Consider the following 129,297-nt stretch of genomic DNA (forward strand, 5'->3'; position numbering starts at 1 on the left):
GCTAGTCATGACTATCGTCTCTGTGGTTAGAGCTGATTAAATGCATCTTAAATGACTCATTGGGGAATTTTTATTATTTTTTTTAATAACTAATGATGTCACTACAGGGCACAAAGTTTGCTTTGCTGAGTTTGTTTCCCTATTTCCTTGCGGAGATAAATAATTGAGGAGCTGAATTGCAAACCAGAAACCCAGAGAGACCATTACTGGGAATACGCTGGGAAATGTGTCACCCCAGTAACATTTATAGATTTTATTTTGATATTAGCGGGGGCGGGGGGGGGGGGGGGGGGGGGCAGAGACAAGAGGGAGTTTGGCAAGAGGGGGTTGAAGGGAGCAGACCTGGGGGGCTGGGGTTGTGGGGGGCTTGGGAGGGAATCTCCTTCCCCCTCATCCCAATCCACTGCTCCAGCCCTTTCTGCCCCCCTGCAATGGGACTGCCCGGTGTCAAAATGTTGCTCCCTCTTGTTTGGATGCGAAGTGCTTTCAGCATCTCCCACTGCAAATAAGCCAAGACCACCCTCCCGGGAGGGCAATAATGGCCATGAGGGGCCAGCGAGGGTGACTGGCCATAGCCGTCCCTCCTGTGCCCATCCTTTGTCCCTGCTCTACTCTGGGGAAGGGGACTGGGTCCCCTCCACAAGGGCTGTGGTCCTTGGTGGGCACCCCTGGGGATACTCACAGAGAAGGAGAACCTCTTAGCTAGGGGAAATGGCATTTTAAAAAAAAAGAAAAATTATTAAAGTATTTGAATTTACCCAATACCCATATTTACCAGTGCTGTGTTTTAAGCACCTGCTTTAAAATTACCCTGACTTCATGAAGGAATTAACAGTCTTGTACATTCTTACCAAAAATATTATTATTATAAAAGAATAAGAATCTCAGGGGTTTTTTTGAAGGAAGAATAAGATGCTCTTTTGCATCTCACCCCACACCGTAAACTCTTATTTAAATTGCCATCCTGAGCTCAGTCTCGACCACAACTTTTGGCTGCAGGTGCCTTTATCCTGGAGTTTCGCCACTCCGCGAAGTGCTGGTGCTTCTCAAGTCAGGAAGCAGCATCTGGGTAGCGGGACCCAGTCAGACTGCAACCCCCATAGGGAAGGAAACGAGAAAGACATCTGCATCATTGAAACCTTTCAGGATGGGGAGGGGGGGAGGAAAGGATGGGGGAATCTCCTGAAAAATCCCACTTGCTCTTCCCTGCCCGCAGCTCTCCTCCCGACATGCCTGCCATGGCTGTCACCCAAACCCCTGCGCTTGCCCATCGATCTGAGCTCAGAATAGCTCCCTCCAGCAGCCGGCAAGCCGCGGCCGGCCGACACTGGAGCCGCTGGATGAAGGACATGGGGCCTTGTCCCTGTGGCAGCCCGCTGCCAGTGACCCCCTTCCCCCTGCACTGGATGCACCCTGGGCTCCCAGCACAGTCCCACTCTTGGAAAAAGAGGGAAAAAAGGGTAAATAACATAAAACGGGTGGAAGAGGGGAGGATCCAACACGAGCTTGTAGCTGGGTGGGCTGCGTCATGTGCTCCGGCTCCAGCACCGGCCACCTTGCTGCCTGGTTGATCCCTTTTGGGGTGTCCGAAGGTGGACCCTCACTTTTGAGGGTCTTCCACATCCCATGTCTACTCCCACAGCGCTTTGGGAATGGTGTGGTGGGGTATCCAACCTCCTGGCAGGAGGAGAGCCCTGCGTCCCTCAGAGGTGTCCCTGGTGGTGGCAGGGGTCTGTCCCTGTCACGGCAGCACCTTGACAGGAGCGCGAATGCTCTCCCCATGCAATCTGCCTGTCACTGCCGATCACTTCAGGTGCCAGACAGGGTTTGTGTCACTCGGCAGGGCTCCCTCTCCCTTGCTAGCTGGGACCAGGACAAAGAGCGGATTTAAAACGACCCCACTTGCTGTGGGAGGGTGGAAAGTCACCCACTGAAGCCCAGGGGATGTGTAGATTTGCCCTACGTCTGCCTTGGGGCCTCCTTTTGGAGCATCCACTGGGTGGGGCCAGGCTAACACCATGGCATGTGGCTGAGCATCCTCCCCATCCAGTACATCCCTGTCCCTGCATCCCAGGGGTGCAATGGGGGGGCAAAGGCCTGGGCACCCTGAGAGTGTTTGGGGCAGCCGCCGGGGGCAGGATGGGGGTTTCCCTCACTCCTCGCCCCGTATCTCCCCTCAGTCCCAGGTGCACCCGCAGCCTGGCAGGTGGCTCTGGAGGCAGGTGACATCACCCCAGGGCTCGGGAAAGGGGCTGGGTGAAAGGGTTTGGAGGGGTTTGGGTGCGGGTGGCATTTCTCCAGGGAGGTGAAGCTGAGAACATTGTGGTCCCTGTCCAACCACTTTGGTCCCCGAGGCTGGGTTTTGGGTGCTCCCCTGCAAACCCCAGGGAAGTGGCTTTGCTCCACGGTGCTCGGGAAAGCGTGGGGCTGTCCCTTGGACAGCTTTTTCTGCCAGGGGAGATGTTGCCCCCTCACCGCAGCCCTTCAGGTGGTTTTTGGCTGTTCCCCCCTCTTACCCCACCGACCCCCCCCCCCCCCCCCCCCCCCCTCGGGAAACCACTCACTAAGCACGGCCAGCAAAGCGGGGAGCAGCGGGGGCAGCCCCAGGGGAGAGCACCAGCCCACAAAGGCAGTGAGGAAAACCCCGCCGTGCTGGGCACCCAGGCGGGCACCGTGTCCCCTCCCACCATTCCCCTGGCACCCTAAAACACCCGGAGATAGGGCGGGGGGGGAGAAGGTGGCCAGTGCCATATCTCAGCATCTCCCCGGCATGCCTGTGGACCAAAGCGATCCTGACACTAAGTGAAGGAAAGGGAGGCTGATCGAAGCTGAGTGGTATTTTTTTTTTTCTTTCCTTTTTTTGTTTCTTTTAATCTTTCCTTAAGTGCGAACACCATCTGGCTCCCCCAACTCTGTCAGCGCTTCCAGTCCCCAGGCAGCTTCGCTCTTCCTAATTACTGTCATTAGGCAGTGGGTAGCGATTAGGGAGGGATGCTGATGAGTGGCATCAAGAAGGCCACGTGTGGTCCCCCGACAGCCTCACGCAGAGGGCCAGGCGGCCTCTTCTCCCCAGCCCCGGGCCTTTTCCAGCTGGGGACCTTGGTGGGAAGCAAAATATTTCTTTTTTGGAGGAGGCTGACAGGGAGGGGACGAGGAAGGGAGGTGTCAGCTGGCAGGTGACAGTCCTGAGGAGTACGCAGGGACGCCTGCGTACCAATGACCGTTTCTCCTGGGCAGCCTAGAGGCTGTGGTGATGGGCCCCACAGCCAGATCCACCAGCAGCCGTTTCTTCCAGGCAGCCCAGAGGCCATGGTGATGGGCTGTGTGGCCGAATGGCATCAGGCCCAGCTGTTACCCTTCTTTCTGGCCAAAGAGGGGCTGGCCACCAGCCTGCCTGGCCCTCCCCAGCAGCCCTTGCTGCATTTGGGCATTCATCCTCCCATGCGGCTCCCCTCTGGCGGTGCAGCCATGCATGCTGGCGTGCAGTGTCAGTGCCACCTCGTGGCAGGCGCCCGGGGCCTGCTGGCCTCTCATGGTCACCCACGGCCTCCCACGGGTGTCCCCTGGGGCTTGCAAGGTCTCCCACGTGTGTCCCTGTGCAGTGGCTGGTGCTGGGAAGAGAGTGGTGAGGAAGGCTCCTGTGGGATGGGACGAGGTCCGTTCCCCTTAAGCGGTGATGGGGTGGCCACGCAGCCCCGGTCTTCTTGCACCAAGTGGGAGGCTCGGAGACCGTACCCACAGACAGGCAGTCCCTGTTGGATGTTGGCCATTTGAATATTGCTTCATTCATGGGATAAAATGGTGCCCACCTTACCCTGCCTGCCCTGCCTGCTGTTGAGGTCCAGCACCCACAGAAAACCCATTGAGGGGCAAGATGGGTCTGTGGGGGTGCTTTGGTGAACAGTCAGGAGACTAAACCGGTGAGTGAAATAGCAACAGGGGGAGAGAGGAGAAAGTAAGGGCAGAAGGACTCAGGCAGGGAGGCTGGTGGCAGAAAGCGAAGCGCTTTGGAGGCCAGGGAACCTGTGGGATTGAGGAGAGTTTGGCAGACATGACCAGTGGCTGCAGAAGACCTTCAGTCAGGGTACCCCCGGTGCCTCCCCTCCCTGTGCTGCCACACTCCGCTGGCCAGCTGGCTCCTGCCTTTAGGATCAGGGATGAAAACCAGCCCCCATGCCTAGGGACACCAAGGCTTCCAACCTTTACCACCAGCATCCTTGGTGGGATTTGCAGGAGCTCAAATACTCCCGTGACCTCCATCATAGGGAGGTCAGTGGGGCTGAAATGATACACCTGAGGTGGTTTTGCAGCAAGGAGGGTTTTAGTGCTGCCTCCTTCCTCCTGCCCTGGCATTCCCTCAGACATTCCCCTGGTTCTCGCCAAAACCCCTTGCCCCTGTGGCCAGGTGAAGCCTGGCCTCGCCAGCCTTTCTAGGCAGTTGCGCAGGCAGTGGGGCGGGCGCTGGGCCAGGGAGGAAGCACAGCTCCTGCCTCGCAGGGGGAAGTGAGAAACTGCTGTGGAAAGTCAAAGACGGGCAACACCCCCACCCCCACCCCAAACCCACTTGCCCTGCCCCTTGTCCTGTCAGCCAGCTCCTGGGGTGGCTGGGGGGGGGGGGTGGAGGTGGCCAAGCTCGGCTGGTCCCCAGCCATGCAGGCAGCTGTGCACAGTGGACATGCTGATGAAGCTGTGCAGAGGGAGCTTCTTCAGCTCAAGGTCCTACTGTACCCCCAGGACCACCATGCAGTAGACCCCTGAAGCCAGGGGAATGGGGATCGAAAAGATGCCTCCCCATACAGACCTCTGAGCGTGCATAGGCAACAGGTTCAGTTTATTCTTTAATTTTTACAACCAAGGTCTTTAATTTTCATTCCCTCTGCTCTCTGTGCAGACAAGATGGACAGCCCCCTGCCCTGTACGTGAGGATGGAGAAGCACGCACAGAGGGGGTTGTGAATCCCTCCCAGGCCCAGGCAGGCAGGCAGGCAGCCCAGGCAGGAGGGGAGCCCTGCCCCACCACAGCTGGCAGTCGGGCAGGCAGGATGCAGGGAAGGCACCCCACACACCATAATAGAGGGGGGATCCGAGGAGCACTCATCAGCTGAGGAATCCAATGTGGATCGAAATGCCACTTCTGCAAACTGCAGATGCTGGCAGCATCCTGTAGAGGAGATGCCTGGCTGAAGCTCTAGCAGAAATGAGAGCAGAAGTCCTTGCCTGAGCAGAAAGAGGGGCTTTTTCAACATGGCTTGTATGGGATTTCTTTTTTCAAATCGCCTTGCAGGTTGGGGCGGGTGGTGCATCCGCAGGGCTGAGCTGTAGCCATCACTGAGCGGGAAGCGGGAGGTGTTCCTGACAGTCCTTCTCCATTTCCCTCTCGCCCCCGTCTCCCGTGAAGCAGGTTACTTTGCCTCCCACAAGCTGTCCTTTTTCCAGTGTCAAAATGTCCCCTGGCCTGGCTTTGGCTCATTTCCCCACTTCAGATGCACAAAGGTTGCTAAAAATCACTTCACAGGGCCAGATGAGGAGCATGGGGATGAGGACATGGCTGATTTGTGCTGTGGGGCTACCTCTCCTGCAATGGGAAGCACAGCTGCTGCAGGTAACTGGGATCCCAGCCTTGGAGCCTCCACAACTCCTGCCAGCAAGCCACAGGCACCTGGAACCCCAGGAGACAGTCACTGAGCACGTGGACCAGCCCCTCCACCACCCAAGGCTGAGACAGGGACACATCCCATCCTGGTCATGCAGAGCCTCAGCTGGATGAAGGGTCACCTCTGCCAGCACATTTTGGTCTGGGAGGGGAGTCGTGGTGAGGAATTTGAGCCTTGGCATCTGTGGCAGTGCTGTGAGTCCAGCTTCAGTGCACTGACAGGGGAGAAGAGGGAGCGTCACCCTTCAACAGCAACGTTTGGTCCTGCAGCCCCAGAAGAGACCTCGGGCTTAAGCAGGGATTCACCTTCCCATCATCGGAGGGACATCCCCTCCACACAGTGCCACCGTGCAACCATACCGTGAGCTGTAGCCCTCAGTGGCCCATTGCTGCTTGGCAGCAGTGCTCCCACACCTTGCTTGGCCACCTCTGTTGGGTCCCGAAGCCACCTGAGTGAAGAAGCCATCTCACTGAAGGAAGAGCAGACCTGGGCTGCATAGGAGATGGTGCTTCATGCAAATACTGCCCCCCACCCCACCCCACCCCCCTCCCCCCTGCACTTCCAATTGCCTAAACACCCCTTTCAGGGCCAGCAGGGTTTCTCACCTGACCCACTGCCATGGTTCAGCCAGGGGGACCGGCTGCTGTAATTACTTGGGAACAGCAATCCCACACTAACGAGTTCGTTTCTGAAGCAAAGCCCTTCCTGCACAGTAAAGCCACTTGCGGGCGAGTGAGCAAAACCATCTACAGAGAAATGCCTTGGACCAGCGACGCCAGCAAGCTCTGGCACACAGGCAAAGCCTTGAAGACACTCACAAATTAAGTCATCCCGCCTACGCTCGCATCACTCCCTGCCTGGTTTTGTGCAGCATGGAAACATCCATCCCAAGTGACACGTGGTATTTCCGCAGCCACAGTGAGCTGAAGTGACAGTTGTCTCGGGCCACAATGACAAGCTCATGGAGCTCCTCTAGACCAGCAGTCTCTGTTGCCTGCCCCTGGTCGTCCCTGACTTCAGTGATTGTAGGTCAGAGCAAAGACAGATTTTTTTCCCCCCTCTTCCCTCCCTTGCTCTCTGCTTGGGCAGACGGACTTGTTTCCCATTCCTGGGGTATCCGGCTGTGGAGGGGGTTCCCATGAACACTGGTGGATGTCTGCAACTGTGTGAGAGCACTCAGAGGGAGGAGAGACCTGGATATTATGGCGTGCAGAAGACCGGGGAGCAGGGAGGGGGACGGGCAGGACTGCGAATGGAGCAGATGCTGGATGTGCCTTGCTCCATATGGCCCCAAGCCTCCTTTTATTGAGGTCAGTAGCAAAAATTGAGCTAATATCAGCAGTGTGGGATTTGGTCCTAATGTATCTCCCTGCTTCCCTCTCTGTCTTCTTCTTTTCCCCCTCCTCTTTCTGCTGTTCTAGCCCCATGTTCCCAGGAATCACCCACCCAGCAGAAAACCCATCCTGGCACAACAGCAGCATTGCAAATGGCACAGCAGCCCCTGCCATGCTCTGTCCTCGCTGGCCACATCTCCTCTGCTACAGGTACGGTTGTGGCAGCTGTCAGCAGTTCGGCGTAACTCGGTGTGATCCGCTTTGGCTTCCTCCAGCACTTACAGGTGTAACTTGGGACTCGGCACAAATGGGAAAGTGGAATAGGGCAGTCATCTTAGAAGGCTGATCTTGGTCAAGGCACAACCCCGTCCTCAGACAGCTCACATCCATGCAAGGCTTTGCCTGCCCCAGGGACAGGCTCTGGGTGTCTGCAGGGAGCAGCTCCAGTCCCATTCACGTTGTCCTCAGGCTCTCTCCTCTCCAGCACAGTTCTGGGTGGTTTTGGTGGTGACCAGGGCCGTGGCCCCCAGCTCAGTGGCAGGCAGTGGGAAGCCATGGTCGCACTCTGCACGCCGGGGGTACATGGTGGAGAGTAGGATGATGTCGCCATCGGCATCGCCTTGGCAGCACGACCTCTGCTTTGCCCCAGCTTTCCCAGGTGGTCCTGGCATCTTCAGGCCCCCATTGAGATGTGGGCATGGGACCAGGGCCACGGTGGCATCTCGCTCTGGCACAGCAGGGTCCTGGCAGCCCGGGCTGGGCAGTGGGCTGGTGACATCCATGTTTGCTGGGAAGGGGCAAGAAAAGGGGGTTACGGGGCTCAAAAAGTGGGGCTAGGTGGGTCCCAGGGAGAGGGTCCCGTCCCTGGAGGCATGTGGGAGGGAAGATGGAGATGGAGCAAGAGGGGCCTGCAAGGTCCCCGCTACATTTGTCCTGCTGCAGAGCTCCTCCTATTTACAACTGATTTTTTTTTCCCCCCTAAAAAACAATAGGGAAAGGCAGGAACTTGCACTTGCACTTCGAGGCCCCTCACTAAACCCTGCCGGCAGCAGAGCAGCCTGGCCCTTGGCGGCTCGCCCTCCCCAACCGCCTCCCGCTTAAAAATAGACTTGTTTACACTCTTCGAACGCAGGCGCGTGCCACTGGCCCCAAGCCTCCTGCAACTTTCCATGCATCCAGTGCTGCAGCGGTGGGCTTGCTGGGGTGCAACTCCGGGGGGACGGGGAGACAGGGATCAGGGCATGCGGCAGCGGAGTAGCCGAGGGGTACCTCCCATACCCTCCATCATGGCCGGACCTCTCTTGCCACTGGGTTTCTCCCTCCTCTTTGGTTCTTGGTATTTTTCCCAGGCATCTGCATCACGAGCTGTCGCAGCCGCACTCGTTTTAGAGGAAAGGCCCCAGGTGATGTCCCCCCTGGGTCTAAGTCACATGGCTGGCACTGCTGGCAGCGTGCAGGCAAGCCGGGGTGCGAGGACTGGCTGCCCCTGGCCCCATTGCCCCCTGAGGGCACCCACCTGGGCAATGGGGTGGTGGTGGGGTGAAAGCATCCCCGGGGGTGGTGGTCCTAGGCTCTCATACCCCCTGCCTAGGGATGAGGAGGGGTGAAGCCAGGCGAGACCATTTCCAAGAAGTGGCCAGGGTTGAGTCAGCGCCAGGGCGGGGGTACCCAGGAGAGGAAATGGCTACTCTGTCCCCGGCTGATGCCCCAACAAGACAGGCCTTCATGAAGCACTGCGGCCTCACCCTCCCTGGAATTACCCTGCCAGCAAAGCCTCAGCCCCATCATCCCTTGCCCCCCAGCCCTATTTTTGATGCCTTTGGGGATGATCCCCTGCCGGTGCTCCAGCATCCTGCTGATGGGGCTGGCTCTGACACCTTTTGGGGTCTTCAGGGCATATGTTGGAGGGCACTGGGCATCCCAAGAGGGAATGGCAAGCTGGGAGGTCAACATGGGACCCCCCATTTGCAGTGCCATGGCAAGAGGGTCCCTCCAGAGCTGTCCTCAGATGTCCACTGCTGCCCCCAAAGCCCCTACTCCATCCATGGCCCTCTGGCTACTGGGGCAGAGGGAGACGCTCCTAACCAGTGCACTGTACATGTCCCCCATGGAGAGGGGACAGTGCCAGCAGGCGCTTTAAACGAGCAAATTTACAGGGAGACCCAGCAAAGGGAGGGATGGTTCAGCAGGGTCACGCTGGCAGTCAGATGCAGGTGTGGGTTCCCAGGGTACGCAGGGCACTGTCACTCAGGGGGTGGCTCAGTTGCCCCGAAATGCCCTGGGGTGACCATGGAGCCCCTGTCAAGGTGGAGGAGCTAGCCTTGACAGGGATGTGCCTCAGGTGAGCTGGAGGGAAGAGATCCCATCTGCCCCAGGGTACTCAGCATGCTGTGACAGGGAAAGCAAGAGGTCCCCTACCTTCGGCCTCCTCGTCTGCTGCCTTCCTCTTCCTCCTCTGCTTCCCCACCTTGCAAGCCAGGAAGCCCCAGAGGGCGGCCACAGCCAGGATGACGCCCACCGCTGCTGGGACCCCGAAGATCAGGAGGGTGCTGTGTAGGTCCATCGAGGGGAGGGTGGGCACCAGGGCGGAGGTGGGCGCTGCATGGGCCGGCTCTGCTGTGGGGCAAGACGCCGGCAGTGTCATGAGGGGGAGAGCTGGGGCGAGGGAAGGAGGGCAGCAGTGTTACCCACCTGGCTGGCCGGCCTCAGAGCTGTGGTGGTGGGGAAGGAGAGCGGCTCTTCACCGCTACCCACCCACCATCCCCAACAAACCATCCCCCTGCCTGACAGGACCCTTGTCCCACCCGCTGCCATTCCTCACTGATGGGAGATGAGGGTGTCCTGCTCTTCCCATGGTCACCCCTGGGACAGGCTGTGACCCTCATGCCAGGCTGGATCACCCCTCTTTTCCCTGCACTGCGTTCCCCTCACTGGAACTGGTTGCCCTCTTGCTTTCTCCTGCTTCTCCACCTCCAGGTGAAGGCAGCTCTCCATCCTCCCTCGCCACCTCTATCACCATCTGCAGGAGAAGGTCCCCTCCACCTGCCCACCCCCGGGGTGTCCCCAGCCCCCTTGGCCCACCACCTCCCAGCCCCGGGGAGCTTGGTCCCTGGCCGCCCTCATCCCCTTACTTGTGTTGTCCCTGAACAAGTCGGAGCACTTGACGCAGGACCTGGTCAGGATGTCAAAGCACTGGGAGGAGAGGCAGGAAGAGGCAGCAGTGGCTTTTCCTGACGAGGACATGGCGGAGTGGGAGTGAGATTTCGGCTCCCGCATGGCACTGCGGCGAAGGGGCCGCCGCCCGAGTGTGAAATCGCAGCGCCCCGGGGCCTGTGGCAGAGGGAGATACAGTCTGTCAAGCTGTGTCGTCTCCCTTGGGGCTTGTGATCGCTGCGCTTGTCCTGGGGCGGATCTTCAGTGGGGAGGAGGAGAGTGAGCACCCAAGCCCTACCCCTGCCTGCCTGTGCAACACGCCCTCAAACTACCCCTCTCCTCCAAAATATGCTTCTGAAATCCCCACAGCCCCTGGCGTACCCCAGCCACGCAGCACCCCATGCCCAGCAGCACAGCGCCCCAGCACAGCGATATCACCTCCTTGGTCCTCACCCTTCCCTAGCCCACCCGTACATCACCTCCAGCCCAAGCATGGCCCCAGCCGGCACCTTCCCTTGCTGGCTGGCAAAAAGCCCCCTTGGCAGCCTCCAGTGCCTACAGGGGGCTTTCCTGTGACCAGTTCTTTACAAGGTCCCATTCCACACCACGAATCCTTGGATGGAAAAAGCAGAAAAGGACTGGAGGAGAAAAGAGTGTAGGGGCACCAAGGTTTCCCCTTTTAAAAGCTTCCACTGCCCCCGGGACACAGCCTGCTAGTGATTGCTGCGCGGGCAGGCCAACTGGTGCGTGTTCTCCATCCCTGCTAATGATGATGCTCTTTATCACCTTTCTCTCACCATCTTCTCTGTCCCAGACCTAGACCCACGGCAAGGACCCTCCCAGCCCCTTGGCACCATGTCTCATTCTCTGGATTCAGATCTGGCTTTGCATGGTAACTGCCCAGGGCATGGGCAAAGCAGGTCACACCAAGCAACTCTGGTCCCCATACCCTTGGAAGGGACTAAATAGACCCTTAATGGTCTTAGGTGTTGCTGCTCCTGATCAGGAGAAACGTCCTGCCACCTATACCCACATGTCAAAGCCTGATGCTTGAGATCTGAAGTGGGTAAGTGATGGATTTCAGTGCTGTAGGTGGCTCTTCTCCATCCTTACCAAACAAAAGTCATATTCCCTTTTTCTTCACCTCATAGGAAGAGAGTGACCAGCCACAGTTGCTGTCTTGCTCTCAGCTGAAGGAAGCAGCGCAGGAGACCTGTCCTGGCCAGGAGAGCCTTAATGGGGCTTTACTGCTGGAGTCCCATCCTTGCAGCAGCTATGGCCTCTGGGTTCTTTCTGGTGAGGTCTCTGCCACTCACTGTCCTGGACTGAGGCTGGGAGGAGAGGAGGAGAAAAGCCAAAGGATGCCCTGGCTCAAGGTGGCAGAGCACCAGGCATCCCCACTGGATAACTGAGCTCCACTGAGGACTGTCCCTGGTTACACTTGCACCTCTCCAATGGCTTTTGGGCAAGCTGAGCCCACAGCCTCCGTGCCCCACCCCCTGAAGCCCTGAGTGGGATGCAGGCACCAGCTCCCTGTGCTGGGTTGCAGACCCAGCACAGCTTTCCAGTACTCCATGCCCCACAGGGCAGGAGCTGCCCTATGTTGAGGCCCTCCCGGCACCCCATCCACATCTCCGTCCCTGTCAGCAGCATCCTGGGAAAGTGGCTTGGCCCAGGGCAGTGCTGAAGCAGCCCAAGCAGATCTCAGCCCTCCCCATTGGGCACTGCAGGGCTCCGGGTGAGTGAAAGTCCCAACCAAAACTGGTTGCTGCCCACTAGTTCCACGCCCGCCGCGATTTCACTTCCCTTTCCAGACGGCGTGCCCAGCCGCTTGCTCCCTCGCCCCTCGCACACGTGCACACGTGCCTGGCTGCTGGGGAGCGCCCTGCCCGGCTATGCTGTGCCGGCGGGGATGGCCGTGACAAGCCTGGGGGGCTGCGGGCTCCTCCAAGGAGCCGCGAGAGCCCGGCGCCCATTCCTGCACCTGTGACTCAGTTATTCCCCCTCCATCTTAGTCAAAGTAAAACTCCCCAAGCGAGCAGGGGCACACCAGGAACTTCCCTCTCTCAGCGCGGCCGCGAGCTCCGAAGCCACGAGCAGCACGGCCAGCTTGGCACCCTCCGCCTCGATGCTGGAGCTGAACAGGCTGCGCTCGCCCCTGCAGAGGTACCTACCAGGGGAGGACATCTCTTCCTCTCCCACCTCACCCAGCTTCCCGTCTCACGTGCACCCCGGGAGAGGAGCGGAGATGTGGTGCAAGCATGGGAGCAGGAGGGGGGTGCTCGCAGTGGGAGGGCATACCGGGAGCATGTCCGGGGTTCAGAAAGCCACAACAGGAAGGGCTGATGGGTCAGAAGAAAAGCCCAGGCTCACTCCAGGATCACACCACAGCAGAGAGCCCCAGGGAGGAGAGGGCATCCCGAGCCCTCACTGTCCCTGGCAGGCAGCTTGCAAAAGTATAAGGTTAGGGACTAGGAGAGGAAATACTCTTGCCTTGTGGGCTGACGGGGCTAGAGCCATGCGTGGAGGCAGAGGACCCCCACAAAACAGCCAGCGCTCTGTCGGGACACCTGCCCCTGAAACAGCTCCCTTCTCCAAAAAGTTTGCTCTTCCTGTTGCCCAGGGGTGTTTCCACCTGCTAGTCTCCTTTTCCCAAATGAGGAGTCTTCTCTATCATCCCCCTCTCACCTTTCCCCCCTGAAATTCCTGCACTGTGCTTCCCCCACGTCAGTCATCTCTCGGTGAACTCCAGCCTCTATTCCTGTGGGACCTGCCATAGCACTCTCACCCTGCCCCTCTCCCTCCCCTCTCCCCTCCATGCTTGGCTTAACAGAGGGGGGGAAATGGGGCCTGGCACCTGCTGTACCATGCTTACAGATTAACTCTGTGACCCCTCCAGTCAAATACATGCACCAGGGAAAACCCAAACTGAGGTGTCCACATGTTGCTCTTGACACAGTGGGTGAGGTGCTCATAGAGCTGGCACAGAGCTCAGGAGCTGATGGCTCCCATGTTGGTACCTGGAGTGAAAACTTGAAGCTGGGAATGCATGGCAGGGAGCCCGGAGATGGCAGGCGTAATGTCCTCCTGAGAATAAAATGTTCCCAGGTCCTGTTATGTGGAAAGATGTTGCAGCCTCATCACCGCAATTGATCTTACCCTATTCCCTCCCATTTTCTAAGCCCTCTTTATCCCCCTCTACAGCTCTTTGATGCTCCCTTCCCGGCCCGTCTGCTTCCTCCTGGGCCAAGAAAACGATGTTTGAATTCACACATGATAACGCTTACTCATGGAGAAAATCGCTGCTGACTTCCCCAGCAGCACTCGCACGTGTGCCTGCTCACCAGCGTGGCCCAAGCTGCCCTGCGAGCTCCAGGCATCGGCCGTTCTCTCCTTCAGCTCCCCCGTCTTTGCCTCCCCTGCTCTTCATAACAGCGGTTGATCAGTTTTGGAGCAGCAAAAGTTAAGGCTTTGTGAGTAGTCTGAACTGTTTGCATCTAAGAGCTGAATACGCTTGATAATAGCACAAATGCATAATTAAAGAGCAGAAAAAATGACTCACTGGATAAGGAAATGCGCTTTTCTTATCTCCTCTGCAGAGAAACGAAAGCCCCAGGAGCCTGGGACTCCAGCTAACTAAGTGCTTTTATTAAACAAATAAACCAGCAAGGATATCAAATGAGCTATTTAAAAATTATGTCTTAATCCTGGAGTCAGAGAACTTGATTTCTAGTGCTGTTTGCTCCAAATGTGCACCGGAAGGGCCAGCTTTGGCCAAGGTCAGCTGCTGGCATCCCCGCGGAGAGCCCAGTAAGGGATGGAGCGGTGCCGGTGACCCCAGGAGCATGGAGGGACAGTGGCATCCTGCGAGCGCTCACACATGCATGAGTGTCTGGACTCGTGTGACCGGTTCTTTTGGTGACAGGGGTGGGTGAAGTGACTCATGCACGCGCTTGCAGAACCGCTCGTAGCAGAAAATATCCACCGAAAGTTCACCTTGTGCTCGTGTGTACCGGAAACCCAAAGGTTTGTCGATCAGAGAAGCCGCGAGGTGTTTATCTAGCAGACCCAGTTACCTTGGGACAAACCTCTGACAGGATGCACCCAACTCCCCAGGAATACCTCGGCACAGCCCGATGTCTGCCCCGCATCCAGATAGTGCCGCTGGAAGGCTTTGGCTGGAGCCAACCCCCCAAGGACATTTGATACCTCATCCCCACTCACTTTCCCAACACCCCTGTGCTAACTGGTGGGAAATCCCTGCCTGAAATGTCCCACTATGGCTCTCAGGAGACCGTTTCTCAGGATTCCGGCACAAACCTCCTAGTCAGAATCCACCAGGATGCCTCAGCGTGGCCCAGCCCCACTTTGCTCTGCCTTCTCAAAGCCAGCCAGGCTTAGGGACAAAATCTGGGAAGATTTTAGGAATAATGTGGGAAACCGCAGGCTTCAAGAGATTCACCATCACCCTAAAACCCAGACCCAGTCATAGATGTTCTGCTTCTTACCGAGGGGTTTTGTGGCACTGCTCAGCCACCTGTACGGGGAGTTTGGTATGGGGCAGTGCCCCAGTGGCACCAGCTCTGTTGAACATAATTTGTCTCCCCCCTCCTTGCCTACATGTCCCTGGAGCTGTGCTTGTCCATGGGGCTAAGGAAAAACAAGGAGGTGTCCTTGGCTCCCTCTGCAAGGGGACTCGGACCCCTCCAGGGGTGACGATGAGCACCCAAATTGTGCTTCTACAGTGGGACCCCTCCAGGGTTACAGAGCAGTAGGTTGGCACTGCCTGGGCTCAAACTCTCTCTGCCTATTCCTCCTCCTTGCCCCAGAGAGCCCAGGAGGAACACAGTAGCACAGAGGATGAGGGTAAATCCCCCCTCCCTGATCCAGCCCTTGGAGGAGCTGAGCCCTTGACCTCCCCTGCCAGGGGCAGGTGTGGGGTGGAGCGAGGAGTGTTTCCAGCTGGTGTGCTGGCTGCTCTTGCCACTCTGCAGAGAGCAGTGGGACTCTCCTTGTGAGGTCTGGGTCTCCAGGCGCTGCCCAGGGTCTCACAAGCCCCACCAGGTCATGAGCAACATGCCGTTATTGGAACCCAGCTCTTCTGCCTGGATGTCCCCACAAGCAAATGGTAAGCAAATCCTCCTGCTCCCCGCTCAGCCTTCAGCAGGGATGCTGCCCCCATCCCCATCCTAAGGATGGGTGGGAGTTTGCCCTGTCCCTCTCGGGTGACTGTGGGGGAGACCAAGTGCCCCCCCCCCCAGCTTTGTCTGAGGCTGGTTGTAGGGAACTTTCACGTGTCCTGGCAGGGCTGGCTAGCACCTCCAGCACCGAAACAGAAAATAATGGCTGAGGGTGATGTGCTGCCACACTACAAACCTCTGAGCAGGTGGGTTCAGCTGGTTCAGGCACATGTACACCGGGGCACAAACCTCCCTGGCACACCAGGCTGAGCACTGAAACCTCCCCGGCACTCGCCATGGGGAGCCCCACTGCTGCGCTTTTGGGGCACGGAGGTCTCCAGCAGACAACTCCAGAGCCAAAATCAAAGCCCGCTGAAGGCGAGGGGCTGTCTCCCATTGAGCCCCAACCCTGTGCAGCTTGCTCCAGTGGCAGGGGACAGGAAACCACGTCCGTCAGCCTGGAAGTCAAAACTAGACTAAGCAGCCCCGATTGCATTTTGCATAGCGCTTCATTATAATGAACTACTTGCACGAGAGCTGCAGCTCCGGTTCACGCATGGGAATGGTTTGGTGAATACATTTGAACAAGAAGGCAACCTGAGAAAATAGGAAGGTGCTTGCAAGTGACTCCAAGCGACTTGCAAGTGTTTTTATCTGAGGCACTTATTTGTTGCAATTTACTCCGCTGCCTGTCATACAACCAACTCCCTTCCCCGTACACAAACACCCCACCACCCCCCACGACTGCAGCCCAGCCCCAGCACGGCCGCTCCACAGCCATGCTCCTCAGTCATGCTCCTCAACTTTGGCTGCACAAGCCATTTTAATGGAGATGCTCAAAACCAGCAGTGTGCCTGGATAACTTAAAGCACAGCTCAAATAGGGAACAGGACATACCAAAAAAACCCCCCAAAATTCCTGTGGCACCTGCAGATCGCAACAGCCTGGGCAGGAGGAAGGTTGCAGGAGCCTGTGTGGTTTCCAGTACTAATCACTTTTGCAGAAATGGCTCCCTGAGCTGGCTTTTGTGGCCGACTCATTTTTCTCGCCAGTAGGAAGGATGTTGCCCTGCAGCCTCCCACCACCCCAGGCACAGGCAGCAGCAGTAGGTGCAAGGCCAACCTCCCTCACCCCTACCATCGGGGACCTCCGACTTTTCCATTTGTCACCGCCGGACGATGCCCCGCGAGCAGCTGAGGGATGTCGACCGTTGGCTGCTTGGCCGGTCAGATGCCAAACTCAAGCTGGTTTCAGCCCTGGAGCATTGAGAGGGACTGCAGTGCTGCAGGAGAAATGAATGGCACGTGTTTGGACATGAGTGCAGCCCCAATCTGGGATGAGAAGCAGGGAAGCGTGTTTCCGCTGAGCCGAAGCGGGCCCTGCGGCCGGCCGGCCGCCTCCGGCAGCAAGCTCGTCACCACCGTGCTGTCGGCTGCGAGGCTCCGGCTGACAGCCTCCCCTCTCCTCCCACTCCAGCTGAAGTACCTCTGTGCCAACAGTGTTTCGTTAGTCTGCGGTGGCATTGCTGCGCTCACCAGCCCTCCGCACCGTTCTCCAGGTTCTCACGGACCTTTAGGTACTGGCCTGGTGTAAAAAGGCCAGAGTGATTTAATTTGCACGGGCTTGAATGCAGAATAATGTTATGAATTTCAAAGGCTGTATTAAGGATGCGATGTAGGAGACAGCTGACAGACGGATTTGGCTTGTGCCCCTCAAGTCTGGGCGCGATGCCTCGGCCGTCCTGCCAAAGCCCAGAGAAAAAACGGGAGCAATACATCGGTTGGGGAAGGCGAGGAAGAGGAGGATGATGGACTGATGCAGATGCAGAGCCGGGGAGGTGGAAAGGGACTGCTAGCAGCCCTGTGCCATGCTCACATTCACCCCCCACTCTGTGTTCCAAGGGACCTGTGGGTAAAGCCCATCAATTCCCTTTCAAAGGGATGGTCCTCCCCACTGCTCGCAGGGGCTCCCTCTGTAACAGCCCCACCGACTCGTGAGCCTTCAGGGCCTTAAAGGCTCTGGCTGGAAGAAGGATGAGTTGCACCTGCACAGGCTGCCACAGGAAGGGGAGGTGCTGTGGGGGGCGAACTTGCTGCCAAGGCAGGCAGACATAACCCTCCGTCCAAGATCCTTTTCCCCATTTCCCATCTCAGTGAGAGCACCCAGAGGGGAGGTCCTGCCCTCTGCGGCACTCCACTGGGAAAGCTGCCCGTCCACACCGACGGAACATCTCCCGGCCGGCACAGCTCCCTGGCTCACACTTGCCTTCCCCTTCCACACTGCACCCACAGCACCACGGAGGGCTGGATCAGCAGAGGATGCAGGCAGGCTTCCGAGGGACCGTGCGGCAACATAGCATCTCCCATCACCCAACCTAAAAATGCACATTAGAGGCTGAGGGCAGATAAAGCTTTACACCCCCTAATAATCTTGTCTCTGAGCTAGATAACTAGGACTGTAAATCCCTGGTGATAATCACAGCCCACCATGCCTGCAAGCTCTCCTCCGGACCATTCATTTGGCTTGATGATGCTTTAAAGAGACATCTAATGAGGATAATCTGATTCAAATCCCCTCCGCTTTTGGGCAGCAGAGCAATTCAGTCCCCCTCAAACTCCTTCTTCCTCCATGACTGTCTTTATTTCCCCTTCTCATATGAATCACTCTGGGGTTTCCTTTGCTTTTTGCATTACTATTTTGATTCTTTGATATGACCACTGCAATCAAGATTCGCTCCCTTTAGAACCTAATTAGCATGAAATCAGACTCACTTTTTACTCATAGCCTCGTAATAGGATGCTGCCCTATGCTTCAGCTCTCACTTCGGGTACAGGGAACATTGCAGCCTGCTTAAAAAACTCCCTCTTTACCTGATTCAATCAGAACCACTTACGGGAGATCCGCACACATTTCAAGCTTGGCAAGAGAGTCAAGCTTTGGGAAGGGGGGGAAGGTCTCAATCACACTCAGCTTTCAGCGCAGAGCAGATGGCGAACATACCAACTATATAATTTATAGGACACCATCACTACGTATTAGTCCCATGCAGTGGCTGAGCTCAGCCAAACCACGGCTCATGTACACAGAGAGGGGACTCACGCAGGTGATGCTCCATGTGCAACCTGGGCAAGAGGGATGAGCCAGGTTTTGGACAAAGCACATGCTTCATGTTTCATCTCCTTCATAACACAGAGCAGAGGACACAGTGCAGCAGACCTTGCCCCAGAGGGGTTTTCTCTTCTCTGCAGGCTGGGCAAACACTTCCCAGCCCACAAACTTGTGTTCAAACTAGGTCAGTATTATGCAACATCTGTGCGCAAGCACCTTCCCTTCCCTTCCCTTCCCTTCCCTTCCCTTCCCTTCCCTTCCCTTCCCTTCCCTTCCCTTCCCTTCCCTTCCCTTCCCTTCCCTTCCCTTCCCTTCCCTTCCCTTCCCTTCCCTTCCCTTCCCTTCCCTTCCCTTCCCTTCCCTTCCCTTCCCTTCCCTTCCCTTCCCTTCCCTTCCCTTCCCTTCCCTTCCCTTCCCTTCCCTTCCCTTCCCTTCCCTTCCCTTCCCTTCCCTTCCCTTCCCTTCCCTTCCCTTCCCTTCCCTTCCCTTCCCTTCCCTTCCCTTCCCTTCCCTTCCCTTCCCTTCCCTTCCCTTCCCTTCCCTTCCCTTCCCTTCCCTTCCCTTCCCTTCCCTTCCCTTCCCTTCCCTTCCCTTCCCTTCCCTTCCCTTCCCTTCCCTTCCCTTCCCTTCCCTTCCCTTCCCTTCCCTTCCCTTCCCTTCCCTTCCCTTCCCTTCCCTTCCCTTCCCTTCCCTTCCCTTCCCTTCCCTTCCCTTCCCTTCCCTTCCCTTCCCTTCCCTTCCCTTCCCTTCCCTTCCCTTCCCTTCCCTTCCCTTCCCTTCCCTTCCCTTCCCTTCCCTTCCCTTCCCTTCCCTTCCCTTCCCTTCCCTTCCCTTCCCTTCCCTTCCCTTCCCTTCCCTTCCGCAGCAGCACGATGGATGCCAGGGCAGCCCAAGGCCAGGTGTTGGGGTTTGTTTGCCCTTCTTCAGGGCCACCGCGCTGGCACAGCCTGGTGTGCAGCTTGCTGGGGGTCATGAAGCCTAAGGGGGACATGCTCCACTCCCGCAGCTCTATTTTCACAGTGCTTGAGCCTCTTTGCCCCTGTCTTTCACCCAGATATACACACCTGCCACTCAGCACAGCCAAGCAGGGATGTCAGGGAGGTGTTGGGGACCTATAGGTGAGAAAAGGAGGGAGAATTGCTCAGGGTGGCCAAGTCGGGTTTTAAAGGAGCAACAGGATAGAAAAGGGAACACCAAGCAGTAAAAACACTCCCTGCAGAGCAAGGTGAAGGTAGCTCCAGCCCTGTCTCTAAGGTAGCAGGGCTTCCAGCCCTCTGCATGGCTAAAAATGAGCCCTGGAGATAAGTGTGCAAGACTGAGCCTTTACAGGTGCCCAGTGTGCGGGCACAGAGCGACACCGTGCTATCCCAGGGCTTCCCCAACTCCAACGCCTTTGATCCTCTGCTGCTTGGCATGGCATAACAGCACGAGGCACTGAGTCACCCCTCAGTCCCATGGGGGAATAAGGATTAATTACTTGATGCTGGCACGTTGCTTTGAAGAGAGGTGCTCCACTGCAGCACAAGCCACAGGTACATACCAAGCTGAGTCAAACACAGCCCTGGCTTCATGTCTGTCATCTCTGGAAGAGCAGAAAAGGAAACATAGCAGGGGGGGGTGGGGGGGGTGGGCAGCAATGAAAGCTCACACTGGGGTGATGCCAACAATTGCTGTCAAACCTAGGACAGCAGCCAGCACAGAAGTTCAGGAGAGCTTTGAGCTGACCAGTGCAGGCAGTGATAGTGCCTCAAGGACCGCTGACCCTCAGCAAACAAGGTGTCAAGCAGTGCCATGACATGGCCAGCAGGGAGAGAGCAAGGCAGGCCCAGCCACAGCACAGCACCATCACCCCATCACTGCAGGCACACAGCAGGCCTGGAGAGCTTCCATGGGAAGACAGGAAAGGAAACTACTCCATGTTGCCAGAAAATGGGGAAAGCCTCCTTAGCGTGTTTAGTGCTAGCTGGGCTTTTTGGGTCCTTCCAAGCGCTCGCCAGCGCGCCTCTGCCTCGCTCCTGCACGCGGAGCGCTCTAGAGCATGGCTGCTTCAGCCGGCTTTGGCACAGCCTGTTGCAGTACGGAGAGGGTGGCAGGATCCAGAGGACACAGCAGCCCCTGTGCACCAGGGCCAGGTTTCCCAAGGGGAGGTGGCTTTTCTCTTTGTTTTTGTCCTCACCCCAACTCGGTGCTCCTTCCTGTGACGCGCAGAGCCCCCGGGGCTCTCGCACCCAGCCCGCAGCTGCACCTGGGCCGGCAGCGGGGAGGCAGCCTGCACGTATGTAAAACATGGGCTCTCTGTCACACGCTGCTGACTTCCCTCGGCAAAGGAGGCAGCGGGGCGGGGGAACAGGCACGGCGCCTTTCCTGGCTCCTCGCAGAACGCCCCACCACAGGCCGAGCTCGAGGGGGGATGAGGGATATGTCAGCATCGCGGCACGTGTCAGCTCCCGCGGATGGAGCCTGTGGCAAGGGAAACGTGGCCCAGCACGGGCCGGGAGCCCGCGCTACTCAGCTGCCAAGGAGTCGGAGCAAGTCACATCACTCCTGAGTCCCCTGCGCCCAACATCTTTCCTGCACCAATTCTTCACAGCCAAGATGGCTCCTCCTGCACAGAGCCGACCCGAGGGGATGCCATCGTGCCTAGCATCGCCGCGCCGTATTAATATTTAACGGTGAGGAAGAGATCCAGAGACTTTGATTTCTCCCACCGGCCAATTCAAGGATAATTGAGCTGTGCAGGGAATTTCAGCGTTTCAGAGGGTGGTTTTGTTCCAGTTCACAACAAAAGCCAACCACGCCGCGATGCCTTGTGAGAAGGATCGCAGCCCCATTTCAGGCAGCCTCCCTGCCTGGCTGCAGCAGAGTCAGGCAAGTAAGCAACGCAAAACACAGCCAATCTCAGGAGGTGCCTGGCAGGCAGGTCCCACTCAAACCCTCCTCCCCCAGAACTTAGGTAAAAATCAAACTCTGCTAATGAGGAAAAAATGGTTTCTTCTGAATATTTCCTCCCAATTCCAGATTTATGACCCCAAAGACATGTCAATTTGTCCTCATCACAGCCCTCCAGCAGAGGTAGCTCCTGCTGTAGAGGCAGAGCAAGCAAGACACAGTGAATTTTAACACACGTACCCAGGGTCATGCAAGAAATCAGGCACAGAGGCGAAATCAGCCCAGCGTTTCTGGCTCCCAGCTCTGAGCTGTACCAGCTACTGCTTTCTCTTGCATATAAATCACTTTTCCCCACCAGTGAAGGACAGCTGGTCACTGAATGGAAAGTGGCAGTTGTTCAGCAGCCCACTGCACACCAGCTTAGGGTGGGAAGTGGAGAACACTCAGCGTGCAGAGGAGACTGCCAGGGGATCTGGGCCAGCTGAACGGAGACAGAGCAGCTGGAATCTGGCCAGCGCAAAGCCCAGTGCTCCTGTGAAATCAAGACGAGTTAAAAACCCCACAGGAGAAAGCGTCTCCCTTGCTTTTGCCAGCAGAGCAGGTACCTCTGCCACAGCTCTGCAGGTCAGCTCCAGGCAGCAGAGCAGCTGTCCCTTCTTGTCCGTTGATGCTGTGGACAGTGGTCACAATGAGAGCCACCAAGCAGCTCTTACAGCGTGACCAGAGCTGCCGAGCGCCACCGCTGATCTAACCCAGCCAGCCCCTTTGAACTACAGGTCTTGGCACATAGAGACATCCACTTTTAACCAGCCCCCAAAGCAAATATTAGAGGTGGCCTTGAATCTAAACCTCTACTACCAGTTTCAAGGTTTGGAGGGACAGATAAATCCCTGGGGCTGGATTTATGTCTGATCTTTGTTCTAGGATAGAGAGATCTTTTACTGTAGGCGCCATATCAATACACAGACTTTCTCTCCTGTTAGTACAGACTGAGCACGTCATGTCTTATCACGCTTAAAAGTCGGTCTGATTTAACTGCTGGTGTGGCAAAGCCAGCAAAAAAAAACCCTTTCCTTGGAAAACCTGGGCTAGCAGAGAACTATAATCCCAACAGGTAATGCCAACCAAGCTGATTTGTGCTGAAATCTCTCACCGAGAAACTCCATGAGCAGCTCAGCTAGCAGGCTGATACAAAATCTTCTTCAAATGACTGGACTGAAGGCAAAATCCTGTGGGTCAACCCGCCACGGCAGAAGAGACCCTATTACAGCCTCACTCAGTTCCACCCCAAAAGCAAGCACTGCATGACCGAAGCTTACACCAGTGCAACTGGTACAAAGTCTTCTGTACTAATTAAATCACTTTTACAGTAATTTTGCTGGCATAGCTGACAAACAAAAAACACATCCACAAACTGAAACAGACAAACTGTCAACGCTCAGGGGTACTTTTGGCACAGAGAGGGGGATTTCTCTTTGTAAATCTCCACAGGGATAGGGAACTGAGGCAACAGAGAAAGGAAGAGAAAGCAACTCACTCCAAAATATTTCTGTTAGTTTAGGTTTCAGCCAGCTTGGCAAGCTCTTCTGTGATGTTTAAACACAACAGAAACCGAGTCACTAGCCTTAATTCAGCTTCAGGCCTTCCATGCCTCTGATCCCAATCCAAGTACTACTTTCACAAGACCTTTATCAAACATCAGCCCTGGCTACTCCATCCAGATGAAAGATACCCTCAGCTGCCTTGTCTTCTCTGGTAGGGGCAGTGTTATGGCCTGTCTAAACTAATAGCTGACAGTTCCTAGAGGTATTTACATAGTTGAAGCTGTAGCTTTAGATGTGTCCCAACTACTTTCGGTTGTAAAACATGATGGACCTGAGACACAGTGTCATATTCTTAGATACGCTCCACTTCCCCTGCCAGTTCTAGTAAAGACTTTTTCCTACGACTAAGAAAAATATTTGCCCCAAGGTGAAGCGAGATGCTGCTCTTAAGGAACTAGATTTTATTTTGTACCAGCTAGGATTCGGCCACCTGTAGGAAGTACAAACAGCATCTTTCTTTGAAAGCAGTAGAAGGAAAGAAATACTGCATCTGAAACAAAGCAGTGGAAAAAAAGAGTGTTTGAAGGTGCAGGAATGGACAGTAGCACGTGTGGATCGCTACAAAGCATTCTGGGGGAACCAAAGAAAGTTTCATTTTCACCAGTTAAGAAAGCCCAGCGAAATTACTTTGAGGCTGAAGGGATTTTACCCAAGTCCAATAGTTATTAGAGGCAACTGGAGAGTGACCTAGGAGACAGAAGAGTCTCCTTATGTTACAGCAGTTGTGGAGGACACGAAAGACTAGCTCATTTCATGCTGCAGCCCTTCCTTCCCTCCCTCCCCCGGATTGCACCTGCACATCAAGAGCAAATCGAAACCAGTCTATTCTAAACCATGGTCTCATTTATTTTGAGGGACCCAAAGTGAGAGCAAGGTTGAGACAGCATAACTAACAGAGAAACTTGTTTCTCAGCATGATTGCCCCTCTCTGGTGGCAAAGTCCTGGCTAGTACCTTCAAGATCACAAAGCTAGCTGAAAGTAGGGCATGCCCACTAAGCTTCCAATCCTTCTTACACGACCGTGAGAGTTTGCACGTCTTTCTCCTTTGGGTTTTAGCCGGAGTCCAGCCCTTTTGGGCACCATAACACAGCTGAATGGTTTAGCTCCTTTTGTTCCAGCTGACAAACAACCTAGCCCTCCCCCGCCAGCAACAATACAACCGGAGCTAGGATTTGTGTGTCCTCTGAGCAAGGATACAGGCTTTGTGCCTTGCTGAGCTGTCTTTGCAAGGACTGCCAACACTCACAGCTGATTAAGCCCGCAGTGCTGCTTTCCGCTTTTTCCTGCTCATAGACAGATGTCAGAAACAGGCTAAGCGAAACAGCACACACAGCTAGAGCTCTGCACCTAGGAACATTAAAGCAGACTATTAGGGATTAAATAAATTAAACCAGAGGGGAGCTTAACACAATCTCTCTAGGCTTCATTTCTACCTGGCATGCAGTTCTGGGTAAGAAAAAGAAACATCCCAGCGTTTCGAGAAACACAGTGTTCCGGAAAGTGGCACAACGGAATATACAGGAAGGGTTGTATTTGGCGAGCTTTTGCCACCACCCCGTGGCTGAAACCGTGACTGCAGCCCACCGACTAAGTCAAACTGCCGGCTGGGACCAGCCTCTCTGCCAGGGCAAACTGGGGCAAGCGTTCAGAGGTTTTAAAGCCTGTGCCACACAGCTAAACAAAGAGTATACAACTGAATATTAAATATTACATATTTTATTAACTTAGAACTCCAAAACACACTACCGACTTGCAGTGAGAATAAGGCATGAATTACTGGAGGTAAGAACCTGTTAAAGGATTATACACAGCATACACTCAACTTGCAAGAGACAACACACGTTTTCTGTATCTTGGTGATGTCCAATCTGCTGTATTTCTTCTCTGGTCAGCTCTGGAGGCTGGGTTGCTAGGGTTATCCTGGCCTTGATAGATGGAGCTTTTTTCTTTAAAGAGCTCAAAGAAAGCTAAAGTGCTAGTTCACCTTTTTTTAGTCCCTTCCTCCACAATCGTATCAGGAATGCAAACACCGAGCTCTTCACCGGGCAGATGCTCACACAGCCAGATCATTAGCTGCCAATTGCAGTCTATCTAGAAGCTGCAGGACAGCCTTCCTTCCCTATTATTCTCTTGGTGGGGACACAAAACCTGGCAGCAAGGTTTCACATTAGTCCAAGGTACTAGATTTCAACTGAAAGGAAGCAGGAGCCTGCTGCCTCTTCTCCAGTACTCTGGGGACACTGAAACTAAGTTACTCAACCATGACATGTGGCATTTGGGATGGCATCCTGTTCTTCTGATATTCTCTCAGTAAAACACGTAGCTCCACTGGCAAAGTGGGCAAAACTCAAACTTGATCATGAAATAGGATTCAGACGTAATAATGGATAGGAATCCCCAATTCAAACTGCCCTCCGCCCCAGCACCTATACATTATCCACTGAACAGAAATCAAGCTTTTCTTGAGAGGTGACAGCTAAGAACAGCTCTGGATGAGCAGTCATGACAAGTCAGGCAAAAAAAGCTTCCCAACGTGATTCCAACTGCAGCAGCTTGAATGCCTGAAGTGAAAAAACTGATGAACATGGCTCAGTTCTCACGAGAAGCTACTCATCAGCAGAGCTCCTCATCAGTGAGCCAAAGGACAAGGCAGAAACTCCTGGTATGTGACCAGCACAGATCTGTAACATTCGGAGAAGTCGCTGAGCAGTAGCAGTTCGTACCGCTTCCAACTGGAAACAAAATAGAGAAATTACTTAATCAATAGAAAAGAAGAAAAGCAGTGCTAAGCTGTGATAAAAGAAAGAACTGGAGCAGGCATTAAGCAGGTTCAGAGCAGCTAGCTACAGAAAATCCCAAAGAGGCCCATTTACTCCCCTAATATTAGGGAAGGTACGGCATTGTCAGCTGAAAACCCTGAAGGGTTTGCCAAAGGCACAGATATTACCTGCTGGTAGGGAAGTAGTCTCTGAGGGTGGAGTGATGTACAGAAAAGTGAAGCATGCTACTGCTGAATGCCAAACTCTCCCTCCAGCTTTTCAGACAAAGCAGGTAACCGGAAAGAGTGGCATATCAGATGGCAAAACAGTCTGTGAAGCAACAAAGCCTGGCTAACAGGAGGAAGGCCCGTCAGTCTGACCTTGGTGCCGGGGAAGGTTATGGAGCAGATCATCTTGAGTGCCATCACATGGCATGTATGGGACAACCAGGTGATCAGGCCCAGTCAGCATGGGTTTATGAAAGGCAGGTCCTGCTTGACTAACCCGATCTCCTTCTATGACAAGGTGACCCGCATAGTGGATGAGGGAAAGGCTGTGGACATCATTTACCCAGACTTTACTAAAGCCTTTGACACTGTTTCCCACTGCATTCTTCTGGAGAAACTGGCTGCTCATGGCTTGGACAGGTGTACTCTTCACCAGGTAAAAAACTGTCTGGATGGCTGAGCCCAAAGAGTTCTGGTGAACGGAGTTCAATCCAGTTGGCAGCCAGTCACAAGCGGTGTTCCCCAGGGCTCAGTGTTGGGGCCAGTTCTGTTTAACATCTTCATCCATGATCTGGACAAGGGGATCAAGTGCACCCTCAGTAAGTTTGCAGGTGACACCAAGTTGGGCAGGAGTGTTGATCTGCTCGAGGGCAGGAAGGCTCTGCAGAGGGATCTGGACAGGCTGGATCGATGGGCTGAGGCCAATTGCATGAGGTTCCACAAGGCCAAGTGCTGGGTCCTGCACTTGGGTCACAACAACCCCATGCAGCGCTACAGGCTTGGGGGTGAGTGGCTGGAAAGCTGCCTGGCGGAAAAGGACCTGGGGGTGCTGGTTGACAGCCAGCTGAACATGAGCCAGCAGTGTGCCCAGGTGGCCAAGAAGGCCAACAGCACCCTGGCCTGTATCAGCAATCGTGTGGCCAGCAGGAGTAGGGAAGTGATCGTGCCCCTGTACTCAGCACTGGTGAGGCCGCACCTCGAATGCTGTGTGCAGTTTTGGGCCCCTCACTACAGGAAGGACATTGAGGTGCTGGAGCGTGTCCAGAGAAGGGGAGTGAAGTTGGTGAGGGGTCTGGAGCACAAGACTTATGAGGAATGGCTGAGGGAACTGGGGTTGTAGTCTGGAGGAGGCTGAGGGGAGACCTTATGACTCTCCACAGCTATCTGAAAGGAGGTTGTAGTGAGGTGGGTGTTAGTCTCTTCTCCCAAGTAACATGCAATAGGACAAGAGGAAAAGGGCTCAAGTTGTGCCAAGAGAGATGTAGTTTGGACATTAGGAAGAATTTCTTCACCAAAAGTGTGGCTAAGCATTGGAACAGGCTGCCCAGAGAAGTGTTTGAGTCACCATCCCTGAAGGTATATAAAAGATGTGCAGATGTGTTGCTTAGGGACGTGGTTTAGCGGTGGACTTGGCAGTGCTAGGTTAACAGTTGGACACGATGATCTTAAAGGTCTTTTCCAACCTAAATGATTCTATGATTATGTGGGCAAGAGAGTCACATAGCAAATAACAGTTCAGGGGCTCCTAGGAAGAGAAAATGCCTCAAGGAACAAGTGTACCAAGGCTTTGCATATCAGAGAAGTCTTTGTTAATTTAGACTTGTCTTCCTGAGGATTTGAAGTAGCACAGGAAGAAGCAGGTAATCTAGAAGACTAATTTCAAGGACAATCAGATGCCTGTACCTCTACTGTTCTCATAGAAAGAGTCTGGTCTCTGACACTTAATGCAGGACAGCAGCATATGTACATATGTTTATTGCTAATGTAATGACCTAAGAGAACAGTGGAATTCACAAATCTTGCAGACACCAAATAAGCACCTTACCTCCAGCTCACAGCACAGCACAGGACTGCAGTAGACTTCTCCCAGTTTCCAGATGGCGTTCATCTCTACACCGCAGTAATTCACCCTGCCAACTACAGAAAAAGTTTTCCAACATTACAAGCCCCATAATCAACATTCAGTGAAGAAAAGTACTAGGAAATTCGACATCTGCAAAATGATCCAGAACTAATTTTGAGACCACCATAGAAGGTAAGGCAACAGCGAGCAGTACAAACAGAATGGTGCAAGATTTGCAATAGAATTACCACAGAAGTTTTTCTTAATACTGACAGCAGAAGAGTATTGCCACATTAGAGTACTGTTACATTAACATTTTGGATAAGGGATCAGCACATTCAGCACGGGCAGAATCTTCCACTCACTAATCAGAAGCCCTCCTGGCTCACGTGGTATCACAGGGTGGTCATGTCTCTGAGGAATTCACTCCGTCAGGAGAGCCATAGCACAAGACAACGCTAAGACTCCTTCACACCCAAGAATTAGGTCTCTTGACCCCCAAATTCCAGGGATAGAGCACCTGTGTTCCAACACCAACCAGTATGGTCTGGCCTCTCCAGTTCCTCAGAGCTAAAGTAGGGAGGGTCCACAAGAGAGCACCCTCTCTGCTCAAGGCAGGAGGGAGAGGGAAAGAGAGAGAGAGGGGGGAAGAGAGAGATATTAGAGGCACAACAGGGACAGACAGCACACAGCAGGGATACCAGTCTTGTATTAAAACTGTACTTAATAGTTTAGTAGCTCATCCATTTAGATTCATTTTACTACACAGTCTCATATGCTTCTCACTGCTCATTAGGATTACCATTAAGACAGATCTGCAAGAGCAGACAGAACAGACTTCTGCAGTGCCACAGGAAAAAAAAAAATCAAAAATGAATAACACAAATCATATTCAGAGATTAGGGACAGAGAAGAGAGGTCTGACTGGCAAAAAACAAAAAGAGAGCAAGTGAGTATGAGAAAAAGAGAACCATGTTTTATCTAAGAAAACAATAAAAGGCCGATGAGTTCAGAGATCATTTAAACAAAGCTTTCAACAAAGCCACCAGTTTCATTTGCTTTGTTTCAAGTTAAGTCACTGCCTTGTTTTAAGGAAAGTAATAGTCAGTTGTGCAGCTTGTAGAGGAGGAGGAGTGCAGATGCCATACGTACCCCCAGTGACAAGAAAGCATACTTTCCCCAGGAAGAAGCTGGCATCCACATGAGCTAGGGAAGCTTCGACATTCTTCAAGCTGTCAGAAAAGCACAGACAATCCAGTTGGACAGGGAGGTAAAACCAGTGCAGCATAAGGACAAAGAGAATAACTTTCAGAAGCACAACTAGAAAACCAATGATGTTAACATCTGCTGATATGCGAGCCGGCGGAGTTACGCTCTATGCTAAAAGCACGGCATCAGAACCTCTGTAATGCCCACAGCTGTTTAATAATCCATCACGTATCCTTTCTATCCAAGACTCAACAGTTAGACTTAGTTTGAACAGTGTCCTCCGTGATTTGCGGACGCTAAGCATCCGACTTCATTAACATCCAACGAGACCTCAGCACTACTTCGGCTCTTTCGGAAGAGCTAACCCACACATTTCTGCAGCACCATCTGTGCCGTAAGTATGCAGCTGGGCCTGTCATTTTTGGTAAATGAGAGCGCAGGATCATCAGTCACAAGTTAAGCAAGTAATAAAATGCTGACTACTGTGCCTTAGCCAGTCCTTACTTATGGCCTGGGGACACAAATATAATTTCTACAAAGGTGAGAGCAAAGGGATCAGTCCCCACAGACCTAACTCTTTTGCCTAGAGACATCCATAGTGCTGATCTCACTTGACCAGCAGCATCAGTGAACTGGGACACAGAAGCAGCAACTGGCTGGTTATTAGGTAGTGCATCAGCCAAAGGCGTATTGCAGAACTTAACAGGACCACCATCATTTCCATCTGATTTTACAGACAGCATCTTTGCAAAGCTCAGTTCATATCACCCCAGATCCAGGAATAAACTCTGTCCTCTCTGCTGTGGCAACTTAGTGCACAACAGGCATGTTATTGGACAGAGCAGTTTAGACCTAATCCATTGCTGGAGGCCAGAAAACCACTGTGTGTTACTGAGCTGCTCCATCACAACAAGTCTTGGGTCTGAAATCCACTATTCAGCAGCTCTGACACAGTAAAAATGCAGATTTAGCCATCAATCCAAGAAAGAATTATCAGTTGCCCTTCTCATATTTTTTCCCTTTTTTACCTGTATTTGCTCTTGATGTCAATCATAAACACAATCAGATCTATCCTGGGCCGAACGTGATCCCTCTGTGAAGGTAAGGGGAGGGATGGAGCAAGGTGACTGAAAGAGAATAAATTTGCCAGCTTAACCAAATAGCTTGGCAAGGCAGTATCCACTTTACCATAACCACATAACCATTGCAGTTCACCACATAGCAAGTTACCAGGAAGCTCACTAATTACTAAATACGAAGGCACTGAAGAGACGCTGTGATTCTTCAAGTGGTATTCTCATATCTTAAACCTACTCATAGTTGCTGACAGCCACGACAATACTTGCTAGACAAGGGCATTTATACAGGGATGCTTATTAGAGCATAACAAGACTCACAGAAACATTTTCTCCACACAGATCGGTATGGCAGTCTTTTTATTTAATTGTTAAGAAGAGTCTTTCCAACAAAGTGGACCCCAGTGCTTTACTGGTATATTTTGCTGCCAAGTTTCAGTTAAAGCGTGTCAGTGCTTTCCTGTCACATTCCAGAGATACTGCTCAGACGCTTACACAGGAGAGCCTACCTTCTCAGGTGTCCATGTCACAGAAAGGTGTGTTGTATCACAAAACCATAAACCTGAAATTTATCACTAGTACAGCTTCATAGATGACGTTATAACTCAGAAAGAGCTTCTATTACACTGTTACGTCCCTCTTTAACCCTTTTGCTGTGTCACGAGTTACTAGTTTAGTAACACCTGTTGGAAGAAGAACTACAGGGTGGGGATTTTTTGTGTCTCTTCCCACTACACACACAAAAAAAAAAGCTTCAGTAGTGCATATCTGAGCCTTCCACAGCAAAGATTATTATCAGTACCATATTTTTAGAAGATCACCCAAAAGACAGATCAGACAAACACAAATCACAGGATATCAGTCTCTCTCACAATCCACTTCCTCTCTGGAAGCCAAGAGAGAAACACTGATTTTGGTCTCCTTGGGGAATATTACTTCTAGCAATTAAATCTGGTCTTAACAGTTTTCCCCAGCAGCCACAGACCATGACACACATTCCCTCCTACTAATGATACGCAGTCCGTAGTTTTGTCTGCCAGTCTGCAGATAAAGGTGTTTCCTGTAAATAAGGAAAGCACGATTTAACAAAAACATTCTGAAACTAACACAAGATAGAAGCAAAGAGCATTTGAAAGACACATCGCAACACAAACAAGCTTATAAATTTAAGATGAAATTCAGGGTGAAGCTGTGGTGAAAGGAAAAAATACCAGATTTCATTGCTGTTTTTTTTCCCTCCTAGACAAAACCACAACACCCAAAAGCCCTCCATGATATGGAATTCCACTATATGTAAACCAGCATCACTAGATGATGTCAGCAGCCTCCAGATATGCACTGCAGAAATTTTTTTTCCTTAGTGTTAACAGACACAAAAACCCCAGCCCTGCAATTCTCCCACCAGCTGCATCTGGCAGGTAGACTTGCCAGACAAGATACCATATTTCTTTGCAGTGTGTATAACCCTAAAGCAGCACAGTGGGGGAAAAAAACCACTGTCACGGACTGCTGCTTCCCTAGTGATACTAGTGCAGGGACTTATCTTGCTTTGTAGTACAAGCAGAAGTTTCCACGCTTTTGGGTAGTGACCCAGCTGTAGTACCAGTAGCCATCTAGTTATGGCACTCCACAGCTCAGGATCTGCACAAAAAATTGTGTAATTAACTTACTACTAGTTAGCACAAACATCCAAGATGCCACGATGAGAGCAGTACAGCTGCTCTAACCAGCTAGCAGAACATTAGCTCTTTACTACACAGCCTTACATTTGCCTTTACCGCACAGCCTCAGATTACAGCAGCAAAGTAACACAAACACCTTCTGAAGAGCTGACTAAACTCATTTGGTCTTGGCAAGAAAGCTGTCAAGGACATTATATTGTAAAAAGTTAGTTAATCAAGCTTTTAAGACAGGACTTGTCATGCAGCTAAAGTTAAAATTCCAAATGCATCTTAATAGCTTGAGGAGGAAAAGCACGTGCATGCACACAAACCAGAAAATGGCTAGGAAGAGCACCAAAAGTGACAGACATCTTTCAGGAAAACTTTTTTGGTTTCAAACAGTTGCAAGCACTGTACTTGTCCTACTTTGTCCCAGGATGTTTAATTCCTGTATACGTCTGTCTCCCAGGAGAGATAGAAAACACCCCTGCTCCTCTCAAACCCTTGCAACTTAGAAATCGAACACCTGTGCAACACCCGAAGGGCAAAGGTACGTGCGTAGTGAACACGAGGAACGTGACAATTATTTCCACCCCCATTTCTAATCCGGGCCCAAACCGCTTGCCCTGCGGACAGCGGGGTTTGCCCTCCGCAGCTGCCAGCCCCACCCGCGCAGCCCTGCGCTCCGCCCTTCCCAAGAGCGACCTCCCGCTTCCCAGCGAAACGCCCCGCAGCGCCAGCGACCGCCGCTCGGGGAGAGGCGGCATCGCTGAAGCGGAAACTTTTCGTCAATTCCCATCACGGCCGCTGCTTTGGCTCCATCTCCCGGACGAAGTGACAGAGAGGCCCCGTACGCTCCCGCTACCGGCGCGTCCCCCTCCCCGCCACCGGCGCGTCCCCCTCCCCGCCACCGGCGCGTCCCCCTCCCCGCCACTCACACGCTGATCTTGAAGTCCTTCTTCTCTCGGAGGACCAGCTCCGCCAGCTTCTGCTGGAGGCCTTCGTCCGAACCCACCAGCTGCGCGGACAGGAGGGAAAAGCACGGTCAGAGGCCGCCGCCCCGGCGGCACCGCCCAGCCGGGGACAACCCCGCCGCTCCGGGGGTCGCCCCCCGCCACCGTGCCTGGGCCCTGCTGGGGCCGGGGGAGAAGGGGGGCGGGGCCAGCCCCAGCGGACGCATTTGCATATCGCAGCCAGGCGGCCTATCCCCGCGCGGGGTGGATGCGCGGGGCCGGCGCGGCCGTTGCCCCCGAGGCGGCGGAGGGTGCGGGACAGGCAGGCACGGACCGGCCCAGACCGCAGGGCCGGGCCCCGGGCCGGGATGGCGGGGAAGGGGTGCGACACGGCGCCGCCGGACCTACCAGGAGGGCGGCGGAGTTGAGCACCGGCAGCTTATCGAAAGGCCGCAGCACCGCCATTTCCACAGCAGCCAGCGCCGCCCGCCGGGATTCAAACCGCCGTCCTGCCCCGCCCCGCGCTGATGTTGCGCGGCGGGGGGGCGGGGCGTGAGGGCGGGGCGGTGCTTCCCGCGCGCGTGCGCATTGGGCCCGCCAGGGAGCGGGCGGGCTGGCGGGTTCCGGACGCGGGGCCTGGCACCTTCCGGGCGCGGCGCGGCTGCTCCGATCGCTGGCGGCAGCGCGGCTGCTCGGTAATCACTGTGAAACTGCGAAGCGACGCTGTTCCTGCGGCACCCCGGCGCCCCGGGGGTCGGTCGTGCCGGTGGGACTTGTCGGTGGCGCCAGGCGATGCTCGAGGGTTTCGAAGCCGTGGGGGAGGGGCAGGGTGCTGGCCTCGCCTTGGCCGCCCGGGGGTGCCTTGGGCAGCCCTACGCTGCTTCCGAGAGGCAAAGTCCTTGTTTCCAGGGCCCGGCTGGAAGTCCCCCTGGGCCTTGCGATGGGCTGGTGCCCCTTCGTTTGCTCGAGCCTGGACCACACCAAAGGCGCCAGTAAAATCCCACTGTTCCCGACACCCCTGTAATAAAGAATGGCTAACTGGCTTTTAGAAAACTGGCTTTTAGGAAAGTGCTGCTGACCAGCCTTTAGAGATAGGGAGGGAGGCCAATTTCTACTAACTGTTATGCATATATCCATTGCGGACTAACGAACAAACACTTTATAAAGATAAGAATGAAGCAGAATCTGCCAAGCGAAGGACACCAGGTGGAATCCTCCAGTCGGACTGTGGGGCTCAAGGAACACAGAAGACTAAGCAGGAGAGATAGGGAGGGCAGCTAGAAAGAGCTGGTCCTGCGGTTTGGAAAAGACCCAGGATGGTACAGGACATGCACCACAGGTCAAGTTCAAAAGTTCAACCATGAGTACCTTCATCCCCAAGGACCCCCGGGCGGGGGGTGTAACTTGGGCAGACTGAGGCGGGACTATGGGAGGAACTTATGTTAATGAAATAGTTAGAATAACCCAACCTTTTCTTAGAAATGTGATGAATAAACATGAAAGCTGTAAATATTATGGCAAGAATCCTAACGCTTGGACGCGCATGTATGGAAGGATCTATCCCCCGTGCTGCCCAGCGCTGCAATAAAGAATACCTGCTTAATAACACTGAGTTGTTATTGAGTTTTCTCGGCTTCACCCCTGTGTACGATGCGAACTGACATGCATTAGCAAAGCGAATACACTTCCATACTATAATGGCTGCTTGATACAATAGTGCTGTGTTACGAATAAGGATGTGACATTTGCCTGTCCGAGCCCTCTCAGGGACTTTCACTGAAACGGTTTTGCAAAGTTACAAATACAGCTGATTTATTAAGGTGACAGATACAAGTACGGAATTGCCATTGATAAATGCACTTACTGCAATAGCTCTAATACGATAATGCTGGCCAAGTTTTTCCGAATATTCTTTGCGAGGGGCAAAGGCACAGTTCTTACCAAGAAGGCGTCCCTATCTTGGGTGGAGGAAGAGGAGCACAGCCCATCGACCGTCTCTAGATCCTCAGTCCCTTTCTCCCATTTTTTACCCTTTCTTCTTCTCTTTTTATTCTCTAATTCTTTGTTTACCCTCCCACGGGTTACATATAGCATGATTTAGGCGGAGAGTTGAGTAACATAGTCATATATGTATAGCATGATCTCTATAATTCTCATTAACATGAGCAGGGGTGTTACCTGTTCTAGATAATTAAGCAAAAGTTTCACTCCAGGGCACTGTAAGCCTTCACAGTTTTGTGCTGAAACTGGTTCTCTGCTTGGTCCCTCACTCTTTAGCCAAAACAGAGCCGTCTTGCCACCGCAAGGCTCCCTCTTTCGGCTGTTATCTCCCCTCGCAAGGTCTGTGGAAGGGAAAAGCAGATACCAGCATTCTTATCCTTTTGCTGTTTTTTGCCAGATGAGCAAGTTGCTCAGCTCTCGTCCTTGCTCTGTCCAGGCCGTGATAAACATGTTGCTTTACTTTGCAAGCCTTGCATTTCTCCACAAATAGGGAAGGGAATTTCCCTAACAGCGTACAGCAGCAGTGCCTGGCTTTGCACACTCTGTGCGAGGTCTTTTGGCAGCCCCAACCTCTGTCCTACCCCTTCCTGGGCACCTTCCCCTTCACCCCCCCCCGCAACTGGCCGGCCTCTGCCCAGCCTGACGCTCCCCTGCCCGTGATACAGGCGGGAAGGAGCCCGCGCAGCAGCACTGCAGTTATGGAAGCAGGCTGAGCTTTCCTCACCCCAAGGTCAGAGCAGGAGGATGACGTGCAGTGATGTAAAGCCCTCGGAGGTCAAATGTCCTCAGTGGCCTGTGGTCCACCTTGCTGCATCTCCTGCTCTTTGCCTTGTCCCCAGGTTCGGCTGTGGAGGGAGGGCCCAGGACCCCCTCAGCTGCCTGCTGGGGCTGGCTTTCCCTGCCCCTTCAACCAGGGCACCTCCAAATGGCAGAAGATGTGCCAAGGGGAGGAAGAAGGCCGCGGGAGGACGAAGATGCGTCTCCCCCTCTGCATCAAGCTGGAGAGGGGAGGAGGAGGGGAGAGAGGGGGTGTTTAATGTAAGCTGACATCACATGGCTGCCGTGGCTTTTTGATCTTGACAAAGGCAGACGGTTCCGCTCGTTGCCGGCATGAGACAAATTACAGGTGAAGCAGAAGAGATTACAGGATATTTCTGGTTGTTGTTAAGTTCGGCAGGGGGAAGGGAGGACAAATATCCAGGACAAATCTGTCCTAGAGATGGGAGACAGGCAGATGCGATAAATAGCGAGAGCTAGCTCCCTCCTTGGGGGGTGGGCATAAAAAGCAATTTGGACAACGCTGCTTTGGGGCTGCTGAGGGTGCAGAACTACCCTAAAAGCTGCAACACCCACCTAAAAAGTGGTTTTGCTCTTTCACCCCCCCTGCTACTCCCCATTGCCTGCTCTCCAACCCTGCAGAAGGACCCGGGTGGCTTCAGTGTCCTGTCAGGGACATGCTCACTGTCCCCTCTGTCGCTGCAGGCCTTTGGTGACACCGGTGCCTGTTGAGGTTCAGCGCATCCAGATGAGTTACCACCGATCCCACAGTTACTTTTCCTTGTCCCCAGCAGGTTTCTTCGCCATCCCTTGGCAGACTTCTCTCCACAGGGCTGACCTCCACCTTCCCATGGGGACACCGAGATTCATCCCACTCCCTCCACATACCCCACCTTCACTGTGCCCTTTCGCTGGGGGGACACCTCCCCCTTAGCCCCTTACTAACAAATGACCCTTGGGTGCATGGCCCACCTGAAGGTGACTTGGAGGGGTGCAGCGGTAGTGCTGATGGTCCCTGCCTGAAAGTCCAGGCTTTGGCACAGACAATGTCCTCCTGGGATGCAAAGCCACTGCCCGACAGCTGGCACGGCGAGCTGTGCCAGGCGGATTCACTTTGCTTTCCTTCCTCTTTGAAACACAGGCAGGGATGCTCCGTGCGGGATGCAAAGCCTGCAGAGCAAGCTCAGCTCTGTGGGTAGCCAGGGAGAGAACAGGACTCATCATCCTCCGCCCTTGTTGGCTATTTACCCGTGGGCCAAGGGCTGTAAACCAGATCCAATGTCAAAGGATAGCATCTAAAAACTGTTTTTTTATGGCAGATGACGGCAGAAGGAGGTGGAGATTCAGGCTGGCAATGTGCCTGCAGCTCTTGTCTAGATCTGTAGCTCGGCAAGGAGAGGAGGGGAGAGGGATGAGACATGGTTGGTGTATTTTACCTATCACTGCCTGACTATGTCAGGCTGTTTCACCTCTCTCTGTCCTGTTTCCAGTTTGCAAAGCAGGAATAATGAGTCAATCTCTGCTTCCAAGTGGTGCAGGAGACCTGAAGCAGGGGAGAGCTCCTGATTTTACTCTGTGGGCCATTGTACATTGCTCTGGTAGCACAAACCATTCCAAAAATTAGTAGAAGTGTAATGTAGCCCCTGTGAAGGTGCTCTTGTGCTGCCAATGAAGGCAATTAGCATCAGCAAGACTTGGCCTGGCCATCACCACTGCTCCCTGGGAATGGTGCAGTTGCTCCTACAGCAGGACAGCACCAGCCCCTACAAAAAACACACGTTGCCCTCGGATATCCTTGGCCAATTTTCTGTGTTCTTCATCCAGCAGGCTGGTGACTGAATATCAGGATATTTTCTTTCTGATTTCTCTCTCGGTTCTCCCCGAGTAGACAGAGGAGTGATGCAGACAGGCTTTGGAGATGGTCTTGGGAGCAGCACTGACCCCAGCATGGTCCCAGTTGTCTCAGCATCCGCTCCCAGACCTCCTGGCAGTGGTGGCTTCACCCCAGCCCTGTTCAGCACAAGCTCTGTGAGCTGTTGCCTGGCCATGAGTCATGGGCTCCGGGCTGACCTCTTGCAGTGCTGCCTGGGAAGCACGCAGAATACAAACTCGTGTGTATTTGATTGTGCCTGTTCTCTCACTGATAGACAAAAATGATACCATTTGCAGCAAGTGCAAATTATTAGGGAAACTAATGACATTTCCACATATGTTGCTGGCAACTTCAGCTTCCTTTGGCAAAGGCTCTCTCCAGCTATTGTTAGACCCAAAGTAAGTCAGCTTTTTCCATTCTGCTCTTTAGTTTAACTCACCATACACATTTTCTTAGCTTTTCAATCAACTCAGCAAAGCTTTTCACATGGGTTTCCTTATTTGAAGCTGCGGTAGCACCCAGAAGGCATGTTATTCTGCTTTCCCACTGGTGTATCCCACTGATGTCCTGCCACACATCCAAGGTGCCTTCTGCATCCTGCAGCACCTCCCTCACCTCTAGCAGCTGAGCACAGAAGTGTTTCTGTGACAGTTGCTGGAGTTTTGTCCTCTACTGGGGACCCTGGGAGAGGCTAGTTTGATAAAGTCCATCTTCTCCCGTACCTCTACCTACCCTGGCAGAGTAGTATTTGGGGCTTTGGTATTGCCCTAAAGACAGGCTGAGACCTGTGTCCGATCATCTCAGAAGATGCTGGTAAAAGCCTAAAGGACACTAAAGAACAGTGAGGAAACTTCTTAGGAAAAACTGGAATGATCAGGCTTGGGATTAAGCCAAGCTCAGTATGTCCTTCATGCTGTGATTTATGGGCATGTTACCAGCAGGAAGCACGTGCCTGAGGTTGCCCAACCATCTCCTTTTTCTCTAGCCAGGGCTTTTGTCTGAGAATGGTTTCATGATTTCTGCTCTGGCTGAGTGGCCCTCTCATGTCAAACCTGACCCCACGCTCACCTTCATCATGCAGATGAATTTGTGGCTGCCCAGAGATATGAAGGGAGTCAGAGGCTTGGTGGTGGGTGAACAGCTTTGGGGGGGGCTTGTATACGCACAGCTGCTCAGGGGCTTCCTCTAAGCCAGGTGGAAGGGGCTGGAAGCCCCCAGGCCCTGGGTAGGATGATATGCATACGCTTATGCCTGGAAGATGCTGAGTGGCACACAGCAGCCGTGTTCATAGCGGAAGCTGAACTGCAGCTGAAGCGTTTCCATGAGGTTTGAGCTGTACGTGGCACATTGATGCCTGGAGCTGTCTGCTGATGCTGCAGCTCTTGCTGGAAACCAAAGGATGTGACAGCACCTGAGAGCCCTGTCACAGGCAGCAAGCGCTGCCATGGCATCGGAGGCAGGGGGTCTGTGAGTGTGTCCCAGCTCTGGCAGTGCGAAGCCCATTTCCCACTGCCTCCAAGGGTGCTTCAGATTCAGCTGGGGGGGTTTCTGCTTGAAGCAAGCAAGGCTGCCATGTCATGATTTGCACAACCCCACCGGTGTGGTGATGGCCACAGAAAGAGGTGATCCCTGCTCCTTGCTGTGCCCTCCCGGTGCTTGCATGGCAGGGAAGTAAAACAGGGGAAAAAACGACCCCATGAGACAAAACTATCGCTGTTCTGTGGTTTTGGCTGCATGAGCGGCATGCTAGCACTAAGCCTGAGCTTAAGTCTGGGGGAAAAATTGCAGCCTGATGGACACACACTGGCTCTGGTCACCCCCTGGAGTCACCTACAACAGAAAGCTGGAACAGTTGGCTGGTGATGGGGGGATCTTGCATGTTTTGGCACAATATCCTCGAGGCAGTCTGGCCCAGCAGGCCCTACTAGAGTGGCCTGTGGCTCTGGCATTGACCAGTCTCCTGGAGAAATGAGTAGTCTCCTGCCTTGTGCCAGCCACCACGGATTTCCCTCTCATTTTCTTTGCATACCTGGAAAGTGGCTTCCCTTCTGCCCTCCTAAATGCACCTGCGTCTTTGCCTGCCCTTAGGGTTTGCTCTGGGAACACAATAAACAATGTCCTTTCAATGTTATTTTTTTTAAAATCTGTTTGGCTTTTGGTTTGTCCAAACCACATGTTTCTCTCCCGGTATGGTCAAAACCATGAGGCTTGTGTTTTCTTTCCTCTGCAGTGGGATTAGGGAAGCAGTAATGGCTCTGATGGTCAAGGTGGGTATCATAACTACAGTGAGGTTAAAACTGAGGCACGACTGCAGGCTTCTCTCTGGAGGCACATAGCAATCACCTAGTGTGCCCACCTTGCTGGTACAGACCCAGCAGCAGTTAGCTAATCCTGATGGATCTGATCCTCTGTGCAGATACCCTGCTAGGTACGGGCAGATTGCAAGCCTATACTCAATGCTTCTAAGCTATTGTGAAGTTACATCAAGCAGAAGTGAGGCTCAGGAGGACAAAAGGAGGATGAGAGGGAAATCATGGAGCACACCAGCCAGCTCCCATGGCTCTCAGAGCAGCCCTGTCTCTGCACTGATGGGTGAAACCCTCTCGCAGGCCGGGCGACAGATCCCTAGAGTCCATTGCCTTTGGAGCTAGCAAGTGCACGTGGGCTCTGTCACTGTCCACAGGTTGGCTTGGGAAGGAGACAAACCCATTTGTGCCTAAAACACAATCTAATGGGAAGCAAAACCTTGCACCTCACAGCACCGGGGGCATAGGCATGTAGCGGGCACAAATTCAGGGCTCAGACGGTTTGGTGGATTTTATTAGCCCTGCAAGCCTTTACAACCACCCCCCATGACATGCCTGCAGGGCTGTAGGTGTCAGAGACTAAGCAGGCAGGGCTGGAGACTGCAGGCAGGAGAGCAGGCAGCTCTCAGGGCTGGAGCCAGTTGTTTGATGGATTTTGTTAAAATATTTTTGCATTAAATGGCTTCTGGGTCACAGTGAAAATTTCCCTGTGGAAAAAAAAACAAAAACAAACAAAAAACAAACAAACAAAAAAATAGAGTTTTGTTGTTCCTATTTCTATGCTGCTGAAAAGGTTTTAACAAAACTGCTTTTGTCGGCAGCAGCAATGACAGAGCTGGGTATGGATTCAGGAAATGAGGTATTTCACAGAAAGCAAAAATATTACTTCAAACAGCAATGTTTCCCCTGTTTTCTGCTGTAAGATGCTTTTGGTCAAAGTGTTGATTATTTTCTTTTTGCATAAAACCTCTACAGGGAGTACTAACCTCCCTCCCCTTCCATCCCTCCCTCTCTCTGCCTCCATCCCGCTGCCAACAAGCGACCAGCCCCCAGAGCCTGGGGTGGGCACACTGGTAAATCTTTGGAGCCTTAAAATCCCATAAACCTCCATAAATCCAAGCTCACACACATCTCCCCCAGCATTTCTCCTCCTCCCCAGCCCCATCCTTCCTTCTCAGCCTGGCAGACAGCAGGTCCTCCGGCGCTGCAGCCCGGGCTGCGGACCATGTGGGAGGAGGGAGAGCATCCCTCGGCTGCCTCTCCCGTGGCTCTCGCCTGGGTACCATGTGCGGATGAGCTCGGGAGGCCGGTTGCCATAACGACTGCTGCTAAAATGCCCCCCCTGCACCGGGATGCAATTGGTTGCAGACGGTCCCTCCTTCGGAGCGGGGCGGGGGGGGGGGAGAGAGGCCGGCAGTGGGGTGCCCTGGGGAGGCTGGAGGGGGGTTGACGCTGCCGGGGGAGGCGATGGGGGAAGCCCCCAGGAGCCCCAGTGGGAAATGAGGCCAAGCTGCTGGCTGCCTGTCATCCCTGCACCCTCCCGCCAGCCTCGGTTGCTCCCGCCATCCCTCCCTCCCACCCCACGCCTGTCGCCTCTCGCTGTCGCCCTGTTCTCCCAGAGCAGGGTCCCTTCTCCCTGGGACTGCCTGGCTGGGAAAGGAGCCCGATTCATCCCAGCTGGACCCTGGCAGATGCCAGAGGAAGCAGCCTCATCCCGTCGCCCTGCGCCTGTGGAAGGAGGTAGGTGGCATGTTTGCAGGGCAGGTGGCAGGTGCCTGTCGGGGATGCAATGCATGGGAGTGGGGTCGTGTCTGGGTCCCCAGCCATCGGCAGCTCCTTGCCCCAAGCTGCAAGCTGCCCCAGGGTGCCCAGTCCTGGGGGGATCTTCTGGTGAGCCCGTGGCTGGTAATGCTGCAACCTGGTTTGTGCTCCCAACCATGCACACAGGAGGGGTTTGTGCCCAAAGTCACTTGTGTCCTGGCACTCTGCACAGGCACCACTCCTGCATGTCCCTGTCTCCTGAAAACCCTGTTTCTCTGCTCCTGGCCTCCCTGGAACAGTTTCTGCCCTGTCATTTGCAGCATGTCCCCCAGGGTGCTTGTCATAAGTGTACCCACGGCACCTCGGGGGGCAGTGGGAGACAGCACAGGGGATCTGGGGGTGACAATGAAGGAGAGTGGCTGGAGTGACATGTGTAGCATGGGTTTAAAAAGGGTCAGTGAGCTTACCTCTATGAGATGCTGTCTCAGCTGAAAGACCAGGTGCTCTTTTGTGTCTTTGGGGGGGGAAATAGATGTCCCACTGCAAAACAGGGTGCTGAGATCAACCAGTCCAGCAAGGGTTAAGGCACATTTAATATCTGCAGAGCTGCTCTGGAAAGCTGACATCTTTGAATGAAACTCCCTCTTTTCAGCTTTTGCAGCCAAAATCTTCTCACCCACCTGACAAGAGCAACTGCTTTGCTGGGCTGGCACTGCAGAAGCTGGCGGGGGGGGGGGCTCTGACATCTCTCCCAGTGCTTGGCTTGGCCATGGCGAGGACCCTTTGTCAGGGGGGCAGGCACGGCCAAGTGGTGGGGGGACATGGCAGGAGGTGAGGGCTGCATAGCAAGTAGACCAAAGAATAGGTTGCTGGCGAGGAGCTGGGAAATGCTGGCTCTGCTAGTCACCGAGGAAGGATAAATAGGGAAGTCTGTAGGGCTGCTTTTTATTGTGGTGCTTTTTGGATGGCAGCTTCACTCTCAGGTTTGGAAATCAGATGATCAGGGAAGGAAATGAGGTTGCTGACTTCCCCGTCACCCTAGGTGGTCCAAGTCAGAGTCACCTTCCCAGGGTCCCTAACCCTGCCCATTGCTATCACCAGCCAGGGACTGGTATCAGCTGCTGGGGCACCTCTGGAGAAGGCGTTAGCAGCAGCACTGGCCCCCCAGCCTGGCTGCAGCAGCAGCTGGGGGGTGCAGGGGGTGCACAGGAGCTGCTTTTGCAGAGCACGTAGGAAAGATTTGCTGAGGGGTGTCTGGCCAAACCTGGATCCCAGACCCAACTCCCGTCGGGGAGGGGGGTTCATGCCTAATTCCTTCCGCGCTCCCTCAGGATGAGTTGAACAAGTGAAACCCCGCAGTGGGATGCCTGCTCTCCACAACATGTCTGCGACCTTATTGCAGGGGGTTCCTCCCAAATTACTTGCTTGAGGAAGGCAGAGGCAGCCTCGAAGGGGTGGGAGCAGTGCCCAGACTGCCCCTTTGTTCCTGGCCAAATGGCAGCAGATGCTGAGCCACCCAGTCCCATTGCTCTCTGTCAGGTAGAGCAGGGGCCTGGCAAAAGGGAGGTGTGAATCATTGAGAGGGAGACAGAAAAAGTCCTCCAGGACTTGGCAATGGTAGGGGCAGCACCCTGGGTAGCAAAACCAAGGACTGCTGAAAGCCAAAGAGCATGGTAGGAGGAGGCAAAATCCACTGAGGTCATCCCTGTCATGCAAGGAGGGCAGATAAATATTAACATCCATGCCAATAAGTGGGAGGAAATCAGGCGTTTTCTCCAATGCTGGCAGTTTTTTGCTTATGTTAACAAGAATTGCAGCTCATTTCAGATTTAACCCTGTGACAAAAAAAGGTGTTATTCAGAGGATAGAGATGAACTTCACGCTTCCTGCTGCTAGTCTTGAGGTGAGCAGACAGGGACAGGCTCTTCTGCTGCAAGAGGTGTCCAGCAGATAGATGTTGCTGGGCACATTGGAATCAGCTGATGCCCATAGTATTAAAAAGAAACCCAACACAAAAAAGCCCAGTGTCCAGTGCGGGAAGGGGCAGCAGCCTTACAGGCCAGATGTGGGGAAGAGGATGGAGATGCTCAGAGCTCTCCACAGCCTCCCCTTAACCACCCTGCACAAGGGAGGTGGGAGACACATGGTTCTTGGCAGAGGGCTGACTTAGGGGACGGTCACAGGTGGCAGCTTTCAGGTGTCTGGAAAAGCAGGAGCTGGACGCGGCCACGGCTCTGCCCTAACTCCATCCCTGATGAAGTCAAGGGGCATTTCATCACCCCCGCTGAGGGGTGAGGGTTTTGGAATGCCTCCCTTCAGGACTGCTTTTTGTGCCTGAGCCTGGCACCGTTGTGCTTTCCCAAGCCTGAGGGTCCCTGGATTAATCCACCGAAGCCTATGACAAGCGACACACTCACTGTGCAAAACCCAGCAGCCCTGGTGCCTGGAGGAGGCTGTAGCTGTGTTTTTTGCGGGGGAAGCTTCTTGATCACCTTTTCTGCCCCTGCATGACCCACACCCTGGCACGTGTTGTGGTAAGAGTGAACAACTGGGAGTCAGACAAGTTGGGCACTGCTGGGGGTTGCAATGTGGGTTGCTCCCTCGCTCCCAAAGGACGGGGATAAAGGATAGGCACAAACTTAGTGCCATTGCAGCTTTTAAATGGCCCCGAGTCAGGGTGTATGCCCTGAGCACAGCATCAGCAAGGCCATAATGGCGGGGAGGGAGTGGGCCAGGGCACCAGCAGGTTGTGGGGCTGGGACGCCATCTGTCCACCCCTCCAGAAAGGTTCAGCCCTGACAGCCAGGGAGGGAGAGGTTCACTCCTTCCTGCTCACTCGTTTTTGGTGCTGGGTCAACAGCAATCGTGCGATGTGTTGTTTTGTGTTCCCTAGGGCAGTGCTGCTCCGGACTGAGCACCTCACACCTGGGTGGCGAGGGCCTCCTGGCAAAGCAGGTCATCCGCTCCCGGTAAGTGGCTCCTTCTGCCCAGCAGCTGATGTGGAGGGGGGATCTGGGCTCTGCTCAGAGTCCAGTCCTGAACCAAGCACTGCAAGGTCCCTGAGCCCCGGCAAAGCAGGACACTAAATAGGGGTACAGAAAGGGAGGGCTCAGCCCCAAGCTAGACCAGATCAGACTGTAAATTCAAAAGAATCATGGAGCGGCAGGGGAAGGGGCAGCAGATTTTCCCCCAAGTGGGAGATGAGAAGAAGCTGTATTTACCCACTGCCTACCTTTTATCGCTGGCAGCAGGGCTGGGGGCATGCAGGCTTGGGAGGGAGCAGGGCTGCTTCTCAATGAGGGGGTCTCAGCCATGATCCAAAGGGATTGCCCTCTCCCAAAGGCTGAGGTGCCTTGGTGTGCAACCGAGCACAAACCGGGGTGTGGCGGGGCTGTGAGGAGGGGTGCAGGGAGCCTGGGCACTGCTGGTGAGGAAGATGTCTCGTGATGAAGCTCAGTGGAGGGGTTTTTTTGGGTACTCCCACTGCACAAGCTTTCTCCCCTTTTCTCTGGCAGCCATGCCCCACTTCTTGGATTGGTTTGTGCCGGTGTATCTGATGATCTCCATTCTCATCCTGGTGGGCTTTGGAGCTTGCATTTACTACTTTGAGCCAGGACTCCAGGAAGCCCACAAGTGGCGAACACAGAGGCCGATTATGGAACGAGACCTTCGGAAGACACTGATGATTCGGGACAACCTGGCCTTCGGGGTGCCCGAGGTCTGATATGCTGCCCATCAACTCCAGAAGAGCCTCTCCTGGGTGGGAAGCAGTCCACAAGCCTTGGTAGGGATGACAATCCTGCCCTGAGCAAGCAGGGCTGACCACCACTTCGCTTTTTGCTGATCTGGGTCTTGTACTCGCCACTCACTTTTCTGCCCCTTTGCTTCTTAGGCAAGGTTTGTGTGGCACTGTAGACTTGGGGCTTCCCACATGCTCACAGCCCTTCACCCAGCCAAGGACTTCTGCATCTCCCCATGGCTGAGACTGATGAATCACTCAAATGAAAGGTCCCTTGTTGAGCACTTGAGTTTGAGCTGCCTCGCATCTTGATGTGACCTTCAGTAGGAAAGGTCTCCGCAGGGGTACCAGGCTTGCAAAAGGATACAGAGCCTTTTACTTCTGTTCACTGGGTTAAATCTAGCCCAGTCTGTTTAAGTCCAGGGAATATTTTGGGGAAAATAAATGGGTTTTCAACCTAGATTGTTGTTTCAGCTGAGCTCTTCAGAGCACCTGCCCTTGGTGCTGGCATGGTAAGCTTGCTGAAGCTCTGTGCAGAGGGCCCAAGGGCTCAGCAAGCCCCAGAGACTGAATGTCTTTATCCCTGCTAAAGATGCACCACTTCTCTGTGTCTGTCTGGGAGACGGAGAACATCCATTCACCCATCCATCCATTCCAGATGCACTACGCTCATATTAAAGATCTTTGCTAAAGAGGTTTGTCCAAGTCCTGTGTCAAGCTGAGAATATTATGCAGCTCTCCATGAAGGAGTGCTGCTAGACTTATCACATAAGCCTCTCGCAATCTGCCTGACCTTCTGCTCCTCTGCCACCGAGTGAGATGGGATGGACTGGGAGGTAGCTTGCACTTGTTCAGTCCCCTGCACTCTGGAGTCCTATGGCATGGACGCTTAACTGTCATGCCAACGAAAGCTGTGAAGCATCCCTCGACCCCCTTTCCCTGCATGTCTCTGAGAAGGGGCACTGAGCCTGTCAGTGAAATGGGCCTGTTGCACCACCTCTGTTTTCTGGATCCAAGCTGTACAATGTGGGTCTGGCACAAAATCCCACGTTGACAGACTATCTGCACTTTCCGCACTGCCCCAGCACTGATCGGCTACCGAAGCACTGTATGAAGGTGCGCTGCTGGGGCTAAGAGGGACATTCACATCTCCTCCCTCCCTGCCAGCCCAGTGCAATGCCCAGTGTGTACAGGGAGTCTGGGAGAGCTCTCAGCCTGTGGCAGGAGGTTGTGCCAAGAGCCTCTCCTCACCTCTCCTTCCACCCCAACACCCACCCTCTGGATGCAGTAGGTGCAGCAGTGCTATCTGTGAGCAGTCTGAACACAGCGGGGTCCTGTGTGCCCCACTCCTGCATGTCCCAGGGGATGTCAGTCAGCGCCACCATCCCATGTGCATGTGCCTGTGCATCCTGCACTGTCACCTGCCAGTATTCAGGTGACTCATATCCCTAGTGTGCTCCAAGTGCCGGCTCTGTGCCATAGTCCCAACTGTCATCAGTTTTCTCCTCCATTCCCAAAGAAAGGAGGAGAGTGCACTGGGCTGGTTTGAGTGAGTGATCCTCCACTGGTAATTCTCTGGGGATGAAAGTTAATTTTTAGCTCTAAGGGTTTTGGCTGAGGAAGGAATGGGTCAGGACATCCTGCAAATATCCTGGGTCTTTCTGGGACATTTAATCTACCAGATTGCTATCATATCACCATTATCTTCCACACCCAAACCAGGCACACTGGCAGGAGCTTTCCGACTCTGTTTCAGCCGGAGGACAAGTCAAGAGTCCTTTCATTCAGCCAAAACACAGAGACTGAGATGTGAGTACCCTAACCAGGCAACCTTGCTTGGCAGGGAAATGCAGGGAGTGGGAATACTCCTGTGCCCAAAGTTACACTCGCCCTGGCAAGCAAAATCTCAAAGCGCAGGTGCAGCTTAAACAGGTAAATCGCACGTATTTTTGTGCCTTGGTGTCTTGGGGCTGCAACAGGGAAATGCCATGGGGCAAATGCCATGGGGCTGGGCTGCATCATCTGATGTTCCACTCTCGGCTGCATGGCTCACATCCCTGCCCTCTGGCACAACACAGCCATATGTCCAAGCACCAGCTTGGAAACTTGCTTCCTCACCTCAACTCCCTCATAGCTGGGACTGCGCTGCAAACTGAGCCCAGCTGAGGCACGGAGTAGCAATAAAAACATCTGTACTGGAGCTGAGGGTCTTGGAGTAGTCAGGGACAGGTTAAACAGCCCCTGTGGGAAGGGGAGCCTGGTCCCTGTGGCCTGCACGAGCGCAGGCTGCTCTGCCATCATACCTCCTCCAAACCCACTTTTGCCTGCTGAGTCAAGAGAAGAGGGAAAACAGCCACCGTGGTGAAAATGAAAGGCTGGGTCTGCCACCACCGCTCTCAGCCATCCCTGGTGTGATGGGGTTCCCCACAGGGTCCCTTCTCCCCTCTTCTGTATCCTCCTCTGCACGCTGTCCTGCCTGTTTTCACCTTTGATCTGCCCACAACTCACCACAGAAACTGAGCAAAAATAAGATGACAAACAGGACAGGGCTGGACTAGAGAGAAACTAGTTATTCATCTCCTCTGGCTTATGTTTCACGCTGTTTAGTCCTGACGCAATCAGTATTAAGCCAGGTATTTTCCACAGGTATGAAGAACTTTATTGCCAACGCTGTCAAAGCCCTCCCCAGTGGAATAAAATTGTGTGACAAACTGCGCAGCCAACACTTTATTTTCCTGTCATTCCCCCTGGGAGCTGCCTCCCTCCAGCTCCGGGCAGGCAGCAAGGGCCATTCTGCAGCGAGGTTTCCTTTACAGCAGGGTAGGTCTTCATCTGCCTGGTTTCTATGCTGGCTACGCTGCGGGGCTATCTGGGAATAATTAAGCCAAAGGCAAACACTGCCTGAAAACTGAGACTGTTTCTCCCCTGTGGGACCTGTGCAGCCAGAGAGACCTCAGGAGAGAGGGAAATAGTCACAGATACTGAATTAAATCACGTAAAGCATCAGAGAAGATACTTAGTGCTGGAAATACTGCACAGAGTCAGGTTGGTCTTTCCCACCTTCTCTGTCTCTTTGCCTTTAAAGAAGCAGAGAAGTTACATCGCCCTGAGCCCTGCCTGCCCCCCCACACTCCCCATGGCTTGCTGCAGGTCATGGAGCAGTGATTCCCCCTCCACCCCTCAGCCCTGGCCACCCAAAGGCAGGCAAGCATCACCCCTGCCGTGCTGTGGGTGCTATGTGTGCCCAGCTCTCCTTCCCTTTGCTCTCATTTGCCTATCAAACCACACGTATTCTTATCCTGCCCCACCAAAACACTTTTCTCCTTTCCTCCTTAGTTATTGCATTGCCACTCAAAGTCTCTTTTATAGTGAAGAAGGTATAGAGTGGCAAGCTGACTCCCTGTAATGGATGCCCTCTTGACCCTGAAAATGACCCAAAGCTGGCAAAATTAAGAAACAATCAGAATAATGAAGAAGCAAAAGAAAATCAGAATAAGGGAAAGAAGCATCAACCTGGACAAACATCCAATAAGCAAACACTGAACTTCCTCATTGGGGCACAAATCGTTGAACTGGAATCTGCCATTTGAGGAAAAAAAAAGAAGCGAGGAAGGGAAAACATTTCAAAAATTCAGAGATTTTTTTTTTTTATCGCACCCATTGTCCTCAGGAGCAGGCAGCACAGGCCTGACCTGGTGGGTCTGCACTCCTCCTCCACCTCCCACCGTGGCAGCAGGGCAGGGGGCTGCAGCCTGGAGCTGCCCATGGTTTGGTGTTGCCCGTGGCGTGGGGCTGGCTGTGATGTGGGGCTGTCCACAGCGTGAGGCTGCCGGTGGTGGAGGCCAGGAAGATGCCGGGGAAGGAGCATCGGCAGCGCCAGGCGTGGGAGCATGCTGGGCAGGCCACAAGCACCCCATTGTCCCGGCCGGAGGCGGGCTGGCCAGCCTGGCAGGGCTGCCGGTGGGGGCTCGGGCCCGCAGACAACAGTGGCTCCAGGGAGTGCTGCGCCCCAGGACGCTGCAGCCCCGGCAGTGGGGAAGGCCTGGGCCCCCCGGCTCAGCCCGGCACCGCCTGCCCCCCGCCCTCACGCCTCCGCTTCCAGCCCGCCGCTGCCCACCATGGAGGAGGACGTCGCCCCTCACCGCAGCCGCCTGCCCGCCCCAGGCGGTCCCACCGGCCCCAGCCGCATCCCAGGCCCCCCACCGCGGCGGGATGGACTCCTCGGTGCCCCCACCGCCCTGACGAAGAGGAGCTGCCTCTCGGTCACCCTGCGCCGGGCCAGTGGGGGCGGTGGGGGGCCCCCTTGGGAGCGGCTGCGGGGCCTGGCCCCCATCACCCCTGTCCCCCCTCGCCCACGGCCCACAGCGGCTGAGGGACCCCAGCGACGTGGCGGCCCTGGCAGGGACGAGGCTGCCCCAGCGGCGAAGATGGGGGTATCCTGCTTCCCACCATGCTCCGGTGGGTCTCCGCTGCCGGGATGGGCTGGGCAGGGGGGAGGGAGGCAAAAAGGGGTCCCTCAGTGGTGTGTCGGGGCTCGTCATGGGGCAGGGCCCTTTGGGAGCGATGGGGTGATATGGGGGAGGACAGGGGCTTCCTCCCCAGGCGTGTTTCCCCCCTCGCCCGCACCGGGAGTGTGCGTGGGCAGAGGTGGGTGGGAGGTAAGCCTGTGCGGCGGTGAGCCCGGTGCCCAGCAGAGAAATGGGCAGCTGCAGGCACCTTGTCAGGAGATGTTGCAGGTGCCGGGATGCCCGTCTGTCTGTCCGTGTGTCTGGAGGCAGCCAGCCTGTCGACCACTCAGTCTAGCCTGGGTAACTGCTGACAGTGATTTCTAAATGCTCCCATAACCCACAGCGGGTGCAATTTCCTTTTTGCAGTTTTCTTTTTCCTTGGGGTGCTGCAAAAAAAGGTGCCCAAAACCCTTGCTGAATCTGCCAGGGGTCCCGCAGCCCAGCCCCCACCCTGGGGGCTGTTGCATGGTGGAGAGACACATGGGGACATCCCTGAAAGGATGCTCCTGTCATCCCACCGAGTGGAGGGTCAGAGCAGTTCCAGATGTTTGTGCCCCAGCACGGCATGGTGGGGGCATGGTGCTTGCTGGGGCTGAGGCTCGCAAATGTAGGAGAAGGAAACGCAGATGGAGGAAGGGGCATCCCCCTCCAAAAGCCAGGGGTATCTGCATATCTCTCCAGGCACAGGCACATTCACCAAACACATGCAGGTGGGCACTGCCAGGCACATACCCCTGCCAGGGCACACATGGATGTGACCTGCGTACCCCAACATAGCTCACAGGAGGCACCTCTCCTTACTCCCTACATGCATGCACACACATGCACATACACATGCATGCACACGTGTGTACACACATGCACAGAGGGGACAGCGCTCGCTCTGCCTCTGCACCGTGGGCTGACAGCCAGGAATCGCGGTGCCGGAGGAGAAAAGGTTTCTCACGCCTCCGCAAGTGGAGCTGAAGGACAAATCGCTTTTGATGAGCCAAAATGTTCCCAGTTTCCTCCCTCCGGGACAGTAGAAGGAAGCCTTGCAATCTCCCGAACCCAAAAAATACCTAGGGGGAAAGAGCACCCTTTTTCAGCCCAGCGGGAGTGAAACCATGAAGGGTTAAATATCCCTCGCCCTAAACAAGCAGGGATACTGAAAATGCTGGGGAAATGGGAGGGAAAGGGGCAAGAAAAGGCCTGTGCAGTGTGGGTGTGCAAGGGGGGGCCCTCCGGGACATGGGGGGCCCATCAGCGGTGGCCGCTCCATCCCTGCAGTTGTGGCCCCCCAGTCAGGGAGGCTGGCGGGGGCCTGGGATGGAGCCGGGGGAGGGTGCGCGGGGGGAGATTTTGCGGCGATGTTTAATATTCAGGTCACATGACGATGGCAGCAGGAGCAGCACCAGCATCCCCGCTACACTGAAATAGCCACTGGAGAAGGAGGGGAAGGAGAGAGGGGGGAGAAGAGGACACAGGGAAGAAAGAGAGAGGTAAAAGCGGAGCCTCGTAACCCATCGTGCTGTGCCAGCGTCAGGCTAGAAAACTGGGGGGGGAGACCCACCCCCTTGGGAGAGGATTCGGAGACAAAGGAAGCTTCATGTTCAAAGGTAGGATGCTCTGGGCTTGTCAGGGCTGGGCGATGCCGATGCCGGAGGGACGCTGCTGGGGTTTTTTTTGTGCAGGCACCCTCTGCCGTGCCCCCACACTGCCCAGCTCTGGCCGTGGAGGAGGAAAAACCCCGAAAGGCAGCGGGGGAAATGGGTCCTGGCTTTGTCTTTCCTCTTTTTTTTTTTCCTTTTGGTGGCAGCAGTCTGGCATGAAGGAGAATGAGCAGGGCTGTTTGCGGTGCTGATGGGGAGTAGCTGGCGCCAGGGGCTGCTCTGAAAGAAAGAGATAATCCCAGCTGGTCCAGGGCTGGGGAAAGCCCACAAGCTGCTCGGCGACTGGCTTGTCCCTTGCCAGTGACAGGCAGTCGCTGCGGGGGCAGCGGGGATGTCCTGTGCTGCTCCCTGGGCATCTGCGCAGGAGCCGGCAGGCGGGCAGGGAACCCCAGCACTGGTGGGCAGGCGGGCAGGGGGACAGGCAGCTGCGGTGACATGGGTACACTGGTCCAGGGGTGCTCAGCGTTCTCTTGCCTTGTTATACAGCTGTGCCACCCAGGTGGTGAGACAGGGATGGGGTAAAGATTGCACTGCTGGGGAGCGGTACTGAGGGTACGGCCGGGGCTGAGGCGAACATCTAACCCTGTGGCAGCTGGGCCGGAGACGTGCCCAGCCCCTTCAGCTCCAGCTCCTCCATCTCCAGAGATGCTTTGGTACACACTGCCCCAGATTTCACTGCGCCCCTGGCAGAGCCGGGGTCTCTGCAGAGTGCTGAGGGGAAGGAAGGTTGCTGCCGGGAAGGCTGCAGGAGCCCAAAGGGCTGGGGTGAGTTTCCCTGCCTCACTCAAAATGCCTGGTGATCCTCAGGCCAGGCAAAACGGTCTGGTAAAAAGAATGGCTCTGTTCTGCACCCTGAGGTCAGGCGGTACATCTGGCAACGCTTGGCCTTTGGTCTGCACAGCTGGGAGAAATGCCTTGGGGTCATCACGGAAACTGAGGGGGGAAAGGGATTTTTCCAGTGGAGAGATGCTCAGTCCAGCACCTCTGCAGATCTGAAGCAAGGAGCAGAGTCTAATGCCTGTAAGCACCAGGGAGGTTGTGCTACTGAAGCAGCTGCTTGCTTTCCTTCCTAGGGATCTGGCATCACCCACTGAGGGCCCGCTCCTGCCAGCTGCCTTCAGGCTCCGAACCCATCCCTCCTCCCTCTTCCATATCTGAAGGGAATGGGACGATGGGTCCAGGGCCATGCGGGTGGAAGGGGCTGGGGTGAGACATGTGTGTGGATCGCTGCCACCAGCTGGAGCAGGATGGCCTCATGCTGCACGGGAGGAGAGCTGTAGCGAGGCCGTCTGTGTGTTAAGTGGGGGTTAAATAGCCATTCCTTGCTGGAAGCTGGGTTGTGGTGAGCGGCTGTTTGCAGCCTTCCCTCCCTCTTGCCACTCAGACAAAGGACGGAAAAGCAGGGGGAGGGGATGCGCCTGTATCTGGGTTATCGGGACAGAGCAGATGTTAGTCCCCACTACCTGAGCCCCTAAGGGACCTGCAGGGCCACCTCTGTCCCTAGCTAGCTGCTGCGAATATCAGAGGCAGGCAGACATGAAGGGTGCACTGCAGTGTCTGCTGCTGGCCATGTATTCTGTCCTTCCAGAGAGAGGTTTTGGGGTGGATCGGTGGGTGTCAGAAGCAGGAGCTAGCCGGGACTGCTGAGACCTCTCTGGGCACAGGTTGCCCTTCTGGCCCTGCCTGCCCGGCCCCAGGTGCTGCACCTCTCCCTGTTTTGTGAGCCAAAGATTATTGCCCAGCAGCCCAGCCCAGGCCACCTCCCACGGCATCAGAGGTATCACCAGCAACCACCCTCTTAAATGAGCTTTGCTTAGTGCACAGAACAAAGCAGCGGGGAAAATAGTGGCAATGTAAAGAGTAGATGTAAGTGGTTATCCTTGGCTAACCCTCTATTAATTATCAGCTGTACTGGCCATAGTGCCCTGTCATGTATTCATTACAGGGGCACAGCTGGAGGGGCTACGGGATGTGCCTAGGATGCATAATGCTACCCCTTGACCTATGCTACCTCTGACCTCTAGTCAGAGCGCTAATGAGCCTTCCTAGCAGCATTAGCATCACTGGACGTAAAACAGAGCCATTCCCAGGAGATCAGGTAGACAAGCTTCATGCCCCAAGGTGCCTCTCATAGCTCTGGCCCCTGTTTTGCGCACCCTGACCTACCTGGCAGGCTCTTCCTCAGTTGGCTCCCTGCATTCCTCTGTGGGAGTCAAGAGGTGCAAATTCGTGTGCAGAAAGCTGAGCCCATGGGTACCTCTTTGCAAGATGGGGGCTTCCCTTCCTGAGGCTGTGTGGGAAGGCACCCCACAGAGAGAGGAAGGCAAGTGACTGAGAGGAGAAAGGGATGTTGTCTACTCTGAATCCTTGAATGTCCAAAATCAAGACACTGAGGGCAACATCACTGATATAAAACCTGGGAAATATTTAAGGAGACTTCTGGAGATTTTCTCCTGGCCTCAGGGCTTTTTATAGGTGCTCTGGAACCTGACTCTGAAATATCTGCTCCAGCAACTGCAAGCTCCTGGGTCCAGCAGTGAAGCCTGTGAAGGGATGGCCATGTATTGCGATGTCCACAGCAGAGCTAGCAACATCTGCCGGCTCTGGGCAAAGTGTCCCTCATTGAGACTGAGGGATGAGTCATGAACCTCTTAGTGAGCCCTGAGGTTGGCTGCCAGCAACTTCCCTCCTTCCTCCTCCCTGCGTAAGAACAAGTTGTTCAAGTTGTAAGGAATAAAGGAGAGAGCAACAGGTTCCCTGAGGACAAGCTACTGCCCAGGCAGCAAAGGGGTCACAGCCCACATGGTCCAGGTCCTGAACCCATCCCGTGCAACTTCTCAGCTGGGCTTTTTTCCCACCTTGACCTGTTCCTTGTCCACCTCCAGGGTTTATTTGCCCCCTTTGCTGCAGTAGCCAAGTGCCTCACTGGGGCCACAGCACCCTGCTCTGCGTTCCCTCATCGTTTCCTCTCGCACTCTTCTCCCTGTCTTTGGGATAGGTGGGACCCCAGCAGGGCTGTGTGGGGTGTGCACTGGAGGATGCTGGGGCTCAGCACAGCCACATGACTATGGTACAGGTGGCGTGGGGCAGCCCAGGAGAGAAGAAGTGAAGGGCAGGGTGCAGGAGAGTTGGCTGGCTTGGCCCTCTGTGCTGTGCCAGAGAGATGGGCTTTCCTGGCTGGCAGCAGCTTTGAGAAAGCTGGGAGAACAGGACCCCAAGGGATGTTTTGTCAGCGGGAAAGGCACAGACTAGCTGTGACAGGTGTAAGAGCGGATTGCAGCTGAGGAGTGCTCAGGTCGGCAGGCTGCCGCCTCCAGCAGCTGCCTGGCAGCATAAGGTGCTCCGAATTGCCAGCCTGGCTCAAGCCAACGGCCTGTCTTGTGCTCTGATCCCCCCAGGGTGCTGCTCCCTGCTTCAGGAGAGGATGATGATAGCTCAGAGTACTTTCGCTCGGTGGGGAAGAGCAGGAGCAGGGGCGCATACTCCAGCAGACCTCTCCCCTGCCGGCAAGGTGGAATGGAGGTGGTAGGAGAACCTTCAGACATTACCCACAGTGCTGTGCATGGGTATCTGTGCTACCATCTTCTACACAGAAGGAAGATCCCTTCTCCCAGTTTAACATGAAAGACTTACCAAGTGGTGTAAAAGAAGCTGGGTGGAGGCACCCTTCTCCCTGCCAAGGGTGGCCCTTCTGCAAGGTCCGCCCTCAGCACATGATAGTGGGATATTAAAGCTTACGTAAAATGTAAAATCTGCACTGTCTAGAGCAGCGCTTGTGTCTGCACAGGAGCTTTGATGTGGGAATGCTAGGCAGGGTGACCAGCCAGCCACGCAGCCTGTTGCAGCTTAACCCTGTCCTTGAACAAAATCTCTCTGACCTCTCCCCAACCCCGGTCTCTGCCTGGCCTAGCTAAGCTGTTGTGGAGACCCTCGACTGGTGCTACCAGTGTTCCCAGCCCGGTAACCTCCGAGTCACCTTCTTCTCCAAGAGGCATGTGTCACCCACCAAATGGCCGTCACTTGCCTGGCTGCTCACGTCCTCCTCTGCAGCCAGCGGGTTCTGCTGAGAGGAGCGAAAAACTCAGACAAAATGATGGAAAGGGATAATTTAGTGTGAGATGCTTGAACTGAAGTGGCATCCAAAACAAGAGGAGTGCTTACCAAGCAAATATACGTGCTGTCCCTGTCCCGGAAAAATAACCATCTAATGAGACAAAGCATGGGGGAGTCAAGCAATTAGAGTGGGAGAGGCTCTAGTTTGCAGCTGGTTTGTGTATGAAAGGTATTTGATTCCCATCCCCTTCATCTTTCTTTCTGGATTCATCCCTCATGCCTCCCTTCCTCACCAATTACAGCTTTTCTTCCATGCTCTGTCCTCTCCCAACCTCCGGCTCCCTCCCAGTGGGTGGGAGCTACTCACTAATGAGACCAGAGATGGAGATAAATGGATGAGGCCTGCCTGAAGCAGTGTGTGCCATCACCCGAAAAGAGTTGGGGAGGCAAGAAAGCCCACAGGGCTTTTCTTTTTGCCTGTTTGTTTTACATAGAAAAAGTGAGAAGAGGGAGAGGCAAGGAGGGAAAAGTGCAGATGATTAGTTTCTTGAGCACGATGATTAGTTTCTTGAGCGTGTCAAAACCCATTGATTTACAGGCAGGAGGCAAGTGTGGAGGTTGTGGCCATGCTTTGCACTTCCACCACTGCTTTCGTCTGAGGAACTCAGCCTGCCCATCATGGCCAGTAATGCAGCCACCCCTGGCAAGGCCTAAGCTTGCAAGTCCTCACACTAAATCCCAAACTCTGTTTCAATACTGGGACTTGACACATGATAATTTTTGATGGTCTGTTCCATTGCAAATTTCATGCTAGACTTGGAGAGGCAAAACACTGGTGATCCTGGTAAGAACTGAGAGACAAAACTGAGCAGACACATGCAGGCCTTTGGGCACCTGATTAGGAGCCCAGGCAGCTTCACTGGGTCTGCTCCTGCTGTTTCGAGGTAGCCATCAATATGCGCATGCTCAGCAAACCCCACTTCTCCATCTCTTCATCTGGAGCGATACATAGAAGAGTGTGCTGGAAACTCAAGTAGATGTTCCTCCATGAAGAGCCTTACTGCTAAAACTTCACTGTTCAGTCATCCTCAGTAGCCCTTGAAATGGATGCTCAAAGTTGCCCTCAGCCCCTGTGACAGGTCATCAGGGAAGTCCTCATTACACCTCAGTGATGATTTTTCAATCTTTCTCCCCATGCAGGGCCACTGGAGAGCAAAAACGAAGCAGCCATGTCTGAGCTGGTCCCAGAGCCACGACAAAAGCCAGTCGTACCGATGAAACCCATGGGCATTAACGCCAACTTGCTGGGCTACATCGGTATTGACACCATCATTGAGCAGATGCGCAAGAAAACCATGAAGACAGGTTTCGACTTCAACATCATGGTTGTAGGTAGGCAGGGACCAGCTGAGGTACTGGGAACGGTGGCCAAGGACTGTCCTATGAGGCTGGGTAGGAGAGCGAGCCCTGCAGGGAGGGCATAAGGGAGCAGACTGTGCTTGCTCTGGGGGAAAGGAGAGCCTGCACAAGGCAAGGAGACACCTACAGCCCCTTCCTCTGCCAGCCTGGCTCCGTCCCCTGGGCCTGCTGTCATTGCCAGGCTGTGGCAGATCTCACGAGCTTCCTCTTTGCAATCCTCAGGTCAGAGCGGACTGGGAAAGTCAACGTTGGTGAACACCCTCTTCAAATCCCAGGTGAGCCGCAAATCTTCAGGCTGGAACCGGGAGGAGAAGATCCCCAAGACGGTGGAGATCAAAGCCATCGGGCATGGTAAGAACCAAGCTGCTGGGATAGAGGCAATGTTGATGCTTCAGCACAGTCTTGCAGAAGACCCCAGTAGTCTATGCAAACAGTTCTTTGGTGTTAGGCAGCCCTTTCTACACGGAAAGCTAAAGGACAAGTGCCAGTTTTAGATAGCCTCAGGCCCAGCCAAGGCTTTGTTTAAACATCAATGCCACTGATGCCACAGCCAAAAGTGGCAGGTACTAAAAGAGTTATAAAATGTTTCTTCTGCCAAGACATTAGTCTGCATGTGCGGATTCAGCCTTGCTTGAAGTTATTCCCACTTGCAGATGCTTAATAATCTATACAAATTGCATTGATGGGTCCCACCCCAGGCCTGGTAGAGCACTTCTCCTTGAGGCAAAGCATCAGCACAGCTTCTACAGTGGTGCAGAGTAATAAGCATAATCTCAGATTCAGGATGATGCATCAGAGGGGAGGACAAGTGGTGTAAGGTAGGTACTACCTTTTGGCTACAGACTGAGCACAAATCCATTTTCCTGTTGTGGAGTGGTATAAGGTGGCTTTGGTGCAGATGTCACCAAAATTTGGGGGCAGAAATGCAAGTAGGAGTCACAACTGTTGAGGCATGACCCAGCCTGGCCTGCTCATGCTTGCTGGGTGGGGATGAGAGCAGAGCGTTCTTATTCCCTTGTAGGGCACACAGACAGGTTTTGTGATAGAGCAGGTCCCCAGGGAGGTGTATGATTGTTTGCAATTTCTTCCCCAGTCATTGAAGAAGGTGGTGTCAAAATGAAGCTGACAGTGATTGACACACCGGGATTCGGGGACCAGATCAACAATGAGAACTGGTGAGTTTTACACGGTAAAGGCCCTGTATCCCAGAAATGGCTGGAGTTAAGATGGTATATAGAGTGTCCCTTATCTACCTGGCCTGGAAAGCATCTGGGATCCTATTGCACTCAGGGGGCTGGTAATGGGCACGTGGAATTGTGAACACCATGGGTCTGTGTGCATGCGTGGGGGCATGCACACATTACATAGCAAGTACCTATTTCTGTGGCGAGTTACAGAAACTCTTAAACACCTCTGCTGATGGTGAGATGCTTGTGGTGGATATTTTTCATGCCCAAGCCTGCTTTGCTGCTGTCAGAGCCGGGAACACCGTAGGCAGGAACATGAGATTTGTACCTGTCTATTCATCTCTCTCTCCCACCTTAACAGCTGGGAGCCTATTGAGAAATATATCAACGAGCAATATGAAAAATTTTTGAAAGAGGAGGTGAATATTGCAAGGAAGAAACGAATTCCAGACACGCGAGTGCACTGCTGCCTCTACTTCATCTCCCCCACGGGCCACTCGTACGTACACAGACCCTTGTCTTTCCTCAAGCCCTTGGTGCCTCTGTGCCAGATACATACCCTGCACTGCTCCATCTCAACCATAGACCCAGGGGTCCTGCCTGTGAGGCTGGCCATTGTTTAGCTTAACTTTGGGTGCTGCGGGGCTTGAAAGGGTCTAGGATAACAAGGGCAGGAGAAACGCACTGTGTTTTTTGGGAGAGGGCAGGATGGATGGGAAGAAGGAGATGAGAGCATGGTGGCAACAAGCAGGGTATGTACAAAGGAGTCTTCATTGATGCCCTGATGCTAGGAGAGTCACTAGGGTGAAAGGCAAGGAGGGTAAAGTGACCCCTTCCATGTTGTTCCCTCTTGGGCTGCAGCCTGCGGCCTTTGGACCTGGAGTTCATGAAACATCTCAGCAAGGTAGTGAACATCATCCCGGTTATTGCCAAGGCTGACACCATGACCTTGGAGGAGAAGACTGAATTCAAACAAAGAGTGAGTATCTCCTCTCCTGCATGGGATCCTTCCCTGCCCTAGCGTGGAGGTAGGAGAAGTGAGCGGTATCCTTCTCCCTGGGATTGCACTGCAGTCCCCAGGGCATGCACAGAGTCCAGCGCTGGGTTGGTGGGTAAGTCCTGAAGATGCAGCTGTTTATGGCTCTGAGGACATCTGTTAGAGGGGGAAGAAATGTGTGTATCCCTGTGACATCTTGTGGTATGCTCTGTCACGGGAACTGCAGAGCCAGACAAGTAACGAGGGTTGAGGAAGAAATACTCATCACTGCTGCCATGTGTCATCACTTTGCTGCACACTTCCCGGGGGACAATGCCTCCAGTCTCTGCCTGCTGGAAGGATGTCCCAGATGTTTGCCCAGCCATCCCACCTGCTTCTCTTCAGGTTTGTGTTGCTTTGTGCTCCAAAATATCTCTCTGCCCAGGTGCGCAAAGAGCTAGAAGTAAATGGGATCGAGTTTTACCCCCAGAAAGAATTCGATGAGGACTTGGAGGATAAAACAGAGAACGACAAAATCAGGGTAGGAAACATTTTATCGTGGGAAGGGAAGGGGGGATGAGGGCTGGTCGTATCCAACGAACTTAAAACCAGCATGTATCACTAGAAGGCTTTAAGTGCTTCATGGTTCCTGAATGAAAGATGCAATGGATGTAAGGGATGGTCATTCTTCCTTCCTGGCTTAATTTGTCCTGTCATTACTACGGGGTGCTATGAAGGCTGAGTGAGGAAGAACTATGTTTCACCTCCTCTTGCTGAATGCTCTGTTTGGCCACCGTTAAGGACCAATGGTGTGTGGCTGATGTCCAGCCTCTGTCCCAAACAACTGTCCCTTGAGCCCTCTCATCTGCTGACCAAACTCAACCTGAAAAGCAGTCCAGTTCTTTGCTCCCCCAGTCCCTGTGAGAAGGCTTGTCCCATCGTTCCCTGCTCAGAGTGTTAGAACCTGCCTCCTAATTTCCACCCTGTGTTTGTTCATGACCAGGTTGTACCCAGGATTATACCTGTGTTCTTGTGCCAACACTGACTCAAGCAGTTCTCCTACTTAGTGGTCCCCTCCACCACTCAAGGCATTTGTAGAGAACATTATCCTTTGCTGACCTTCTGGTCAGCTAAAGCAGACAAGCTCCTTTGAACGAGCTTCCTATTCCTCAGTAGTCCATGCTCTTAGCCACTTTTTTCTGTGCCCGCTCCAATTTGATTTGATTTTCTAGCATTGCTGCTGGTACCCCATGCTCCCCCATCTCTTCTGAGATCAGAACTGCTAAGCTTGTGGACCACACATGCTTTTTAAACAGTTGAATTGCACTGGTGGCTTGCAGTCATCTTGTGACTGACTAGCACATGGGGCCCTTCCACTCATTCAGCTGTGGCTTGTTCATGAGCTCTGAAGTCGTAGCAGAAATATTTGATGTTATTCCCTAAATGCTGCTCTTTGTGTCTCAAACTTACATCTTCCCAGATAATAATCCATTCTGCCTTTGTACTGACAACACCTCTTGGCCTTGTGATGCTAGTGCATTTAATTATCCCACTCATCATTTTTGTGGCTAAGCCGTTAATGAAAATAGATTGGCCTCTGTGGCAGTCGTCAAGAAACTCCAGGAATCTTGCATTGCAGCCTGATACTTGCCCTTTCAATTCCCCCAGCTGCCACAGCCACAGCAGAAATTCCCACCTTCCCCCTCTTAATCATTCCCCATTTGGCAAGATATCAGACATTCTGGAGAAGACTAGATGGGTTTTGCTTCTGCTCCGAACTGTTACTGGTTTTGAGAAGGGCACCACGCTTTGTTCTGCACTTCAGCATCATTGCAGTAGGTTTGGATAGTCTCATACATAAGAAATAAACTGTTTTTTAATCTCCATTTCTGTGGTAATTGCAGTCCCTTCCCAGGCCCAGGGACATGAATAAAGCAGAGTAAATCTACAAATATCTGCACAACCTTATGGATAGCAGGGTCTCCTGCCCCTTGTGCTGTGGAAACGGATGGTTTCTCCCTGTGCTTAGAGATATCTGGGTCCCCAATAGCCTCACCCACTGTCCCACTTTCCAGGAAAGCTGTACCCCTACCCCATTTCTGGCCTTCCTCACTACAACTGTTTCATCCATTAAACTTGTTGAATGTTCAGGTGTCTTGTTGGGGAGGATTATTTTGAGTCCTTCTCTTCTGGTGAAGAACTACAAACTTGGTGATAAATACTCACTGCAAACTATCCATATGAGCAGCCCTGGGCTAACAGACCCTCTCTTGGTTACACCAAGACAATTCTTCTCTGGTCATCCCCCTCTTCAGAAGTAGAAACATAGAATCATTCGGGTTGGAAAAGACCTTTGAGATCACCAAGTCCAACCATCAACCCTACTCTACCAAGTACACCCCTAAACCATATCGCCAAGCACCACATCTAAATGACCTTTAAACACATTAAGGGATGGTGATTCAACCACCTCCCTGGGCAGCCTATTCCAATGCCTGACAACCCTTTCAGTGAAAATTTTTTTCCTTATGTCTAGCCTAAACCCACCCTGGTGCAGCTTGAGTCTGTTCCCTCTTGTTCTATCATTAACTACCTGTGAGAAGAGACCAGCATCTACCTCTCTACAATGTCCTCTCAGGCAGTTGTAGAGAGCAATAAGGCCTCCCCTCTGCCTCCTTTTCTTAAAACTAAATAGTCCCGGTTCCCTCAGCTGCTCTTCATAAGACTTATTCTCTAGGCCTTTCACCATCTTTGTTGCCCTTCTCGGGACACGCTCCAGCACCTCAATGTCTTTCTTGTATTGAGGTGCCCAAAACTACACACAGTATTCAAGGTGTGGCCTCACCAAAGCCGAGTACAGGGGGACAATCACCTCCCTACTCCTGCTGGCCACACTATTCCTAATACAAGCCAGGATGCTGTTGGCCTTTTTGGCCACCTGGGCACACTGCTGACTCATATTCAGCCGCTTGTCAATCAGTACCCCCGAGGTCCTTTTCTGCTGGGCAGCTTTCCAGGCTTCCCCAAGCCTGTAGCACTGCATGGGGTTGTTGTGACCCAAGTGCAGGACGTGGCACTTCGCTCATACAGTTGGCCTCAGCCCATCGATCCAGCCTGTCCTAGTCCCTCTGTAGAGCCTCCCTACCCTCACGCAGATCAACACTCCCACCTAACTTGGTGTCATCTGCAAACTTACTAAGGGTGCATTCTATCCCTTCATCGAGATCATTGATAAATACGTTAAACAGAAGCGACCCTAGTACTGATCCCTGCGGGACACCACTTGTGACTGGCCACCAGCTGGATTTAACTCCATTGATCATCACTCTCTGGGCCCAGCCCAGCCAGTGTTTTACCCAGCAGAGCATAAGCTCATCCAAGCCGTGAGCAGCCAGTTTCTTCACTAGAATTCTGTGGGAAACAGAAGGTTTTATGGAGGTCGAGGTAAACAATATCCACAGCCTTTCCCTAATCCATCAGGCGGGTCATCTTGTCATAGAAGGAGATCGGGTTCGTTAAGCAGGACCTGCCTTTCATAAACCCATGCTGACTGGGCCTGATCACCTGGTTGTCCTGTAAATGACTTGTGATGGCACTCAAGATGATCTGCTCCATGACCTTCCCTGGCACTGAGGTAAGACTGTCAGGTCTGTAGTTTCCCAGATCCTCCTTTTGGCCTTTCTTGTAGATGGGTGTCACATTTGTTATTCTCCAGTCCACTGGGACCTCCCCAGGTCTTCTGGTAGATGATGGAAAGAGGCTTGGTGAGCACATCTGCCAACTCTTTCAGTACTCTTGGATGTAGCCCATCCGGCCCCATAGACTTGTGTCCGTCTAAGTGGTGCAGTAGGTCACTGATCACATCCTCTTTAATTGTGAAGGCCACATTCTGCCCCCCCTCCCTGTCTTCCAGCTCAAGGGGCTGGGTGTCTAAGAAACAACTAGTTCTACGACTAAAGACTGAGGCAAAGAAGGCATTGAGCACCTCAGCCTTTTCCTCAGCCTTTGTCACTGTGTTTCCCCCTCTATCTAGTAAAGGAGGAAGATTCTCCCTAGCCCTCGTTTTGTTGTTGATGTATTTATAGAAACATTTTTTATTGTCCCTAACAGCTGTAGCTAGTTTAAGTTCTAATTGGGCTTTGCTCTCCTAATTTTCTCCCTGAATAGCCTCACTACTGTGAGAGACCTGCCCCCTCTTCCAAAGGTCATAAATTCTCCTTTTGTTCCTGAGGTCACACCAAAGATCCCTATTCAGCCAGGCCAGTCTTCTTCCCCATCAACTCGGGTTTTGGCACACAGGGACAGCCTGCTCCTGCGCCTTTAAGACTTCCTTCTTGAAGGATGTCCAGCCTTCCTGGACACCTTCACCCTTCAGGGCTGCCTCCCAAAGGACTTTGTCAATCAGTCTCCTGAACAGGCCAAAGTCTGCCCTCCAGAAGTCCAAGATGGCAGTTTTACTGACCCCCCTCCTTACTTCCCCAAGGATTGAAAACTCTCATAATTTCGTGATCGCTATGCCCTAGATGGCCTCCAACCTTTACTTCCCCCACAAGATCTTCTCTGTTCACAGGAAGCAGGTCCAGGAGGGCACCTTCCCTAGTTGGCTCCCTTACTAGTTGTGTAGGAAGTTATCTTCTGCACAATCCAGGAACCTCTCGGACTGTTCTCTCTCTGCTGTGTTGTATTTCCAGCAGAGAGCTGGAAAATTAAAGTCCCCCATGAGAACAAGGGGTAGTGATCATGAAACTTCTCCCAGCTGCTCCCAACTCCCATCCACCTCTTCATCCTGGTTGGGTGCTCTGTAACAGATTCCCACCATGATATAAAGCCTTGTTTGCCTTTCCTCTGATTCTTAGCCATAGTGAATCGAGCCTATCATGCTGGAGATGGGTGCAGAAAAGCTCTGCCCCCCACTCCAGAGCCCTTGGCACTGCTGCAATCTACTCACTAAACTCAGGGGGTGCAAGGACACCTGTAAAGCAAGGGCCCCAAATGCTAGGAACAGCACTGATGGGTGCAAAGGACAGCCAGTAAAGCGTTTCTCTGGAGAACCTCTTCGTTTGGAGAAGGCCTTGTGTTTGGTGAGCTGAGAGGAGGAAAGGTGGATGTGGAACAGTGATGGTGCTGCTCTCTGGAATGAGTTCAATAGGTCTCTCCACATGTGTCTCCCCAGCAGGAAAGCATGCCCTTCGCAGTAGTGGGCAGTGACAAGGAGTACCAAGTGAATGGCAAAAGAGTCCTGGGCAGGAAAACACCTTGGGGAATCATTGAAGGTAAAAACTCCCTTGCTTCTTGGGGCTGAAAGTATCTCTGCAGGCCCTAGTAACAGACAAGGGTCCAGATAACATGTCCCATAGCCAACTTCCCATCCCTATTGTGATGAAATTTTTAAAACCAAGCAAGAGGAGAATTCTCACATAGCTGTGCTGGGAGGGAACTTCCATGGTCAGTGCGGTACCACTACCACCAACTGGCAGAAGCTGGAGCCACTCTGAACACCACAGTGAAGCTGAGCTCCTGAGGTTGCCTCGGTTTTCAAATGAAAATTCACATGTGACTGCTCAGCACCTCTTAGGGTGTCTCCTCAATGTCTGACAGTGTGGCGTTCAGACAACTGTCTGTCCTTTCTGAAGTACGCAGGCTCTGCCCACCCAGAACCTGCCCCACAGCAATGACCTTCCCATGCTCTGTAATCACAAAGGTGTTGTTGAAAAAATCAAACGTAACAATTGATTACTTTCTTTTCAGTGGAAAACCTCACTCACTGTGAATTTGCTCTACTTCGAGATTTTGTCATCAGGTAAGGCCATGGTCATGCACCAGTTTGCTCTTCATGAGCAGGGAGTCTTCCTGAGACCCTCTTAGAGTGAAATGGACCCTATGGAAAGGAAAACAAAGTACATTTCAGGCAGTGAAAGCTTATGTGGGGTAGGGCTGGATTGAGTTAAGGGGTAGATACTCTAGTGCCTCTCTTAGTGACATGGATACTATGTCAAGTAGGTGCTCATTTTCATGTATGAGCTGGACACCTGGAGAAAAGCATGGTACTGCCACCCCCCCCCTCATATCCCATTAAGGATATTAGGTTGCAACAATTTCTATTTGTTGCTGACAATAGGTCTGGGCTGGAGTCAGTGAGAAAGAAGCCACTACCACATCCTAGACCATGTCTCCTACTAGGCTGATGGACGTGCAGGAACATATGACCTGGAAGTGAAAAGCTCCATATTTCATTCAGCTTTCATTGTACTGTCTTATTTCTACTCTGTTTCATGAAGTTGTCTCAGCACAAGTGATATCTGCCTCAAATTCTCTAGAAGAGCTGCAGATCCAGGGTCACCTCTGTTCCCTATGAATACAATAAGGTTTTAAAACAACACCAAAAATAAGAAAATAAGGGAAACGCACTTCAAAACCCGAGCCCTGTGGCTCATTTCACCTGTGGGTATGTTGGTATTGAGACATTTGGCCAGGCACAGTGTTCTGACATCACCCTACTTCCCTCTTTTTGTGCTGCAGTACCTTCTGCAGCAGACTTGCTTTCCCTAAGTCTTCCAATAAAAACATCCTAACCAAGTGATCATCACAAAGTATATGGCAATCCAAGCCCACAGGCTTTCTATGGAGGTTAGGGACAATGCTCACAGCAGTGATCTGCTGGTTATGTTCTGCAGTGGACCTGATACATCCTCCTTGTTCTTCCTTGTCTCACCACCACTTCAGCCGAGATAAGCCCATGTCTGCTCCGACACACCAGCACGGCCAGTAGCTGTCCCACTGGCACAGCTGTGAGAGAGGCAGGACGCTGGCAAGCATGGCCAGTGATTTCAGCCCATATCCTGCATCCTGTGTATGTGTTCTTCAACGCTGATGCTCCAGCTCTCAGTTGTGTATGATTGCACCCAGGCCATCCATGCAGAAAGAGAGGGGTTTGCTCATCAGCCAGACTGACTGAAGAAATCTTCCATTCATCTCGGGGAATAAAATGATCATCAGAAGATTAATACTGACTGCACTGATACTGCTTATCATATCCTCTTTCCAACCCCATCTTCACTTTGCCCTCTGCAGGACCCACCTTCAGGACCTAAAAGAAGTGACCCACAACATCCACTATGAGACCTACAGGGCCAAGCGGCTGAATGACAACGGAGGGCTGCCCCCCATGACTGTTGAGACAGAGGAAAACCACGAAAGTAACCTGTGAATGACCCCCACCCCCCGCTGTCGCCCGGTGTCTCTGGATACGACAACCCGCCCCTGCTACCCTTGACTCTACCATGGGCCTGTCTCTGAAGCATGTGGCACACCCTCCGTGTGCGTGAGAGGATGCGAGCGTGAGTGTGTGCGTGCGTGAGCCTACCTATGTGCCAGAGAGGGACCAAAGGCATCTCCCCCGTCCTTCCCAGTGTCCTCATTCTCGGTTTGTTTTTTGCACAGCAGACTGTCCGTCATCTTCCTTTCTCTCGTTTCTGTGTCTCAGCTGTGTGTCTTCCCTGGGGGAAATAGGGATGGGGGAAGGATTTCTTGGGGCAGGCGGGCTTCAGAGGTGGGAGATGTGGGGCATGCTGAGGTCCTGTTTTTGTCACTTGGAGACACGGCAAGGAGAGACTCCAGGAGAGATGGTGGAGTTGCTGCATGCAGTGTCTTCAAGTGCTGGCAGCCGAGGTTTCTCTTGGGTCCTCGGTGGGTGGGGAGGCAGCTGGTTGGTCTGAGGACATGGTGGCCCAGCGTTTTATCCCCATTTCTTGCTGAGGCTTCCCAAAGGGAAATGGCAGCTTGGAAGTGGATAGATGGGAGAAGCGATAGACTGACATGTTTTGCGGTTCAGGGGAAGTGACTGGTGGGACGAGACAGAATCAGTTCTTGGGCTGTAGCATCTATTTGAGAAGCATCAAAGTACTTGGGGAAAAGAGCCGCATTTTCCAAAAGAAGCAAAACCCAGAGGAAAAGAACGTGTTCCTGCTGCAGAGGGTGCATTTGCCCTGCCCAGCAAACATCAAAAGCCATGCTTGTGTCACGGGCTTTTGATCCCGTGCAGATCAGACCGAGCTGTCCTGAGGTCACGCCACCTCATCTCCCATTGCAGCAGTCTCTCTCCATCAGCATGAGCAGGCCCCAGCTGAGCCTTTCCCCCACAACACACTCTCTCTGCTGTGGGAGCGCAGGGAAGACAGCACCACGGGGGTTCCCTGCTGGGGGCTCCCGCAAGGGCAGCACCGCTTGGCACAGGGCCTTCAGGATCTCGGAGGGGTGCAAAGAGCCGTGGATTGAGAAGCACTGGGCCAGGGTGTCTCCCTGGGTCTCCACTGATGGTGGGAACACAGATACCTCCACCTCACTGAAATGGCCGTGTTTGCTACTCCAGCAGTCTCAGCTTATGCTGCTCCTCCACCCTCCTCCTGCCCTCACAGCTTCCATGTCCTCCTCTCCTGTGCTTTTGTCCTTAGTCCCTTTTAGCCTTCCATAGCTTGCTTCCTTTCTTTCTCTCCCTATCTCACTTTCTCTGCTCTCAGCCCTTTCTGTCTCTCCTTCATTACTCCAAGTACTTTAATCTGCCTCTTCTGCAGGCTGTTTCCTCCCTCTCCCAGCTCTCACACCTCCTCCTTATTAATGTGCTTGCGTCGTGTTGTGTTGAAAAGCTGTGCTTTGTACCTTCCCCTGGAGGGGACAGGGAGGGAAGTTAAAGACCCAGGAGTGGAAAGAGGCATAGCTTTACTGAAGACTATATGCTCATGTCTAGCCAGTGGCAGCCCTTTTCTGGATGTCCCTGAGCCAGGCAGGAAGCGTCAGGGCTGGCTGGGCAGAAGGGAGAAAGGGAGAAAATCACAGATGTCCTGAGTTTGGCAGTCTCTGCCTGTCACCTAGCAAGTCACACAGTTGGCAGGGGCTGTCACTTCCAGGAGAATAGCCGGTCGCATTTTAAATGCACATGCCGAACGCCATGGCACGGGAACGTAGTGCTGCGAGTCAGGGGAAGTGTGATGGGTTTGGGATGGGGGTTGGAAAGGCTGGCGTGGGAGGGAGGAAGACATCCCGGCGAGGGAGCAGCAGGGGAGGACTCAAGCCAAGCTCGAGGTTGGTTGACAGGACTGTACAGCAGCCAGAGCCGGGAAGAGGGTGCTCCAAGCCTTAGCAAAACCGTCTAAGAGCGTATGTCCCTCTTGTGGCTTTCTCTGGTGCTGTCACTGCAAAGCAAAGGTCTCTGCACTCTCGCTCTCACTGCCCACACAAATCAACCATTCTCAGCACCGCTAGGACGTGAGAGCCATACCAGCCCTTCGCAGTCCTTCCACCACCCACGTTCACGGCTCCCGGTGTTCCGGTATGCAGCGTGTGCATGTAGCCTTGCACCCGCCTTCCCACCCTCACCAGGCCTCCTCAGCCCTGCATAGAACAGCCTCCTCACCGGTGCCAGCAGCCGTACCACGGACCCTGCAGAAACCATCCTGCTACGCTGCTACCCATCCTGCCACCCACACTGGCCATCCACAGCCCAACGTGGGGCAGAGCCTCCTCCCAGCTTACCTCCACCAGCCGGCCAGGCGTGGAGGTGTCCCCAGCATCACCGGCTGCCAGAAGGATCTTCTCAGCCTGCTCTGCCGTGGCTGCTCCTGCTCAGCCTCTGCACGATGTGTTAAACCCAGTGCAACAGGAAAGACTCCCCCAGGGCTCCTTCACTGTACTGAAGCAAGAAACCACGCTCCATCGTCTTTAGCAGCAGCACGTGGAAGTGTTCCCGTTCCCTGCACTGACTTTCTCACACAGCTCTTCGGTGGCCGTGCGACTGCTCTAGAGGAACTCTCCTGCCGCTGGGCCGCATCACCTTGGGCTGCAGTATGGTCATTTCTACGACTTTTGGGCCCAAACAAGGGATATGGCAGAGAGCTAACACTGCCCTGCTAAATGAAAACTAAGCAGACCCTATGCAACAGGAGAGAGATTTTTCTTTGCCTGTAGTGTGGATTACAAGGACAAGGCTGTGTGTTTTGCCCTATAGGTTTAGGAATTTTTGTTTGTTTGTAATAAGGTAGTTTTTAAGCCCTGCTCTGCAATTCCCTGTCACATCACCGACTACTTCTAAAGGATCCAAAAAAGCTCACTGAGACAAGCAAAGCTCAGGTATTCCTCACTGCCATCTGCTCAGTCCTACCGGTATCTGTGTATCTACCAGAAAGCCTACGAACGGCAAATATGAAAAATTTCCCATGTTGCATGACAGCGGACGATACCGTTGGGAAAAACTCTCTGCTGATGGATAAGCTGAAAAAAGCCTGAACGGATCCTAGCTCTCATGTGCCACCAGCTGAGTCCCAGAATGACCACAGCAAGTCAGATGTTCCCCTCAGATGTCATGTGAAGGATTTCATAGGGGGGTAGAGTCCAAATTTTACACTGGAGGTACGCACTCAGTGCGTTCAGAGACTCACAGACTTTTCACCACATAAGCCACTCATCAGAAAAATTTTGCCACGCATGGTAAATCCCAAAGTCTTTTTTTTTTTTTTTAATGCTGGACAAATTCCATTTAGGCCAAGATGGTAACGAACATCATGGCAGGCGTGGTTGTGCTGTGAGCAGAGAGCCAGAAGGGCAAGCAGCGCTACGTGTAGGCACTAGTATTTGTGGTTAGTTGTGAGGACACGTTGATTACGGTTCACTACGGCTTGTAAGCGGGCATCTCGGGGGGAAGGCGGCCTAAGACGTGCTGCCAGCACCCTTCCCACCCCAGCAGCTGCCTCGGAAAGCAACGCTGCGAGGGTTACATGAACAGAGGACGGCAAAAATCGCGCTTCAGCCAGACACCGGGGGGAGGGGGGGGGCGTCTTTCCCGGCCGCCTCGACCCCAACGGGGAGCCGGGCGCAGGCCGCCGGTCCACCGCCAGGCCAGGCCAGGCCAGGCCGGGCCGGGCCGAGCGAGGAGGGGCCGGGCCGCGACCTTCTCCAGCGACCGCCGACAGGCCCGAAGCAGACGGGACACCGGGGCTGCCCCGCGGCCCGTCACGGGGAAGACGCGGTGCGCGGGGCCGGGGCCGGGGCCGGGGCGGGCCGGGCGGTGCCAGCAGCTGTAGCGCCTCCTCCGCCGGCGGCCATTAAACCCACCGTCGCCCGACAACCGCCGACGCCTCATTTCCGCTGCGCGCGCGCGCCGCCTGCTGGGGGGCGGGGCGTCCCGGGGTCAGGGGCGGGGCGTCCCCGGGTCAGGGGCGGGGCCAACGGCGGGAGGGGGCAAGATGGCGCTAAACAGGAACCACTCGCAGAACGGCGGTGTCGTCATCCCCAATGCCGAGAGGTACCGGTGGGCGGCTGCGGGGCCGTGGGGGCCTGTGGGGCGGGGGGTTCCTCCGCACCCCCTGTCCTCGCAGCAGGGCCCGCCCGGCGGGGCCCGGCGGTGGGGCGCCCCCCCCCCCGTCCCCGTCCCCTCCCAGCCACGGCTCGGCCTGAGGGCCGCGTTATTACAGCCCTCCCTGGCGGCGGGGGAACGGGCCGGGGCGGGGGTCGGGGCAGCGGGGGGGCAGGCCGGGATGGAGCCGATGGAGCTGCCGCGTCTTCGCTGCTGAAGCTCGGAGATCCTTAGTGCGGCTCAAGCGGGCGTCCTGGGTGAACACAACTGTAAAACACAAGGAATTGGCTTTTTTTTTTCCCTAATGTCATGCAATTAGTGATGTCGGAGAGGCAGAGACCGCTTAAGGTAGAAGTCTGAATCACTTGAAGTCAAAGTAAGGAAAACTTGTCGTCGGAGGCGAGGCCTGAGCGGAGCAGGACCCCTCCTCTCTTTGCGAAGGCGCAGCCAGATGCTCGACGCCTGCCCTCACCCCCAGTGGGGATTGACAGACCAGCTTGACGGGCTTGGGCTTTGCTTTGGTTGCGGTTGGGTGCTCCTGGCATCCTGGCCTTGGTTAAAGAAATCCTAGAAACCAGAGGCCCAATAAAGGGTCATCGAGTTGTTTTGGGGGCTGGTAAACAATAGGAAAAATATGCTCCAAAAATAACGCTCCAAATAATGTTGAGTTCACTGACTGCTAGTACTTCAGTCGGGGAAGTCCTTTGGCATGTAGGGCGTTTGCTGATGTAAAGATCTCTCTCTCCTTGACCTCAAGCCATTCTTTGAGGTGCTGCTTAGTCACAGGTGGGTGCAGCACGGCTCTGCAGGGTGCATAGCCCCCCCCCCCCCCCCCCCCCATCCTACAGTACGCAGGGGCAAACCAGTTTAGCAGCATAATTACACCCAGTGGTGGTGGCTGCATGTTATTTGCTTGTGTGAGTAGCTGGGAAGGAGTAAACATTACAGTGACAACACAGAAATTCTTCCTGATGAGGCAAACTGGCGTGAAATGCTGCTACAGGAAATGGTTGAGGAAGTGCTCTGGTAAGATCCAACCTGTCAAGGAGCTGGTTTAGCTTAGAAGTGTTTCCCCTTTGCATCTCAGAAATGGAAAGAGCTCTGCTGCCTCATCAGTCTGTCCCTCCCAGCCAGTCTGAGAATCTGCATCTGGCTCAGCTATGAAGTAATGTCCCAGTAGAATTTCTTGTTCAAGTTGGTTTTTTTCTCACTAAAGCTAGACTTTTTAATGTTTTCCTCCTTAGATAACTGTGGTTTTCAGATACATCCATACTGTTATGGTTTTTTCTTCCCTGAAGTGCCCACGGCCTGAAACTACAGGGCTTTTGGTTGTTCTGCCATATGGTGGCCTTGCTGATTCCTCCCTTCCCCCAATAATTTTGCAGTTTCCTGACTCCTGTCTTGATCTGACTTGTACAGTATGCTGATCAGAATACATAAGGATTACTTTAGATTCGTCCTCTTCGAGCTTGCGTTGGGTTTTTTTGTGTGTGTGTTTTCTTTTTCCATGCTCTTGGACTGTAAAACACCTCAGATTCTTCTGCCACTGTAACACGCTGCAAGCTTGTTGTCCCCAAGGCTCTTTTGTTTATTCTGCAAACTCTCTTACTAGGTGGCATGTTTAGGATCTGCCCTGTAGATTGAGTGGCATGCTTTCCCAAGTTGACTGTTTCATTTTTCCTGAAAATACCTTTAATTTTTCAGGCACCTCCATAGCCCTGACCCTTCAGTGTTCACAGTTCTCATCTGGCCTTGTGTTCCCATAGATAATCCAACAATAATAACCTTATTGCTGACATTACTGCGTCCTTGTTTTGTTCGTTAGCATGGTGCTGTTTATTGAAAATATTTAATCATGTGAAGCAGGGTCAGCAGTGAGGGTATTAGTGGAGCAACTTCCTCCGTTCGCACAGTGGGTGCGGTGATAGACCAGTGCTGTTTTCCCATGCAGTTGCAAGTCCTGGATTTGAGCATGGACTTGGAGATAGAGGCTTGCTCTGAGATGATACCTTGACTTCAGCGGGGGTGGTTTCAGACTCGTCAGCCCTTTCTGTGCCCTGACCTTTGGGCTGAGGCTCTTCTCATGCGGAGAGAGGAATTCTTTATTCAGCCCAATGGTTTTGGAGACAGAAAGAGAAACTGTCGTTTAAAGCTTCCCTTTGTGGAGGAGGAGCAGGGATTGTCACAGGTGAGAGGGTGGATTCTTCTGCTCTGCGTAAATCATCCCTCTCCGTTCAAAGGAAAACCAGCAGGGCCCACATCAGAACTGAGTCTTTCGGGATGGTATTCAGAGTTTCTGGTGTACTATCCCCCTCCGTGTGTGGTGTATGTGTGTGTCAGAGTTGTCACTGAGTTTGTCTCTCCAATTTGTCTGATTTCCTCCTGTAGTGTTCTCAAACAGTGTAAAGATGTGGAGCTCTCCTTCAGTGACATGACCGGCAAGTCTGAAGCCTTCAAAGGCACCAAGAAAGGGATGCTATATCTCACCCCTTACAGGGTAAGTCTGATGCCAGCAGGGCTGCTTCTTTCTCAAGGGATCCTGTAGGCTTTAGACCAGAAACCTAGTTGGTGATAGAAGTGATTTTTGTTATGGGGGGAACCACTGAGAGTACTAACTAGGCAGGAGAAGAGAAGGTGGAAATAGAACCATTCATGCCTGTGTTGCAATCCCAGTTTGCTACAAAGGCACGTGCAGCCCTGGAAATCACTGTCCAGAGAATATATTTCATGTAATGTGTCAGTATTACTTTCTTTGAAAACTGTCATGGCTTATCCTTAAAAAAGCAGAACAATAAAACTCTGTAAAGGTGCATGGGTGTTTTAAGTGGTATATGATTTTGCAACATACATGCTTCGGGTGATTGAGCCACGTGCTGTCAAATCTGTTTGGGATTTAAGGAGTTAAGTTACCCTCTTTTTGGATGCTGCTACAACTAGAATTCCATGACCACCCTTTATATTGAATTCAAGTAACTCAGAGGTGTTCCCTTCTGTCTTGCAGATGATCTTTGTGTCGAAGGGCAAGGATCCAATGCTGTCTTTCATGATGCCGTTTTATTTGGTGAAAGGGTGCTCAATCGAGCAGCCTGTTTTCGCTGCCAATTACATCAAAGGACAGATTCAGGCTGAGGCAGGAGGTATGTGCTCGTGCTTTGTAGACCGAGCTCTTCCCAAGCGTCACAAGTCCTTTTCTGCTGAACATCAGATAGACAGTTTGTGTGCACAGGGAAGATGGACAGAGTAGCTGTGGTAACTTGTGTCTTCTGAACTTCTGAAGGCGCTGCTTCTGTGTTACTTTCTGCCCCCAAAGCTAGTAACTGGCTTTCACAGGATGACTTGTTTAATCCTGTAGCTTCTATCTTGCTGTGTACGTCATGTTTACTCGGTTTCCGCATGTGCTTGTTTTCTCCTCTCTGACCTGGAAGGGTGGGTAAGTGACCAAGTCGTTGGTATTGACAGACAGAATTAGCAGCCGCTTTTGTTTTGCAGAGGTCAGTAGCCACTTACCAAGTTGGGTACGCTTGCGTGCCTCTAGGATGCTGCTGTGTATCGTGGATTTAGCTTTGTTCCCAATATAATGAGGAAACCTGGGTGGGACTTACAGTCACGGTCATGACCTAACATGGGGAACTGCAGAGGATGAACAGGGATTAAAACCAAGACATCTGGTCCAAATTTCTTCCCCCTTCAGCCCTGGAATTAGTTGATGCGCGTTTTGATGGCATCTGGCATTTCTGTTCGTAACAATGTTGTAAAGTGACCAGGTCCTCTAGGAATTGGGGATCAGCCCACTTTCTTGGGCTGAAATCATACTAAGACAGTGGTTTTAAAGAGGTGCATCTCCAAGGAGATGACTTTATCCATGGTGGATTTTTTTGTTATGTTTCTATTTTGTCCCCAAGAGACTGTCTCTACTTTTACTAACTTTGTTGTTAGATAAGGAAGAGAAATCTTATTTTATGAAATCTTTTATTTAGATTATATATATTTTCCTAAAAAAAACAAAGCACCTCCAAAAAAAGCCCCTTACAAAACAAAGCACTCCTACTGATCTCTCAATCTGATCATCCACTTGAATTTTTTTCTGAAAAACTGCTATTATACCTAAGCGTTTATAATCTGTCTGAGCTTCTGCGGGTCAAAGAGGTTAAAAATGTTGCATTTGATATAAGTCCTGGCTTGAGTTGCAAGTCCTGATCTGTAGTCCACTGAGGTCAGCAATAAAGCTTCATTTGAGGGCTTTCAATTAAAATCCTCAGGGAATTAAGTGTTCTTTCTTTACAATATGTTCATTATTAGGTTCTATTAAACCTTTCAGGAAAGAACAAAACAACCTACTATCTAGACCAGGCTGTTTCTACATCACTGTAGTGGGGATCATTTTTTAAAGGGTAAAGAAATAAATTCCTGATCTTCTTGAGGTACTGTTTTGGGGGACATCTGATGGCAATGCCATGACTCTTTCCCCGGGGCAATAAGATGCAAAATACTTTTGAAATAAAGAAGAAAAGAAAATAATTGGAGTATTAGCTGTTTTGCTGTCTTGACTGCTACTGAGGAGGTTAATGGTCTGTTGCAATTCTAATTCTCCCTCTCTCCTAGGTGGCTGGGAAGGGCAGGGGACATTTAAACTGACTTTCAACAGTGGAGGAGCCATTGAGTTTGGACAGCTGATGTTCAAAGCTGCCTCTAATGGTAAGGAATCTTCAGAGCCTGCAGTTCCCCCATGGTTGGCTGAGCTAGTTAGACAATAGTGCTTCTTTTTGTACTTCATGGGAAGAAGGGTACCCTCTGCACTCTTCCACAGCAATATATTGTTTTCCTCTCTCCAGGGGAACTTTGTTTTCCCTTCCAATCTTTTTTCTTTACTTCATCTCAGTGCTTTGTGCAAACAGAATATTCTGGGGTTTGTGCTTCTGAGGTGGACTGCCTTTTTCTACAGAACCTTGTTCCTCCTGGAATAAAGTTGAAATATGTCATGGTGAAAAATTGAGTCGCTTACTTTGCCTCCGCTCAGTCCTATAATAGTGGAGTAAGATGGGGGAAATTAACATGTGCGCATTTGGAGAGGGGAAAAATAAATTTAAAACAATAACTTGTGTTTAAAACTTTCAATTGGAGGAAAAATGTACATTTTTTTTTTTTCTAATAAGAAAGCTTTTGTTTTAAAGAAATGTGTGTTTAAACATGTACGTTTTGTTCTGATAAGAAAGTTTAAAAAGAAGGGGAAACCACCCTGCTGATACTTGCTTTAGAATGGTCTTTTCTTCCAGCAGTGGGAGCTCTGTGATGGTACAGGTACCTGCTGGCTAGTATTTTTGCAGCTGTTCTCCTTTAGCACCCTGTGAACTTGCCGCGAGGAGACAGACGCTTTTGAAGCACAGTACTATGCCGGGACTGATGAGTGAATTTGGATGAAGTGAAATGGTGCTGCACCAACAGGGCTATTTTGCTGCTTTTCTATACATTTAGTTGTAACAAAAGGATGTCTGGCTTACTAAACATGTGCTCCACAGCTTCCAGTGGCGCTCCTCTCCAGAACCCTGGCTACGGCTATACACCTGTGCCCGGTGGGTACGCACCCGGCCCGCCTGCTCCTGGGGGCTGTTCGCCTGTGCCGGGGGGCTACGCTGCTCCTCCGCCACCAAACGGACTGTATCCTTACACACCACCTCCGATGAATGCCTACGGACCAGCTCCGCAGCCCATGGGATACCCATATGCCCAGACTCCAGGTTTGGAAGTTGTGTGATGATGACTGGCAGGGTGTGTTTGGTGTTAGTTGTAAAGAAATCACAGTGGTGCGGTGAGGGTTACTGTAGTTTTGTCTCCATCAAGGAGCCTCGTCCTCGCAAAAATCTGATCACGCCCATGTGTGTCTGTAGTTGCAGCTGGATGGGAGGTGGAAAAGTGGTTTATAACTTGTGCTACTGCTTGGCAGAGAATTATTGCCCGCTGGCATGACGGGCAGCAGCAAAATGTCAGATCCCTGCCGAGCCTGCAGAGCTTCCCTGACTGCTGTTCTTGTCCAGAGCTAATGTGCTGCTGGGCCTGTGAGCTCTCTTCCCCTCTGTCCCGTTGCCACAGTCCAAAGCATCAACCCAGTGTCATCTTTTTCAGGTATTTACCCACCACTTCCAAACATGAACCCCATGTACGTGCCACCTCCTCCCCCCTACTCCGGGCCATCTCCTGCAGGACCCTCGGCTCCCACAGCCCCTTCAGCTCCACCAGCCTGGGTGGGCCCGGGGATGCCAGGTAAATGGGACTGGGGGGCTGCCAGGGTGCAGAAGGGCACCTGGGGGCTTGGGCTGTGGGTGGCATTGGGGCTTGGGCTGTGGGTGGCATTGTGGGCACAGCGTGGGGTGGGGAAGCTGGTGCAGGAGTTCAAAGTCATCTTCCGCTGTTACTTGAGCTAACAGAATGCGGGGGGGGGGGGTGGGGGAGCTGCTCAGCTCTGCGCTGCACAGCTTACGGTCACCTCTAGCCAGCTTGCAGCTTTCCTGAACTGCTCTGAATTCAAACCCAGCTTGCTGCCGTTGCTGTCGGCTCTTTGGACCTGGGTTGCCTCCTCAAAAGAGCTATGGCTGGGGAGAAGGCTCTGGGGCTTGGGCCACTGCCTAGGGCATGTTAGATGGCTTCTTTTCCTTCCTTTCTAGGGGGCAGTAAGGCCATGGAAGCCGCTTCCAGTGCATATTACAACCCTGCCAACCCACACAACGTGTACATGCCCATGGTGAGTGCTGTGCCTGTGGTCTGCCTGTGCCTGCTCCCTCTTCTGTCACTAGTAGAGACAGCGGTTTGCTTTCCTAACAAAGTCTAGCGTGCCTTCGTATTGAACATGCACAGAAAGTATGTGGTTTTCTGGGAGGGAGGCATGGATGTTGGTCCCATGAAGAAGGCTCGTTAACTCCTCAATCAGGAAAGGAGGAGGGCCTTAAGATTCGTCCAGCAGCAGTCATTTGGTACTTGTCTTACTCTTAAAGGCATAAAAAATTTGCACGGGCACAAAGAACACCCAGAGCACTCTGCTTCTGTTGGGCCTGGAGGTGGGGGAGTTAAGGAAGAGCAGGTCACTTAAGGATGAGAGCATGTGTGTTTCTCTTTCATTTTTTTTCTGGGTTGCTTGGAGACAGGGTTGTCTCTTACTCTTCAGTGAGTGGCAGCCGGTGGGTCAGCTGCAGCCTACATCTGGTACGTGACAGCCAGTCCCATCTGTGCCCTTCACTGCCTTATGTGGCTCTGTGGTGGGCTGGAGACCGATGGAGCAGCAGAGCTGGCCCTCTGCCCAGGGGCTTGCTGTGTGCTGGGTCAGAGCTATGAACATCAACAGAAACACGGCCCTGGGAGTGAAGGGGGGGGTGGCAATTAAAACAGATTAAATGGTCTATTTTCAACAGACCGTTTGTTACCTGGTTTTGAGGGGACCTCCACTAGAAACGTTATGGGAGGCAGCATATATCCTGGAGCATAGCTGATGCTAGAGAGGAGTGGTGTGATGAAATGACAGCTTAAAACACAGCACCTGGCTCTGTCTGTCACTCACTGAAGAGCAGTCATTTCTTGTAAGCCAGGCCTGGGAATGCCTGGGAAGAGCTCGTCATAAAAGAAGCAGGGTTGTTGACTGCACTGTATCTCCTTCCAGGACCAGCCACCTCCGTATGCACCTCCTGAGGATAAGAAGAACAACTAACAGAAGGAAATTGCAACCAGCCTCCCACACTGTCTCTCCCTGAAGACAACTTGGCTGTTACTACCCCTCGGGTTAGCATATCTCTAGGTCTCTTTGTATATATACAATGTATGTAGTGCTGGGCAGCTGAGCACCTGCCCTTCTGAAACATTAAGTCAGTGGCAATAGAAGGCGGAACAGCAGCACTTTCCTGCTTATTTGCTTTATCTCTTGGGGTCGAAGCACTAACCTTTTGCTCTGCCATTGGCTTGAGGAGAGAGATGGACTTCTTAAACCACCAGTAGACCACATCACTAATCTAGGACTAAGATATGAAGGGTTTGGGATCTTGGAGTAAAACTACTTGGAATGCCAAACATTTGACTTCTTCTGAAGCACCATCCAAGGGGAAAGGTATAGAGAGCCATGAGGTTCCTTGCACAGACCCTTGGGTGCCCCAGGAAGGTGTTAAATTTCCTTAAATTCTGGCACAGCTCAGCCTGAGAATGGGACTCTGGAAATCCTCTGTCGTGCTGGAAGTGTGTGTGTTTCACGGCCTGGACTAACAGCCATGGTGTGATGAACTTGGGAAGTGCATCATAAGAGACATTGAAGCATTTGGCTGTGCAGGAGGGAAGGGGATGGCCCCAGTCAGCCTGCCTTTGTAGACATGACATAGAAAAGCAAACAAAGGTGGCTGCAGGGCAGTGAGCTGATACAGGCAGGCGTGCAAATCAGTTTTCCTTTCCTTCTCCTAGAAGCAGGACTCATATCTGTGCAATGATCCTGTGTCAAGCAGCCGTTCTTCAAGCCTAACAGAGTCAAGTGCTGCACAGGAGGCTGCTTGCCTTGGAGCAAAATATGTTACGTTAGGAGGATGACCTGGCGCTAGCATTGTCAGGAGACAGGTCCCGCAGCCCTGGCTCCCTCTGCTGAGCAAACTTGTGCGGCGTGTTAGCTCCACAGGGGAGAACCGGCCTCCAGCTCTTCCTTGGGCTGCTCCAGCCGGCTTGCGAGTATCCCACACCTGAGCAGCTTGGGAGGGCAGGCGCTGTAATACCGGGTTGGGTTGCTTGGGGGTGCAGTGCTCGCTCTCAGCTGGGAGCCACTGCCTGGTGGTGGGTGTTGCTAACGCTCGGCTCTCCTGCAGGCTGGCCGCTCGGCCACAACCTTTCCTGCTTCCTTAGGACATAGTGCCATTTAACCTGCTCTGAAGGAGAGCCTCTCTAGTCTGGTGGAGACCCTCGTGATCTTTTACATAAAGGGTGATTGTACTTCTTTCTACAGCCTTCCTACCTTCACAGTGAAGGGGAAGGAGTGTTTTCCCTCTTACTTTCCTGTGTGCCAGGGCTCTCCTTTGTAAGCTGGGCTTGCCTGACTTGCAAGTGTGAATTCCTAAAGCAGCCCTGCATGGGGGGAAGTAAATTTCCTTATCTATAAACACCTTTTAAGTCTGAGTTAGAGATCTTCTAATAACTCTGTATTTAAAAAAAAAAAAAAAATCAACTATGAATGTTTGTAACTTTTTGAATTGCACTTTAATACAGGAGTGTTGATACCTTTAGCTGCCTGTTCACTGTTGTGTGTGTGTGTGTTGTGTTGACCTTCATTCTTGCCTACTACACAGAAGGCAGGAATGAATGACAACCCCTGGTGGTGTGCTCTCGGGTCACTGTGGGCCAGTCCTCGTCTCTCCCTGGTGCATGGCTAAGCTGGATCTGGAATCAAGTAACTGGGGGGAGAGAAGGTGGGGCTCATCCTCTTGCTGCCCGGGGAGGGCAGAAGGCTGGTTTGACCCTTTGCTCTCGCTCAGATGTTCAGAGCTGGCAGGTGTGCACGTCCTCGGGGCAGGCACAGCACTGCCTTTAGCAGGGGCCATGTCACCACCCTGCTACTCACTACGGCTATATTTGCAGCACCTCTCCTGTGTACATTTACTGCCAGAGGGAAGGCCTGTCTTTAAGAGGAACTCCTCGCTAACCATTTTTTTTTCTAGTCAGGGAAAAATAAATATATGTTAAAGGAAAATGGCATTTAACTGTGGACTGTAAAATCTGTTTCCCCTTATGCCAAGGAAAGCCCTTGCCCTGCTCTGAACACGATGTAGCCACTGGAAAGCCATTTCCTGCTCTGCATCAGACCAGTCTCTGATAGGAAACCAGTTCTCTTTCTTAGCATAGTTGTTCCTGTTCTGACTTTGTTTACGTTAACCAAGTAGTTATAGTTAGCAACACTAAATAAACGTGAAACACAGAGCCTGTGACCTGCTTCCCCTTTATTTCAACTAATTTATCTCAATCACTCCACAAGAAAAAAGACAGCTCCTGTATACAGACATGAAGTGCGCTCATCCCTTCTTGTTAGCACTGCAAGCACCGCGTTCAAGTATCTTGCTGCTGCACTCGGAGAAAGTTTTTGGAAGTGGCCAGAATCAGCCCTTTGGTCCTGCAGGAACCAGCGTGGGCAGACAAGCAGGAGCCCTCAAGCATCAGAATAGAAAGGAGAATGTATTTTTTTGGGGGCTGATCTAAAATGTGGTATTTCCCCAGTCTGAAACTTAATCTTGTGTCGGTCTCCCTGGGCTGCCATCTTAAGAGGCAGTCTTCACGAATGCTGCACTCCTCTCTGGGGCAGTCAGGGCTGGCCATGTCTCACCTAAAACTCCTCCAGCGGACTGTATGAAGGTGAAGCAGTTGAGTGTCTGTCCCACCACTCCCAGTTTATTAGTGCAGGCTCCTCCTCAGGATGGAGCTGTGGATGTAGCTGCCCTTGGGTGAAGGAGGAGCCTTTCCCTGAGAAACCCTGAGTGTTCAGCCTGCTGGAAGAGGCCCTGAGCCCCCTTTTAGCAGGAATCTCCTGCTAGAGCAAGAACAGGATGCAGCTTGCAGCTCTGAGGCACCTGTGACTACCTCCCAACTCAAGGCAACTACCTCAGCTGAGCACCGACATCACCCTGACAACACTTGTGCACAAGACACTACAACGCTGCAGGTTTTGGTGCCGTACCACAGCAAGGCTGCTGGGGTTGTGCATGGCCAGTGGAGGTTTTTTTGCTCTGCTCTGCTGTAAACCGATACCGGGGGGGCTTTAATACAATGCTAGCACACATGCTAGGCTGTAGTAGTGCTGGCCTCCGGGATCCTGGCAGCAGGCTCAGGCCTGCAAGCAAAGCCTCTCTGCACAGAACCATCATGCCTCCAGGAGCTCTTGGTCCCAGGGAGGGTACACGAGAAGAGCGCAGCCCTATCGACAGCCCCTTATTCTAAGCCAAGCTGATTATAGCAAAGGAAAGAAGGTGACCAGGTCTGATCCTTGAGGCTAATGCCATCACGCATGGGGGGGGGGGGGGGGGGGGGGGGGCAGTTACTACCCTAGAAGACACTAAAGCATCCAAAGCCTTTGTACAGATATAGTTCAAATAGCCCCTGCAGCGGTCAGTGGTACCCAGCTTGAAGCAGTGAAGTACTCAGGTGTCAGAGCTCATAAATTCCATAAATGTCTGGACTCTGCTTGTATGGCATCTTCCCCAGGAAGATCTCAAAGGGCTTTACAGTCACTGAGGAATTAGGCTCCCTTAGGAGGTGGGTAAAGAGAACTGCTGCTTTACACAGACTGAGTAGACAGAATCAAGCTGGTACCAGAGGAACGGTCACTCCCCAGCACTGCTGGGCACGCCAGTGAAAGGCACTTGTGCAGTGAAGAGCCACGTGCCCCGGGGTCTTACAGCTCCCCCCGGCACTGACCCACACCGCCATCTGCTGAGCCTCATCACAGCAGGACCGGGCGGAAACCCTCACCGGGGGCTTGTTGTCTAACAACGTGCCAGGCCTGTGCCGGGAGCGCCGTGGGATAGAGATACCACATCACCACCCCCGAGGGGTTAATAACAACCGAGAAGCTGTCTCCTGTCTTTAAGCCACTGATGGTCTTCCCACTGTACACGTCTTGTACCTGGAAGAGAGAGATGACGGCTACCAGGATTTCCACAGACCTTTCATCTTGAGGTACAGCCATGGTCACTGACATGGCATGGCAGGACCGGGCACAGCAGCATGCAACCGGAGGGTGACCTAACACATGGTTGCCCCTTCATCCTGGAGGCAGGGAGTCCTCGCCTTCCCCCCCCCCCCCCCAAAATGTACACAGTATCAAAGGAGGGAGCTGGAAAGGTGCCAGGGGGCTGCCCTGCTATGCAGCGTGCCAGTGGGGCTCACCTCATAGACAGCATCCTCAGGGAAGTGGAGCTTGGCCAGGCTGGTGGTGTAGCGGAAGGGCATATCTGTCCTCCGGCTGAAGAAGACGAGGGCGCTGGCAGCCTGGGACAGCGGCCGCAGAAACACCTCGATGTGGGATTTCTCCTAGGGGTGGGTGAGGCAGAGCTGCTGGGACCAGTGCTGGCCCATAACTTCTGACCTTGCCCTGCAGGGCTGCTACACCAGCAGTCCTCAGCTCCCACAGCCCTCCTGCTCATGTTTCTCTGTATCGCTTCCCTTTCGCTCCTTATTGTGACACCCCGTGCTGTTCCTATCTGCTCCCCCAAATGCATCCACCTTCCCTCTAACCTTGACAATCCTGCGCCCCTGGATTCCCAGGGGGTCCTGGTTGATCTGGATCATCAGGCGGTTCTGCAGGATCTCCTTGGCGCTCGGGGAGATGGTGCGGAGATCTGTGGACATGAGGAGCGGAGCTGCCATCACTGTCCACAAGGCCATTTGGGAGCGTGACTGCTCATAGCTAAGGCCAAAGTTTCCAATGATGAGCTGGAGAGGAGAACGTGAAAAGACGGGAGAGGCAGAAAAGGGTTAGAAACTTGTCTGCTTGTCACTCTTGGTGATGCTGCAGCCTGCTGGGAGGAGCACGCATGGGAAACCTTGTGTGCACTTTTGCTTCCCCTTGACCAGCCTCCCACTGCCTGGAGCACCCGCCCCTGCCAGGTGTCGAGCAGTCAGCGCACATTCAAATGCCCTCACTAACACCCTTCACTTCACCACTATAACCCCTCAGGCTGTGCAGGGAAGGACAAGGACACCTGGCCAACTCAACAGGTATACTCAAGTGGCGAAAGGTTCATTGCAACCACAGGCTTTTCTCACAGCTTAGCCAAGGGTAACACAAGTTTTGCCTCTCTGCAGCAAGAGGGCTTCTGCTCCCGGCACTCTTCCTTTGCCTTTCCCCTAGAAGGGGATCCCTGGAGATTCCCTGTCCCCAGCCAGGGTCAGTGCACCCACCACCCAGACGCACCATGTCTGGGTCATTCCAGTGGCCAGGGCCAGCTGCCGGCTGCAGCACGTCCTGGTTTGCAGAGAACCAGTCCAGGATGGAAAGTACACTGTCCCAGGAGTCCTGGATGTCGCCGTAGTTACGCCACAGGTTGCAGAACTCTGCCAGGATGGTGTAGTTCACCTGCAGAGGAGCACAGGCTTAGGCAAGAGGGACAAAGGACTCGATCTGCAAGGTCACGGAGAAGGGGCAGCCTGACTTGTTGAAAGCTGCAGCATCCAGAAAGTGTGTGAAAGGCTGGGGGAGCTGGAGAAGGGCAACATCATGTAACAAAAGGGGACAGAGTCATAGCCCAGTATGACTGGGCATATCACAATACGATAGGTTGTCTGGCAAAACAACCACAGAAGCCATGGGGAAATAGAATCAGCTGCAAGAACGAGGGCCGTAGAAGAGGAACTAAACAAATGCAATCAATTCTCAAGAAATGTTAGTAGGAGAAACATGCTATTTCAAGCATTTAAACCAGGGAGGACCAATCTCAGAACAGACTACCAGGATCAACCCCACACAGTTGAGCAGGATGGAGAGGGCACGCCCCAGGGCCTTCTTCCCTCAAACTCCCATCACCTAACCATGCTGGGAACCCCCAGTGTCCCCCGATGCCTGGTAGGGAGGCCACAACCCCTCCAGGGACCTGCAGCCCCATCCTACCAGGGGCAGAGCGATAAGCAGAGTGTAACACCTGGCTCCAGCAGCTCCAGCAAGAGCTCCCCCAGGGCACAGGGGACATGGGAAACAGACACTGGATGGGACAATCCTCACCTTGGGGGGGAGCCCCCCCTGATACGCTGGCCAGCTGCAGGAGTAAACGATGGGGCGGCCTGTGGCATTCAAGGCCCTCGCCATTTCTGGGTAGCCTTAGGGAGAGAAGATGACAACTGATGAAGGGGGCAGCTGGCAGCAGCCTGTGTCCCAGCCTGCCCGGTGGGGGGGACCCCAGACCAGCCTGACCTCCTGCCTTACACCAGCTCTAGGGCACCCAAACTCCTTCCTCTTTGCCCAAGAGCTACAACAGGACACTCGAGGGAAGAACTGGCTGGCCAAGTGTTTCTGCGGATGGCCAGCTACCCTGACTGAAGCAGCAAGGGGAGAAACACCAGGTGGCCAGGGAGCCTTTACCCTTCGCCTGCTCCTCTGCCGACGAGTAGCACCCATCCAGCTTCAGCATGTCCACACCCCACTCTGCAAAGGTCTGGGCATCCTGCTCCACACAGTCCAGCGTTGTGCCTGGGTAGCCCGCGCAGGTGAGGGTGCCCAGGTCACCATAAATGCCCAGCTTCAGGCCCCGGGCATGGACCTGCGAGGAGAGGAGAGCTGCAAGGAGGGGAAAAGAAGGGTCCGAAGTGCCTCCCAGGGATCAGGCTCCTCCATCCCCTCCCAGCTCTCCTGCCATGGCAGTATGGGGACACAGACATCCCCACTCTCCCCAGCAGGCACTCACGTAGTCAGCCAGAGCCTTAATTCCACTAGGAAACCTCTCGGGATCGGGAGCCAGCCGTCCCGCTGCATCCCGGTGCTTGGCAGACCAGCAGTCATCAATGTTGATGTACTTGTAGCCCAGCTCCCTCCAGCCGTCCTCCGCCAGGCGGTCTGCCATCTCAAAGAAGAGCGTCTCACTGCAGGTTGAGGGTGATGGGGACATGGCAGGCTGAGCCCCTGCGACCTCCGGGCCCCACTGGCTGCAGGCAGCCAGTGGGACTTTGGGGCTAACTGGGGGCTCTGGCAGGTCGGTCACTGCAGGGCTGGCCTAGGCCATATGGGAGAGTCGGCAGGGCTCCCGTTTAAACCCAAATCATGTCCTGTTCATTGATTTCACCAAGGGGAAGCATTTCCCTGACACCCCACAAAGCCCGGCCACATCCTTCAGCGCCAGGGGCTCTCCAGCCCCAGCACTGGGGTGCCTGAGCCCCCTGCCTCCCGCACACTGTGCTCCCGGAGATCCCGCTGCTCCAGGGCTTGCCCTGAGGACACACACGGTGCCAGAGCCGTCCCGGGCCTGATGTCCGACCCGCCCCGTTCATCCGCCCTCCCCTGCCCTGGCATCGCCCCGTCCACCCACCCGGGGCAGACCCCAGACACCAGCCCGGCCTTTCGGAGCAGGTTCCCTCTGGCAGGGGACACACAGGACAAGCCGCCCTTGCAGGGGCGGGGGGGATGCCGAGCCCCGGGGGCGGTGTCGGGTCCCTCCTTGGCAGGGAACCCCAGGGCGAAGGCGGGGGGGGCGTGGTGTGGTGTGGTGTGTGTGTTTCCCTGCTGACCTGATGCAGTTGCGGGGGTCCGCCCGGCAGTCCACGTTGCAGCGGAACCTCTCCCAGGCCAGCCAGCCCATGGGGGGGGTGAGCGCCAGCCCGTTCTCCAGGGCCACGGCGGGCAGGGCCAAGGCCAGGACCAGGGCCAGCCCGCTCAGCACCGCCATCCCCATCGTCGCCGCCGCCGGGGCACAGAGCACCCCTCCCTACCCCGGCCCGGCCCCGCTCACATGATTCCGCCCTCATCAGCTGACCGCCCGCCTCCGCCTTCCTCCCTCCCTCCCTCCCTCCCTCCCTCTCTGCTGGCCGGGCCCGGCAGTGCAGCCAGCCCCGCTGAGCCCCGCCGCCACCGCACCCCACCCGTACCGCACCCCTTTGCTGCTGCACCCCCGCGCAGCCGTGGCACCCAGTCGGTATCGCCCCGCTGCGCTGCTGCACCCTGTTCACATCGCACCCAGTCGGTATTGCACCCCACGGCTGTTGCACCCCATCGCCGCCGCACCCCCTGGCTGCTGCACCCCAATAGTTACACTGGGAGGAGGGAGGGGAGCTTTAGTCCCCCCTGCCCCGAGGCGGGACCCCAGGGGTACCCGAAGGGGTGTGGGGCGGAGCGAAGAGGTGCGGGACAAAGCAGCTGCAGGCAGCCCGCGCCGCTCCGCCGCCCGCCCCGCAGCCGCCGCTGCCGCCGGCGGGGCGGTGCTGCCGGCGCGGCGGGACGGCCCCGTCGGCCGCAGGAGCCCTCCCCCGACCGGCCGCAGCCGGCCCCCGGCTGCCCCGCCCCGCCCCGCTCCGCCGCGCCGGGAGCGCCGCCGAGCAGGAAGGGCCCGAGGTGAGCCGGGACGGGGCGGGGCCCGCGGTCCCGTCGCCGGGGCGAGACGCTGGGCAAAGGTGGGGGGGGGGGGGGAGCGGGTGTCGGGGCTGGGCCGGGCCGGGCCGGGCCGGGCCGGGGCCGCGGGGGTTCGCAGGCACGCGGCAAACACGCACGGAGACACGCACACAAAGACACGCAGCCCGATTGCACACGCGTGCACACGCACACAAAGGCACAGAGCCCAGCGTGGCACACATCCCCCCGCACCCCGCTTCAGCCCCGCTCAGACCACGGGTCCCCCAACAGCCCCCTCACGTCAGGGCCACCCCGGCTGTTCCTCAGCCTGAGAGTGCCAGGCGGGGCAAAGCACCCCCCAGGGAGCAGCGTTTCCTTCTGTCTGACGGGATTTTTGTCTGTTTTCCAACTGGGGTCCGTGCCCCCTTGTCCTCAGCCCTGCCCCACAAGCCCTGACGGGGAAGCAGGGCGCCTGGAGGGATACTGGAGGTTGCTGAGCAGTGGGGAGATTCCCCAGCCCGGATCTGGCCGGGGAGTGGCGGCTGTGGTTTGTTTTCCTGCATATTTCTGGACGCGGAGTTTTAGCGGTCGGACATCCATTGGCAGCTGTAGAGTGGCAAAGGCCGTGCTCGCTGTGTCCTTCGGTGGGACCTGCCGGCTGGCCGGGTTGCCTGCTGCGGGGCTTCTACAAAAGCTTTTTTTTTTTTTTTTTTTTTTTCTTTTTGGTGAAACCAAACCAAACCCGCAGGAGCCAAAAAACAACCCACAGGAGCGCTGTGCTGAGCTGGGATGGGGCTTAGGGCTTTGAAGCCCGTGCAAGTGCCGCCAGTTTTGCCACCTGCGTTTCCAGAGCCACCAGCCTGCAGTGCCTGGCCCTGGCTGTTCCTGTGCGCCTGGCCCTGGCTTTCGGGATGGGAGTGATGCAGCTCTTTGCTCTTTCTGTCCCAAGCTGTTCTGGTTCGTGACTCCTCTGCCACCTTTCCTCCAACCAGGGATGGGGCTCAGCATGGTGAAGCTTTGGAGGCCCTCAGCAAGGGAGCAGCCCGCACAAGGAAGATGTCAAGGGGTTAAGGTCTGACCCACACAGCTGGTACGGCACTGGTGAACTTGCTGAGGTTGGGGGTGCCGCTGCTGGGAAGTCTGGTGAGGATGAGTGGTCCTGCGTGGAGGTGGGGAGCAGGGAGAGGGTGCTCAAATGGAGGTCCCAGAGCCCTTGGGTCTGAAAACACCCTCCTTATCCTGCCCTATAATAGAGGAGAGAGCAAAATGAATGCCTCGCAGGCACAGAGGCAAATATCTTTGATGTGCCCCATAAAAAAAAAGCAAAGTAGGTCACTCATGGAATAAGAAACAAAGCAGTGGTGGTGTCGTTCCTGGAGAAGGCAGGTGCCTCGGTGGTGGGGCTCCGGTGGTGACCTCTCTGCAGCAGCAAGGAGCCAGCCCACCATTTGCAGGGGCACTTACTGGATTAGATGCTGTCCTGCAGTGCTGGCTGCTGGAGTCGGGGCTGCTTTTCCCTGTGGCAGGCTTGGGGCAGGATCAGGCCTCTCCTGCTGGGGCAGGTGAGATGTTCCTCGCCCCGAGCCAACTTCTTCCCCCCCTCTTCCTCTGCTCCTAGGCAGGGCGATGAAGCTGAATGAGCGGAGCGTGGCCCACTATGCCACCTGTGACTCGCCCGCCGACCACGCCGGCTTCCTCCGCAAGCGGGTGGAGCGACACCACCACCATGCCCACCACCACCACGCCACCTCCTACCAGCGCCGCTGGTTCGTCCTCAAGGGCAACCTCCTCTTCTACTTTGAGGAGAGGGAAAGCCGGGAGCCCGTGGGGCTGGTGGTGCTGGAGGGCTGCACCGTGGAGCTGTGCGAGGCTGCCGAGGAATTCGCCTTTGCCATCCGCTTTGATGATGCTGGCGCCAGGGCTTACGTGCTGGTGGCTGACGGGCAGGCTGCCATGGAGGCCTGGGTGAAGGCGCTCTCGCGGGCCAGCTTCGACTACATGCGGCTGGTGGTGAGAGAGCTGGAGAAGCAGCTGGAGGAGGCCTGCAAGAGCTTGGCCGCTTGCCGCAAGTCTCCGCGGAGGTCCTCCTCCTCCGGCAGGAAGAGGCACCTCTCCAACCCTGCCTTGCTGCCTCTCCAGGAGACGCCCGCTGTCCTGGAGAACGGTTACTCCACGTGGGGTAGTAGTGGTGGTGTCCCTGGGGGGGCCGCCTGCCCTGACCGTGACGAGGGGCAGGCGAAGCCCCCGCCCCTGCCTCCACGCCGGCGCTCGGCCACCGGCAGCGCCACAGGGTCCCCAGCACCCAGCCTCTCACCAGCCATGCCGGAGAGCCCGGTGTCACCGGAGACAGCCTGCTTCTCCAAGCTGCACAGCTGGTACGGGCAGGAGATCGCGGCGCTGAGACGGGAGTGGCAGGAGAGGCAGAAGAGGGGACACCCGTGACCAGGGGCGCGGGGTGCGAGCCACCGGCTGGCCGATGCCCACAGCCTGTCTCCCACACGGGAAAAGCGAAGCGAGGGACGCTGTTTGCCCCCTGCCCTGGTCGGTGGCTGAGTGTGCAGTGTGGGTGTGCTTCGTGGGGCATGTGGGAGGGACCCGGTCTTCCCCAAACCTCACGTTTCATTTCCATGAGGCTTTCTACAGCTGGAGAGTGCGTAATACCAGGGGAGCCGCCTTTGAACTCTCCTCTGCTGGTGATACAAGGTGTGGAGGGGACCCAGATCGGTACGTATGAAGCGAACCTCAAGGCTTGGCCCCTTGCCATTCTGGCGTGGTGGATGCTCTGGGTGCTTCATCGCCTGCCTCTCCTTCACTGTTTTTTGTTTGGTTTGTTTCTCAGTGTGGAAGTTTGCACAGGTCAGCATTTATTATTGTCTGTGGTCTTGCACCAAAGTCCTTCTGCCTTTGCTCTTTTGCCGCGGATAAGGTTGGGCTCTTACGAAATGCCTCCCACGGGGCACTAGCCCTGGTGGGTGCCTCCCGGCTTGTGCCTCTCTCACCATAGGACACATGTGTGTTACCATGGCTGTGGCTGGCCCAGCAGCCAGGGCAACGAGGAAAGGGCTCTTGCATCATTGTTTTTTTTTACTTTCATCTGCACTAACCCACCTCCTTGCTAAATCCCTTGGGATGTGGATTTCACAGACTTGCATCCGTCTCTTTGGGTGCCCGAGCTCAGCAGCAAGCCTGAAATGGAGACACCAAGCCTGGTGTGAAGCAACAGTGAGGACCAGGAGCTCCCCAGGGCTGATCTGAATTCTATCAAGCGGTAGCCAAGGCTGTTAATATCTCTGGCCCAAGCCCTCCATGTTCCAAACCAGGAATGCCAAAGCCTCTTTGCCTGGCCAGGGGTGAATTTCTCAGCCTCTGCGCAGACCGTAGCTCCTGCAAAGTGCCATATAGGGCTCAGCCAGCTCCTTGGGCAGCTTGCCCGAGACACCATCCCGAGCCACACTCCTGCGGGGCCTCTCTCGCTGTCGTGGCTCTGCCCAGCTCCTGGCAGAGCCGTGCAGTTGGAAGAGAGGGCTGGTCCCAGGAGGAGAACTGAAGGTTTGGGAGGGAGTTACAGGTAGCAAGGACTGCGTGTCAGCAGTGGCTGGGCTTGCCTCTGTAGCGTCAAAGCCATATTGCTGCCTTCTACCAAAGCCAGCATCTGACCTGCCAGCGCTTCCGATTTCATGTCAGCATCACTTGGCTGATCTCTGTAGCATGTCCTGTCCTCCTGGCAGGCGAGGAGGGCTGCGGGGAGGCACGCCTGTCGCCTCGCTGCAGAAACGGGCCTCTCCTTCAGTAGGACAGAAACCTTGGCCATGAGGCAGACGGTACAAGTAGGTGGGTGCTGAGTCCAAGGACTGGAACACCTTAGACATGGGGTTTATAAATCTTCTCCCTTATCCTCTAGGCAAGGGCTGTTTTTCAGAGCAGAAAAAATATGTGAAGCAGTCTTGTGCTTCCTATCAGCGTTAAACCTGGTTTTATTGTGCTGTTTTATTAAGGAGCCTTGCTAGGAAAGCAAGAGGCCATTCAAGGTCGTGACTGGTAGGAACCTATTTGCCTTTCTGGAGTTAAATGTACTCAGCTTAATACTTTGCAATAGCCAGTAGAGATTGCCAATGCAGAAATCAAATTACTTCCATTAACTCTTGGTGCCTTTGAAAATATATTTCTGGTAGTTTTGGATGACGGGCTTCCAGCCTCCTGCCTAATTATAGCTCAATGGTATGTTAGAGGGAATCAGATCTGGAATCAGGTCTTACAAATAGGACTTGGGCAGTGGGAGTGCCACCTTCACATACGAGTGATGCAATCCAGTCCTCTCCAGTTTGTGCCTGTATTTCTTCACAGTAAGGATCTTTGAGTTTGGGAAGATTATTTTTGTTCTGCTTTTTAAGTGAAAACAGTTCAGAAAAAAAACAGGAGCAGGTGGCCACGGGCCAGTGCCCAGGCTCCATCAGCAGCCCAGCTGGCTGCACTTAGAGGCCAGCTCTGCCTCCCTGCCTGCCGCTTGAAGAGTTCAGTGCTGCAGCATTCCCTGCTGGGAACCTGGCCCCTTTCCCTTGCGGAGGCAGCAGCTTTTAGGGGGTGGCACTACCTGGTGCCTCCTTGCTCTGAGCGAGGAGTGGGTATTTGGAGGCCAGGGTCAGATTTGGCAAGTGTTTTTCTGGGTTTTGGGTTGGTTTTTTTTGAATGTAATACAGAGAGAAGAATATTCCTGGTGTCTCAGACTTACGTAAGGCAGTTTGAACATAAACATTTAACTGCCAAAATAAATCAAAATGTAATGGCAGTCCCTACATGAGACCCAGGAATCGGGAGTGACTTGAAAGGGAAAATAAATTAACAAAGCCAGTTCTGTCAGAACTGGAACTGAAACAGTATTATTCATTTAAGGGCAGTTTCACTTTTAAGAAGCTTAGTTTGTTTTAATAAGCTAGGATTGTGCTAGTAACACTACTAAAGAGCTTATATTTAATACTCTAATCTGTCCCATTCAAATGGCACAATTTCCATGCTACCTGCCTTTGCCTTAGCACATATCCCAACTAAATCCTAAATCCTGCAAATGAGGAGCTGTGCTCTGCTTTCTGTCTGATCGCATTTGGAGTAATTTTGTGTTTTATTCTGCAGCGCTGAGAAGGAAATGGCTGAATCCTGAACAGTATTTGTGCTCGGCCCAGCTGTCCGTGCCCGAGCCTTTGCTAGGTCTCCAAAGCATTGCTTGACTTTGGATGTGCTTGGTCAGGGCTTCCTCAACATCCCACTCTCATAGCAGGGACGGCCCTTTTGTGAGTAAAAAGTGCCATAATTGGAGCCATGCCCAAATTTGTATGGGAGTACAGGATTTTAAATGATCGCTGCTGCTTGCTTCATTAGGCAGGAAGGACCTGGGCGCTCTGCCACCTCCTCTGAGAGTTCGGCTGAGGATCAGTTGTGCTGGCAGCGCCTTTGAAGTAACCCTCAGGCAGAAGGTCAGGATTTCAGCTTCCTGAGATTGCACATGCAGATGGCTATAATGGAGCGGCCTCTCTGTCTGTCTGCAGGCAGGGATCGTTACAGGAAAAGCAGAAGGTTCACTGCACATAGTCCCCAGCAGCGAAGTAGGACTGATTGCCACACTGTTTTTCTCCAGTTTTCGGGTTTGGACTGTTTTATCTCCCGCCTTCACTTTCCCCGATTATTTTTTAAAAAATAGAAAATATCCGGGCAGCACAAAACAGATTCCCTGGCAAAAGGGGAGGTGAACACTAAAGCTGAATGGCTACTTTTCTTGAAGTACTGAAGTCAAATCCTTTTCTGAGTTTTCTTTAGCACAATAATGCAAAAGCCATGAGAGAAAAAAGCTTGAATCTGAATGCTTGATTTAAAGAAATTGAGGACTGAGAGAGGGAGGACGATTGTGACATGGCCTTTGTAAGCTGCGCCAAGCAGGACTCCCAATCCTGCTAAAACAGTTGATGAAATCCTTGTATTTTTCTGGGCTGGCATTTTAGATTCAGGCTCACAATGTATTGTTATATTTCTGCACATTTATCTTTTTATAAAACAACTGTGGTGATGTTTTCCACTGAATCCAGGTCCTAGCGACGAGAGTAACCTAAACATTTTACCCGTGGCCGCCATTAGCCATTTGGTGGACATCCATGACTGATATCAGACATTTTCTGTTACAGTAGCTACCGCATTAAAGGTTTGAGGGTGGGTGACACACACCACCACCACCACCCCCCCCCAGACTTACCCCTCTCAACTGCCTTTGCAGAGGAACTTTAAAATGCACGGGGAACGTGTGCAGTTCCCGTGTCAGGGGCATCTGCCGCCAGCACCGCCCGTGCTTTGTAACCCGCACCATTACCGGGCAACACGACGAGCGACCTGCGGGAACGCTCCCGCCTTGTGAAGTGCTTCTGGCTTGGGTAGACTTGCTCTTGTTTTAGGAGGCGGTTTTGCATGCGCCTTTATTTTACGCGCGGAATTTGTATTACGCATTTCAAGACATTATTAACGTTTGTATTTTATGCCGTGACGCCGAATAAACCGTTGTGATTTGTAGCTGCCCGCGCTGCCAGTGGCGCCGCGAACCCCCAAGGCCCGCGGGAAGCGCCGGCAGGGCCCGTCTGCAGGGTCACCCGGCCCGGTTATCCGCTGTCGCGCCTTCTCGGGCCCTTTGGCGGGAGGCGGTGAAAGGCTGCCCGGTTCCTTCCTCCCCCCGGTTGCAGCGGAACGGGGGGCACAGCACGGCGCGCCTCGGCCCCGTGGCGCGGGCATGCGGCCAGGTAAGGCATGGCCCCGCCCCACGCATGCGCAGTGGCGACGGTGCCCCCTCCCCTCAAGCCTCGCGAGAGCCGGAGGCCCCGCCGCCCCGGGTGACGCCTCGGTTCCGCCGATACGGGAGCCCGGCGAGGGGCAGGAGGGAGATGGCGGCGGCAGGCGGGCGGCTCCTGGTGGCGGCCGCGGCTTACTCGGGGCGGACGGGCTGGGGCGGGCCGCGCCGGACGCCAGCCGTGCTGGTTGTGCCCTCCCGGAGCGCCACAGTCACCCGCAGCGGCGCCATTTTGCCCAAGCCGGTTAAGGTGAGTATGGGGCGAGCGGGTGGGGGCGGCAGCCAATCGCGGCGTAACGGATGGCAGCGGTGGCCAATCAGTGGAGGCGGCAGCTGCTGTGGGTGGGGCGGTGGGAGTGAGTGACAGGGCCTAGGCTAATGAGCGGAGCGGCTGTGGGCGGGGCGGGGATGCGGAAGGGCTCTCCAGCGGGAGGGTGGCGGGAGCGGCCCCGAGGGGTCGGGGCGGGCCCGGGCGGCCAGTTTCGCCCCGAGCGGGGCGGCGCTGACCCGGCGGTGGTCCCTCGCCCTAAGGAGGACGTGAATACCCGCCTGCACACAGCCATTCCTCACCGGCAGCCGCTCTCCCTTCCTAAGCCACTCGCGTCCCCTGCCCCGAACTCCCCGCGGGTTCCTGCTCTCCCGGTACCGAAGCGCGATGCGGTGACCGGGGGCTTGGCGCTAGGGACGGCAAACGGTTCTTGCCGCTGGGCGCCGGGTCCTCTGCGCGCCTGTGGAGCCGGGAGCGCGTCGGTTCAGCCGAAGTGCAACTCGCTGGTAAAGATTCGTGCTTTCCCGTCGGCTCCTTGCAGACACCCTTCGGGCTCCTCAGGGTGTTCAGCGTTGTGATCCCGTTCCTGTACGTCGGGACGCAGATCAGCAAGAACTTCGCAGCCCTACTGGAAGAACATGATATCTTTGTCCCAGAGGATGACGACGACGATGATTAAATGGTATGTCATGAACGTCACCAGCAATCTCATTGTTTGTGCTTCCCATTCGGCTTGGGGCAGGGAGGAGAATCTCAGACTAGGAGATGGAGATAGCTTGTCAGATGCGTTTGCAGTTAAACACACAGGCACAGCGTTGTCTCTGTTCTTCTGTACTGGAGTAGACCGGACTGGTGTCCAAATGTGCAACCTCCACAACATACATTCATTAGCGATCGGAATAAACTGATGGTGGTTTAGGTCTTGTCACTTGAAGCAGAAATCAACTGTAGTCCGTGAGGGTCTATACTGCAAACAGAAAAGAGGGACTTCAGTGTTACTACATTATGTGTCCAGAGAAGGGCAGCGAAGCTGATGAGGGGTCTAGAGCACAAGTCTTATGAGAAGTGGCTGAGGGAACTGGGGTTGTTTAATCTGGAGAAGAGGAGGCTGAGGGGAGACCTTATCGCTTTCTACAGCTACTTGAGAGGAGGTTGTAGTGAGGGGGGGTGTCAGTCTCTTCTCCCAAGTAAGAAGCGATAGGACGAGAGGAAATTGGCTCAAGTTGTGCCAAGAGATTTAGTTTGGACATAGGAAGAATTTCTTCACCGAAAGTGTTGTTAAGTGTTGGAGCAGGCTGCCCAGGGAAGTGGTTGGAGTCACCATCCCTGGAGGTATTTAAAAGACGTGTAGATGTGGTGCTTAGGGACATGGTTTAGTGGTGGACTTGGCAGTGCTGGGTTTGTGGTGGGAGTCGATGATCTTAAAGGTCTTTTCCAACCTAATGATTCTGTGATTCTGTTCCACATGTTTACCTGTTTAAAGTCTTCTGCTAACTTGCAGAATGACTGTTTTGAGAGAAACACTTATGATATAGAGATGAAAGATTTAAGAGAATTCTAGAACCCATCAGAAAAAACAGTCTGGTGGGTGTTACCCACTGATCTCGGGAGTAGTTAAGACCGTTCAGACTCACTGGATAAAGGAAGAGCAGAAATAATTCACCTTTATCTGCAGTACACTACACTGCACTTTCCACCATTTCATGTTACTCCGTTTGGCTTGCCCTTGTGTAAAGATTTGAGTTTGTGTGTATTTGATTCTTTATAGAACAATGAAGCTATTTTAAAGAAGTCGTCATAAATAGTGTTGCTTTGCAGTCGGTTTGACGGATGTATTCCATTTGATACAGCTATTTTCCAGCATGCACTGTGCAGCTAAAACCCAAGAATTAGATTGTACAGACTGTGTAGCCTGCTAGAAACTCCTATGTAAACCCCCGCCTTCTATGGTTTGGAGGGAGGGTACAGACTGGAGCTCAGTGCAGTGCATCTGAAGAGTTACAGCTTATTGTTCTATTTGCAGAACTGTAACAGAAGAACAGAAGGATGAAAACCATTGACAAAGCAGTGGTTCCAACATCTGTCACCTGTGTTTTGTCCTTCCTAACCGGGACAGGGGACTTTGTATCCCCTTTGCCAGCGAGTGTCCTGTGCATGTCTGATGGAAATCTATAGAGCAGGGCTGAAGTGCTTGACATGCCCTGCATCCTTGCACACACACACACACGCTCACCTCATCAGAGACTGCTTGGGATTCCTTTTATTAGCAATATGGGAAGCACTTAATTAAAGAGATTGAGAAGTATGACTTTGGTCTTGTGTTTTTATAGATTATGTGCCTATGTCCTAGCATTTCTGTCTTAATCTTTCTGCCTCCGTACGTCTGTTCCTGTGAGGAGGCCATATTTATTTCCTCATATAAGTCCTTTTTCTGTAATTTGGTACTAATCTATGGCACATGACAGGAATCCTAGAGGAAGCAGCAGCCCCATTAAAAGACTGGGGTGCATATTGACACTGCAGTTCAAGTAATGCTGATTTACAACCTAGCAGGTACATCTGATGGAGACTATATCATTAATTTCACCTCTCTGAGGATTAAATACAGTATTATCATCGCAGAGGTAAGAGTTTTGAGTATCTTGGTAAAAGGTTAAGATCATGAGTGGCAAACTAACTTGCTGATGTGTTTTATAGCATTTAATTTCTGAACAGTGAAAATGTCCAAGTACCTAGTATTTCCTAGGTAGTTCAGTACTTCCTTCTCTACAAGCCCCAATACATTTATTTTCTTAACTGTGTATATACACTTCAACTCTTCTTTTCACAGACATTTACTATCGCAATTAAATCTTTGCATAAAAGACTTAAAAGGTCTTCCCTACTGCTAGGGCATGCAAAGAGTATGTATCTTCAGTCATGTCAGACTAGCTGTTTTCTCAAATACCTTGAAAAGTTAGTCAAATCTTCTTTTTTCTAGCCAGCATTGCCCCATGTCTCTCCCATGGTTTCTGGTCACTACATCTGGCCTCTTCTCTTGACTGGCCACTTTTGCCTTCAGTATTCACGTAGCTGTTAAAAAGTTTCTTTTAATGTTGCACACATTAGCAGGGTGTATAGTTCAAAGAGCCACGTTTGCTCCCTGATTATTTGGCGGTGCTTTTGGTGTTTGCTCTGGAACTCTCCAGCATAGCTACTGAGTAAAAAGGGAGCCTGCAACCCAAGTAACCCCAAGGGCTGTAGCTGGATGCAGCTGGCAGGTTCTTGAGTCTCTTGGTATTAGAGTTGTCCCCTCCTTCCCCAAAGCTGCCCGAGAGGTGGTTGCTCCAGTTCATCTGCTCTTAGGAGCCAAATATGGCCCTGTTCCTGTTTCCTATACTGCCAAGTTCCTTATCACTGCTTTATCCCACCATCCCTTGGCCTGGCCCGGCCCTTCCTGACTGCGTCAACCGTGACCTTAAAAACACCCCCACCCCCAAAGCCCCTAGGTACACATATATACACATCCCTGAAGAGTGCTGCTTTATAGCCCTCAGACGAGGAGAAAAGCCCCAGTATTTAGGCAAGGATAAAAAGAAGTTTGAGCACACTACAAAGATTCAACACTGATCACACGTGGGGGAGCTCCAGCACCGAGTTACCTGCTGAAAACCCTTTCTGACTGGTGAAAAAACAACTTCTCCTTACCCTTCTCAAAAGGGAGCTAGTAATTCCAATTCAATTAAGGAGGTGATGGTAGGACACCATCTTCTACTAGGCATCAGATGCTCTTACAGAGCCTTCCTATTACAGACAACAGTACAAACCCCTATTTTTCCAGGCAATTTCACTTTACAGTAGCAAAATGGACTCTGCTGATCTTTTTATTGCACAAAGGGCTTTATTTGCCTATTGGATTTTACGCCAGTCTCTGTGAGGAAGTAAAGAGAGATTAGTGCCCAAGTAAAAAAACACCAGGTCAACAAAGTCATAGCATGAAATTGCAAAACACTGCATGAATACAGATGGGCCTCAAGCACAAGAATGTTTCTGCGACTGCGCTGCCTTTCCTGAAGGCCCGCTCTTTCTTCCACAGAGCCAACATGGGGCATGGGGCTGCAGGCTGAGCAGAAAGCCCCACAGCCACATTGTGTTGTGGTTATTCAGCAGATGCTCCAGAGCAAGTAACAGGACAAACTCCATCCACTGAAAATACACATTGGCAAAACTAGGAAATCACAGCTCTTCATACAGCTCATAATGACTTGCACACACACTGGATTCAGAGTTAGTCATTAGGCCCCTAATACACTACACAATCTTTCTGTACAGACTTTTTTTCTACTATATAGAACTTTATTTGTAATACAAGGCAGGAAGACATAGAGTCAATCTCTCAGGGATCGTGGCCTGCATAGAATTTGGACAGAAAGTCTTTAGGTCGTGGGGTTTCCGTCTCATGGAAATACCTCATGATGTGAGTCCTCTGCTTCCATACCTGAATGGTTTCTTGAAGATCCATTTTTCCCTGTGCACAAACAAAAGAGTATTAGACTAGTTCTCAGTTAGAGCCTGAGTCTAACTATAAAGAATTATGAAAGTTACTTGAGTGCACTTAGAAACACCCTTAAAATAGCTGTATCAACAATTCTGTACTCCTAGAACTGCCTGCATCACCTGTACCGTGACACAAATATATATACTGTTCCTGCCTTGTGACTTTACTGCTTCATGTCCTATATTAACAAGTCACTTGGCTCCACAGCATAGCTTCCCAGCCCTGTGGAACATGCAAAGGACCCTGCCCCCTTCTTAGAACCTGCCTTGTTTCTCTCATGACCAGCATCACCATAAAATTCTACACAACATTCCTAACTTTCATGCACCTCTCTAATTTTTTTTGAATAGTGGCAAGTTAGCTGTAAAACTCAGTAAAACTGCTGCTAAGTGCTTTGCACCAGTCTTGCTACCACAGAGATATTAAACATCTTCATGACTCCAGTCTATGAATTATTGTACTGGTTTCAGAGGACAGCAGCATGGGGCAAAATGAGGCTGCCTGGAATTGTCACCTACCTTATTATCTAGGACTCTGTTTCCAGACTTTTTTTCAGGACGTGCAGAACAGACTAACTCTCTTGAAATGCAAGAAATGCAGCAGGTGAGCACAGCAGTCCTTGGTTGGAAGCTTTCTAATGCATTAGGACTGCGGAGGTCAGCTGATGTTGCTCAGGCCCATATTGAAGCCTTCCCCTACTCCTGCTGTTGCTTTGAACCAGACAGGTCTCTTGGTCCCGAGACATAACCAGAGGTGTTACAGAGCTGGGGTGTTTTGCCACCAAAAGCCAGCCTCCCACCAAGTACTGCCACTCTAATGTGTATGTTTTAGAACTGGTGAAGAAAACCACACCCCAACCTAAGGAAGTACCACAGGAAGTAGACAGGCAATTTTTAATGGTAAACTAGCCAGCAGCATCTTTTTCCCCTTTCTTTGATGGTCAGTTTTCTAAAAACAAAAAAAAACAAACAAAAAAAAAACACCAAAAAAACCCAAGCAAAAAACCACAAACCAAAACCCAACCCCCATCAAACTTGGTATTTAAATGACCGTTTTGTGTGCCATACACTTCCTGTTTAAACATCTGCAAACTAGAAGAGCCAGTACACAGACTGACAGAAATCCGTACCGTAGCAACTCTGACTTCGGTGAGTTAGGGCCCTATTCCTCTGCATGCTAAAGCAGCTTGATCCCTTATCAGCAGGTTTGTTGACAGAGATAAACCAAGCTGGATTGCAAGAGACAGCTCCTCCATAGCTCAAACCTGTCCCTCTCCTCCACCACACTCACCACCAATTATCCACTCTCACATTCTCTGCAGCTTCAACAAAACAAGAATAACTTGTTTGTACCTTAATAACCAGCATGTCTATCGCACGTGGGTCTGTAACATGGGCATTCTTCATGAACATCTCCCGCACTTTGGTACGCCCCTGTTTCACCGTGATGTCCAGCTGGTATAGGTGTACTACAAAAAACAGAACACCCACAGCTGTCACCTATATTGCCTTTCATTTTTTTCTACTGTATAACGTGCAACTCAACCCTACAAAACACCACACAGTCACTTGTTCTTGCAACGTCTGCCAGCTTCACTAATACAATCTATTTAAAGCGAATAAACAATGCGGCCATAGTATGAGTCCCAGTGCAGTTTTAAGGAGACAGGCAATCAGGGCACAACCCCCCCGTTCTCTAAAATTAAAGCTAGATTTTTCTTTTGCTTAGCTAGGAAAACCAAGTGGCAAATAAGGCATAAGGAGACCGGGCTTCCCCATCCAGACCTCCCTCAGCCTCCGTCAGGGGAGGCAGCCGGGCCGGGGAGGGCAGGGCAAGGCCGGCGGGCCTGTGCTGCACCGAGCAGCGGCCGAGAGCCCCCCGGCCCCGCAGCCGCTGGAAGGCCCCCAACAACCCTATTCACCTGCCGCACCCGCAGCGGGCCAGGGCGGGGAAATGGCGGCTGCGGGCTGAGGTGGGGACCCCTCACACCCAGGGGTAACCGGCGGCCCCCGACGGGCCCTTTAAGAACCCAACGGCTGCGGGGTGGCCGTTACGACCTTGAGCTCACGCTCCCGCCCGCGCATGCGTGGCTGGCTCCGCGCCCCTCACCCGCGTTGGGCACCTCGCGGTACCAGGCCCGGTACAGCTCCCTCACGCGCCGCTTCGCCTCGCCCAGGTCCCGGCTGAAGATCGGTTTCACCGCGACAGTTACCGCTCCCTTGCCCGCTACCGCCATCTTGTTGCAGCCACCGCCTCCGCGGCGACCCCTCCGCGCGGTGCGTCCCACCCCTTCCCCGCCTCCGAGGACTTTCTATTGGCCTTCTGCACTGCCACTGCCTGCGGCCTTCTCACTAGATTGGTCAAGAGAAACGCCAATTACCACTGGCTGCCAGGGGAGCTGCAGGCCTGGTGGGCGGGGCCGTGAGTTGCCCCGCCTCCCGGGGCAATTGCGCCTGCGCAGCCCCTCACGGCCTATACCGCCCGGGGGGCCGGACCGGGGAAGGCGGCGGCAGAGCCGAGCGGGGGGAGCGGGGGTACGGGTCGGTACGAGGAGGGGCGGGTTTAGGCTGGCAGGGCCCACCGAGGCGTGGCCCTCAAGGTGCCGCAGGGTCACGACAGCCTCCTCGGGGGAGCCGTCTCCGTCCCTGCCGCCCCGGAGTCACCTGCAGGCGCAGGCCCCGCGGCGGTGGGCGGCAGGAGGCAGCAGGGCGCTTCTCCGGGAGGGCCGCGTTCTCACGGTAGCCTCCTCTTCCTGCCCGCGCTGTGTCAGCGCCTGCAACCCCCGCCCCACACCAGCTGGTTGGCGTTTACGGCCATTTTTGGCTCGGAGAACTTGCTTTCCCCTTCCTGCTTATCGGTGCTAGAGCCGTACTTGGCAATGATCTCTTTGTTCCCGTTTGCCTCCAAAACGCTGCACCAGCTGATGTTTGTACGTGCAGGTTGACTTACTTTCAATGCGCTCTTGCGTGCCAGAAACAGTCTCGTCTCTAGGTACACCCACGCTTTTTATCCAAATACATGAGCGCCGGAATCCTTTCTGTTTGAAGTTCAGTTCGCTGAAACCTCTTTAACACTTAACATGTGTGCTGGTAAATAGAAACCCAAGCACGTTCAGTTCGGTGTCATTGAACCAACCAGAAAAGTAACACTGAAAGGATCGTGAAAGAAACAGATGGAGTGCTGGCTGTGAGGAGAGAAATGTCGAGTATCCGAGGCAGGTGTGTAGCGGGACTGTGAGACAACCACAAAGAGGAGGGGCGAGAAAGAAGACTTTTCAGATTACTTTTATTCTTTCAGATTATTTTGTAGATGAAAAACATGAATGTGCAGTTCCTGCTGAAGTAAAAATCTTAACAACAATATTAACAAGTATTTCCATAATTCAATAACTTTCATAGCTTCCAGAATTACTATTGGAAAGAGAGATACGAATGTGTGCACACGCATGCAGTTAGTTTCAGAGATTTTTTTTTTTTTTTTTTACTTGTGGTTATGCGTAGAAGCTCCTTTATGCTATGGTCTTTTCAGCCATGTGGTTAAAATGTTGCTACTGCTACTCTAAATATCAACATATCGTAACACCTCACAAAACGATTTGTTAGGAATGTTGCAGGAAGAAAAGAGAAAGCTAGCCCTGAAATCTACAGCCCAGCCGTACTGTTGCAAACGCTGTGGCTGCATCCCTTTCTGAGTTCCAAAGCTGCCCAAGAGCTGACTACATAATGCCGTGAAAAAAGCAATTTTCGGGACGTAATTAGAGGAGATGGTAAATCTAAGCACCAGGATTTCTCTTCAAATCTACCTATAGGAACTTCTGTATTTCACAAATGACCTGCTTCTGTGGCTGAAACACCATATGGTTTATTTATGTACTCCTTGATATTTACTCCAACTGGAGGCACAGCGGGACATGAGGGTTGTCAGGATTAAAACTTCCTTTCTCCAGGGCTATAAGTGAAGGCAACACACGTGTGCAGTAGACAATAAACATGCAATAAACAGGAAGGAATAAAGGGGATACGTGTGTCTCGGATGGTAAGATATTGCAGGAGCACTGCTCTGAAACTGCATTTAAATGTCACCTTGTTGTCGGAGCTGAAGCTTTTGCCCTGCCCACCAGCAGCACATGCCAAGTTGGCCGTCTGGCCCTGGATTATTTTTTCAGGATCTGAGCCAGAGCTGGCCTCCCCTGGGCACCAGGCAGAGGCACACGCTGCTGTGGGACGGCACTGCACGGGAGGCAGAGCCTGGCTGGGCGTGCAGTGGGGCTAGTGAGGAAGAGAGCGGGCCAGGAGTACCTTACAGATTTTTCCCAGGTTTTTTCCTCCTAGAACTGGCAAGACCCAGGGTTGTCTTTTACTCAGGATACCCTTATATTTCAGTAAACTAATTCAGGACTAACATTTCTTTCAGTAGCTGCATGCTCAGTGAGCTGCTTCTGCAACCAATGAGAGCCCAGAGTACAGCAGAGCTGGCTGATTAGGTGTATGTACATGTACTTGAAAACTTGATTGTCATTCGTAACTTGCTATGGCTGTCTGATTCAAGATCCAGGATTGGAATTAAGCTAAACTGAATATCGGGCCAGATCCTTACTTTACACAGCTGGGGGAATCTGCACAGACTTAAAAGGTCTTGAGTGGAACTCAGCATGATCCTGCCTAGACCTGCAACATTTCTGACAGAGTTTGCGTAGGTGGCAGTCTGTCAGAGCGGCACGCACTTATCTTGGGACAGCTTGCACCAGGTATGGTTGTGGTAAGTTAAAGAAGACATAGTGACCATCCTGCTGTGGCCTGGGCTGGTCCTTGGGGGACACAAAGGTGAATTTCTGCAGGAGAGTGGTAAAGAAAATAAAGAGCTCCATCTTGGCCAGCTGCTCCCCCAGGCAGGCACGGCGACCTGCAAGACAGTGAGTAGAAAGCATCTGTGAAAGAGGACATGAAACCGCGCTGGAATCGCCACGGGAGGAGCAGATCACCCCTCCTGCTGCACCTCTGACTTGCAGCTGGATCCTCCCCTTGGATTTACCTGCTGAGAAAGGCAGGAAGGCCTCTGGTTTCACAAACTTCCCATTCGCATCCAGGAAGTGTTCAGGGTAAAACTCGTTTGGCTTCTTCCAGACTGTCTCATCCTTCAGCACGGAAGACAAGTTGGTGATGACTGTCGTCCCCTGCACTCCTCCACATAAGGAAACAACTTAGGTGAGAACAGCAGCATTATCTTGGCACAACGGATCAATGCTGGTCCCTCTTTAGTCTGTGTCTCCCATCTAATAGCAACCATCGTTCGGAGATTCAGAATAAGGCACCGATTCCTCTTTTGTGCCTTATTTAAAACAGAGGTAAAGCAGGGCACTTTTCCAATGACATACAGTGCCTGCCCTACGCACTGAAGCATCTGAACTTTTGCAATTGGTACCCTTACAATTGGCATGCAAATGCCAGTTTCATGGTTACACAGTGGAAACAGCCTCAGCTTCTCAGATCCTCCTGGACTTGTTTTGTAGCTGGAGAGAAAAAGCTGACTGACAGACTTCAAAGCCCAGGGGGCTTTGAGAAATCGCAAAGCTTTCCTGTTTCATGTGTCAATGTTCTAAGCTAGAGGAGGTATCGCAAGCCTAAAAAAAGAAATCCCAGGCTTGCATTGCTACCAGTGGTGCCAGGGCAACTGCCTGTCACGATGGCAGTGGACTGAATGGCAGTGGCATTTGAATAGCTTCAGAGATTAGAGTTTTAACTACTACCGTTTTAGGAAAGCCAGTAAGCTGGTGGTGTGTGCCTCCAGGGAGCCTGCTAGGCTCCGTTACTTTCTCCTTCCAACACAGGCAGTGAATGTCACAGCTCATCGAGAGGAAGGCAAACCTTTGCACCAAGCTGCCACTGCAGTTGGGTTCACACATAACCAGTGCAAACCTAGGGCACGAATGTGACTGTCTGCCCGGATTTAGCATTTCAAAATGCCCTACTTCAGTGCTCGCCAGTGACTGTAATTTGGGGCTGGAAGTGCAACGCTGCAGAGTTGTGTGGGGTCACCCACACCCCGTGCCTGGCGTCTGCACAGGCAGAGGATGCTGCATTGCCTATCTGGTCACGGTCACCTTGGGAATGAAGAAGCCTTGCAACTCGGTGTCCCGGTACGTCATGTGAGGTAGTCCAATAGGAACGATATCCCCGAGGCGTTGCACTTCATGGATCACGGCATTGGTGTAGGGCATGCTCCCTTGGTCCGTCATGGTGGGTGATCTCTCTCTGCCGACCACCTTATCTATCTCTGCTTGGACCTTACCTGAAAGCAGCACAGCGAAGGAATTAGAGAGCCCTCAGATAAACAGCAGTACAAGCTGTAGGAAGGCTGGCAGCATGAGCCTGTAGACACCGAGTGAGAGCAGGCCAAGCAATTAGAGAAAGGAACAGAAACTAGAAGGGAATGCATTTGTTTTCAGTTGCTCAGAGCCATCTGACATAGGGTCTTTAATATGTCTTGTCACTCGACACGCTACCTTACCCCTCCTCTACGCAGCTGAAAGGGTACCTGGGCATGCAGCATTAGGGAATGAAAACAGATTAACATCTATTCCGAATACTGGAAAGAGGGTACTCTGGCCACTGAAAGTCCCCAGGTAGCCTTCAAAACGAAGGCAAGAGCGAACTTGCCCTTCCAACTCCAGTCTTCCCAAATATAGCTGTTCCTCCCAGCTTCTGCTAGACCAACGACCACCAAAGCTGTTCCTCATTTCAAAATCCCCAAACCGTGCAGAAAAATGAGGGCTGAAGGGAAGATGCACACCTCTGTTCTGACTTACTCTGTATTTCTGGGTGGAGAAGCATGTACAGAAATGCCCACCGGAGAGTGGTGGAGGTGGTTTCAGAACCAGCTACAAACAAGTCTGTGGTCACCATACGAAGGTTGCCATAGTTGAAACCGTTCTCTTCAGCTGCCTTACCCTGTGGAGAGGAAACAAGTGGCTGATTGGAGCTGGGCTACTTGCTGGGTGAGAAGACCATTGTTCCAGAGAGGCACTGAGAAGCACTAGATCCATTTTTGCTGACCAAGAAGTTCATTGGGAGAGTAGAGCACAACACAGACAACAGTCTGTGTATGACTGATGTACTTCAGTAACCCTGTTACCTCCTGTATTTGAAGATCATCAGTCACCTCCTGTATCCTGAGACATGAACGCTACACCTGCCTTCAGGACAGAAGTGAACACCTTGTGCGCTCAACTCATAGAGACAGCAGGCCCCTGCCACTTGCCATAACATCCTCCCCCAGAGGAGGTGGAACACAGTTATTCAGGTTGATCAGATCATAAAACCCACGCGGTAGAGAGGAGGCTGCATTGATGTGGCGAATGCAAAATTAACAGTATTTTGCGGGTGTTATCTATAGCTATGCATTACAGATTCTCGCTGCTTCCGCCCTGCTATTTTCTTACAATCGGAAGAAAAAAAAAAAAAAATCAGGGTATCATTGCTGCCTATTAAGTCTGCAACACCAGTTTCAGCAAAACTGGTCTCTCATCCAAATGCTAATTGAGCTCAAATTTGTTAGCATATGAGATATGACAAGCTCTCTGCATGAGTTCATCTGCTTGTCTTTTCTAATCCTCTTTATACTTTCCTTTCCTAGGGACTAGCTTCTGTTAAGTTATTCTGTGTATTTTGGTGCTGTTGTAATATGGATAGCAATTAATAAGGCATTTAAGACTCAACTGTTATTTCAATAAAAGATCTCTGGGAAGGGAGCTATGGGGCTGACCTGACCAAAGTTAACCCAGTAGAGGGATGTATCAGACTGGCTTATCAGGGGACCTTAGTGAGCAGATGAGAGATATGACATGAGGCAACATGGTCAGGCTCACGTCCACCCCCAAATAGCACTGCTCAGCGCAGAGTAATGTCGGTCACGTTGCTCTGCCCGTGTGAGCTGGGGACGCTAATGCATGGACTGGAGGTGCCCGGCGCCCGCAGCACGGCAGGGTTTGTTATGCACAACAGCAGTCCAGCCTGAGGACTTGGATGGCGGAAGCAATTCGCAGGCAGGATTTGCTACTATTGCTCATCTGGCACTTGAAATTTAGTGAATCCATGTGCAGAAACATATGGTGGATGGATGGGCTGACGCAAGTACCTTTGATTTTATACAGACTTCATGCCTGACGGAATCAAAGAAAAGACTCCTTTTAATTTCAGTGGGGTTCAGATTTAGGCCTTCATCTGATCTGTAGCGAACTAGTTTGTAGTCAGCAATTCAAAGACACACGTCTTGAAGGAGATGCTGCCTTTCCAAGTCATAACTTGGATTAAAGACAGTCTACAGACTCAGACTGGGCAATGATACCAAAATGCCAGTCTGTTGCTGCAGATTTGTGACTGATTTTGAGACATCAGTCATTAAGGCACTGACATATACAGAATCTTGCATGTTGTCTTGTCCCCTGGCACAAGCTTAGAAATATTAGTGAATTCTCAATCATTGCCTTTTAAATGCCTTCAAAATGGTGTAGGCTGGAAAGAAGGGAGTTGCTAGACTCTGAGGGGAACCTGAAGGTAGAAAATGGGAACAGGAACATCAGCAGTTAATATGGTCTCTTAAGACAATAAAGGAGGTTACAGTATGAAGAAGTTAACACCTTTCTTCTCCAGAAACAACATGGGATGAAAAAGTAGGAAATCAGTTAGTAATAGGTTTTATATAGCTTTATGAGGAAAGTCAGCTTCTGTCAGCAAGCTTAAACAGGCAGAGGAATTGCCCCAGGACCCTGAGGTTCTGCTGGTGTTACCCTACCTTCTCCATTTCCTTTAAAAACGCATCAGTGAAATCTCGGATGTAAGCAGGGTTCCAGGTCTCCATGTGCTTTTTTATGAGCACGTCTGTGAAGTCCATGAACTCCTTTTGCCCTTGAAAGACTTTCTGTGGCAATCCAGGGATGCGCAACAAAATGGGCACCACATTAAGAATCTGGGGTGACAGAACCAGAGAGAGGGAGAGAGAGAAAGTTAGAGAAGATATTATGTGATGCAAAAAGAAAAAATAATGAAACCACAATGCTCTCAAGCCATAGAGGGCAGTTTCTTACAGAACGTATTATGCTCTTGGTCTACCTGAGGCAAGAATCCAGCTTCTTCACTGATGAGTTTTTCAAACAAACGTAACAGCTTCTTGAATGTCTCATCACCGTAGTTGAAACGCTCTCCATAGACGATGGTGCAGATCACATTGCAGACTGCGTTATTTACAACAAAACGTAAATCAAAAGGACGACCTAAAAATGGAAATGGAGACGAAGCAATGAAGCTAAGCAACACCAAGCTGTTGCACCTCAGCTGTCCGCAGCGAGAACACACAAATGCCTCCTTGATGCCTTCAAGAGAAAAACTTGGGGGCAAACTGCTCCAAGTCCAAATGCATCATACTAGGAAGTGAAGATCTTCTATCTCCTACTACTATTTGGTTGATCCTTGTTTAAAGGAGAAAACACCCAACAAAAGCTGAGTTGCCAGGTTGTTCTGTGCCTTGACAGATAACACTGCTTTGTGTCTAGATGACAGGCGGTGTGCTGTGAAAACTCTCAGCTGCACTTTTATTTCATGTGATGACATCAATATGTTCCACTAAACTTCATAAAGGTCATAGTTACCCAGCTCTGGGAATAATTATATTTTACCTCTTTATTTATTTCCTGTTTCAAACGGATTAGTGTTACAGTAGCTCCACCATGTAAAGTAGAAGTGGCTTCAAGGTAGAGAACGGTCACTCGTGCGTATAAACTAGAAACATTGCATTTGCTTAGGCAGAGAGCGCTGCATGCAGAAGAGGGTGGCTGTGGTATTACTTCTCACTCTGCATTACATATTGCCTTTTTTCTATGATTTCCCCATCCTTCTGGATGTGACAAACCTTCTTCAGAATTGATTGCAGAGCAGATAAATCCCGCCTCCTCTGTCACTCGCTCCTCCAAGGATTTCTTTCCCATCCCAAAGTTCCTCAAGCTAGAGAGTATGAATTTCCGTAGCTCCTTCCAGACGTGCCCGTATCTTGCTACAACAATCCCTGGAATTATGGATGAGCAAGAAATGTCAGGAGTTCTGACCTGTACGTCAAGCAAAGTTCACCATAGCAAATGTGAGTTTGGAGGTATAGGCCTGTGTGGCTAGATGAAAGAGTCTGATTTTGTACAACTTGTTCCTACAGCAACTCTAAAAACCAATTGCTGTGCTGTCCAATGCATGTGCATGGCTAGCGAAGGTGGAGGGGGATTCAATGAGAGCAACAAGTGCTGCTAAGGATAAAGGAATCACTCCCCCAAACCATTCAGCGTCACACCCTTAGCTTGTGTGAACTGGGTAGCAGCTTGTGCCACTGCACAGGAGCTGAGGATGAGAAATGTGGGCTGGATGCTGGATAATACTCTGTCTTGGTCTGTGACGACAACGACATGCACATAGAGTGTGAGCATAAGCACTGATCACCGGGTGTTGGGAGCTACCAGCTCCAATGCTGGTAGGAAAGTTGTACCACTGATAGTGTCCTAACAGGGCTGCTACGCACACAGCTACCTGCAGCGGTACTACAACCACTAAGGGGAGCCCCCTTTTCATCAAATCTGATTTTGTCATCACCAAAAGGTGGCAGACATACAAGGTGATTGACCAGAGGGACATGAGAAAGTGGCACTGTACTGAGACAATCTTCCATCTACCCATCATCGACCCAGCCCTCCCTGTGCTAGTGCCAGGGGGGAATGTCCATTTCCAAGGGACTTACCTTCAGATTTACTTCCATAGCCCAGATGTTCATATATTGGAAAGTATGGCCGGTCAGCAAAGTCCTCTGATTTGTGGACCAGGGCTTCCTTCACTGTTTTATACCCGTTCAGTACTACCAGGTCGGACCAGCAGTTCTGGAGACGGAAGATGTTTCCAAACTTCTTGTGAAGCTGCCAAGGTAGAAAAGTACATCCCTGAAAATGAGCTGAATGTAGTGTCAAAAACATCACCATATCCTTCCTTAGGGTCTTTACTATTTAGTGATTCTTGAGGTGCTTTTATTAGGAGACCTTGGCTGATCTTTGACCTTTGCCTTTACAGTGCAACAGCTCAGAGCAGCGCCGGAGACTCGAGCACAGATCAATATTCTGTGAGCGGAAAAATTTAGAATACGCCTATCCTGGCCAAACTGTTGCCATGACCATTGTGCAAGTATTTTGGATTTTGTCTGACAACAGAAGGTCAAGGACCTTTTTGGGGATTTTCAAAGGCTGCATGGTCAACAACAAATTATTTCCTAATACTTGTATTTATTTTGATCTGAAAGACTAGGCAAGTTTTGAGTTGGTCTGCTTCTGCTAGAAGGAAATATTGATGATAAGGTGATATGTTTTTTTAATATGCATTTGTTCCTAAAGATCTGCCCAGAGCCTGGTTCCCAGAAGCACGATTGGAAGAGGCAGTTCCACACTGGAGTTTCAGGTCAACTTTCTCCCTAAAAGGAGCATACACATCTAGTAAGACTGATAACTGGCACACACCCTTCATCTGTTGTGATCTATAACAGACATAACGCTGACAGCAGGATGGCTGCACAGCTGGGCCTGTCAGCCATACACTCACCATGGGAGCTTGCCATGGAGATAACTCTCCTCTAGGTAAACAAGCGCTTTGACTGGAGAGAGACTCCCAGGAAGGCAGGTTGAAGCTCCCCTGCTAGTCAGTAACACTGAACAAAGCACTCGGGATCATGTTGTTGGAAGACAGTGCAATAGTAGCAACGCCCCACAGACTGTGCTCTGTTTTCCTTTTCTTTTCCCTTTTTTTTTTTTTTTTTTTTGAAAAGCTGACTGTCTTCATTTCCACACTGTAGCAACTCAAGGAATTGAAGTACTTATGATTGCATTTGCAGTGGCGTTGGAAAGGGAATTAGCACTTCACTGGCACTAGAAATACATCCTTAAAAGTGATTACTGGTCAAGATTGTGGTTAGCATGACCCTGATATGATGTGATTTAAAAATGGTAATCTTTTAGACTATATGCAAGTAAATAATACAAATGCTATATTTAGTTTCTCCATTTGGCAGATTTTGGACAGACAGCTGAACAGTGCTGTCCTAGAGAAAAGGCATTAGGAGGTTGCAAACTGAAGCACAAAACCCCTGTGGTTTATCTGCTGCAAGCTGTGCTGTGCTTTTTCTTTGAGAAAAGCTAAGCCCTGACTTTGAATAGGAACGCTACCGAGATTTTGGGCATTGCTGCTGGGGCAAATCCCGCAAGCTGATCCCTTTAACTGAAACTGTCACATGCCTGTAGGCGTGCTTAAGTAACTCACAGGGAAGTCTGCCATTCCTGCGGTCACGTTCCCAGCCCACAGATATTTGCTTTTCTTCCCTTGTTTGTACATCTCCTTGTTCCCTTGCCCCCACGTCTGCCCACATGTTAAGTTAGTGGCCAGCTCTACAGCAAAGCAAGCCTTACCCGTCCTTGGGGGCACAACAGCATCTCCCACTGAGCTCATGCAGAGATTGGGAGATCAAGGCTGGTGAGTGTTGGTGTGTGATTATCTGTTTATCTGTGTGGGCTAGGTCAGTGTCCTTAGGCAGTGGCTTGAAGGCAAGGGTGGGGACTAGGAGAATGAAGAACCGTCCACTGTAGGAGAAGATCAGGTTTGAGGCCATCTAAGGAACCTGAAGGTGCACAAGTCCATGGGACCTAATGAGATGCATCCACAGGTCCTGAGGGAACTGGCTAAGCCACTATCCCATCACATTTGAGAAATCGTGGCAGTCCACTGGAGTTCTCACTGACTGGAGAAGGGGAAACAGAACCCCCATTTTCAAAAAGGAAAAAAAGGAAGACCTGGGGAACAGGCCAGTCAGTCTCACCTCTGTGCCCAGTAAGATAACGGGGTGGATCCTCCTGGAAACTACGCAAGGGCACATGGAAAATAAGGAGGTGATTTGTGACAGCCAACATGGCTTCACTAAAGGCAAATAGCACCTGACAAATTTGGTGGCCTTCTACAATGGGGTTACAGCACTGGCGGATAAGGGAAGAGCACTGATGTCATCTGCCTGGACTTGTGCAAAGTGTTCGACACTGTCTCACACGACATCCTTGTCTCTAAACTGGAGAGACATGAATTTGACAGATGGACCACTTGGTGGATCAGGAATTAGCTAGATGGTCACACTCAAAGTCATGGTCAACAGCTCTATGTCCAAGTGGAGACCAGTGACGAGTGGTGTTCCTCAGGGGTCAGTACTGGGACCGGTACTGTTTTAACATCTTTGTCAGCGACATGGACAGTAGCATCGAGTGCACCCTCAGCAAGTTTGCCAACGACACCAAGCTGTGTGGTGTGGTCGACACGCTGGAAGGAAGAGAGGCCATCCAGAGGGACCTGGACAGGCTGGAGAGGTGTGCTGGTGCAAACCTCATGAAGTTCAACAAGGCCAAGTGCAAGGTCCTGCACATGGGTTGGGGCAATCCCAAGCACAGATACAGGCTGGGCGATGAGTGGATTGAGAGCAGCCCTGGGGAGAAGGGCTTGGGGATGCTGGTGGATGAAAAACTGAATATGAACCAGCAACGTGCGCTTGCAGCCCAGAAAGCCAATCGCATCCTGGGTTGCATCAAGAGAAGTGTGGCCAGCAGGTCAAGGGAGGTGATTCTCCCCCTCTACTCCACTCTGGTGAGACCCCACCTGGGGTGCTGTGTCCAGCTCTGGGGCCCCCAGCACAAGAAAGACACGGACCTGCTCGAGTGGGTCCAGAGGAGGGCCATGAAGGCAATCCAGGGGCTGAAGCACCTCCCCTGTGAGGGCTGAGAGAGTTGGGGTTGTTCAGCCTGGAGAAGAGAAGGCTCTGGGGAGACCTTATAGTGGCCTTCCAGTGCTTAAAGGGGGCCTGAAGGAAGGCTGGGGAGGGACTCTTGATCTGGGAATGTAGTGATAGGACAAGGGGCAATGGTTTCAAACTGAAAGGCGGTAGATTTAGATTAGCTGTTAGGAAGAAATTCTTTCCTGTGAGTGTGCTGAGACACTGGCACAGGCTGCCCAGAGAAGCTGTGGCTGCCCCCTCCCTGGCAGTGTCCAAGGCCAGGCTGGATGGGGCTTTGAGCAGCCTGGTCTAGTGGGAGGTGTCCCTGCCCACGGCAGGGGGGGTTGGAACTAGATGATCATTAAGGTCCCTTCCAACCCAAACCATTCTGTGGTTCTATGACTTGCTTCACTCTGGACCTTGGAGAGGGCGCTGCCCTTCAGCTTTGTGCAAGGGTAAATTGTCCCAGGGCATCCCCACCCCTCCTGGGCCCATGGTTGTGTGAGGGGCACTTTGTCACGGGGGCCAGCACTCACCTGGTTGAAGGAGGTGTTGGGGTTGCGGAAGTCAACGTGCAGCATGGTCCCAACGAACGGCAGCGACACTGGGCCTGGTGGGTAGTGGCTCCACTTCTTCCTGCGCTTCATGAAGTCAAGAAATAAAGCAAAGGTCGCAAGAAAAACTCCCAGTACAGAGATGTTGTTCCAGCAGGATGACAGCTGGGACCCTAGCCACAGGAGCAACGCCATTTTGTAGCCTGTCTGCTCCTTGGTCTTCCTCTTTGTCCCAAGACTGTTCTGCCTCCTCTCGCTCTCCTCTCGCTCTCCTCTCCTCTCCTCTCCTCTCCTCTCCTCTCCTCTCCTCTCCTCTCCTCTCCTCTCCTCTCCTCTCCTCTCCTCTCCTCTCCTCTCCTCTCCTCTCCTCTCCTCTCCTCTCCTCTCCTCTCCTCTCCTCTCCTCTCCTCTCCTCTCCTCTCCTCTCCTCTCCTCTCCTCTCCTCTCCTCTCCTCTCCTCTCCTCTCCTCTCCTTTCCCGACCCAGGCAGCTGCCCTCTTTTCCTTGCTTTCTCCTCTTCCCCGCACTCTTTTTCTGTCTCCCTGCAGTTGCTGGCCTCCGAATGTGGGACTTGGCTCAAACACAAAGCTCCTCCTCTGCTCAGCTCAGCCTTGGGGGAGTGGTGATGAGGGTCATCCCTCCTCTTCCTCCTCCTCCTCCAAAGCCAGAGCTCAGAGGACGCTTTGTCCCTGCCGCAGCAGCAACTCCTGCAGTGGTGCCCTCCATGGGGCAGGGCTGGGTGAGGTCCAGATGTTTGGGTGCCCTCTCCCACAGCCAAGGTGGGATCGCAGTTCACAACAAGCAATCCAGTCTTGCTGCATTCTCATGGGGTGATTTTGAAAGAGTGTGTTTAAATCTGTGTCGCCTTCTTGTTTGTACAGCCAAGTCAAAGGAGAAGCAGCTCCTAAACACAGATCATTCAGGTTTCTGTTTGCAGGGCTGAGGATTTGTTCCATTGGCCCTTGAGAAAGCTCAGGTTCGGGCAAGCTTTCCCTTACAGAACACACTTGTCACAGAAATTAGCCTAAAACGGTGACCTGAGACTTTAAAAATCATTTATGTTTCTGGGAATAACAATCTATCCAACTCTAAATGTCAGTCAGCACAATGACCTTCACTTTTGTAGAATACAGCTCAGCTACAAGGGAGAAAGCACATGTATTGCAAGGAGCCTCGAATTTCCAGCCTTTGGGGCAGCAGTAATGCAAACACAATTATGGAGATAAGTCTAAGTATTTCCTAAAGCAGCACAGCTATGTGCTCCTGGCATCTCTGCCATCGGAGATCAATAAAGCTCGCTCTTACGACAGTTAGTTCTAGCTAAAAAGAAGCAGTAAACCCATCACAGTTTGATCTGTGATCTCAGTGTGATCAGAGAAAAGCTCCTAATGGAGCAATTGCTGCAACAGTGATGGAGAGCTCAGACTGCAAAGAGATGCACCTGCAAAGACTGTGCAGCGAGCTCTGGTATGCGGCCAGTGCCTCGAAATGCCCCTTGCCTAAAGAAGCACCTAAATGCTCATTATCTGTGCAGAAGTCCTCTTGCTGGAGTCTCTACAGCATGATGCTGCATGTCCCTTGTGAAAGCATCAGGGTTCATCTCACGTATCTGTAAACAAACGTATGCAGCATGGGAAACAACTGGGGGAACTACCTGCCCCCACATAACTGCCAAATTGTGGTTTCTTTTGGATTACAGAGACATGGCAGGACAGTTCACATGACTGAAGAGCTGCCACAGATGGATATAGGCTCTTCAGGAAAGACAGGCTGGAAGGGTGAGGAGTGGTTGTGCTTTATGCAGAGGAGTTCCCAGAGCTCTGCCACGGGACAGTTGATGAGCCAGTTGAGTGCTTGCGGGCAAGGAGAAGGCAGCAAATCAACAGGGGCAACATTGTGCTAGGCACTCACTACAGACTACTCGATGAAGGAGAGCAGGTCAATGGAGCCATCTCACACAATCACAGGCCTTAGGACTCACAGGTGTACTTTAACCGGAACAGCTGTGTAGTCAGGCACAATCCAGGCAGTTTCTAGAGTGCGCTGGAGGCAATTTCTTGACACAGGTGATCAATGAGTCAACTAGAGGAGATGCTCTCTTGAGCTGGGTTTGCTCTTCACAAAAAAGAAGGCATTGGTCCATGACATGATGGTCAAAGTTAGTTTGCCTGCAGCAGCTATGAGACTGTGAAATATTTAATCCTGCAAGAAGTCAGCAGGACAAACAGCATTACTGCTCTTGCCTTCAGGAGAGCAGATTTCACCTTGTTCAGGGATCTGCTTGGCAGGATCCCAAAGGGAGCTGCCCTGGAGAGCAAAGGGCCCCAGGAGAGCTGTTTTTTCTTCAAGGGCAGCCTCCTCAAAGCGTGACAGCAGTGCATGTCATTTATTACCTTAACTTTGGCAAAGCTTTTAACACCATCTCCCACAGTACCCTTATTGTAGATAAATCAATGAGATACAGACTGGCAAGGTAGACGATAATGTGGGTGGATGATTGTTCAGATCATGGGGTTCAAAGAGCTGGAGTCAGCGGTATAGAGTCCAGCTGGCGGCTGATTACTAGTGACATCCCTTGGGTAGCCATACTGGGGCTGATAAGGTTTAACATACTTATTAATGACCTGGATGATGGGACAGACAGCACTCAGCAAGTGCAGCCTGGGAGTGCTAACAAGAGCTGAAGTATGTTTGCAGAGTAGTCTGGGAGTTTGTCGTCTCTTGAGTATCCACCACATTGCAAACAGCTCTACTGCGAGGTCTTAGGAGACAGAGCTGTGACAGCCCTGTACTCAGTGCACTGGCTTGAGATGGTTGAATGACAAAAGGTGATCAAGGGGTTCCTCTCACACTCATTTGTATGACCCATGCAGTCAGATGACAAGTGAAAAGATGGGAAATGTAGTCCCAAGAATGTCAGTGAACATTCCCTGGTCACCCCACCGGTAGAAGGATGTTACCCTGCCCGTTTCAATTTATTTTGAGCTCCACCTTTATGAAATTCACCTGAAAAATATCGACCTGGGTTCTTTCCTTTTTGCTTATCTTGGCTACAGCCAAAGGCTGTCGGACTCCTATCACTCACCTGTGGGCTGTAAGAAGGATGGTTGATTGGAATTCGGGAACTGGACTTAGTTAATGAACATCACCCTGGGAGGCCATCAGAAGAGTCTGCAGCTGCTCTTCTTCCTGTGGCTCGGCCTTGACATAAGGCAACAAAGCTGCAACCTGAGAAATGCAGCAGCTTGAAAAAAACCCCTACATGTCCTCCCCCTCCTCCCCCCATTTACACCTTTCCAAATGGTTGCGGGGTAAATGATCTTTTCCTCTATGCCCTTCAGGATGCAAACTAGACAGCTCCTCCGCTTTTGGCTAGTAGCATGGCCTGCAGTTCCTGCAAAGGCCTGGAGCAAGTGTTACAGCTTAGGTAATTTCAAAAGAATAGTTTTCAAAGCAAGCAAAGAAACAATAGACAAGAAATTTCTTTCTGTGAGAGAGAAAGAGAAAAGGGTAATTATCCTTCTGAAGAATGAAAGACGTTCATTTGCATTTCTTCTCAATAAAGTAATGTTTAGAGCGATTTTCAAGTCAGGGGAAAAAAAAACCCAAAGCCATACATATTAATTTTACCCTGCTGCATCCCCGCTGTGCTGGGTGCATGTCTTCGACTGTGCACAGTCAATTAAGGGATGAGCTAAGTGAAGTTACGGAAGTTGCCTGCAGACAGCACTGTTCTTTGACTGGAGAACCTGCAATACAATCAGAAAGGCAGCTTTAAGAAAAAAACTTACTAATGTTGCAAAATGAAGCATGCAGAAATAAGGTAAGGCAGGAGTTGCCTGCACAATTTTAGTTGAGCCTTTTTGTCCATGTGTTCCATAAAATCATCTTTAATTATGATCTTGTGCTATTTTTCCTTTCTGAAGGACCCTCCCTTTATTCAGTGCACAGGATAGATGATGATGATGATTTACTAATCCTGTTTTAATTATAATATTTGGCTTCAAAGCTTATTTTGCCACCTGCTGGTCACACCCCGCCCCTAAGTGTGTTTCAGCTGGGCTTTTCTACTGTGTGTTCATCAATGACTGCATGGGTACGGAGCAAGCAATCTTTCGTACTCACAGCGCCCCTCCGAGGTGCAACCAGTGGAGAAAATGGAAACATGAGTCCAAATGACCTTCTAAGTGTTGGTACCTAATAGGAAAAGCCTGGAAGCTGCCACACAACAGCTGTCCAGGGCCCGTGCAAGCGGATTGCAAGCAGCTTCTGCAGATCATCCTGCAGGATCACAAGTTTGGCACCCTGGATATGAAGGTCACAGGTTAGTGCCTGTCTATGAAAACTGCTGTTTCAGCAGTTTCCCAGCATCATGTACTCATTCCTTTGCAGAGGTGTGGTAAAGATCTTTCAGTGGCCAGAGAAACACTCCTCCTTCTCTCCATCTTTGGTTCAATACTGGAGCCAGACAGGAAGCACTGGTCACATAACAGAAAGCATATTTCCTTGAGCTTTCAGAAATTTTTCATCCAAATCCCAGCAGACTGATTGCTTTCCCCCTAACACCGTTAGGTGGATCCAAACTTCAGCAATGTTTCATTCTGGAGGAGCAAAGCCTCTTGGAACAGCACAAATGGCCAGTGTGAAGCCTGCTGCTCTCGCTCCCTGGCTGTCCATCTCCCAGGCTACAGCTGAGTTGGGGCTGGTGAAGACCCCAGAAACCTTTCCTCTTCGGTGGCCTTTTCTGAGCCCAGAAAATATTATCTCCTGCTCAGTCCCAGACTTTTTTGATCCTTCTTCCACCTCCTTTTTTCAGCCCGCCCTCTATCTTTTGCCTGTTTTGCCTTCACTCAGATGGCCTCTGCTCCAGACTGTTTCCGTGCTGGAAGAGGGCAAGGGGAGCGTGGAGGAGATCAGCTTCACACTTGTCATTCACCCTTGCCAGCCTCCTGCAGCCGTCAATAACCACCACCTGCTCCATTTAGACGTCTCTGGGGAATTTTAGCTGAAAAACGCAGAACTGTATCAAGCGCACGCAAACCGGGTTTTCAAGTGCTTGTAACATGGCCAAGTTTGAGCACAGTTTTAGAGAGCTGGTGCAATGTGTCTTCCTAACAGAAAGCTGCCTCCTGCCAAATTTCGCATGTAATGCTTCAAAGCACTAAACTGAGAAAAGAAAATATCGCCAGAAATTTTTCTAACGGGTTAGGAGAAGGTCAGATAAACAATTGATTTCTAAGAATGATGTCAGAAAGGGATTAAAAAATTTTTGGCTGAACATTCCCAAACAAATTTAGCCTGGGGCACAACCCCAGCTCAGGAAATTTTAGTCTCAGCTGGTTCATTGTGACTTTCTTGGCCTTCAGATGGGGTTTTATACATTGGAAGTACTTCTACAGCCTTAAGATGGACTGTGCTAACAGCTTGTTCATAATAAAGCAGTCAGCAGAACTGAAATAGCCAAGTCTTTCATAGTTACTGTTACTATGACTTACTGCCAGCCTTCCCACATTGCAAAGAAATCTGTTCTTCAGGCTTTTCTTCTTTAAATTCCCTGTGGCTTCCTACCCTTTTGCCTATATTAATCACAGCAACTCACCACCAAAGTGAGCCTTAGTCGGACTTTGCTTCTTCCACCCCTCCCCTCCCCTCCCCATACACATCTCTTGCTCTTAAAGAGCAACAACTCTGAACTTGATACCAAAAGCGAGGCGAGTCTTGGGCCCCATCTTCCACCCCAAGAGACAGCTTTGTGCTGGCGCCGTAAGGCGTTGAGGAGCGAGGCTCGAGCGACCGCTGTGACCAGCGCGGCAGCGTGAGCTGTGTGGTCACTGCAGGCATCAGCGTCCCCATGAATAAAGCAGCCGCTGAGCTGAAGTTACCCCAGATGAGCCTCGGGTACTAAAGGCAAACTAAAAACCTGAAATTGTTAGAGCAGAATGGCTTTATCTTGCCTTGATGCTTCACGGAGTTTGAGATGATACTGAACTGAGCTCACGCATATATGTAACGCTGCCCAGTAAGGGTTTCACCAGTTCAGCAAGTGACTAGACCATGGTAGTTACGGGCCCTAACCCCAGCATCCCTGTCATGTTAGCTGGGGCTAAAGCAGAGATCAAAAGAAGATGGCTTGGTTTTAATCGCCTAATTCAAGTTCAGATTCTCCTACAGGCCTTAATTCCTCGGGCTAAAACGTTCCCACCGTTACTCTAACCCGAGTTAGCCTAACGGAGCTCAGCATGTGCAATTTCCAACCCCAGCACAGAGAGGTAACGAATCGAAATGCTGTTTCGCAGAGGTTGTGCTATCAACACTGGTCTAAAACGCCTCCTGAATATACTGTCAAACCTCTGTGATGTGGCCGAGCTCTGGGAAGATGCCTGCTCGTTCAGAAAATGACTGGCAGCAGTTGCCTTGACTCACACTCTCCTGTGAAACTGTCAGAAAAATATGGCTTACGCCCCCAATACCATAGGCTGTTGATTTGTCTCAGCTGCTGGTTTTGGTTTCTTGTTCTTTAAGCTTCTCAAGAGCTGTGAATATATTGCTTTTCTTTAATTTTTGGTTTAGTACTGATACCATGGGGGTTTTCTTTGCTGTAACAAGAGCATCCAGGGGAATTTTGGACAGAGGTACTGGCTAAAATCCTGTTGGGTTGGGGTTTTTTCCCATAAGAGATGGGAATCCATACGGAGAAACTCATCCTGCTTTCCTCAAGTGTGAGATCAGCGGGGCACCTTTGAAAATAATGAAGTGATTAAATCCGGGGTTTGGAAGCCAAACAGACAAAAGCATTTTGGTATAGTTTCTGCCATTGATTTGCCCTGTGAGTCAGAGGCAAGCACTCAGCTGGCTCAGTTTCCTCGCTTGTGAAATGTATTTAATGGGGCTGTTGACTCAGTTGTGATAAAGCATCTACAAATCTAGGTGCAAAGTACATTAATGAGGACTGATACCATAACGATTACAAAGCAAAGAGGTGGGTTACCAAAGATCTCAGAATAGAGTTTAAAAAAGATAAAAAGTTAATTTGAAAACTCGCTCTTGTTCCGGGAAACCTAACTATGATCTTTTTCTGCTGGCAGAGGGAGTATTTTGCTGCTGTTTCTGTATCTTGGAAGGATAGCTGGGGATGCTGTTTTTTCATAGTTAGGTCCCTGATTCAGTTATTTCTGAATCAAAATAAAAAGGGAAGCTAATCTGGCTCAAAAGAGAGAATTGCATTTTTCTCCTGTGCTCATGGCACTCAGTAGCAGACAGAATAACCTTGGGTGATGCTGTCTCCTAGCAGGTAAGTCAGAATTCAGCTTTCAGTGATAATTCTCTCTCTTCACTCCAAGCTCATTAGCCTGTTTCTGATGGCTCCTGAATGTCCCTGGCTTCCCAGGAAAGCATTTGGAGGTGCATGTTCTTGGCATATCTCAGAAACAAGAGGTGAAGAGAGGCATCGCTTCTAAAACATACTTGCTGTTATGATTTCCTCAGACTCAATAAAAGCAGAAGTGACTATCTCTGTTCACATCACCTTCCTCCCAGCTTGGTGGCTGTGATTGCTCCAACAGGGAGAGTAAAAATATTCTTCTTCTGGTAAAGCAGCGCATTATCTACTTCATCCATTGAAGTGCGTGCTCAGAGTGATGCCACAGCGGTTACTTTGGTGCACGCTGTTAGCTCCTGCCTCATTTAAGTTACACAGCCATTTTCAACATCGTGAGCACGTGCCGTCGCTCAGCTCAGGATCCCTTTTCTTCCCCCCACGCTGCCACATTTGCACAGCAGTTTTGTATGGAGAAGCTTGTGTTCGCGGACCTGTCACTGCCTGATAAGGTGTGCAGGCATCAGCCTCTCAAACATGGGTTTTTTTGTGTGTCTGCCTTAGGCTAGGTCTGGCAGACACAGCGGATCCTACAGAAACAGTAGAGCCATACCTAGTTTGGGGCCCTGCTGTGCTGGTCTCTACAGAGGGATGACAGCAACTATCTGCTCCCCAGGACTTAAACTAAGACTAAACTGCAGGGGAAATAAAATGCCGGACATCAAACACAAGTAAAGGCCTGAGCGAACCGAGCCCGGACATTTTTGCCAGCGTGGGCTCAGACCGCCAAAGCCAGGGGTGCAGACTGCGATTTTCCCCGGATTTGAAGGACGGTGAATGCAGGCTCAGCGCATTTGCCTGAGCTTGGATGTTCGCTGTAGCTTTTTATGAACCTCACATGGGCACGTGTGAGTCTCACGGCAGGGACAGCGCTGGGGACGTGGTTCCCACTGCCTCAGTAAAAGCGACATGAGCCCAGCTGGCACCCCACGGGGGTCCCGACCAGAGAGTTTTCCATCCCTGCAATCGGCTGTCAGCAGGCTGCTGACAGATCCTCCTCCAACCACTAGAACCCACGTGGCTTCTCCTGGCAATCTGTGAAAACCAGAAGACACCTCTGGTTTTGCTCACTGACAAACCAGCACAAAACTCAACGCTCCTGTCTGACTCCCATGCACCTGGGGAGCTTCAAGGGGCAAGAATTAATGACAGTGAAAAAATAGTGACTGATGGAGAAATCCGAGGAAGCAATGGAAAAGACAGCACGGTCTGGAGAGCAGACTGTCGCTGGCAAAGGCACATGCACTGGCAGGGCCGGCTTAACTGCAGAAGGAAACGTGACTGCTGCTCACTGGGTACAAACTGATGATTGTTCTGTCAAGCAATTAATGATCTCCCGAATTCTGCCCTTTGTTCAGCAGTCCATTAAGGCAGCAGAAGATGATGAGCTGAAGAACGTACAGCGATTCTATTAGGAGACTATAAATAACTTTAACAGCAAAAATAAAATGTGCATTTGTCCCAGTACTTTTTGCCCAAATGATTATTAATTCACTTAAAATGAAAATACTCAAACCTACAATTCAAATGATCTAAAACCTCTGTTAATCATTTCCGAGAGCATACTGTGCTGCTTGTTAGAGTACAGAGTTTATTATTTTGCTGTTTTCATGAATAACGCAGTGTCAAGCTCTTGTTAGCAATTTTTCATGGTTTCATCTGCATTTTTTGTATCAGTATAAACAATAGCTTGAATACAAGTCAGCATTTAGAAGTTTTTATCAGTGTGCTGGAAACAGAAGATTGTTGTGTATTACTATGACAGCGAAATAGGTTTGTGTTTGATTTCTGTGTGATGCTCCTAATGAGTTTATGCTTCACAAATCCGAATGTGCACCGGAAATCAGAATGTATATTTTATTCTTTTATGAATAGGAAACCCACAACTGTTTTGGTTATGAAACATTGGCTCAGTCACGCTCACAGTTTGATTAATAACAGTGGGAACATATGGAGTGAAATAGAAATTAGAAGTTATGAAAATGCAGGCAAGATCTTACTACGGGGTGTTTAGCCTAGTTGGTTACCTTTGGTACTCCATCCCGAATGATCTGTAGGTTACTTTTGCCAGTAATGGTTGCTACATTCTCATAGCAACCGTACATAACAAGCTTATTTTTCTGTGTCCATTTTTATATTTCTACAGCTATATAATTGTGGGTTTGCGTTAACCAAAATTGCATCAACAAAAATATCCGCACTTTTTTCCCCAGGAGGTATCCATAAGCAGTGATCTTTCCAGTGGAAGGAGGAAGGACCAGAGGTGGTAGCTGCAGGGGAAACTAGAAGGGAAAGTATTTTCTCCGTGTTTTTTAAGCCGGCCAAAAGACTGACTGGACACCTAAAGACATGAGGCTGCTGTGCCTCATGAGCAGTAGAGAAATGACAGGGGAGGTTTCTGGGCCTCCAGTGGATTGACCCTGTTCCCCTCCCACTGACGGCAAAACACTGAGCTCCTCGACATAAGCGACCTCCCCACCTGCCGAGAAGTCAGCTCCCTAAACCTGCTGACTCCCAGGTCCCTGGGGGACGGCTGCATGGCCTCATGCTTGCAGCTCAGAGCGAGGCATCGCTGAGCACCAGCAACGTTCAGGGCTGAGCTAGTCAGGAAGAAGGAATGGGGTTTGTGGTAATAACACTTTAAAAAATCTTGAGTTGTTTAAAAAATCAAAAACTTGGAAATTTTGAAAGCCATGCCACATATGGAGATGACAAACCTTAGTCCTCCTACGTACTGAATACAGGCACTATGTATGTGTGTTAACACCTTCCTGCAGCTCCCTTCTGATTTGTGTTGCTCCAGGATAAGATATGTTGGTTCATATCCAGAAAGAAGGAAAGACAAATCCTTAACTGCTTCATACTCTTTATCGCCTCTTCCAAAGTCCAAAGCTTTTTGCTTTGTTTTCACTGTGTTTTGAACTAAGGCCTAATATCTGGGATAGCCTTTGTAATCAGGATTAAAAATTGAACAACGATTTCTAATGTTACCTGTTTTCCTGTGTAATTCTTATAAATTTGATGGTGAAGGGCATCTCCTGTGGTGACAGCTTTGTGGTAGACGGATCCTGCCACCCAAGTGCACTGTGGAAAGATTCCCTGTGGGTCTGTACAGGCACACCTTGCTGCTCGTGGTGCCTGGAGGGTACAGCGGTAGGGGAAAAAGCAGCCAACCCTGGCCAAGCTGCCTTCTGCGGTCTCTGACGCGAAGGTGAGAACCACCACTGGCCACGCTGTCTTCTCCTGGCTGGTTGCTCCAGGGAAGCAGCTTCAGACCCTCAGTCCAGCGGTGCCTGCTCCCAGGGTCGCTCAGTGCAGGAGTTTTCAGCCAGGAGACAACGGGGACAGAGGCTGCAGATCACCTGAGAGGTCAATGAACAACAAAATATGCCACCAAAAAGCATTCAGAGTGTAAATGCTACGTGCAAAGTCATTTGTGCCTCTTATTTACTGCTGAGAGACGATGAAAACAAGCATCAAGCCCTGAGCTTTGCGGTGCAGCCCAGGCTGGGGGCAGCAGACAAGCAGCAGTGCTGCCACCCGCCTCTGCACCAACCCCTGCCACAAACAGGTACTGTAAAAATCTCCTCTGAGAAACTTTAACCTTCTGCCTCATTTACTCTGACTCTGCCCTGCAGATTACAAAGGGTGGTTTCTAAACAGCCTGCAAAATCAAGAGGTGCACGCAAAGACCTGGGCTGAAATCCCTCTGTATTTTTCCGTGAGAGCCAGTGGAGCAGCCGCAGGCTCAGCGAGAGCAGGGTAACCGCTTTATGCCATCCTCCAACTCCTACAAACGGCCTTCTGTCGGTCCCCAGCTCCTCACTCTGTCCCCCAGCTCCCTCTGTGCATGGGTTTTGCTGGAGTATGAATTCAGAAAGCCTTAAGGTGGCAGCACCAGACAGCCCTCACCGCTGGTACCCCGCAGCGCAGCCCTGGGCCGGGCCAGGGGGTCAGTAAGGACTGGAAGACCAAGGGCTGGGAGGCAGCAGCGATTCAAGAGTTGGGAGGTGAGTGGGCAGGCAGAGGAGGGTGCGGAGAGAGGTCGGGGCTATAAGGAAGAAACGTAAATTCCTTCTCATCCAACAGGCCGCGGAGAATTTTGCACCCCATAGGATTAGGTGAGGTGGGCCATGATCTGCGGTCTCTATGCAAGTTGAGATGGTTCACGAGCCTGAGGAGTGCCTGTGCTAGCAGCGAAGGAAAGCAGCTACTGCCTGACATGCTCTGCGGTGTGCGTTGCCTGGGGTTTCGGTCCCGCTTCCCTTAAGCAGCCTAACCTTGATTGAAGTCAGTCTTAAGACCTCTGGTCTCCAGAACATCAACCTGAAAGTCAGGTTTGCTAGAAAGCAGGAAAAAAAGCAAGCAGGGAACAAGCAGGGAGTTTCAATTAGAAGAATTAAGGCTTTGAAGACAGAGGCTCAGATATATGTTTTGCAAAGGCTTCACGCAGGCAGTGGTCCGCACTCTCCTTCTCTCCTGGCTGCAGAGGGAGGGATTGTGGCACAGGTCCCTGCAGGAACAGGGTCCGGAATCACCACCTGCTGCTGCTGCAACTCCCCGAACTGCTCTGGACAGTGGCACCAAAGCCTCGCAGGCATGCTGGATTTTGGGATTAAAACCACTGCTGAGTATTTTCAGGGATCCACACAGGCTGACTGCCCTAAGGTGCCATACCACCCTGAGCTGCTGCATTTACAAGCAGGACGGAGCCAGATTCTCCTCTGAACTGCATGGCGACAGGGCAAGAGGCAAGTAACAAGGTGCAGCAATGGGAATTGTGGCCAGATACAAGGAGGAATTGCTGCTCCAGGAGAATGGCTCAGCACAGGAACGGGGCCCAGAAAGGGCGTGGAGTTTCCACCCTGAAGGTTTTCAAAACTTGACAGTCCAAAGCCTTGAGCAACCCGGTGTAGTTCCGGCGCTGGCCTCCACTGAGCCACAAGGTTGGACTAGAGACCTCGAGAGGTCCTTTCCAGTCTGTTCTGTAAGAGGACTTCCAGATAGCTTTGAAACGTGAATGTGGATGACAAGTAAAAAGTTCACGTGTGTCCTTTTTGTAATAGTCACAGTTGCTGGATTGGGATTCCTGACCCTAGAATTTGAATTCTTATTTAACTCTTGATTTAGAGCACGCATAACTTTGTGAACAATGGAGAAGATTTTCTTAGTTTTGGAAAAGAAAAAAGCAAAGCTGAAGAAGTTTGGAATAAATTTACCGGTTCTATTTAAAGACAGCAGGGTGGGGGGAAGAGCAGAATGTCAGGACTTCTGACCTGCCCAGATGATGAGGACATGTGATAGGCCAAGAACCCAAGTGGAGAAGCTGCTGAAGTGTAACAGCACTGAAATAGCCACCAGATACGACGGGAGACCCTCTGGGTGAGCCTGGAGGGGCTGGGGTTTTCTATGCCATCTAAGGAAGAGAGACCAGCCACAGATGCCCTTGGTTGAACCTCAGGGTGAGAGGGAGGGCTGGGAAAGTGAGCTCCTGCATCCCAAATCCTTTGGGCTACAACTCCAAAACACAACCCTTGAGCGACTCCAAGATGAATTATGAAAACCAGGACAAGCAACGCCGACATACAACACATAGATTACCTAGAAGTAATGTAAAAGATGGAGAAATGCAACAATAGTCTTGCAAAGACTCCCGTAACCAATGGAAACGAGGATTAAAATGTCTCAGCCTGTTCACACCTGTTACGAACTCTCAGGTGCTTTTTGAATCATAGTGCCCCAAGGCTTTTCAGAACGACCAGGGATACTTGTCTGCTCTGGCAATTGTAACACCCCAAGCTGGACAGGCTGCAGTAGAAATCAAGATCAAACACTGTCAGTCGAGGCAGAAGTGAAAACAGAGGGGAAATACAGGAGTTAGCATTTACTTTGCCCTCTAACATGAGTTGCCGTGTTGCATGGCTGTCAAAGCTTATTTCAAGGAAGTTGTGGCCTGAAGGTACAAAGCCTGCTTATACTGCAAGGAAGGATATACGAATGCTGCCTGTTTGCTTTTGCAGAGGCACGTGGGAGACTTTGAATCGTGACGTTTAAGTCACCGAAGTGCCCCCAGACTCATGACAGATCTTAGCTGTGGTTTTCACCACTCCCACCCAACGTCATGCAAGCTGGTCAATGGACATAAATATTTTTTCTCAGCTATTAAACCCTTGTACTCATGTATTTCCAGGCATATATATACTTACAAATCAAAATAATAAGTACAACTATTCTTAGAAACCGCAAATCGGTATATCCTTAATGCACCCAGTGAAGAAAAAGGTAGGTCAGAGGGCTGGTGCAAATAGCCAGTCGAAAAGCCTGTTCAGGCAAGCCCCAGTCCGGTCCTTTCTCTTGCATTGTAAAGGATAATAAAGCAAAGTTCCACCAGACCCTTTGCTGAACGCTTGACTGCAGACTGGGAAGGATTGTTTGGGTTTTGATCAGCTACTCCCCAAAGTCCAAGTAACTCCAAGAAATGCTAAAAATGAGGGGCAAATCTCTCCCTGTGGAAACGGTAAATACAGGTTGCACAGCCTTCTGGTGTCTCCCTGTCTCAAGCAGCTCTCTTATTTAGCTCAAATGAAACCCTAGAAAATGAACATCAGCCTTTGTGTTCCACAGTTTCTGTGGGTTGCGATTGACTTGAGGTAGAAAACCAAGATGAAGCATGTGTGCTTTAAAGTGGGACAGGCGACCTGGCCATCTTTCCCTTTTTAAGCACAACAGAGACTATCGTCTATTTGGCACAACCATTTGGATGCAAACCCATGTTGTTCTACGTTCAAGAGCTGATTTCAGGGCCTGTTGCTGTGTAGTCTAATAAATGGCACAGAATGAGTTTGGTTTGGTACCTACCTAGACTGTTCTTCCAAAACTCACACACATGCAACTTCACACAGAAAAGGTCAGCAGGAACAGCCACCTCCACCAACGAGTACTCCAAGTGCCTTTCTGGTGGTCTCGGGTCTCCTCCTCTCATGTCATAGCGCTGGAGGAGCCCCAAGAACAAACCTTCCACGATGACTTCTACTGACCTGTTATTTCTCCATGGCGCTCTCACACAATTAGGCCACTTGTAAAAGGTTTTCTCACCTCTCCTTATTTTTGAGAGGAACTTTGGACCATAAAGCTGCACTGCTGCCCCTCGGCTCAGGGGTGAATCCATCACATGTGGGCGATAGGCAGTGTTTGAGGCCAATGGGCCACAATCCAAAGCAGAATTCATCCCAGTTACTGGCAGTTTACGGTCACTGTTGCCGGTTATTTGGGACTGGGATCAGTCTTGGTGATTTCTGCTTCTAATTTGTTCATCTTCTAGACTGCAACAATTCCGTGCAGTCTAGAAGATGCACCTTCTTTCCCTCTTCTTCTGAAGAAACAAACCACGAACTTAATGTTTGCTAAGTCCATCTTTTACATTGGTCACAAGCAATGCTTACATTTCTGCTGTAACGGCATCTTTTCCAAGTCTTTCGTGTTCCTGTGGCAACACACTGCTGCTGTTTTTAATAAAAATGAGCTGTGTGTCTGAAGTAGGACATGAGGACTGCAGCCATCAATGCCCTCTTTAAGGCTGCAAATGCCCATTTCCATCTCGCAGCTCTGGAACCTGTTTCTTCTCCTGGCACATCTTCCTGTCCTGTGAAGCCAAGAACGTTCCACACTTCGAGCAGAACTGCACACAACCCTGGAAATCTGCTTAGAGGCTGCAAAATTGGTCCATTCTGTACAGCTTTTAGTTGCTGGAATGTCTTCATCAGAGATGTTTCACAAGCTCTGCTTATTTTCTTGCTGAGTGAAGCTCTTTGGTTTCACTTCTAAATGGTCACTTACAGTTTTGCCATCTATCACCTGTACAGGCAGCAATTCCTCCTCAGAAGTTTTAGCCATGGCAGGACACCAGCTGAACAGACTGCATCACCCATTTTATACAGTAACCTCCTCATCTTGGTTTCCAAAGCAGCAAAAATACTACAAAAACCAGACAAAACCTAGAAGTGTTACATTAAATCTTTGTTCTGCTCATACACAGTCCTTTCTTGCCTCTCAGATCCATTTCCACCTGCCAATTCCTAATTTCATCACATAACACTAAACAACAATTTTTCTGCTTTTCTGTATTTCTTCCAAGTACAACTGGGAACCATGAGGTTTGTCTTACCCACAAGGTACTTTTGACACCAGCTGATCCAAACGTGCACGAGAAGTAGATACTGTTATGCCCCATAATCCAGGTTGAATATCTATTCATGGTAATTCCAACAGTCCTCAAAATAATACCCCCAAAATAATCTACAATTTATAAGAATCTAATGATTCCACCTCTCTTCTGAGAGGGAAACACAGCTCAGGTGCAGAAACTCATCTGGAAGTCCAATTAAGTTTTCCTAATACAAATTCTACAAAATGTATGGACTTTTCCCTTTTTAATAAGACTGTTAGACGTTGCGATGCTTCTTTGATGAATTGGCTTCAGCTCACAGGACTCTCGCTATACAATGCAGACTTATCTTTACACCACCATGATCATCTTTAGCGTAAATGCAGAGCGCCTCCCAGCTCTTTCCCTGAAAATTTCTCTGCCGTTTTTTGCTGCTGCCCATGAAAAGACGTGGCACCGAAAAGAAGTAATTTCAATAAAACTCAGAAAACCATTGTCACAATATACCTCAAAGCCAGGGAGCGCTGATCTCCAAACCCACTGTGACCTCCGAGCTTGGTTGTTAGCAGGTCTAGCTACAACCCAAAAGCCACTAATGTAACGCAGGCAGTATTTGCAGATGACCTGGATACGTTCCTGTTCAGTAGTACGTGCATGCAGGTTTTATCACGCAGAAGAGTACACAGTCTGAATCCTTATCCCCAGCTGGAGTGGAAGATTTCCTTCACAGGAGGTTTGCCATGAGCTAGAAGAGTATTTGGATGGAAGATAACTCTCTCTAGGGCTGCTAAAAAATTTCTAAAGCTAGCCAGGTAAGGTCAAACTCCCGAAACGATTGCATTAAAACTGAGTAGAGCACTAAGTTACAAGAAACCTCTAGAGGCTGAGGAGGAAAGGGAAGTAATCTTGACTCCCAATGTAGCCCCATGAAAGAAGCCAGCAAACATACAGTGCTTCCTTCTAATTCAGGCTCCCTTCTGCAGAGGTACTAACTGGGATATGGGTCCTATTTAAGAAACGTAATCCTACAAAAGGACTCTGTAAGCAGCGCCCTGCTCACTTTTCAGCTGGAGGACACGGCGAACCTCTTGGATCTGACCAAGAGTACAGGCAGAGCAAAAAAATAAACACTCACATGTAGAGATGACAGCAACTATTTCACTGACCTTCACACTGTAAGGAAAACCTCATTCTCTCCTTTACAGCTTTACATAGTAATTTCTAGCTGAATAGCACAGGTCAGTTTGGGAGCTGACAGTGCAGGGTATCCGTATGGAGGGGATTTTTCAGTTATGTGCATTAGCCAAACTCTCTCCAGCATGCAGCAATACCATAGAGAAAGTACTGGAGAGTTGCTGGCATCACAATTTTCTAGTAATTACTTTTGTCCTCTACCTTTATTGACTAAATTCTCTGACTCAAAATATACTGCAGTATATCTTAAAAAAACAACCAACCAAACAAAACCAAAACCTAAAAAGAAAC

The 129,297-nt window shown here is 52.1% G+C and overlaps 10 protein-coding genes across 12 annotated transcripts; 5 read left to right on the forward strand and 5 right to left on the reverse strand.

The window, feature by feature from the left end:
• Positions 1-7,451: 7,451 nt before the first annotated feature.
• TNFRSF13C (TNF receptor superfamily member 13C) lies at positions 7,452-10,263 on the reverse strand. Its single transcript, XM_009947708.2, has 3 exons — positions 10,119-10,263; positions 9,406-9,603; positions 7,452-7,774 (listed from the first exon to the last, which is right to left on the reverse strand). Exons 1-3 carry the CDS (start codon positions 10,261-10,263, stop codon positions 7,452-7,454), a joined length of 666 nt encoding a protein of 221 aa, XP_009946010.2.
• Positions 10,264-24,616: 14,353 nt separating this feature from the next.
• Positions 24,617-33,115, reverse strand: CENPM (centromere protein M). Its single transcript, XM_086469649.1, has 6 exons — positions 33,059-33,115; positions 32,636-32,715; positions 29,989-30,087; positions 28,904-28,983; positions 27,734-27,825; positions 24,617-25,654 (listed from the first exon to the last, which is right to left on the reverse strand). The coding sequence occupies exons 1-6, from the start codon at positions 33,113-33,115 to the stop codon at positions 25,529-25,531; spliced, it is 534 nt and encodes a 177-aa protein (XP_086325775.1). The 3' UTR covers positions 24,617-25,528.
• Positions 33,116-41,298: 8,183 nt separating this feature from the next.
• SMIM45 (small integral membrane protein 45) lies at positions 41,299-45,092 on the forward strand. The gene is made up of 2 exons (XM_086469661.1): positions 41,299-41,347; positions 44,884-45,092. The coding sequence occupies exons 1-2, from the start codon at positions 41,299-41,301 to the stop codon at positions 45,090-45,092; spliced, it is 258 nt and encodes an 85-aa protein (XP_086325787.1).
• A 4,133-nt stretch (positions 45,093-49,225) lies between these two features.
• Positions 49,226-66,109, forward strand: SEPTIN3 (septin 3). 2 transcript variants are annotated; one of them, XM_086469673.1, is made up of 10 exons: positions 49,226-49,565; positions 56,521-56,712; positions 56,962-57,090; positions 57,833-57,914; positions 58,288-58,425; positions 58,788-58,905; positions 59,348-59,443; positions 64,076-64,175; positions 64,651-64,702; positions 65,974-66,109. In XM_086469673.1, the coding sequence occupies exons 1-10, from the start codon at positions 49,226-49,228 to the stop codon at positions 66,107-66,109; spliced, it is 1,383 nt and encodes a 460-aa protein (XP_086325799.1). The 2 variants fall into 2 exon arrangements, with proteins under 2 accessions (XP_086325799.1, XP_009946901.1); XM_009948599.2 differs by lacking the exon at positions 49,226-49,565 and adding an exon at positions 51,204-51,213.
• A 4,018-nt stretch (positions 66,110-70,127) lies between these two features.
• On the forward strand, positions 70,128-79,482 carry WBP2NL (WBP2 N-terminal like). The gene is made up of 8 exons (XM_086479942.1): positions 70,128-70,195; positions 72,635-72,743; positions 73,248-73,383; positions 74,849-74,941; positions 75,763-75,981; positions 76,367-76,504; positions 76,906-76,982; positions 77,892-79,482. Exons 1-8 carry the CDS (start codon positions 70,137-70,139, stop codon positions 77,937-77,939), a joined length of 879 nt encoding a protein of 292 aa, XP_086336068.1. The 5' UTR covers positions 70,128-70,136; the 3' UTR covers positions 77,940-79,482.
• A 1,788-nt stretch (positions 79,483-81,270) lies between these two features.
• NAGA (alpha-N-acetylgalactosaminidase) lies at positions 81,271-85,638 on the reverse strand. The gene is made up of 8 exons (XM_086479931.1): positions 85,460-85,638; positions 84,643-84,817; positions 84,321-84,498; positions 83,964-84,058; positions 83,160-83,321; positions 82,481-82,678; positions 82,133-82,276; positions 81,271-81,869 (listed from the first exon to the last, which is right to left on the reverse strand). The coding sequence occupies exons 1-8, from the start codon at positions 85,621-85,623 to the stop codon at positions 81,687-81,689; spliced, it is 1,299 nt and encodes a 432-aa protein (XP_086336057.1). The 5' UTR covers positions 85,624-85,638; the 3' UTR covers positions 81,271-81,686.
• A 2,264-nt stretch (positions 85,639-87,902) lies between these two features.
• On the forward strand, positions 87,903-88,718 carry PHETA2 (PH domain containing endocytic trafficking adaptor 2). The gene has a single exon (XM_009954672.2). The coding sequence runs from the start codon at positions 87,903-87,905 to the stop codon at positions 88,716-88,718; it is 816 nt and encodes a 271-aa protein (XP_009952974.2).
• A 4,472-nt stretch (positions 88,719-93,190) lies between these two features.
• Positions 93,191-95,669, forward strand: SMDT1 (single-pass membrane protein with aspartate rich tail 1). The gene is made up of 3 exons (XM_086469703.1): positions 93,191-93,346; positions 93,906-94,046; positions 95,388-95,669. Exons 1-2 carry the CDS (start codon positions 93,191-93,193, stop codon positions 94,041-94,043), a joined length of 294 nt encoding a protein of 97 aa, XP_086325829.1. The 3' UTR covers positions 94,044-94,046; positions 95,388-95,669.
• A 1,561-nt stretch (positions 95,670-97,230) lies between these two features.
• NDUFA6 (NADH:ubiquinone oxidoreductase subunit A6) lies at positions 97,231-100,168 on the reverse strand. 2 transcript variants are annotated; one of them, XM_086469719.1, is made up of 4 exons: positions 100,011-100,168; positions 99,254-99,369; positions 97,842-97,871; positions 97,231-97,753 (listed from the first exon to the last, which is right to left on the reverse strand). In XM_086469719.1, exons 1-4 carry the CDS (start codon positions 100,135-100,137, stop codon positions 97,700-97,702), a joined length of 327 nt encoding a protein of 108 aa, XP_086325845.1. In that variant the 5' UTR covers positions 100,138-100,168; the 3' UTR covers positions 97,231-97,699. The 2 variants fall into 2 exon arrangements, with proteins under 2 accessions (XP_086325845.1, XP_009956590.2); XM_009958288.2 differs by having other exon boundaries at positions 97,231-97,871.
• Positions 100,169-102,624: 2,456 nt separating this feature from the next.
• On the reverse strand, positions 102,625-112,468 carry CYP2D6 (cytochrome P450 family 2 subfamily D member 6). The gene is made up of 9 exons (XM_086469733.1): positions 112,256-112,468; positions 108,672-108,843; positions 107,805-107,957; positions 107,009-107,169; positions 106,692-106,865; positions 104,707-104,848; positions 104,002-104,189; positions 102,933-103,074; positions 102,625-102,803 (listed from the first exon to the last, which is right to left on the reverse strand). The coding sequence occupies exons 1-9, from the start codon at positions 112,466-112,468 to the stop codon at positions 102,625-102,627; spliced, it is 1,524 nt and encodes a 507-aa protein (XP_086325859.1).
• Positions 112,469-129,297: the final 16,829 nt, after the last annotated feature.

The sequence above is a fragment of the Leptosomus discolor genome, chromosome 1 (assembly GCF_034619465.1).
Source record: "Leptosomus discolor isolate bLepDis1 chromosome 1, bLepDis1.hap2, whole genome shotgun sequence".
NCBI classification, from domain to species: Eukaryota; Metazoa; Chordata; class Aves; order Leptosomiformes; family Leptosomidae; genus Leptosomus; species Leptosomus discolor.

Coding starts and splice junctions, on each gene's coding strand:
- TNFRSF13C (XM_009947708.2), bottom strand. CDS start 10,263: ATGCGGGAGCCGAAATCTCACTCCCACTCCGCCATGTCCTCGTCAGGA. Junction 9,604..10,118: donor CTTGTTCAGGGACAACACAA/GTAAGGGGATGA, acceptor CTTGCCCCACAG/CAGAGCCGGCCCATGCAGCG. Junction 7,775..9,405: donor AGCAGACGAGGAGGCCGAAG/GTAGGGGACCTC, acceptor GCCCCTTCCCAG/CAAACATGGATGTCACCAGC.
- CENPM (XM_086469649.1), bottom strand. CDS start 33,115: ATGGCGGTGCTGCGGCCTTTCGATAAGCTGCCGGTGCTCAACTCCGCC. Junction 32,716..33,058: donor TCAACTCCGCCGCCCTCCTG/GTAGGTCCGGCG, acceptor CTGTCCGCGCAG/CTGGTGGGTTCGGACGAAGG. Junction 25,655..27,733: donor TGCTGTGCTGTGAGCTGGAG/GTAAGGTGCTTA, acceptor TTTTGTTTCCAG/TTGGAAGCGGTACGAACTGC.
- SMIM45 (XM_086469661.1), top strand. CDS start 41,299: ATGCCAGAGGAAGCAGCCTCATCCCGTCGCCCTGCGCCTGTGGAAGGA. Junction 41,348..44,883: donor CCCTGCGCCTGTGGAAGGAG/GTAGGTGGCATG, acceptor TTTCTCTGGCAG/CCATGCCCCACTTCTTGGAT.
- SEPTIN3 (XM_086469673.1), top strand. CDS start 49,226: ATGGAGGAGGACGTCGCCCCTCACCGCAGCCGCCTGCCCGCCCCAGGC. Junction 57,091..57,832: donor GATCAAAGCCATCGGGCATG/GTAAGAACCAAG, acceptor TTTCTTCCCCAG/TCATTGAAGAAGGTGGTGTC. Junction 57,915..58,287: donor CAGATCAACAATGAGAACTG/GTGAGTTTTACA, acceptor CCACCTTAACAG/CTGGGAGCCTATTGAGAAAT.
- WBP2NL (XM_086479942.1), top strand. CDS start 70,137: ATGGCGCTAAACAGGAACCACTCGCAGAACGGCGGTGTCGTCATCCCC. Junction 75,982..76,366: donor CCCATATGCCCAGACTCCAG/GTTTGGAAGTTG, acceptor CATCTTTTTCAG/GTATTTACCCACCACTTCCA. Junction 76,983..77,891: donor ACAACGTGTACATGCCCATG/GTGAGTGCTGTG, acceptor ATCTCCTTCCAG/GACCAGCCACCTCCGTATGC.
- NAGA (XM_086479931.1), bottom strand. CDS start 85,623: ATGGGGATGGCGGTGCTGAGCGGGCTGGCCCTGGTCCTGGCCTTGGCC. Junction 84,499..84,642: donor TTAAGGCTCTGGCTGACTAC/GTGAGTGCCTGC, acceptor CTCTCCTCGCAG/GTCCATGCCCGGGGCCTGAA. Junction 83,322..83,963: donor AGGGGGGGCTCCCCCCCAAG/GTGAGGATTGTC, acceptor GCTCCTCTGCAG/GTGAACTACACCATCCTGGC.
- PHETA2 (XM_009954672.2), top strand. CDS start 87,903: ATGAAGCTGAATGAGCGGAGCGTGGCCCACTATGCCACCTGTGACTCG.
- SMDT1 (XM_086469703.1), top strand. CDS start 93,191: ATGGCGGCGGCAGGCGGGCGGCTCCTGGTGGCGGCCGCGGCTTACTCG. Junction 93,347..93,905: donor TTTTGCCCAAGCCGGTTAAG/GTGAGTATGGGG, acceptor GGCTCCTTGCAG/ACACCCTTCGGGCTCCTCAG.
- NDUFA6 (XM_009958288.2), bottom strand. CDS start 100,137: ATGGCGGTAGCGGGCAAGGGAGCGGTAACTGTCGCGGTGAAACCGATC. Junction 99,370..100,010: donor CCGCGAGGTGCCCAACGCGG/GTGAGGGGCGCG, acceptor TGTTTTTTGTAG/TACACCTATACCAGCTGGAC. Junction 97,872..99,253: donor TAGACATGCTGGTTATTAAG/GTACAAACAAGT, acceptor GTTTGTGCACAG/GGAAAAATGGATCTTCAAGA.
- CYP2D6 (XM_086469733.1), bottom strand. CDS start 112,468: ATGGCGTTGCTCCTGTGGCTAGGGTCCCAGCTGTCATCCTGCTGGAAC. Junction 107,958..108,671: donor CTATGGAAGTAAATCTGAAG/GTAAGTCCCTTG, acceptor CCATAATTCCAG/GGATTGTTGTAGCAAGATAC. Junction 104,849..106,691: donor TTTTAAAGGAAATGGAGAAG/GTAGGGTAACAC, acceptor TCCTCTCCACAG/GGTAAGGCAGCTGAAGAGAA.